This window comes from Sturnira hondurensis, unplaced genomic scaffold (assembly GCF_014824575.4).
Source record: "Sturnira hondurensis isolate 20B ecotype Veracruz unplaced genomic scaffold, ASM1482457v3 Scaffold0021143, whole genome shotgun sequence".
Lineage (NCBI taxonomy): Eukaryota > Metazoa > Chordata > Mammalia > Chiroptera > Phyllostomidae > Sturnira > Sturnira hondurensis.
Window position 1 is genome coordinate 7,902,397 of NW_028093774.1, and position 113,737 is coordinate 8,016,133.

Consider the following 113,737-nt stretch of genomic DNA (forward strand, 5'->3'; position numbering starts at 1 on the left):
TTACATTAGTGGAATCCTACAGTATTTGTCCTTCTGTGACTTGTTTGTTTCACTTAGCATGATGTCCTAAAGGTTCATCCATGTTACAGCATGTGTCAGAATGTTCTTACTTTTTAGGGCTGAATGTGGTTCCATTGTATGTATTGTAGATACCACATTTTGCTTGTCCATTCTTCCGACAATGGACACTGAGTTTGCTTCCCTATTTTAGAGATTGAAAATAATGCCGCTACAAGCATGGGTGTGCAAATATTTCTTCAAGATTCTGCTTTCAATTCTTCTGTGTATATACCCAGAAGTGGAATTTCTGGATTCAATGATAATGCCATTTTAATTTTTTGACATAACTGTCATTCCATTTTGCATTCCCACAAACAGTGTAGGAACGACAAAGGTCCCAGTTGCTTCACATCATTACCAACACTTGTTTGTTAAAATCTATTTTATTGATTATCCTATTATAGTTGTCCCATTCCCCCCCCTTTACTCCCCTCCACCCTGCACCCCACTCCCACCTACATTCCCCCACCTTAGATCATGTCCATGAGTCACACATATGAGTTCTTCGGCTTTTCCATTTCCTATACTATTCTTAACCTCCCCCTGTCTATTTTCTACCTACATTCATGCTTCTTATTCTCTGTACTTTTCCCTCATTCTCCCCCTTCTCATCCCTGCTGATAACCCTCCATGTGATCTCCATTTCTGATTCTGTTCCTATTCTAGTTGTTTACTTAGTTTGTTTTTGTTTTTGTTTTTCAGGTTTGGTTCTTGATAGTTGTGAGTTTGTTGTTGTTTTACTCTTCATATTTTTTGTCTTTTTCTTAGATAAGTCTCTTTACCATTTCATATAATAAGGGCTTGGTGATGATGAGCTCCTTTAACTTGACCTTATCTGGGAAGCACTTTATCTGCCCCTTCATTCTAAATGATAGCTTTGCTGGATAGAGCAATCTTGGATGTAGGTGCTTGCTTTTCACGACTTCAAATACTTCTTTCCAGCTCCTTCTTGCCTGCAAGGTCTCTTTTGAGAAATCAGCTGACAGTCTGATGGGAACTCCTTTGTAGGTAACTGCCTCCTTTTTTCTTGCTGCTTTTAAGATTCTCTCATTAATTTTAATCTTGGGTTATGTAATTATGATGTGCCTTGGTGTGTTCCTCCTTGGGTCCACCTTCTTTGGGACTCTCTGAGCTTCCTGGACTTCCTGGAAGTCTATTTCCTTTGCCAGACTGGAAAAGTTCTTCATTATGTTTTCAAGTAGGTTCTCAATTTCTTGTTCTTCCTTTTCTCTTTCTGGTACCTCTATAATTCAGATGTTGGAATGTTTAAAGATGTCCTGGAGGTTCTTAAGCCTCTCTTCATTTTTTTGAATTCTTGTTTCTTCATTTTGTTCTGAGTGAAAGTTTATTTCTTCCTTCTGGTCCAAACCATTGATTTGAGTCCTGGTTTCCTTCCCTTCACTCTTGGTTCCCTGAACATTTTCCTTTATTTTGCTTTTCATAGCCTTCACTTCTTCCTCTATTTTGCAGCCATACTCAACCATGTGAGCACCCTGATAACCAGTGTTTTGAACTCTGCATGTAACAGGTTGGCTATCTGTTTGTCACTTAGTTGTATTTCTTCTGGAAAAGATCAGCTTTGATCTGTTCTTTCATCTGGGCCAATTTTTTTTTTGTCAGCCCACCTGTTACATAGTAAGCAGCGGAGCCTTAGGTGTTCACCAGGGCAGGGCAACCCACCTGGCTTTGCTGTGATCCTGCATGTGGGGGAGGGGTCCGAGAGAAAACAATGCTGCTTGCTCAGCTCTCTCCCCACTTTCAGTCACTTCCCCTGCTGCCCACAAGCAAATTAGGCCCTTCTGGTGCTGATTTCTGGGTGGGCGGGTTTGTGTAGGTTCTAGGACCCTGTGAGTCTCTTCAGCAAACTCTACTGTGGGGCTGGGAGTTTCTCCCACTGCCGCCTCAACCCCCACAGGTGTTTTCAGTCAGGTTTGAGGCTTTATTTCCCGGCGCCGGGACTCTGGGTTGCTAGGTCTGTCTCGCTCTCCGGTTGTTCCTCCGGGTTTATCTGCATGCCCATGTGGGGACCGCCTGGTCACAAGCTGCCACCTTGCCGTGAGTCCTCTCTGCCTGGCTGCCCATCTCTGCCCCTCTTACCGGTCTGGATCAATGTGTCTTCTTTAACTCCTTGGTTATCGGACTCCTTTAGAGTTTAATTTCTGTCAGTTCTGGTTGCTTTTTGTTTTTAAATTTGTGGTTGTCCTCCTTTTGGTTGTGCAAGGAGGCACAGTGTGTCTACCTACGCCTCCATTGTGGCCAGCTGTTTTGTGTTTTGTGATAACAGCCATCCTAACTGGTGTGAGGTGGTACCGCCTTGTACTTCTGATTTACATTTTCCTCATGATTAGCGGCGCTGAACATGTTTCCATATGCTTAATGGCCATCTGTCCATCTGTACATCTTCTTTACAGAAATGTCTATTCAGGTTCTTTGTCCTTTTATGGATTGAAGTTTTTTGGTTGTTGTTTCTGAGTTTTGGGGATTCTCTCTATGTTACGCATGTTCTTCCCTTATATACTTATCATTTGCAAATATATTCTCATTCTGTGATATTATCTGTTGATATTATCTGTGATAGTCTGTTGATATTATCTTCTGATGCACAAAATTTTTACATTTTTATGAAGTCCAGTTTGACTACTATTGCTTTTCCTGCCTGTGTCGTAGGTGTTACATCCAGGAAATATTGTAAAGCCGAGGCCTTGAAGCTTTATCTTCAGGCAGTTCACACATTAAAATGTAATTTGTCCCTTTGGGTTCCTGGAGTGCTTGTTTCTTATTGATGTTATTGCCTAGCTATTTTTCATGTCCTAGGAGTGAGAAAAGTAAACTAGGTACCCATATATTTTGTTTTTAAAATATCACGTTGGAAGGTGTTCTGTTAACCTTTTGGTCTTGGGGCCACATTTGTAAAACACTGATTCAGTCAAATTATTCCTCTGTAGAAATGACTCTTTTCTGGACCTTGTGTGCTTGTTGCTGCTTGCCATGAGACCCGAGAAGAACCTGGGTGTTGTTTGAGAGGGGAGGTGCAAATAACTCGGGGTGACCGAGATGGCTCAGGACAGCTCCCCCCGGATGGAGTCTGGGGGCACAGCATCTGGACCCACAGTTTTGCGGGGCTGGAGTTTTCATTTGCTCAGAACACTAATAAATTAGGGGAATTGGCTCAGCTAAAAAAAACTTTCCAAAGTCTAATGTTCAAACTACAATACTGGTTTCCTAATTTACAAAGAGAGGGTAGTCCCTTCCAACGACAGAAATATTTATGTCTGCCTTCACAACCAATCTCTGTTTTGTGTCAAGGCACCTACGAAATTGAATTTTAGAAGCCAGATCATTGTTTGGGGCATTAAATCAGAGCAAAGGGAAGTGGACTGTAGACAGTTATCCAGGCTCTGGTATGGACAGTTTAACATCCTGCCCCAAACAGGAGACTGCTGAAGATTCTCACTGTCTGATGCCCATATTTAGTGTCTTTCTCCTGGAGAGCACGGGACTCACACAGCTGGTCCTGCCTCTTTGAGTTTCGCTTTTGCTATATTTCATTCTAATTGTCTCCACCTATTTTACAGACTCTTTGGCCCGGCAGGTTATCATTTATTTAATCAATGAAGTCTCAGCTTGCTAAGTTCTAATCACATTTTATGGCATCTCCCAGACATACCCAGGTCATCTGCAGCACAGGTGTAGGCATTCCCACCACTCTGGTAGCTCGTAGATGTGTGTTTAGTGATGTATAAATGAAGTCTCTAGGTTCGTAGTTTTGGTTCTATCAACAGCATAGAAGTATGCTGTTGAAATATTTAACACGGTTGATTACAAAGCACTTTTCTTCATTTTTGAGAAACTTTTGGACTCATTTTCGCTGCATTAGCTGCGATAGCTTTAACACTGTAGGAGCCATGCCGGGAGATACCGCACTGGCGTTTGAAGGGTTACGGAGCCAGACAGGGCGGATGCTGGGTTGGGAGGCTTCCCAGCGCCAGGGAGGTAAGGGAAGGTTATCAGCGCAGCATTCCTCTCGGACTCGGACTCGTGGAAGAACTTCGCAGGTCATGTGAATCTGTAACCGTCTGGGATTTGGATGACTGGAGTTCAGAGCTTCCAAGTGGGGATCTGTTTTCCAAAGATCCGGGGAAATGGTTGGTGGAAAACACCTATCTCTGTCTCTACGTGCACCTCGCCTCTCCAGCAGGGTTCCCATTTTTATCTCAGGGGCATTTGAAAGGGTTGGAAGTGTACTGCCGATGTGCCCAGCATCTCCGTTCGCTTCTCTGAAAGTCACAGTGTCTGTTTTTCTGCCTTAGGAAGAAAGTAATGAGAAACAGCTTTTTCATTCCAAGTATGGTGTACAGCTGTTTTGTAGTCTTATATTATGGTATATGTTTGAAAGGTTTACCCATCTTCCCCCCACTGCCACAATATTTTCTGCAAGTGTCGAGAGTACTTCATTATGGGAACATTAGTTGATAATGTTACCAAATATGAAGAGAAGAGGTTCCTTCACGCAGTGATGCCTTGACCCCTTTGGTGGGGTGGTGGTGCCAAGTTGCCTGAAAGCCCTTTGTCATCCTCTATCACTTCAGCGTATCACAGCAGTGTCTGCTAGCGAGGTACAAGTTCTAGAGCTAAAACTACTGAGGAATTTGCTCAACCCAAGGTTAACCTTCCTGCCTCTCGTCTGTAGGACGTGCTCACAATAACAGAGACTATTAATGATTTTTTTGGTGGGGGGGGAAGGGTTACTGTAGTGTATCTATAATAAACCGCTGGAAGCTTACTTATAAAGAAGGCTATGTTTGTTAAGACTTCAAATAATTTCATCATGGCATAATAATAATAACGAGGGGAAAATACATACAAAGTTGTAAGCGTGAAGATAAAACAGGAGTAATGTATCAATTACCATCACCAAGCCAATTTGGTCATGAGTGTCCTCGTGCCCATTTGAAGAGGCCAATTAATGTCCTTACCCAAGGAAAATTACAAGCTCCTGAGACATGGTTTATCTTTGGTAACTGACCTAAAATCGATCCAGGTAAATGTAGCTCTTAAGTCAACTGATGTGTACTGGATGTCTGTTTATGGAGGATCCAGAGAAGACTGCATTTCTGTACCCTGCTTTTCCATTTTATAATTAAATCTACATACAGTCCTTTAAAACGTTTCATGTTTTACATTGACTTGGCGTGTGTTTATAGGCTGCCCTCTGTGCGAGTCTGTGAGAAAGCGGTGGGAAGAAGTGCTCCGCCGGCTTGAGCTGTAACAGGATGGCCATTAACAGTTGGAGAGTTCCCAATCTGATCTGACTCAAGTTAAACAGCAACAGTTAATACTAACTGAGAGAGATTAATTACATGCCAGAAGTCTCTTGAAATACTAGTCTGTCCTGAGAAAAAGAAAAGTAATCTGATGATATGTAAATCTGTGTCCCCTGGGAATGCTTTTCTCAGGATACAGAGTAAAACACAGACTGTGATAAAATCCCAGTACCTGGTATCATTAACTTAGGCCTGGGGTTTTCTTGTCTCATACACAGTCCTGCCCTTTCCAGCCCTGCCTACATGTTTTTTCCGTTGCCTAAACACGTTGGTCAGTGCCTTCCCTGTTCTGCCCCACTTTACCTTCCTAGTTTCCATGCAGCGTGACAGTCTCAGCTTAGAATCACTTTCTCCTGGAAGCCTTCTGCATTACAGTGCTCTAGAGAAACAGAACCAATATTATTTATAAAACATAGATTAAAATATGTTTATGCCATGATGAGTGAAGCGTAGTCTGACCTGGTATTGCCATTTCTCAGTGTTGTCTAAGACTAGGGTAGGATCACTTAATCTTCCCTCTGAGCTGGGGGGTGAGGGGGAAAGAAAGAAAAATATTTTAATTATGTATTTAATAAAATTAAAATATTTCATGAATATACGAATGAAAATGAATTCTTTTCATTTGTGGTCAAAATAATTTGTTGTAGATGTGTACATTACGAGGAATTGGCTTCCCTTTACGGGGCCTGGGAAGTCCCACAACTGCAGTGCGGGCTGGCAGGCTCGAGACCCAGGAGGGCAGGTGGTGCCGTTCTCATCCCTGGCTCACGGAGGCTGCTCTTTTTTTTTTCTTTTTTTTCCAATTTAGGCCTTTAAGGGATTGGGTGAAATCCATCCACATTATGGAGGGCAGTCTCCTGGACTCGAAGCCCACTGATTTAAACATTACTCTTATCTGAAAACACCTTCCTGTTTGACATATAAATTCGCGATCACACCATCCGTCTTCTCAGCCTTACCCAACTTTGGATTTTAGGGCCCTGGATGCGTGAATTAATATGGGCAGTGCGGTGCCACTTTTGCTTGTGAAAAAAGCATTACAAATAACTTATTTTATAAAATTAAGGAGTTACAGCACTTATGGTTTGCATAGCACTTGCAACAAGATTATTCTCTTCTGTGGTCTAGCTGGAATACTTCTATTAATGTGACCCAGAATTTCATTCATTTCACCACATTATATCACTCTTTGAATCTGCAATTAGACCACTGAGTCTTCAGCTCTTCATGAACTATTATTAGGCCAATTTTCTTTGTCCTCTTCCAATCCTGTTTTTCAGTAATTGATGACATATAACGTAAGTGTAGACTTTCACTCTAGAATTTCTATTTTAAAATATTAATAGTTATTTAGCCTATCTGATCTTAGAATCATAGAATCTTAGAGTAAAATGAATCTTTAGATATAGTTTATTTAACATTATTTAACCAATTAGAGTTCTACCTAGTTAAGTTACATATTTACTTTGATATGACTGGAAAGGAAAAATACCTTGCTATGAGGACGTGCGTTGAGTTTTTGTTATTTCTAAATCCAAGCAAAGATTGGCATGTCAAACTGGGAAGAAATAAAGGAAACCTTGTTTTTATATGTATTATTATTTCTTAAATGCCACAAGTGGCCATAAAATAGCCTTCATTTGAATCAGTGTGCCCAGTTGCCCCACCCTTTTGAGAATAAGTGCATTTTTCTTATACATAGTGAAAAACTGGAGTTGAATCTCCATCAATGTTCATTGCACCCTCTTGGATGGTACACAGTGTTCCCAAGGCACGATCATCTATGGGTTGAAAAAGTCATTGCTATTTAGTTAAAAAATTTTCCATTTGGTCACTATCAGCATTATGAATCACTGCTTAAAATGATTGATTTGCTGCTGACTAAAATATGGGCAATTATACGCTTGAGAGCAAATACTGAACCTTGAGATCTTAGGTGTGAAAAAGGGTTAAACGTGCATTTGTCAGTTGACAACAGGTCGTCACGGAGCCTCGTGGGGTCAGCTGTGGAAGGTGGTATCTGGGCCCTTCTTCTACCGAGGGCGTCTACTGGAGACACCAGAGGGAGAAGCGCATGCTCCTCATTGCCTGATTCCTGGGGAGCAAGACTCTGGTGAGGTGCAGGGTGGGGTCCCCCTCCTCAGGAACCAGCTGAAAACTTCTGGCTCCATTTCAGCTGCCACCCGACCTTTACTGACCGCCACTCGTCTGTCAAAATGTTAAGCACCTTAGAAGATTTTCTGATGCACATTTCAATAAATCATTATCAAAGGTGAGAGAGAATTCTGTCAGGCCTTCTGCGAAAAGTGTAAGTTTGTTCTGAAATCCCTTCGAGAGAGATCAACAATCCAGAAATGAATGTTTTCCTTTTAGCCTACTTACTATGGTTACTGGAACAGGGTACCTTTCTAATAACAAAACGGAGCGTGCTTTCATTCCTGGAATGTCTTGTTGGGCGTGTCCATTTTTCCGAGCAAGATGCGACGTTGGCTGATTACGTGACACATGGGATTTCACTGCCAGCACTCTGTTTAGTGAGGGCGTGAGAGGCCGCGCCAAACAGAAAGTGAAGTCAAAGTTAAGTGTGGTGTCATCTTACCACCTGTCACGTGAACAAACCCGGATTCGTAAGCAAATAGGTTGTGCATTTAAGTTGTTATCAACTCAGATACGCCAGCTATAAATACTTTTCTCTCTTACTTGCATGTGGTTTGGGGGAGCCTTTTGCTTTTTTCGCTTCAGGAAGATGTTTCGAGGAGAAAACTTTGCCCTCTAAGTTGTATCCACAGGCTAACACGTGAGGGTTTTTTTTTTTCAGCAATTGCTGGGTTCCAGGATGCGAACTCATAGTGTATTTAAATCCCAATACAGGGCTGAGAGTTGATTCTTCAGAATAATGTCCAACTTGCTAAGATTCAGGCCCCTGCTCTCCTCTGTCTCTAGCTGCTTGGATGAGTGCTCAGTTCTGCCACAGCACACTTCAAGATCTGTTCAGAATATGCCCTTCCAAACCTTACGCAGAAGAGCACTTGTCGTCTGTGCTGCTTGTCCGGGTGCATTGGGAGAGCAGGCTTCAGTCCTTTCCATGGCTCATAAATTTGAACCACCAGGGATTCCTGTAGCTCCCATTCAGTCTAACTTGGGAGACAGCGTTTCTCAGCCTCAGCACCGTTGACATTTTGGCTGGCTAATACTTTGTTAGGGGTGGCGGGACTGAGGGTCTTGCCTGATCATTGTAGGGATGTAGCAGCATCCTTGACTCCCTAGAGGCCAATAGCACACTGTCCCCAGGATAACACCCCAAAATGTCTCCACACATTGCCAAATGTCTCCAGCTGAGAGAACCATCGCTCCAAGATGTAAGAGAACATTACATAAAAGACCCTAGCAAGTATCTGATTTTTTTCTCTTTTTTTCTGTGCTGTGATTTACTTAAGATTTCCTGACTCCTTAGTCACAGGGTTGACAAGGGCGACGCTTTTCCTACCATGCCATGCTTTCTTGGTTTGGGTTTCCTCAACTCTGAGCCCCTGCTTAGGGGCTTGTCGAACTACGTGGGTTCTGCTACAGCACCGTCCACCATTTAGTGACCTCCTCCACGCTGTGCACGTAAAATCTCATTCTCCTTAAATATCCACTTGTGTGTATTGTTATGGGTCGTTGCCCTAAATGCACCCCTGAGATGAGGGTTTGTGTAAAAGTGGTTTATTAGGAAGTGTTCTTAGGATGAGTTGGCAGGGCAGTAGGGAGGGGACGGAGAAGAGGAGGAAACTAAACAAGGGTGCCAGAGCAGGCACACTTCCTAGGAGGTCAGTTTAGCTCCGACCCAGGGGAGTGCTCTGGAGACCACACCCCAGAACTACCCAGATCAGGTCCCAGGGAACTGGGGTGTTTATGCTCCCCTGCCTGTGGGTCATTGTGTAGGATGGCTTGCTTAACCCAGACTCTACTGCCATCTGGGGAATAGTTCCTTGTTCCGTGTTGCGGTGGTCTAGCCTTGGTACAATGGGTTTCGGCAGCATCCCTGGCTTCAGCCTGCTAGATGCCAGCATCCCAGACTCCTCCCAATGGGGACAGCCAAAAATGCCTCCAAACATTCTGAACCCTGGAGGTCAGAATTGCCCCCAGCTGAGAGCCCTGGGCTTCAGGCTGGCCCTTGGGGAGGCACAAATCCCTGGGAACTTCGGGCCATCAGGCACAGTGGCCTTTAGAAGCCTGAGCAGTCAGCCAGTAGAGACACGGGGAGCACCTGGGGGGCAGCGTGCAGGGAAGGTCAGCGAATCCCAATGGATTTGGGCACAGGGCCAACATCATCTGCTCCGAGTATGTGAATGTGTTACATTTCCACCCTTCGGCCGTGTGAGCAGGAGAGTGATCTGATGCGAAGGGCCAGTTTCCCTGAAGAGCTGGTCCTGGATTGACATCTGAGTGTGACCTGTCCTACAGCCAGCCCCACTGCAGTGTACTGGAATGCCCCAGCCCTGGCCCCCAGCACCCAGCGGCTTCTTCACTGGGGCCCATTTTCATCTCTGCAGGAGCCACGTGACCCAGAATCCGGTTTGCGAAAGCGTGTAATGGCTTGGAGACCGCAAGACTAGAGTTTCTGATTCTTGTTTTGCCGTATCACAGAGCATCGCTGTGTTAGCTGTAGTTTTCTCATCTTGGACCTATTTGCTTTCTGTCCTTCCTCCTACCCCGTTACCCATTTATTCAATGAGTGCAAAGGGCAAAGCACCTCAGCAACCTCCAGTTTCCAGAGGCCAAGGCCGCACTCAGTGCCGGTGAAGGGTGTGCGGTAAGTGGTGTTTGGTGGTTTCCGTTGCAGCAGCAACAATGTGCTACCCGTGGCTTCTGTGGCATGAGAGTTGGCCGTGGCCTTGGTGCCTCTGAGCCCTGCCAGCCATTCTGGGAGTCAAGCCATGGGCTTTCGCCTGACTTCTTTCCCCCTATGTCCTCTTAACACCCCCATTCTTTCTTGGGCTTATAAAAATCTTCTTGGGGTCCTTTTCATTCTTGAAGTCCATACTATAGAAGCTCTATTAGTGTGGAACTATGGATAGTAAATATACTCTATTTCTGTCTGCTCATGACTATTTCACCCTCATTCTTGAAAGATAATTATGCTGGGTACATAATTATAAGCTAACAGTTATTCTTCTCAACACTTCGAAGGTCTTTCCTCTTTGTCTCCTAGCTTTAATTATCCCTAAAGTCAAATGTCTTTCTAGCTACCATATTCTGCCATGTATAATGAGCTCCCGTGTCCAATGTGCACCAATGTTTTTGGTCCAAACTTTCAGGAAAAGAATCTTTTGTTTTAATTTTTTAATTCAATTTTTTTACTTTATATTTAGAGACAAAACTATTATATTCCAGGGTATTATTCTGCATGTGAATATCATTATTGCTTCCTAGAATTGCACTTTTAATGCCTAATCATGAATAAAAGAATTTAAAACATTTATATAAATAAAATAGTTTAAAATTTTATATAGATATGGAATTAGTACTTCCCATGTATAATGTGCATCCTTATTTTTCCCTCAAAAATTTTGGCAAAGTAGTGTGTATTATACATGGCAAAATTCAGTATTTCTTTGTAGGTAATCTTTTTTTCCAGTTACTTCCAAGTTCTTTGTAAGAACTGAAATTAAACTGATTGAGACGCTCTAGAAATTACTAGAAATATGCCAGCCAATCATTTTCCTAATAATCATCTTGTTTTAGTCTAAATAACAAGGAATCCTGCCCTGCGTGTAAAACGTGATTTTTATTTTCGTTTTTATTTGACTATGATTCTGTCACTGCCTCACCCTGATACGGGTTTTGTGTTCCATTTTTCAAAGTTTGCAGCCTGCCGCACTAGTGCCTACTCTCGGGCGTCTTCTGCTGCCCACACCATTCCCCTGAGCTCTCACGCCCCACCAAGCCTGTCCCTCTCTGAGAGCCTACATTCAAAATCGGTGTCCCGGGGTGCGATGAGCCGAGATGAACTGAGCCCATTCAAATGGGATGATGGGAACAGACCAGCCACTGCAAAAGCAACTGCAGGCTGCAGAAGACCCGCGAGGCGTCATGTTTGATGAGGAAGCACCCCCGTGACGGGCAGGCATGAGATCAGGGCGGGTTCATCAGAGTCATCTTTGTCCTGGAGGCACTGGCCATTGCAATTAGACGGAAGCAAAAAATAAACAGTAAATGCAATTTTAAAGGGAAGAAGATGAGACCAATATTTGCAGCCCCCTGGAATCCATGGAAAGGCTAAGTGGTGGGATAAGTGAGCAAGGTCATTGAGACAGAAAGCCCAGAAATAAACCTTCGTGTATTCAAACAACAGCCAGTTAGAAGTAGAGACAGGAGAGACCCCACTGTATAAGTTTGAAAAGACAAAAAGAAAGAATTCCCTTAGCATGCAACATGCCAAATCTATATGAGGAAAATTGTAAAACATCGTGGAGAAGAATTTAAGAAATATAAAGGCATTGCCACATTTGGGTTGGAAAATTCAATGTCATAATATCAATTCTCCTTAAGTTAATCTAACTGACCCCAACCCGCAACAGGGCATTTTTGGTTTTTGTTTGGAATTGGACACGCAGCTTCTAAAAGCCACGTGGACAGAGAAAGAAATAATTGCCAGGAGAAGTGTGAAAAGAAGGCACTATCTATATTAAATGCACTAAATGAAAGGGTACTAGCTTTATACTAAATATAAAATCTTTTTCTGCACTAATGAAAATAGTGAGATACTGCCACATGAATGGATGAAAAAGTCAAGGGAACAATCTAGAAAACCCAGACCCAGATATGCACAGCAATTAGATAAAGGTCTTGTTTCAGTAAATAACGGTGGGGAAAGAAAAGATTTCTTAGTAAACGGTGTCAGGACAACTGGGCAGCCACCTAAAAAAAAAAGTTGGATCTCTACTTCACAGATCATACCCAAATGACTTCCAGATGAACTGAAGAAGTCACATGAAAAGTGAAACCATAAACTACCAAAGATAAAAGAGAAAATCCCATTAATGTAACTATAAAAAAATCACATCACCATAAAAAAGTCAAATGACAAAGGACAGATTGAGGAAATTTTTTTTTGCAATTCACATCAGAGACCAAGGGCTTCTTTCCTTAACATGTAAAAATGCTTGCCTTCGCTGAGTAGCTCAGTTAGTTACAGTGTCATCCCAATGCACCAAGGTTGGGGGTTCGATCCGTGGCCTGGGCACATATAAGAATAAACCAATGAATGCATACATCAGTAAATTAACAAATTGGTCTCTCTTTTTTTCTCCCTCCTTCCCTCCTTCTCTCTAAAATGAATAAATGGAAAAATTGCTTACAAATCAATAAGAAAATATCAACGATCCAGAAGAAATGGGCAAACCCCGTAAATGAACCCGAACGGAAAAAGGGCGTGTGTAGGAGGAGGAATGCAAATGCAGCGAAGTTGCAATGCTCCAGCCGGGGCGGGGGCAGGGGAGGGTGCGAGCACAGGCAATCCCAGGCCGACGGTGAGAGCGTGCGTCACAGCAGCGACCAGCGGTTTGAGACACCGAGACCGCAAAAACACTTTCCCTTCAACCCAGCAATGTCTTCCCCAGAAATGCATCTTGCCGCGCTTACCCATGTGTGACGTGAGGACTGGATAAAAATACTCTTTGTGATAGAAAGAAATTGGGAATGACTGAAACACGTGTCAACATAGGTGGCTGGTCATACAAATTATGTACGTCCACCCAGTGGAATAAGAGGCAGCCACTAACCAAGAAAGAAGCAGAGGTAAGGAAAAGTCTCCCAAGATGTATTGTTCGGTTCAAAAGTATAGAGAGAACATGCTGTATAGGAAGCTATTTTAAATGAAAGAAAGTATATGTGTGTAAGTATACACACTCATAATACTGTGTGGGAGAAGTACTATAACAATAGCTTTCAGATAAGGGAACAGCATTAGAGAGGCTCAGTAACTTTTTCAAAGTTAACAAAGGTCCCAGGAAATCTAACTACAGAGTCCCTACCTCTTACTAATCTATGTTGTCTCCAGTGGGGAGAAGAATGTTTCTTTTTTTAAAGCTGCCCAAATGTTATGACTGTATCAGAGTTAAAGAGAAGCAAATCCGGCAGGACATCCAACTTACGTCTATATGGCTATCATCTACCGATCAGTCATCTACTTACCGATGTGTGTATATAGACGCACGAGTATATGTGTGCGTGCATGCATGCACTCACTAGTTTGCTTGTCTGGAAGTGGCTCATGCCGTTGGGCTGGCTGAGCGTGCCCAGAATCTGTGGGGCAGATGGTCAGAGAGGGGAGATCCTCGCAGGATGGGACCCAGGAGCATACGCTGAAGTGTGAAGCCTCTGAACTAAGGTACGTCCACCCAGGACAATCTCTCATTCACTAATTCATCTCTTTGACGGCACCTGCTAAATCCCTTCATGGCAGCACCTGGACCTGTGGTTGAAGGACTGGGAGAAGGTACGTGGATTCCACAAAAGGGCACCTGCCTCCCCGTTGGCCCTCCAGCTCGAGAGGGGCTGTCTCTAGCAAGCCCACCTTCATGAGGGGAGTGCTAGAACAGGAATTCTGGGGAAGGTAGCCACACTGACACATCACAGAACTATCACAGTCCACCCCTTGTCAACTCGCCAGCCGTAAACACCCGCCCATCTTGTCCTTAATGTCCATGAAAGGGCAGTAACCACACTTCTGCCTGCCATGATACAACTGTCCCACGTACAACAGAACAGGGTAACCCTTCCCCAAAGAAGAACCCCAAGTCCTTGAGTGACTACAGCCTTCTGATAAACGCATGTCAGAAGATACGAGGATGATAGGGAGAGAGCCACAAAAATATCGGAGATACACATACACACAAATATTCTTATTAAAATATGGAGGAAATACTCCTGACTATTAAATAGTCCTCATCTCTACCGCTGGTCACTATTTATAATCACTTTCTTCTACCCATTCCTTATTTTCTCTGCCCTCAGCAAGCACCTCGGCTGACTGCATCTTTTTGTTATGGGGGGGGGGCGTACCTTACTCTCATCCCTGAAGGTCTGGTCTATTAGGTTGTTTTCCATACTTCAATCACAGGGCATGGGAACACTCAAAGATGCCCAGGGGAGTCTCCTATAAGCCACACATCCTCTCGCTTGCCTGTCGTGTGTAATAATACCAACCGAGTTTCCTCTCGGAGTCAGGCTCAGTCTCCCCAGCCATTAGAGTAACCCCCTTGTTCACCTGTTGATTCAGAGTCACGAGGCCCCAGTGGGCGGGTAGCAGCCTCAGCTTGCAGTGAAATCACTGTGTGATCTGCCCTCTGCTGCCTGACAGACATCCCCCGCCCCCGGGCCTACACCACACAGTTGCTACTGTGCTGTTTCTGTGGGACAGGAGCCCCGACTCCTGCCTCTCTCTGTTCAGAACCGCGCAGGGCTGCAGCCCAGGGGCTGGCCGGGCTGCTTTTTCATCTGGAGGCTCCACTGGGGGAGAACGGACTTCCTTGTCACTAGGGAACGAAAGGCCCTTGCTGCTTACCAGCTGGAGGCCACCTTCGGTGCCTAACAACTGCCTCGGTTGCCCTGTGGCCCTCTCCACAGGCCGTCCCCAGCACAGCTGTTTGCGTCTTCAAAGCCAACGGAAGGACCTGTCTTCTTATTTAATGTCTCAGTCTTCTTACCTAATGAAACATAATCACGGGCGTGACATCCCATCAGCTTTGTCATAAAACGTAACCTAAACAAAGGAGTGACAGCTCGGCATCTTTGCCATATCCTATTGGTTAGAAGCAGTCACAGGGCCCCCCTACCCTTGGGGGGAGGGGATTTTTATAGCACTCGGATCGTGGCAGGTCCCCTTAGGTTATGTCGCCGCAATGACTGTGTAAATGCTGTTTGTTTCCAGGCCAAATAGCGTGCCAGGATTATATTGTGTTTCCACTTTTATGGTTTTAATGTCATAACCACCAGACCATCAAAAAGGGAATGTCCCTAGAGGGATATTAGCTAGACTTCCTTTGGTGATCCCTTCACAATATAAACAAATACTGAGTCATCGCGTTGTATACCTGAAACTAATATAACATTGTATGTCAGTTACGTCTCAATTTTAAAAAGAATGCTCCTAGCATTGAAATCCAATGGATTTCTTTTTCACTACCCTCCATCAGTTTCATGATGTGTAAATTCATGGTGAACTAGAGATTTCTATTTATTGTTTTTGAACACACACATTTACACACACATCACCCCTACTAAACGAAACACGAAAGGGCTTTCTAAAGAGGCGTCATCCCCTGAGGACAGAGAGAGGCCTGAAGAAGCGGAATGAAATTTAGAAAACTGGAAAGCAGAGGGGTAAGGGGTAACTGCACCGGCAGACCTAGCAAAGCTGAGTCCTCCCCTGGCACAGGGGGAAGGTTGGAAGCCATGGGATTCGCGCTGCAGAACCCCCGCAGGCTCAGGGCCAGGCAGCGCTCCTGATGTGGACAAAGAAACAGAGAAACGGAGCTAGAGCGGGACTGTTTGAACACCACCCATGTTTTTAGACCCTCTCCCCGGTGCTGCGTCTGGCAACTGCCCTTCCCCGATCCGGGCAGGGGCTGCAGGTTTGCTCTTGGGGGAGAGAGGGTGGAGCTGAGGATCTCTGGGCTGGTGGAAATTTTTGAGAAACAGGAACCACACAGAAAGCAGTGGCAGATGAGTGTTCAATACCAAGCACGGGCACCCCAGAACTCTAACAGGCAGGCCTTCACTCTTCTGGAAGGAGATGGCAAGACCCCAGAAAACTTGGGAAGCTGAAGAGGGAAAGACCTAAAAGCATGGAGATTATTCCTCAGCGAAACCAAGTGTGCTACTGTTTCTTACCCCTTTCCACAGTGGCTAGACCATCTCTTGCGTCCAGAGCCCCAAATAAGCTTTTAAATCTGAGAAAACGAGAAGGATCATGGCAAATGTTGGGGAAGTCTCAAAATCGAAAGACTGAGGCCAGAAAAAAATCAAAAGGAAAAATGACTTGGATAAATCAAACTATGCAGGGAGGTTAAAAAAAACCCACCACCACTCCCCTATCGTTAGTCTCAGAAAAAAGAGAATACTACATAAATGAAACAAAAATAGAACCTGTCAAAAGTTCTGAGAATAAAACAATTATTACAAAAGGAAAGTATTACAGAAATTGTAAAAATTAATATAAGGGGCTGGGGAGACAAAATTCAGAAAACCCTTAGAATTAAACAGAACCACAGAGGGCTGGAAAATGGGCATGGACAGACGATTAGACCAAAATCAGACTAGAGGACAGTTGAATGATGGAGGAACGGACGGAGTGTCCGTGTGTTGGGAGTGGAGGGAAAGGGCACCAACGCCTCTTCCCGAGTGGTGGAAAGTCAACAGGTAATGCCTAACACAGAAAACAGAACAGAGGGCCAAAGAAGGGGTTGTCTCTGGGAAGGGAGAATGGGGCGAAGCGTACAAGGCTGCTATTTTGGGCAACAAGGCTCCTTTTAACTATGTCCACCCATAACTTGGGTTAAAAAAGGTAAACCAGACAAGCAAAGCACGCTTTCTTTTAAAAGTACCATCTTGCATCATGATTTGGAACATTACTTCCTTATAGATCTTTTTTTTTCCCTATCCCCTTCCATTGTTTTTCTTGTTGACCAAAGAATAATGTGCCTCTTCAAGTTTTTTCTGTCTTCACACTCGTCCTTCACACGGCATGCATTACTTTCTTATCACCTGTCCTGTCCAGACTGATTGCTCTCCACTTGTCTTCCCAGGACTCACCCTCCCCTGGTCCCCCAGATTGACCCTTTCTGGACCTCATGTCTTTCCTTTTGCTTGTTACATCTTATCCCTTTGGAAGTTGCATCTTCAAGGAACTTCCTAAGAATGATGCGAGGGATATAGACTTGCAGTTCCTAGTCGTATCAGCTCCTGTGCAGGCCTTCACGTCGCATCATCAATGTGCACCTCCAAGACTGTGCAGGCATTTCTGTTCCGATGCAGCTTAGGGAAACAGCTCGTCAGGGTTGCTACAGAGACTGAAAACTGCAACTTGCTTGCATTATTAATAAACTTGCTCACCTTCTCTAGTGGGAAACCAGCAACAAAAGAGAGAGCCCCCGGGGTTCTGGGAAATGAGCCCTTATTAGGAGAGAGATTTTGTTGAGTTTGGCACATTTTTTCAGATTGAGGAGTAACTTCTTTTTTTAGATTTAAGGTCACCAGAAAAAGTCAGAGAAAGATATTTCTCATCCAGGCCCTTCCAGAAATAGGTTAAACCCAGAGACCAACCATCTCTCACAACATGAGTGTGAGGCAGAGTGTGCGTGGCCACGTGAAGGGACTTCGAAGAACGTGAGTATAAAACAGGTTTTATTGTCATCATTTAAAGAATTATTTAAATCTTAGCATCTGTGACCACTCAAGACTAGTCAGGTACTAAATGAGTTAGAAAGGGTTAGTCTTGGCCCACTGGGCAAAGGGAGTCTGAGTGGGTAGAACCAACCCCGCAAAGGACGTTCACACACAAATCTGGAGAATAGATTGGCATTTCATTCAGTCTTCCTGATCCCAGTGTGTTCACGGCTCAGTCACATCTTTGCGCCTTCTGTGTCTACTTAGGTCGTTTACTCCATCGGTACCAAGGTCTTCTCTGCTTAAGTCCCACTCTTCCTACCGGACACAGTTACGAAGCTCTCTCTGACAGGCTGCTTCTCTCAAACCTCACTGTGTGCAGTGGTGTGCTGGATCTTTTAACATTCACGTTTTCCCCAGGCGCTCAGCATTCCTGTGATGATCCAAGTATCTTATGGACAGTCTCCAGTCAGTTTCTGAACCTACCTCCCTGGATGCTGTACTGAAGGTGGTAGGGTTTGAGGAACTCCAGCTCTTGTAGATTTTTAAAGAAAACGACCTTTGGTCCTCGGCAAGAGGCAGTTAGCCGGACATTCCAACGGCCTGACCTTCAGATTTTCTAAGCAGGGTTCTCTACCGGGTGGCAGCTGCTTGGCTGTTACCAAAGTTAGAGGGTTTCTCAGCCAGGAAACTGAAATCTCAGCTCCCAGCCTTGGGTCTTCCTTCTCAGCCTCTGTGGAGGAAAGCTGGGGAAAGCACAAAACTGAAAGTGCAGCCAGTCCAGCATCCCCCTGAGAGCGAATGACAGTGGGAAATAAGGACCCTACTGTGGGATGAATGTGTACCGTATATACTTGGCATGGTAATGGTGTAACTTCAAATGAACCAGTTGTAGGGGAGGTAGGTTCCTTCTTGGGGTCAATTTCCTGCATTATCTTGGTGCCAGAGAAGAAAAAAGGCCCATAGAGGTGACTCATATCTGACAAGTATGTAAAACTCATGATAATTAAATGGGAATGATAACGGGGGTTAGTTTAACTCCTAAGAGGGAGAGTAGAGGGTGTGAGGGGGATGAAGAAGTTGTTTCAGTGTATAAACATACGGGTTCCAACCTTTGTTTATTAAGTGTTTATTCTGTGAAAAGTAGCTCTCAGATGTTTTAAATATATTATTCATTCAATTCTCAAATAACCATGTGAAGTGTTACCCCTGTTTTACCGAATAGAAAATGAACCTGTAGAAGTTGAGTAGCTTTCCAAAGATCAGGCATCTCAATGGGCAGAACTGATGTCTGGCCAAAGTCTGCCCCTTTCCTTCACCGTGGGGTGATCATTGAGAGAAGCCAGCACCAAAGTGAGGGACACTGTCATATTGAAGAATGAGACTAATGTAGGCACGGAGCAGAATCATGGTGGGCAGCCTTAGTGGTCTTGGTGAGAATTCACATCTAATTATGTAGGTTGTGTCTTCACTTTTTAAAATTTTCATTTTGTAGCATCTTTGTATCCCGACCAGATCGATTGAATCTGGGGAACTTGGTTCTAAGCCAACTTTGTCACTAGCTAGTAACAGCCTTTGAATATGTTACTTAATTCCTCATACATCAACTCTAAAGTACACTCCGTCTCTAAATTAAAATGTATGTATAGGTTGAATTGCCATGATAAGAGGATATGAAGCCAGTAGCAAAGCCATAAAGGACCCAAGCATTGCTCTTTAGTTGTCTCTCCCTTGAATTATGTTCTCTCAGGTTTCCATTCCCTAATGAAAGCATTAAAAAAAACCCTTTCAAAATAAGCTTTTTGTTCTTTGGTCAAAGATAGATATAACCAAATCCATGCAGATAAAATTAGAGATCTTTCTGTATTTGTTCAAGAGAACTGAGTAGGAACAACCTTAAGGATAACTTAATATAGGCCACACCACTGCACTGGGGCCCTGGGGCATCGTACATCTCAGTCATTTGTTTCCGGGCTTAGGACCACTGATGGGTTCTAATGGTGCTGTATCTCTGAATTTGACTGTTTAGCAAAATAATACAAGATTTTTCTGGAAAGGGCACTATTTTCAAAGCAGCATGACACTCACTGCAATTCCCCATGCCCCCAAGGTACGTATTGTGGGTGCTGCGTTAATTTACTAGGGTCACTAAGTGAGACACCACATACCAGGTGGGCTTCAACCACAGAAATCTATGGTCTTGCAGTTCTGGAGGCTCCACATCTGGGACTGAAGTGAGCGCAGCGTTGATCCCTTCCGAGGGAAATGAGGCAGGGATCTGTCCAGGTGTCTCTCCGTGGCTTGGAGATGGCCACCTTCTCCCTGTGGCTTTACATCATCCTCCCAGTGTCTGTCTGAGCGTGTGTCCAAATTTCCCCTTCTTGTACGGACATCAGTCATACTGGATTAGGACCCACCCTAATGACCTCATTTTAATCCAATCATGTCTATAAGACCTTCTCCAAATACAACCCCATTTTCGGGTACTGGGGTTTAGGACTTCGATATGAGTTTTGAAGGGTCACAATTCAACCTATCATAGATGCTTACACTCACCAAGGGTGCATTACAGGAGAGGAACCCCGAGCCTGGGAGGTCCACCATGGAAACAAGCCTGCTCTTGTCCAAGGGAGACCACTTCATCCCTCAAGGTTTCTCACAGCAAACACGACTTGAAGAGCAATGTGCAGCAGGGATGCCCCGGGTCCGTGTGCACTGCCTTTGCCCACAGCACCGCGGTCAAAAATCTCAGGTGAAGGCGCAGTGCTACCGTCCTCGGAGTGTTCCGGTCAGATTCCGTCTTTACACAGCTATGGAACTGATCGCCCCGCTCCAGAAGTTGTCTACACTGAAGAAAAGCCTGTGCCACGCCTCTTTGGTTTGCAATAACTGTATTTCTAAATATTTTTCATACCAGTTTGGGAGTAAATGTAGAGCTTGCCGTATTATGCTCAACTATTATGTTATCTGCTCTTGTCACATAATGAGAAACATTTTTAACTTAAGGGAAGTAATGTTTCTTGACTCTGTAGTTGCATATAGCAAAGGAACTCAGAAGTATGTTTGAAGTTATCAAATAGAAGTAATTCTTATTTCTCTCAACAGATGGAATTGCTATTTTTCTGTGTTATAATATTACTTTTGAACATGTTTGATTTTTCATCAGGAATAATATATAACAACAAAGGTAAGTTTCAGGCTCTCTAACTCTCCATTTCTTCCCATGGGTTCTCTTTTACATCCCTTCCTTGCTAACAGTTAAGATATTTTTTTTTAGTACCTCTTCATTACCATGTCTTCCAATCTTCTGAGGTACTATTTATCCTACTCTCATTCAAAACTTTCTAATGATGTGAATCTATTGTTAAGTTGTATACATAGAGACTTCTCTTTTTGTTATGATATTTCATTACTTAGAAGTCATAGAATCTTTAAAATGTAAGGAGTATTTTATATTTGCAAAACTTTATTTGAACCTCTTTTTTCCCCCATGAATAGTTGCTTCTAGTATGAATTATAAACTGAATTATCAGGCTAGTAGATTGAGACTGAGAAAATTTTCTGAAATACAGAATTTAACTAGAGTGGCCCCTTGGTATCTGCAGGGCATTGGTTCCAGAACCCTCCACAGATACCCAAATTCGAAGGTGCTCAAGTCAGTTATAGGACATGGTGTAGAAGAATGCACACAGTTGGCCCCTCATCCCGTATCTCCAGATTTCCAATGGTGGATCAAAAATACCCACCCAGATCATGAAATGTGTTAAAATTGGAGGCCGAGAATGGAAATAGAACCTCACAAGCACTCCCGGAGTGCGGGAGTGTAGGTTGTGTGCGGGGGAGTTTGAGGAGGGGCTTGGTCATTTAACACTGTCCCACAGGGTAAAGGGAGAATGGCCCTCAGACACAGGGGCATCTTGGTCCCACTCTGACTTCCTGTTGTGAGTCGGGTGACCTTTGAGCAATACCTTCATCTTCCAGAGCTGTGGTTCAGGAAGGAGCAGACACTAATACCTATGGCACAAGGTGGACCCAGAGTCTGGCTCAGATTAACCCAAAGGAATTAGTTTCCTCGGTTCAGCTGCTCTTCCCTTATGGAGTTCATTCATTAGGCTATGGAATGGCAGTAAAGTTTTTTTAAGCAGAGAAGTGATTTGGACTTTAGAATCAAACTATAGCTTTAAAAAATAGATCTGATAGCCCTGGCTGGTGTAGCTTAGCGGATTGAGCACTGGCCTGCGAACCAAAGGATCACGGTTTGATTCCCAGTCAGGGCACATGCCTGGGTTGCAGGCCAGTTCCCAGTAGGGGATGCATGAGAGGCAACCATACATTGGTATTTCTCTCCCTCTCTCTTTCCCTTCCCCTCTAAAGATAAATAAATTTTAAAAAATCTAAAAAAAAGAAAAAATAGATCTGACAACATTATCGGGTGTGAGCAAAGTAAATGCATGCGATGACTCTGAAAACTGTTTAACATTATAATCTCACAATATACTTTAAGCCATATTTGTGATACTTGCATTAATATATTTTCTTATAGGATTTTGAGAATAGCAACTGTTAAGTTACACAATGAATAACATGTAATCGATCATAAAGGAAACTTATTTTCACCTCCCATTTTCGGAGACTAGTTCCTCCTCTGTTCTTGGATGAACATTCGGGCAAATCCCATGAGTTTCATCTTTTTTTGGGTTATAAGGAGGTGATTTGATTTTCACCTTATTGTGAAAATCAATTCTTTGATTTGTCCCTTCAAATTCTTTCTGCTAAGACCCACTTGCCACTCACAGAGACATTTGAGGACAGGACCCTAGATGACCCAATGCTGCTTATTTCTCACAAGTGACCAATTCATGCATCTTTTTCCCCAGAAAACCTGGATGGTTCAGGACTCTCAACAAAGCCACCTCCTTCCCATAATTCTTTGTCCTATCCTATCAGGCAAATCATCTCTTGTCTTTTTCTAAGCAGGAGTCTGAGTTTGTACCCCAGATCAAAGCAATATATGTTACATTGTTGAGTGTTCCCATCAAAGCCTCTTTTCTCAGACTCAAGGTAAGGAGAAGGAATAGAGGATTCTGGAAAGATAGCAGAGTGGGAAGCACCAGGAATGTGTCTCTCTACCTAGGCAATGTGCTGGAGGAATCTGATGTAACTCCTTTGTAACCCCGAAATCTACTGAAGACTTTGGTACTTCCAGGAGAAAACTTGGACAGTAAATCGTAGCTCATTTTAGTCATTATCAACTCAGCACAGTAGAAGCTACCCACACCCCATTCTCACCCCCATGGCAGGCAGCTGTGCTCACGTCTCGAGAAGTTGTGTACAGCTGGTGGAAGCCGGGGTGGGCAAAAAGAGCCTTTTGAGCACTTGGGGCTAAGTGCTCTGATTGCTGCTTCTGACCTCAGACGGGCAGACAAAGAGGCAGGCAGCCGTTATTGTTACCACTTCCACCTCTGTGGTTGCCAGAACCTCTCCCTCTCGCTGAAATTACTTTCAGGGCATTTAAAGGGCCAATGTCCTTTCCCTCTCCATTTTTCACTTATTTCTCCTTCTGGGAATCAGACATTAAGGACTAGGACTAGGACATTTTAAAAAAAATGGAGCAAATGAGAAAGTGACTGCACGTGCCCAGAGAAACGCGGAGGCTCAGAAAAGACGTGAGAAAACCTAACGTGTACCCCACGGGCTGAGCCTGTTCACAGAGACGGCCTGCACAAAAGCTCACAGTAAACACAGTAACAAAAAACCGAACCCTGGCGAATGGGGAGAATCTGATGTCTAGAGTTACCACATTATTAGATTTAAATGTTAGTCTTCAACAGCAACGAAAAAAATCACAAGACATGTAAATGAACAGGAAAGCATGGCCCATTCAAAGGGAAAAAACAAATCCACAGAAACTTTTCTTGGAAGAGATCTGATGGCAGATCTACTAGACAATTCCTTTAAAACAATCAACTTAAAGATGTTCAAAGAACAAACAAAACATGTGAAGAAGGTCAACAAAACAATGTGTGAACAAAATAGAAATATCAATAAAGAGATCGAGTAAAAAGAAGCCAAAAATAATGCAGGAGATAGAAAGTATAGTAACTGAAATAAAAAATTCATTAAAGACATTCAGGGGCAGATTTGAAAATGTACACTGAGGAATCAGTGAAACTGGAGATGGGACAAAGGAAATTATTGAGGCTAAGAGACAAAAAGAAAAAAAGATTGAAGGAAAGCAAATAGAATAAGAGATCTCTGCAACATTGTTAAATGGACCAACATACACATTTGAGAATAACTGAAGAAAAGGGGGAGAGAGAGAGAGAGAGAGAGAGAGGGAGGGAGGGAGGGAGGGAGGGGCAGAGAGAATATGTGAAGAAATAATGGCTGAAAACCCCAAATTTGATGAAAGGCATCAACATAAACATTCAGGAAGCTCAACAAACTCCAAGTAAGATAAACTCACGCAGATCCACACTGAGACACATTGTAATCACACGTTCAGAAACCAAAGTAAAGAATCTTGAAAACAGCAAGAGAGAACAAATCATTAAGTTCAAAGAAGTCTCAATAAGATAGTAGCAGATTTCTCATGAGAAACTTTGAAGGCCAGAAGGCAGCTGGCCAATATATTCAAAATTCTCAAAGAGAAAACCTGTCGATGAAGAGTTTTATAACTGGGAAAACTTCCCTTCAGGAATGAGGAAAAAACTAAGGCATTTTCTGAGGTAGTTTGTTACCACTAGATTGGCCTGGCAAGAAATTCTCAAGGGGGGTCCTGTAGGCTGAAATGCAAGGACACTAGACAGTAACTTAAAGCCATGCAGAGAAATAAAGATGTCAATAAAGGTAAATACTTGGGCAATTATAAAAGCTAGTATTCTTGTAACAATGGATTGCAACTCTACCTTTTTTTTAATGTGATTTAAGAAATGGACATTTCTAAAAAAATATATTAGTCTACAAGTCAGTGTTATTGTAACTTTGCTTAATTTTAGTTAGAACTCTAGATACTATTTTCTACATAACTTAAGAGATTAATACCTTTAAAAGTATTAGTTTATGTTTTGGGGTGCACAATGCTTAAAGATGTGACTCTGTGACATCAGCAACTGAGAGGGATGGGGATGGAACTTTTTGTGTGTCATTGAAGCTAAGCTGCTATTCATTCAAACTGGAGTGTTTACCTTTCGGATGTTAAGTGTAATCCCCGTGGAAACTGCGAAGAAAATAGCTGTTAAGTTTCACTGCAGAAAAATCAGCTCACTGTTGCAAAAGAAGTCAGTAATGCAGGAAATGAGGGGGAAAAGGTAGAAGGCATAGAGAAGGCGAATAGCAAAATGACAGAAGTCTCTCTTTATCAGTATTTACGTCAGATGTAGGTGGATTAAACTCTTCAATCAAAAGACAGAGATTGGCAGGATGGATGAAAACACACACACACATGCAGCTCCAGGCTTTATACAAGAGATCTGCTTTAGATGCAGATAAGGAGAAGGGCTCTCCCCGCCTCCCACCCTCCTTTGTGTGGGAGGGGTCACCTTTGTGTTACTAAGCTGTCTATTAAAACAAATTTTCTTCCCAGTCTCCAACTCCTGACCCTTTCATAAGCTCACTGAGGTTGAGGAGCTAAGAGTCAAGGACTGTGTTTAGACCATCTCTGAAAAGTTTGCACTGTAGATTTGTATGTGGTATTTTTTATTTTAGCCTTTGGTCAAACCTTCCTTTTTAGTGTCCTGATTCTGTATCCTTAATATTAAAGATGGTCAAAGATTTGAATTTTAGGTAGACATGTATGAATTTAAAGCATACAATTGTAATCATTCTTTAAAAATATTTTATCAGTTTCAAAATATGATTTTAATGGAAATTCTATCAGTAACTTAAGATATATTTATATATTTGTGTTATCTAGGTGACACAGAGGAACACTTTTCTTGTGGTAGCCAAGGGCTTCACCAAAAGGAAGAAATAATCAAGTTGTATCTGTCCTCAGATGACTTGGTGAGGCCCACTACCCGCATGTTGCAATCTTTTACATTCATTCCTTTTAACTCCGTCCGTAGAACCAGCGGCACTGCACACTTTTCAAATAGCTCCTACCGTGTTCAGACTTGGGGAGGGACAATTGTTTATAAGTAATGATCCTCTGTGTGCCGTTCCACTGGGACTAGGTAAAATACGTCATTTAGCCATTGAATGCCCTCGGTGGTTTTGCTTTTTATTTTTAGATGCCTGATCCTTCCCCTTATTAAAAGATTGGCTGTGATGCTTTTCCTCAGTTATGGAAGTGATTTGTACTTTTGAAGGTTGACAGATGTCGCCTAGTAGACAAAGAAAGGCATCTCACTGACCTTCAGAAATAACCTTTCCCCTTTACGACAAGTGCCACATTGCAATCGTCATTTGGGTGAGGGATGACTGAACTCCGTTGACTCAGATAATGGCAGATTCACACCAAAACAAAAGAAAACACACTATTCACATAGCCATGCAGCAAAGGCTAACAAACACATAGATTAATAAGAAGTGAACAGGTTCTTTAAAAATCTATGACAAACATAATAAAAACAAACAAAAACATCCTACAAGGACACATACAGTCAGCCCACACTCTGCTTTGACTTACTTCCAGTTCCTTCTTGATATGCCAAACATATATATACTTTTCTTAAATTTACAACTATTGTGAAGTGCATGCCCTTTGAGTCAGAAAATGGTTTTCCTATTTGTGTTTACATTTTCCGGGAAAGGAAAGGGTTTAGAGAAAGAGACTCGTGTAGAGAGAAATCTCGGTCCTTCCATGTATGGTCTGCGTGCCCAGGCACAGGTTACTCAACCTCTCAGGTCCTCAGTTGTGTCCTTTTTAAGGGGAGTTAGAACCTACTTGTTGGGCAGTTGTGTGGTCGTAGCCTAGAAGTGGTATTAGTAAAAACAATAACTAAATGTATAAACAGCTTATGTGTGTCAGACGTTTTTTCAAAGTGTTTTGAAAAGTGTGTTCCGAGTGTGTTCATTGTGACATTTAATCTTCTTTCAGATAAGAACTGTAGAGAAATCCTAACCCTGCCCTCGTAGGTTCACTGACTTGGGAACCACAAAGACAACTGAGCAAAGACAGATCGACAGGAGAAAAAGATTGTATTTATATATGATAAGGAGCTCAAAGGGATGGTTAGAATTTAAGGCGTCCTAACAAAGAGCAATAGAGTGCGGAGGGTGACAAGACAAAGGAAAAGGGTTTTAGGTTTATCTTCCTTTCAATCCCCATTAAAATGGAAGTTCCCCGAGGGCAGGGACTTTTGTTTCATTCATTTCTGTCTCCCCAGCATTACGCCACTGCCTAATTTGTAGAAAGGGCTCAGAAAATATTTTTGGAATGAGTATGTTTCGCTACTTTATAGCTAGGGACTCTGAAACTCAGGTAACTCTCCCAAAGTACTGGGAGAAATAAACAAGTTAAAACTCTTAGTATTTCTCACCATTTGTGATTACTGCATTTTCATATACTTTCTTAAAACTGGGAAATATCCAGCAAAATGCAGTAAAATGAGTTTTGCTTTCTATGTTGCTTCTTTTTATTTAGACACAAAGTAAGGATTTCTACATGGGGTAATGTGTGCCTTTGACGCTGTGTTTATTAAGCGTCACAATTTTATGACCATCTCTGTGATGTGAAGATTATTATGAGGATAACAAAACCTATTGAGACACTAGCATAGTAAGTTACTGAGTTCTGAAAGTGTGTTTTTCAAAACAGACTCTTTCCCCAAAAAGAGTTACTAAAGATACCAGTCTTTAGCAGCATATATTTTTCATAGATTTCTTCTCACTTTTAAATTAATGTAATATGCTTCTCTCCACTGAATTGTCATCACCTGTTTGTTTTTCTGCCCTCTTTCCTAAAGCAAATCCATTGCTTTTTCCATTCTAAAACTAAGCGTTCTTCAGAAGAATTTCTAAGCGTGTTCACATCAGGAGGACTTGCTCCCAGCTTGGAAATCATAAACAGTACATATACTGGCACCTTCCACTTTAATTTAACTTTGGTAATTACACTTTATCTTATTCTGCAATATGTTATTAATAAGGAGCATAATCTTTTTTATAGAATGTGTTTTTAAAAAATAGCTAGTGCAGTAATATTACATATATATGTATAATGCAGGTTATACTTTTTGCTTTAAACAGTCATATGTTTTTTAGCCCTGGCTGGCTGGTGTAGCTCAGAGGATTGAGCATGGGCTGGGAACCAAAGAATCACTGGTTTGATTCCCAGTCAGGGAATATGCCTGGGTTGTGGGCCAGGTCCCCAGTAGGGGGGTGTGCGAGAGGCAACCACACATTGGTATTTCTCTCCCTCTTTCTCCTTCCCTTCCCCTCTCTCTAAGAATAAATAAATAAATCATTTTTATAAATTAGTCATATGTTTTTTAAAGAAATTAAGAGAAGAAAAAAGTGCACATGATTGCTTACTACTTATCTACATATTTACTATTTCCACTGCTCTTCATTCTCTTCTGTAGATATAACTTGCCATCCGGTGTCTTAATTTTTAGCTTGAAGAACTTCCTGTGTCATTTCTTACAGAGCAGGTCTACTGGCAACAATTTTCTGGGATTTTTTCCCCTTGAAAATGTCTTGTTTCCCCTTCCTTTTTTTGGTAATGACTTTATTAAGACATAATTCACATACATACAATTCACCTACTCAAAGTGTACAAGTAAGTGATTTTAGTGTGTTTGTAGACTGCAGCCCCATGTTTTCTTCTGAAATGTTCCTAGTTTTACCTTTTACATTTAGGTTACTGATCCATTTCAGTTCATTTCTGTGTATGGTGTGAGGCTGCTGGGGGCCACATCGTCCTTCTGCGTCTGGCTATCCTACTGCCCCAACAGCATTGGTTGAAAATACAATACGATTATTTTTCCTGCTGAATTGTTGAGGCGACTTGGTTGAAAATCAGTTGACTACAAATACGAGAGCTTGTTTCTGGATTCTTATTTCATTGCTCTATCCATCTCTTTTAAGCCCGCACCCTGTTGCCTAGATACTGTTGCCTTGTAGTGAGTTTTGAAATCAGAAGAATGAGTCCTACAACTTTATTGTTTTTCAAGATTGTTTTTGCTAGTCTTTGTATGAATTTTGCTAGTTTTTATATGAATTTTAAGATGAGTTTGCCAATTTTTGCAAACAAGCCAGTTGAAATTCTGCTAGAGATTGTATTGAACCTATAGATCGAATTGGGGAGTATTGCTATTTTAAGAATATTAAGTCTTACAAACATGAATATGGGATATTTTTCTATTTACTTAGATTTTCTTAATTTGTTCCAATGTTTTGTATTTTTCAGAGTCTAAGTGGTATACTTCTTTTGTTAAGTATATTCATAATGTGATATTTTATTGTTTTGATGCTATTGTAAATGAAATTGCTTACTTAATCCCATTTTCAGATTGTTCTTTGCAAATATGTAGAAATACAATTAATTCTCATATATTGATCTTGTATACTGAAAACTTGCTGAATTCACCTATGAATTTTAATAGTTTTTAGTGGTCACAATTTTTGAATAACAATATTGTCAGATATAGAATTTGATTTTGCCCTGGCTGGCATAGCTCCGTGGATTGAGCGCGGGCCTGCGAACCACAGGATTGCAGTTCGATTCCCAGTCAGGGCACATGCCTGGGTTACAGGCCAGTTCCCAGCAGGGGACTCACGAGAGGCAACCATATATTGATACTTCCCTCCTTCTCTCCTTCCCTTCCCCTCTAAAGATAAATAAATAAAATCTTTTTAAAAAAAGAATTTCTGGTTTACTTCCTTTCCTTTCAGCATTTTGAATATGTTACTCTGAATTTTAATTATGTCACCTGACACTATTGTTTCTGAATGAGAAGTCAGCTGTTAATTTTATCATTTTCTCTTATATGTGTCATCTTTCTCTGAATAGTTTTAAGATTGTTTCACTGTGGCCCTGGCCTGTGTGGCCCATTGATTGGGCGTTAGCCACAAAACAAGAGGTTACCGGTTCAATTCCCAGATGGGGCACATGACTGGGTTGCAGGTTCTGTCCCAGGTCAGGGTGTATAAGAGAGGCAACCGATCAGTGTTTCTCTCTCACATCTATGTCTTTCTCCCTCTCTTTCTCCTTCCTTTCCTCTCTCTCTAAAAATAAATAAATAATTTTTAATGGTCTTTACCTGAATTGAGTCTCTCTGGGCCGCTTGGATTGTAAGTTTACCAAATTTGTAAAGTCTTCAGCCACTATTTCTCTCCCAAAATGGCCTGCCACTTTCTATGCCTCTTTTCCTGCCTCAAATTCTAATTATGCACATTTTGGAACTTGTAATGTTGCCCCACAGATAGCTGAGTCTCTGTTCATTTTCTTTCATCATTTCCCTCTTTTTCGGATTGGATAATTTCAATTGCTATATTTCTAAGTTCATGTATTCTTTCTCTTGCTATCTCTAATCTGCTTTTGAACTCATCTAGTAAATATTTTTTTCCAGTTATTTTACTTTCCAGTCTGATATTTTCCATTTGGTTTTATTTCTGTATTTTTAAAAATGCATGTGCTGGAATTTCCTATCCATTCCTTCATTAGGACATTTTCCTTAAATCTCTGAACATACTTGTAATAGCTGCTTCGAGGCCTTCATCTGCTATCTGGACTCATTCTGAGTCTACCTTTCCCCCTGAAAATCAGTTATGCCTTCCTGTTTCTTTTCATGTCTTGTCATTTTTGGTTGAAAACTGGACATTGATGATAATAACTGTAGCAACTCTGGATTCTGTTATGTTCCCATGAAAATTTGCTGTTGTTTTTGTTGGTGGTGGTTTAAAAGGCTATTATATCCCTTGGCACAAACTGCAAATTGTCTTATCTATGGTTTCAGCAGCTGATATAACAGCACAGTTCTTTTAGCTTCCACTGCTGGGTGTTTTGTTTTGTTTTGTTTTTTATGTGGCCTCCTATGGATCTTCTCTGTACTCGTGTTGCCCAAGGATTTGGGAAGAGTTTATATTTAACACTTAGATCATACTTGCAGTTCATTTGCTCCTGGGATTTCCCTCTTAAATTCCCAAATGCTCTATAAACACCAAGGCCTGTCCTCTTTACACAGGAAGCCAGCACTGCTTTACATTTGCCTACTTGAGCTTGACTGTATGATATTCCACTTTGTGGCTGTAATATTATACTTATACATAACTGATGAACATCTTAGTTATTTCCAATCTACTACTATTACAAATAATGATAAAAATATTATTTGAATATTATTTGATAAGAATATTCTTGAATACATTTCACATATATGTGAGTATAATGTAGGATAAATTCCTAACAATAAAGGTACTGGGTAAAGGGTTTGTGCGATGGATGTTTTGTCTTACATTTGTTTTTAAGAGATAGGGTGTAATAGGCAGAAATAAGTGTTACTAACATTGTTTTCTGATGTTTTTTCACTGAAGTACAGTGTTCAAGCTAACTGGCTGATTGTTATTCCCAGAGAAAACATTACAAAAAGTACAGGTAAGAGTGATCTGAATTGATTATTTTAGTCATGGGTCTGGATTCCCAAATTTAACAAATAAAAATATTTATTATATTACAAAAATATTTGCTATCCCATGTAAATATCTCATATACTATAGTACTGGGGTCATACTAAAAATTACTTATACTTAATCTGAAATTCAAATTTAATTGAAAATTAATTTAATTTCTATATCTGAAATAGATTGTTCTGACACATATAACATTTATATTACTCTTTATTTAAAGTAAACTTATTTTCTAGAACTTAAACTAGAATATTGAGAAATTCCTATACCAATTAATTTTATTTGAACCGAATCATTAATCTTAAAATGTTATAGGCTATAATGTGTAATGTATTATTATACTGTGAAATCTACTGTTAAGTGTTATGTGATAGCCCAGTTTTTGTACTTATTTGCCACTTGGTGAATTATTTATTCAAATCTTTTTCAAGTTTGTTATATATTTTAGATACAAGTCCTTGTCAGATATATGATTTGCAAATACCTTCTCCCAGTCTATGGCTTGTGTTTTTCATTTCTGAAGAATGCCTCTTAAATATCAGGGTTTTTGATTTTGATGAAGTCTAATTTATCAGTTTTTAGTTTTATGGATTGTACTTTTGGTGTCACAGCTGAAAAATCTTTGCCTAGCCCAAGTTTACGGTTCCACATTTTGTATTTAGGTTGATGACTCAGTTTGAGTTAATTTTTGTGCATTGTATGGACTGAGGTTAATTTGGGGGAATTATGGATATGCAATTATTCTAGCATCATTGTTGTACAAATATTTTATCTCCATTAAATTACTATTTCTGGGCTATCTGTTACCAATATCACACTGCCTTGATTACCTTAGCTTCAGAAAATGTCCAACTAGTATAAAGAAAATAAACATTCAAGCACTGGAATAACCGTGGTGCTAATTTTCAGGGTGGGCACCATCCCCTTGGTCACTTCTCTAAGGGATAAGTCTTCTTAACCCAAAGTAACATGGGTTTCAACAGCCAGAGAGCCCTCTTTTTCATAACTCTTCAAATAGTCCTACTGTTGTCCTGAGTTCTTGAATAGCATGTGGGGAGGGCTCATAAACTACCTGAATATATTTGTCTGGAGTTTGCCATTGAACTCCTCAACTTCCAGCCCTGGATCAACCTGCTAACACTGTTCACACTGCCTCTTGGCTGTTTCATATGCATCTTTCACTACCTTAGCCATATTACAGGTGGGATTAATACTTCCTTTGTATTTAGGATGAGCAGGCTGAGTATCACCACCAAACAGAAGTGTGTTCTGGTTAACAAGCATGTGGAAAGAGATGTTTCTGGTATGAAACCAATCCGGAAAATATTGAATGTTACTCCCAGTGAAAATGTCAAACCCATCCTTTCCTTATGTTCAGTTATTTCATGTACCATTATAAGAACCACGTCATTATTTCTGTTTCTAGTTTTAATTAAGACTTGTAAAAGTTATCCAAGGCCTGTGGATCTCCAGGGCTCATATTTTTCTGTTTTAAAAGTTCATGGAGCCCTGGCTGGTGTAGCTCAGTGGATTGAGCATGGGCTTGTGAAGCAAAGGGTCACCAGTTCAATTCCCAGTCAGGACACATGCCTGGGTTGCAGACCAGGTCCCCAGTAGGGGACACATGAGAGGCAACCACACATTGATGGTTCTCTCCCACTCTTTCTCCTTCCCTTTCCCTCTCTCTAAAAATAAATAAGTAAAATATTTTTTTAAAAGTTCATGGAAACTATGCGTATGCCAACTTTGATCCAGTCCTAGTGCAGGCCAGTTAGGTTCTCCATCAGAAGGTCAACTTCTGCCATTGTGTTAGCTAGTTGTGCCAGAAGGTCCTTTTGCAGAAGCATAGGTGATGTTTATCACACCGTTATCTTCCACGAAGTCCGGGAACTGCTGGATAGAGAGCAGTGACAGCAAGAGCACCAATAGCAGTTGATCTGCTTGGGTACCAGGTGCTCCCGCAGTCACAGGAAGCGCCATAGTCTAGCTGGGGTGGGGCATAGGTCCACCTAGAGGCCTGCGCGGACACGAGCTTGTGCAGTCAGGCTGTTTGGGTCTAGCATCTTCTTCATGGGTGCACCCTGCTTTCAGCTTCGGCTGCAGTCCTGGCCTGTGGGCACAACCGCCGCAGCACCTCCCGGGCTACGTCCCCAGCCGTGGCCTCCTCAGATCCCACTCACACTTTCAGCTCATCGACACTTTTTATCTGAAGTGGGTTTCTTAGAGTTAGCATATAGTTCAGCCTTGATTTTTACATCTAATCTGGAAATCTGACTCTTGATTGCTATTTTTAGAGCACTTCCCCGTATTTTTCGGACTATAAGACGCACCCCCCCCAAAATGGGGAGGAAAAGGAGGGTGCATCTTATGGTCCAAAAGTAGCTTACCTGGCTCACTGTGGCGAGGGCGGGGGGGGCAGGCCACGGTGGAGCAGGGTCACAGGTTATTAAATATTTTACCACATTTTTTGCTTCAAATTTTTTTCCCTATTTTCCTCCTCTAAAACCTAGGTGTGTCTTATGGTCTGGTGCATCTTACAGTCCTAAAAATGCGGAACATGTAATATAATTGTTGATAAGGTTGTAATAGAACCTCCCATCAGGGGCTCTCCACTTGTTCCCCCTCTTCTGCTTCACTTTTCCTTTTCTGTCTTCGTTCACATTACGTATTTTTTGTGATTCCATTTTATCTGCACTAATGGCATATTATTTATGCTTTTAAATGCTCTTATTGTCAGCCCTAGGGTTTACACTATATATGTTCATTAGTCACAGTTTACTTTAAAAATATAGTAGACCAGGTCACCTGAAGTGTGTAATTTGCTTTTTACCAATCACCAACTGCCTTCAGAGGAAAATTCTGATCTAAAATATGACCTGGATTTATTGCTCTGGTGGTAGATCAATTCACAATTCCTTTTCCTTTCATCATGTCATCAAAATGTAGGAAACACATCAGAAAATATATATATAAATGTAGTCAAAATGATTGGGAAATTAAAAGTAATCATTGTTAGTGGTGTTCATATAGTCTTAAATTGTACCAACATGGCATGGTGAAGAGCAGCTCATTATCTGCTTTTTGTTTTCAAACAGATGTCGCGACTATAGAACAGTGGTTAGTGAGAATCAGTCTGCAGCACGGACTAAACATCTATACCACCGAAGGGACACTGCTGGATACCGTCCGCGGTAAAGGGCAGCAGATAAGAGGGAGAGGGAATTTGTGATCTTCTTTCGACAAATCTCGTGTATGCCCAACTCTGTGCTAAGCAGAGAGATAAATAAGAGATGATCGCGTCCCTTGAGGGACTCACAGTCCCTAATGCGAAAAAGAATTAAATACACATGGGAGATTGTTCAGCAGGGTCTGCGGCACACACTATAGAAGGTGGAAATATGTCTTCTCTGTAGCCACATTGCGGGTTGTGATAAACAGTGGCTTTCTCAAAGTAGCTTTTGCATATTTTATAAAGATGTTACAGAAGATAATGGTCATTGCATGGCAGTCTTCTGTATGAAGACCATCAGCAAAACTTCAGTCTGAGAACATTTCTATTTTTTCATAAAAAGTGGTTGTTGTATTTTGAGGTTATGAACATTGAGTGATATGACTGACTAGGTTTTTTCCCCCAATTTATAGCCCAATTTCTGGATCCTCTGTGGCACTATGCAGCATTTAAAAAAAAATATTCAGACCTCTTTTTGGTATTTATCCCCACTTTTTTCACCTTCCTCTTGACCCTTATTCTTTTTTTTTAATTCCTCACCTCAGGATATGTACTTATTGATTTTAGAGAGGGAAGAAGGGTGGAGGGGAGAGAGAGAAACTTCAATGTAAGAAAGAAACGTCCATTGGTTGCCTCCCATACACACCCCAGTGGGAGGGGATCAAACCTGCAACCTAGGTATGTGCCCTCTGACTGGGAATCGAACCCACAACCTTTTGGTGTATGGGATGATGCTCCAACCACCTGAGCCTCCCAGCCAGGGCGTTACTTTGTTCTTTCACTCCTACTTTAACAGGGTACCATTGTGTAGAGTACAGAATAAAAATAAATACTACCTTTTATGACAAGGATCACCAGGGTAGCTTCAAGAAAAACAATGATGTCTGGACCCATCAATCAAAAGCTAATTTCTTTACATGAGGCCAGACATCTTAAGTTAAAAACAAATTTCCCAGGTGATTCTGATATGTAGAACTGCTCTAGAGAAAGTTTGCATATGTACCGAGAGACATGTATAGATCTATGTAATGCAGCATTATTTGTAACAAAAAAAGTGGAAAATAACATAAATGTATAGCAATGGGGGAAAGACAAATACATGTGGTATATTTTGTTAAAATGAAGTAAATAGATCCATATATCAAGAACAGAACTCAAAAACATTGAGTGAAAATCAAGTTTCAGAATAGAGTAGGAAAGCATTTATCTAAAATTCAGAAAACAGTCCTGGCTAGTGTGGCTCAGTGGATTGAGTGCCAGCCTTCGAACCAAAGGGTCGCCAGTTTGATTCCCAGTCAGGGCACATGCCTGGGTTGCCAGCCAGGTTCTCGGTAAGGGATGTTCGAGAGGCAACCACACAGGGCCGTTTCTCTTTCTCTTTCTCCCTCCCTTCCCCTCTTTAAAAATAAGTAAATAAAATCTTTAAAAAGAAATAAATAAAATTAAGAAAACACATAAAACAATGCTGTATGTTGTTTGTGGGCATATCTACATTGTAGTAAACATAAAAAAGCATGAGCAAGAAATATACACAGCAATTTCATGACAGTGGTGGCATTTGGGAATGGGACTTCAATCAATTCTGTATCATGTTATTTTTTCAACCAAAAGTAACATATCTGAAACAAAAATGACCAAATGTTGTGCTCTCCTGTTTTCATAGTGTCCAAAATTTTTAAAAATAGTGAGTCAGTTTTTCAATCATTACAGTTTTTGAGGCTCTGATATTTTGAATATATTTTGAATTTACTCCATTTTTAAAAATATATTTTATCGATTATGCAATTACAGTTGTCCTATTTCCACACCTTCATTCCCCTCCACCCTGCACACCCCTCCCACCCACATTCCCCCTCTTTACTTCATCTCCATGTGTCATAAGTTCTTTAGCTTCTACATTTCTCATATATTCTTCTTACCCTTCCCCTCTCTATTTTCTACCTACCATCTATGCTACTTGTTCCCTGTACCTTTTCTCCCTCTCTCCTCCTCCCACTCCCCTGTTGCTAACCCTCCATGTGATCTCCATTTCTGTGGTTCTGTTCCTGTTCTAGTGGTTTGCTTAGTTTGTTTCTGTTTTGGTTTTAGGTGTGGTTGTTAATAGTTGTGAGTTTACTGTCATTTTACTATACATGTTTTTTATCTTCTTTTTCTTAGATAAGTCCCTTTAACATTTCATAAAATGACAGCTTGGTGATGATGAACTCCTTGAACTTGACCTTATCTGAGAAGCACTTTATATGCCCTTCCATTCTAAATGAAAGCTTTGTTGGATACAGCAGTCTTGAATGTAGGTAGGTCCTTGCCTTTCATGACTTGGAGTATTTCTTTCCAGCCCCTTCTTGCTTGCAAGGTCTCTTTTGAAATGTCAGCTAACAGTCTGATAGAAACTCCTTTGTAGGTGACTGTCTCTTTATCTCTTGCTGCTTCTAAGATTCTCTCCTTCATTTTTATCTTGGGTAATGTAATTATGATGTGCCTTGGTGTGTTCCTCCTTCCGTCTTCTTTAGGACTCTCTGAGTTTCCTGGACTTTCTGAAAGTCTATTTTCTTTGCTAGACTGGGGAAGTTCTCCTTTATTATTTGTTCAAATAAGTTTTCCACTCGTGGCTGTTTCTTTTCCCCTTCTGGTACCCCTATAATTCGGATGCTGGAACATTTAAGATGTCCCGGAGGTTCCTAAGCCTCTCCTCATTTTTCTGAATTCTTGTTTCTTTATTCTTTTCTGTTGGTTGTTTCTTTCTTCCTTCTGGTCCACTCCATCGATTTGAGTCCCAGTTTTCTTTCCATCACTATTGGTTCCCTGTGCATTTTCCTTCATTTCACTTAGTGTAGCCTTCATTTTTTTCATCTAATTTGTGACCAAATTCAACCAGTTCTGTGAGCATTCTGATCACAGTGTTTTGAACTGTGCATCTGATAGGTTGGCTATCTCTTTGTGGCTTAGAAGTATTGGCTCTGGGGCTTTGAGCTGTTCTTCTTCTTGAGCCATAATGTTTTAGTCTGTTCGCACCCATTACTTATGATGGGCGGAGCCTTGGGTGTTCACCAGGGCGGGGCAACCCATGTCACTGTGCTGTGATGCTGTATGTGCGGGCAGGGTCAGAGACAATGGCACTTGCTCCACGTGCTCTCTCTCTCTCTCAGATTTCAGTCCCCTTTGCCACTTTCCATGGGCCCTTCTTGTGCTGGTTCCTGAGTGGATGGGCTTGTGTACATTCTAGGACCCTGTGGGTCTCTCCAATGAACTCTCCTGTGAGGCTGAGAGCCTCTCCTGGCACCTCAACCCCCCCCCAAGTTTTTCCAATAAGTGCTTTTAGGCTTTATTTCCTGGTGCTGGGGCCCTGGGTTGCAAGGTCTGTCTCACTGTTCATTTTTTCATCTGGTTTATCTGTGTGTGAATGTGTGACCGAGGTCAGCCAGCCGCCTTGCACCCTCACTGGGTCTGCCCGTTACCACCCCACACCTGGGATCTGCCAACCGCTGCCTGCACACCAGGGTCGGTCTGGCAGCTAAAGCTTTTCCCTGGCAGCCAAAGCCGTGACCCCTCTCTGCCGGCGGCTGACTCGCCCCTCTTACCAGTTTGGACGAATGGTTCGTTGTTGTCAGACTTCCATACAGTTCAATTTTCTGTCTGTTTGGTGTGTTTTTGTTTCTACATCTTTGTTGTCTTTGAATTTGGTTGTGTGAGGAGGTACAGTATTTTCACCTATGCCTCCATCTTGGCTGGAAATCTTGTTTGGGCCATTTTTTTTTTTTGTCTTGTTGAGCCTGTTACACATGAGGGGCAGAGCCTTAGGTGTTCACCAGGGTGGGGCAACCCATGTTCCTGGGTTGTGACGCTGTGCATGAGGGTGGGGTCCGAGAGGGAACAATGGCGGTTGCTCTGCTCTCTGTGGGACCTCAGTCCCTTATGCCACTTCCCCCAAGCAAACTGGGCCTTTCTGGTGCTGATTCCCATGTGGGTGGGCTTGTGTGCCTTCTAGGACCCTGTGGGTCTCTCCAACAAACTCTCCTGTGAGGCTGGAAGTCTCTCCTAGCACCTTAACCCACACAGGTGTTTTCAATCGGTGCTTTGAGGCTTTATTTCCCCCGGGCTGGGACCCTGGGTTGTGTGGTCTGTCTCACTCCCCAGTTTCACCTGGTTCATCTGCATATGAATGTGGGACCACCCGGTCAGCCACCTTGAGCTCGCTTCACAATTGCCCCCTTGCTGGGTCCGCCTGCTGCCATCTTGCACGCCCGGGGTGCCTTCCTCGCCCAGTGCCACCACTTTCTGTGCCGCAACCTCTCTCTTCTTGGCTGTCCGCCTCCGCCTCACTTACCGGTCTGGATGAATGTGTCTATTTCAGCTCCTTGGTTGTCCAACTTCCATACAGTTCAATCTTCTGTCAGCTCTGGTTCTTATTTTGTTTCTAAATTGTTGTTGTCCTTATTTTGGTTGTGCGAGGAGGCACAGTGTGTCTACCTACGCCTCCATCTTGGCCACAAGTCTTCATTGCTTTCCATATTTTTTAAAACAGGTTATTTTTTTGTTGTTTTCCATTACCACTTGTCCTCTTCCACCCTCTCCCACCCCCACCCACCCCATCCCCCACCCCACAGTCACCACACTGTCGTCTGTATCCATGAGCTCTTTCTCTTTTCTGCTCCATCTACTCACCCCAAACCCCAATCCACAGCTGTCAGCCTGCTCTCTTACCTATGAGTCCATCTCTATTTTGCTGATTCCACTCATATGTGGAATCTAATGAACAAAGTAAACTGAAGTTGAATACTCGTAAATACTAAAATAACCATATAAAATTATTTGAATTTTAAAAAGAATCTGTAATCTGAATCACTTACATATTGAAATGTAGCAAATGCATTACATACTGCCTTGCAATTTTAATGTACATGATTTAGAATTTAGAGCGTGCCACAAATTAGAAATTCTCAAAAGTTCCAGAGGCAGAAATGAGAGCCCCCTGTTAGAGGGACCGGAAGGTACCCTGTGTCATGGAAGCACAACAAATGGCAGACAGAGTAGAGTGAATTTGGAGAGGCTGGCAGCTATCACAGTAAAAAGTGTGTTTTATTCTAGTCACAGGGAAAAGCTGTTGGAGTGTTTAAGCAGGAGAGTGGTAAATTCTGATTTATGCCTTATAAAAAGATCACTTTGGCTGCTGTACAGAGAACTGACTCTTGGGGGAAGGATGGAAAGAACAGAATGCAGGAAATTGGTTGGCAGCTAAGGCAGTTGGTCCACTCAAGAGATGGTCTGGGAGTCCTCGGGCTGCGGGATGAGTGGTCGAGATGGAGAAGGGGGCGTCTTCAGAGTACATTTTGGAAGTAGAGGTGATATGACTTCCTATCAACTCTACTGTGAATTGGGGGCGAGGGAAACAGAGATATGGAGGACAGATCCTAGATTTCTTACCGGAGCAAACAAGTGTGTGATGACCTCGCTCACTGAAATGCTGAGGACATGGGGAGAGAATATTGGAAAATGGCAATCAAGGTTAAGGTCAAGTTAACAGTTGGAAATATTTATTCACTACTATCTCAAAGAGATATTTAAAAATGTTGTCCTCACTTCCTACTCTCCCTTCCACACCCCAGACCAACCCACTAAAACAGTTCTTAATCACCATCATTAGTCACCTTCATATTGGTCACCTTCATATTGGTCACCTTTCTGTCTCTTTTTAGCTTCTCAGTGGCACTCAAGACTTTTAATCACTTCCTCATTCTTAGAGTGCTTAAAATACAATACCTGACTATAAGGAGATTGTACATAAGGGACGTTTGCAAGTCAGTGCAGTCGTATCCAGCAGCAAGCCCCCACCTCCTGTCCTCCAAGACCTGGTTGTTAATCGCCCGTATACACATGTAATGCCCTGGAAACTCAGCTGCCTTGCCCCAGATTTCTTTGACTTTTGGAGTGGATGAGGTCGGTTATAAATCGCGTCTCTTTCCCTTCTTGGCCATCCCTATACTATGTCAACCCAAATGGAAATCTAGCTCCTTCCCTGGCTTTGCACAGTGAAAAAAAAAAAGACTGTGTGTGAAAAACACATCACATACAGTCTTCAGTTTTGTAGCAGATGTTATTAAAAGTTTGGGGAGCTGCAGGAGACTTGCATGGGGACAGCAGTATTCTGGCACATTTCCTTGCTTACTTTTTGTAGGTACTTTCCCCATTTTTTCAGAAGAAAGGTAATCCTCCCATTTTCTCACACATCAACATTTGACTTTATCCAGCTTCAACCGTCAGCCTATCTAAGAAGAGATTGCTGAGCTGAAGATGTTCTACCTCTGATTGGTTTTTTTCCTGTTGGTTCTACCCCAACTTCTTTATATCTTCCAGCAATCCCTCTAAGTGTCCTGGCCACTAATGATAACTTTCCCTGTTTGCCACTGGTATTCAGATTTATTCTCATTTTCTCCATATCCACTGCTGTGTAAATGGGGCGTGGGGGGAGAGAACAAAAAGTAAACGTGTGGGTTCTGGAAGCGGAAGTTGCGCTCTAAGTTATAAATGTGCCTATCGTGTGATTCAGAAATTTCGTTTCTAGGTATAGATCTGTGGCCAGTTATATTTTTCCAAAGATGGTCGAATCACATATATTCCGTGCCATGTGCTCTTCTGTGGTGTAAGGGCAGGGCCATGAGACCTCCTTCCTCCCGCTCTGGAAAGAAAGAATTAACCTATTTTCAATGAGGAAGGAGAGTAAGGCAATACCCCCGATTTGGGGACAATGGGACAGTCCCTTTACACAGTTCCTCTAAAACCCTTGGGAAAGCAAGGGTGTTCCCTTTTCAAGAGTCCTGCCTCAGTTGAAACACCTTAACTTGACTTTTACAGAACCTATTCTTCAGTGGAAACTCGGGACCAGGATAACCAAAACGAGTGTCACTAAACTGTACCCACATGTGGTAGACCTGAAAGTAACGAAGTGCCCTTGCGCCAACGACGTAGCATTGCTTGGCTTCATTTTCAGTCCGGCAGGTAATGGTAAGTGAACGGCTTTGTTGAATGCTGGAAATGGTATTTTGTGTTTTGTAACAGCGATGTTTAACTGGCAGTGCATGACAAGTGCATAGACACAATGGAGTAAAAACATTGCCTAAAAATACCTAAGAATTTACTTTCGTCACACTACCTTGCCTATCTGAGAGTGTGATTTACTGTTCTTCCCTCTGGCTCTTTGCCGTGTGAGCAGCGACTTCGGTGTCTTTCCGCATTTCCTTTACCCTCTGCCTTCCCCTTGACGTTGCTTCCTCCCAGAGACCATTCACTGCGATTCTAACCCATCTGTTTGTGTGTGGTAGTCCTTGCCACATGTAACTAGGCACTGCAGTTCCAAGGTGTCATAGTTTGTAACTTATTATGGATGTGTTTTTATGTTACTACTGTAATACTTCGTAGGGTCCTTCCACAGTTCCACTACTGACTGTATTATTCTAGTTGTTTTTCCTAGATCATTGAGGACTGCTGGTCCTCCAAAACCAGTGAACATAAAGGAATAAATACATAAGAGAACTTAAAAAATAAAAAACAAAATTGTATTACTTATAGACAATACGTGTATCCACATAAAAATCTAAAGAATCAACAGAAAAAAACTATCAGAGCAAATATGAGAATGCTACAGAATTGAGGAATGGAATAACAATTTATGAAAACCATCCACCAGAGACCACTAAAGACTCTAATTTTAAAGTTTTTATTCATAAAGTAACAAACCTCTAATGGCACCCAGGTAGAAACAAAACAAACAAATAAAAAGAATCGCAAGGCCTGTTGTACAGAAATTATAAAAAAGACTAAGATAAGTAAAATATTTATGTTCATGAACAGGAACTTCTAATATTGTAAAGATATTAATTCTCTTTAAATCTGTGCATCAATGCAATACAATTCCAAAAAAAAAAGTGACAGCAGGATTTGCGTGTGTGTGGAAATTGACAAGCCAGTCCTCGAATTCATATGGGAGAATGAAGCAATAGAAATAATAAAGAGCAAAGATAATTTTTAAAAAGAATAAAAGGAAGAACAAAAACTTGCCCTGCCCTGACTTATTATAAAGTAATAGAGTCAGACTGGGTGGGCATTGGTGTAAGGAAAGACAAACGGACGACCCCAGTTTCTTTGCATTCCTAGTGGCTTCCAATCTTTTAGCTACCTCCAGCTCTGAGTGCCTGCCTGTGCCGAATTAGTTCAGCTAGAAATGTGTCTCTTTCCTCTCAACATCAGTTCACAGAAGCGCCTCTGTCCCACGGATGCCAGGCGAGATAAGGCCCCTCTGCCTTCTCTGGTCCAAACACTGACATGAACAAGCCCTGCTTCTGGGAGTCACGGGGAATCAGCCATTCTTTTTTAAAAAAATTTTTTTATTTAATTCTTGTTCAAGTACAGTTTTCTGTCTTACATTCCCAGTCCTGCTCCCCCCCAGTGCTCCCCACCTCCCTCCCATTTCCACCCCCCACCCTTAGTTATTCTCCATGTGTCCTTTATACTTACTTGTTCACGTGAGTCCATCCCCTTTTCCCCTGTGATTCTTTCCCCTCTCCCTTCTGGACCCTGTCAGCCTGTTCCGTATTTGAGTGTCATTGGTCATATTTTGCTTGCTTGTTTGTTTTGTTGTTTAGATTCCTGTTAACAGTGATATCATATGGTATTTGTCTTTCACCGCCTGGGGAATCAGCCATTCTTTATCCCTTGTGTTCAATCCTGCCACACACGTGAGAGTCACGGGGAGAAGGGACGGTCTCTGCCTGTTGGGGTCTCACTCACCAGATCACTTCAACATCTCGCGAGAAGATGATGAAGAAATTATTCCAGCCACCCTTTCCCCAGCGGCCTGCCCCTGGGCTCAAGCAGAACCAAGGGTCCCCCAGTGTCAAGTGGCCACAGCCTGAACCAGCAGTTCCCAGAGGAGGCCCTTGTCTGTGCCCCCAACCTCACACTAGATTTGACATTTCCTCTGGGTGTCCAATGAGCATCTCAAGTATCACAAGTGTCATCCAGAACTCTTGAATCGTCTCCCTCTGAAACTTGTGCCTTGCCAGCGTTCCTCTTCCTAATGAACATCTGGTTCCTGGAAACTCAATTCCAGGACACATTCTCGACTGCTCTTACCCTCATGACACTCCAGGCTGGCACTGCACCCTGCGTCCATCCCCATGGCGACCACTCTCACCACTGCTCAAGTCTGAAGTCAACAGTGTTTCTCCACAGACCAATGGGCAGCCTCTTCAGGGGTCTCCCTGGGCCTGGTCTTCTCCCGGTATAACTCACCCTTACTCCAGCTACCAGAGTGAGCTTCTCACATGGAAATCAAATCACATCACTCACAAACTTCGAGTACTCCAGGGCTTCTTCCCTTTGCCTGCCCCGTGGCCTGCCTCGACTTCTGTAACCCTGGGATCCACTGGTGGCCAGGGTGCCATAAAGAATGGCCTGAATTTTTAATCTAAAATATTAGCCAGAATGAAGCATTAACGATTTCTTAACCTCGCTGGAGTCTGGTCACGTAATATCCTGCTAGACACTTACCATCACCTCCACTTAGAAGATAGTATGCTGTTATCTGTAGAACCAGACTCAGTGCTTAGAAAGGCAAAGCTTAGCTTTAGCTTTTCCTCTTCCTGGAAAAAGCAGATGATGGTAACGCCTCTTTCTACATTTTTCCCTGCACAGCAAAGAGCCAGGAATTAAAATACATTCTTTACAATATGACTGATCCTGCAGTCATCTTTTGGAAACAAAATGTATGCATTAGATTATCAGCTGTCTGCAGGCCCCCACACCCCACACCCCTGAACCCCAGGCATCGGGACTAGCCTTCAGATTGACACTTCACACTTAAAACACAGGACTCCCGACATTCCTAGCTGTGGCCAAGGAAAGGTGGGATCAGGGAACAAAGTACTTACAATATTTGCAACATGTTTGGTCATTTTTTCAACAGGTTCTCACACGGCATTAGCAAATATTTTTTCTATTTTTTTCTTTTTCTTTTTTATTTAATTATTGTTCAAGTACAGTTTTCTGTCTTTTACTCCCATCCCAGCCCACCCCCCAGTGCTCCCCACCTCCCTCCCATTTCCACCCCCCCTTAGTTGTTGTCCATGTGTCCTTTATATTAGTTCCTGTAAATCCTTTTTCCCCTGAAATTTATTTTTTCTGTTTTTAAAATCACAAAGATTAAAGTTTCTTCCCTCTTGGAGTTTACATTTTAATGTTTTCTTTGGAGGTTTTTTATTGTTTACTAAAATTGTGCTAATGATATAGGACCATATCTGTGCTCAGGGGGGTGTTAGGAAAGAAAAGCTCTACATCTACCCTCTTAAGTTCAGTGCCAGGGTCTGCGGATTAAGCTGTCAGTGATTACCGGGGAAAAAGGCATGCAGTGTTTACTAATACATTCATGCAAGTTCAAAGAAGTAGTTACACTCAGGAGTTTGCATACCATCTCAACAAAGGGACGGGACCTGGATTCAGAGGGTGATGCTTTGTGGGAAGTGACGGGAAACAAGTGGGGGGGGGACTAAGGTCTGTTTAAGCGCGCTTGTCTGTATCAACTCCCTTCCTGGTGATAAGAGTGTCCTCCTCTTGCTGGTACAAGGGGGCACCTTTCTCGAGGGAAGATAGATGTATGCCCTGCTTTTAGGTAGATGAGGGGAAGACAGAGAACTCGCCTTGCAACTGTTGATTCTCAGTTGCCTTCAGCTCAAAATAATCCTCATGGCAAAGAGGCATATTTTGGGGGGGGTGTATTCTGACCCCCTTCAAATATAAAGCAAAATACTTAGTAATGAAATCGGATGGCCAGCTAAAATCTTGCAGTGTAACCTGAAGTCACTTCGCCTTTCTAGTGCTTGGAGCAGTGAGATTCGAGCTGAGGGGCGGAGGTGAGGTGCAGGCGTAGAGTGGGGTGGGAGGTGGAGCAGATGTGGCTGGGGCCGGGGGACCTAGCCCCACAGAAGCCAGTTACTCCCTTTGCAAAGTCGTCTAGCCTTTACCGTCCTTTCCTCTCATGGCAGGTGTTTACATAGGCCTCAGCTTTTCCGGGTTTTGGAAGTATGATGATACCGTGTGGTATGACCTGACGGATATGATCTATTCCCAAGTTGGAGAAGGTAATTCCACTGAGAGTGACTTCATCTTCAGCATCTCACTTATACCAACGTTTGAGCAGTATTTCGCCTTTTCCTTATGTTTTGATCCATGGTATGATTCCTTCCTTTAGGACACACGGAGCTCTCAGTGGTGGATATGGTTTTAACAAACCATTTCTTTGTTATCCTCACGTCTTTGGGACTTTTTATAAGTAAAGATCTTCGCTATCCATCAGACCCTGTCCTAAAGGTGTGTGAACTGCTTTGTGATGAATAGTTAACCTGAAGTATCTTTCATGACATAAAGTAGAGAAACATCAAATACTTGAGTTATGCGCGGTCTCCCTTTGGATTGAAATGCTTCTTCCTTTTAAAAAATAAGGTAATAGCATAATACAGTGACTTCTTCCTTTGCCTTATAGTGTTGACAATGTCATTTGGAAATAGTGCTAGTGTTATTGCTATACAGATTTACAGTTTTACATACATATAAGTAGAACACACTCTATCTGTCTATATATCTAGAGTTATATATGATCCCAAAATACTTTAGAGTAATTGATAGAGCTAAATATACTATTGCAAAGTAACCTAAATTAAAGTGACTTTGGTATTGAGAGAAGAGGGATGTATCATACTTTGCTGTGTATAATGTACACTCATGTTTTTGGCCCAAACTTTCAGGAAAAAAAATCTTTCATTTTAATTTTTGAATTCATTCAATGATTTATATTTAGATACTTGTTTTTTGTACTGTAAAGGAATTTTAGCATTTATTTTTGAACATATGGGTATTGTTATTGCTTTCTAGAGTTATGCTTTTAACACATAAGCATAAATAAAAGAATTAAGGCATTTGTATAGTTATGTAATTAATACTACCCATGTATAATACACATTCTTATTTTTCCCTGAAAGTAAGTTTGGGCAAAAGACTGTGCATTATACATGACAAATGTGCTACATTTTGGTGAAGATACACAACATGCACAGAATGAAATTCTTAAGCATGTTAATAAACACCTCTTAAAAATTACGACAGAAATCAGAGCGGTCATAAAGAATTAGGAACAGTGTAAGAAGAGCTAATACGGAAGGGGCAGCTGCCCCAGTGGAGACGCAGGTATGTCTTATGCACAGTGATTACGACCTTTCTCCAGGTGTACAAATACTCACAGGCTCTCTCCTTCCTCACTATCTCTGAGAAAGTACCATTTGTTGCACAGACAGCTAATCAATCTGGCCTTCTATGTGCTTATCATACAATTGCTGAAGCCAAGCTGTAGATGCCAGGAACAGTGACTCGAGTTCAAAGTCCAGTGGGCCCAATCCAAGGCCTGCACTTTGCCGAGCAGCAGGAGGCCCCGGGGAAATGGTAGGTTAAGGGTGTGCCTTCTCAGTCCCGAGAGGGCGGCACACTTCCTCACTCCTGTCCTTGAGTCATTAACAGGTGGGGTATTGATCCCAAATCCCGGCTGGCACTAAGTTAAGGTAGGAACAGGTTGACCCAATGGTGAAACAGGCGAAGACTAACAGGGACATCTCCAGGACGTTGTGGGAACGACTCAGGGGGCTGGTTGCAGTGTGGCACTCCTGACCGCAGGGCTGAAGAGAGGCATTGCCTTCAGGATCATTTAAATGCTATGTTTGGTTAAGCCTTCTCAGAGGCAAGCTAAAATTAAAGTTTCTTTTCTTTCCTTCTAGTTTTCAAGGGCAGACTTTTGTGGCTTCGAAAGGGTAAGATGCTTTAAATGTCCAAGGGTGGGTTAAAAGATATGTTCCCTCGGTGCCGTAAGAGATGAGGTGCAAGATGAGAATTCGAGATATAGATTATTCCTGTTACTATAATGTTATTTGCCAGTTCAGTTTTAAAAATTGTATTTCTACCACCTATCAAGCAATAGGACACAGTGCCCTGCCTTGTTTCAGAGGCCACGCAACCCCTACTTTCTGTTCCACCCAGGACTTTTGTGGAGGTTCAGGTGTTTTCTGCACCAGGGCGCCCCGGTGAAAAGAGAGTCGGGGCTGAAATCTGGCTAAGACTTTACTCCCCGAGCCACCCACCCCTGTGCAGGAGAAAGTCACTTTCTCGTTTGCGTATTAGCTAGGCACACCTCTGCATCTGCCTCTTGGGGAGATTTTATTCCACTGGTTATCTCCCCTCTCTGTTACAAGGTCAAGTTTCATGATTCAGTAAGTCATTTTAATCAACACACGAGCATGTTTCAGTTTGGAAACAGCGACAAAAAATTTGAGCATTCCTTGCCTTTTGCCATGTCCCCTCCCCATCCCCACCTCATACACACATGCACGGCCGAAAGTGAAATAGTTTTGAAAAGTATAGGAATTTACCTCCCGATTAGGCCTTTTAAATGGTGACTGAAGGAAGGGTGGGAAGAATGGGATGTGTGTGGCTGTTGGAGAAGGTTCGAAGGAGTTAATACTTGATGACCTATTCATTTACTTCTTTACTCACTGTACAAATATTTGAGTACTTTCTCTAGCCCATGCTTGTTTAGACAAGAAGAACTGCATAATGAACAAGACACCATCCCTACTGCCATGCAGATAGCAATCAGGGCTCACTGAAATTAAAGCAGGTTACGGAAATAGAGGGTTCAGGGAAGATAAGATTCTACTTTAAATAAGGTGACTGATTATAGCAGATCTCTCCAAGGAGGTGAAATCCAAGCAGAGACTTGAATGACATGAAGAAGCACATTCAGTCAGAGGTAACGGTAAGTACAGGAATCCTAAACTGGAAAGTAAGCATGAGAAAAAATCTGTTAGCCACCAAAATCTGTTTAGTAGAAATAGCAGGGATTTTGGGTTGCCTCTTCAAGGATAAAATTCTCTCTTGTATAAGAGACGCAAGACCCTTCATTCCTGTCATGTCGACCCCTCACCTCAAGCCATCCTTGCCAGCCATTAGCTTCATTCTTTGTACATTTTCTCCAGGTGTTAGTAAGAATAGCTACCAGGTTCATAAGCAATCAGGTTCACCATCCCAACAGGAGGAGGGCAGTGTCTCTTTCCCCGGAGTTCCCACGAGTCACAGGGCCAACTCATTCACTTGATGGGATCTCATGTCCCTTCTTGACCAACCTTTGTGGCTCTAAGTCAGACCTGGGTCATGAGCTCATCCCTTGGAATGAGGTCAGCCTGCTCAGGTGAGACTGTCTCCCAAGATATTGACTAGACTGTTGTCAGTCTGATTCCAGGTAGGAAATAAGCAAGCAGGAATCTAAAGAGAAGGAATAAGCCAGGGCTCAATAAAGATTTTATATTAATTGCTCAGGTATTATACTGACAATTATGGTGTCCTGCAAACCTGAAGATTTATATGAGAACTCAAAAAGTTCATTCAATATAACACCTTAGCTTGAAGGTACCACACCATTCAACTAAACTGTAGTGTATTCTTGTGTTAAAAGTCTGTTTTGTTTGTTTGTCTAGCAGTTTTACTGAGATGTAATGCACATAAAATTCACGCATTTAGAGTATACAATTCAATGGGCTTTAGTATCTTCACAGAGTTGTGTAACCACCATCACTATCGATTTTAGAGCATTTAAAAGGATAATGCACAGATTACACAGATCTTATCACCGACCTATAAAACTGTGAGAAGGTCTCCCTTTTGTTGCAACAATAATTCGAAAGTCAGAACTCTCCTGTAACAAAGAAACGTCTCACACGCCTGCCTAATTCATACCCAACAGGACGTATACAATCTCACTTTCTTGCAAGCTTTTCTCTTGACGAGCACTGTTTCAAAACCTAGGTTTTTGTGGCTTGTTTCTGGTTGCTTCTTTCTGCCATCGGTCTTCTGCGAGGGGTCCTTCAGCCTGGCTGCCCCCACTGCGGATGAAAGACAGGCACTGCGGCAGCGACAACAGGCTAACAGCCTCTGGTAGCCTCAGAAAGACTAGGCCGTGAGGCAGGGCGTCTGCCGTTAACACGTGCTCATTCACGTGAAATTCCTTTGTGTTCCTTTCCTGTGTGGGGGGGGTTCAAACAGCAGTTTTCTTGATTCTTGTCCTCACTCTACAACCTTTTATTTGCATACAGTTTTCTTCCTTTTATTTGCCTCACAGTCCTGAACTATTGAACTTTTACCTTTTTTTAAACGTGTTTCCTTTTTTGTGTATTACGTCTACACGTTGCCTAAATGATATTTTTATTTATTTATGTAGGTGGACTATGTCAAAGGAAAACTGTGGTATAACGAAAGATGTTTTGCTAACACAGAACCATTTGAAGGTAAATTTCAGTTGAAGAAGAGTTGACGGGCTTTTTTTGACATAGCATATATGGATCAAATAAAGTGATGAGATGGAGTAAAATGTAAAACATAGGTTTGTTCAGTGTAAGTTTTAAAACTAAGACCTAAAACTAAGGGGGACAGTTCATTCACATCCAAGACAACGGACACGCCCTGATAGAAGCGCAAGAAATTGGTCCGAGTATATTTAACAAACCCACTTAGACATTTAGGTGCGGCTTGTGACTTCTGTCCCTTCCTATTTTACAGTTGACTATGTCACTGTCACCTTTGAGAGGAACCGGACCTTAAGTGAGGTATGGCATTGCATAGAGTAAGAGGTAAGACATTTTATTGTGCACAATTTTATGGATTGTTTTCAATCTAAAAAAAAATTCAGTTCTACAGACCGAAAGGCTTAACAGTTACTTCTTGCTCCCACTGGTGCCTGTCCTGGTGTTTAATGATGACGAAGTCATTGTGTCGCCTCTAGACACAATTGCAGGGGTTCCGGACAAACAACCTGGCCCAGAAGGACGCTTTCTGAACTCACATCCCCCGGAAGAGAGCACAGGCATTGAAGATTTGACACTTAAAAAAAAAGTCAAAACTTTTATTTAGAGTCAGTCATTAGTTTATTTGCTTAAGAGAACTAATTAGAGCTTATATGTCAAAAACAGCATTGCGTTTGCCTTTCTCTTTTTGTAGGAAAGCTCTTGTTTTTATAGCAGAGAGCCATTTTTTGAGTGGTTACCTTGCTTACCGCCCCTTTTGAAACAAACGAAATCGGTTGCTTCAACTGTAATAGCTTTTCTTGTGGACCAAGAGCACAATGCTGGAGTCTACCTCTTCCATAACCAGGTAACCATGTGTCTGGGGGCCGCTGCTCCTGACGCTGCAGTGGGGAAAGTTTAACCGGGCAGAACTGTTGTCTCGTTCTCGTCAGCTTTGGTGGCAGAGTTGGATCACACTAGAGACAGCGAAATTATTTATGGCTACTAATAGAGATTAAGACACTTGAGGGATTTCTCGCCTCTGATTGTCATCGAGTTTGACGAAACGGGAAGAGAGGATGCCGTTTGCATGGTGATTCTCCTTTGCTTATTCTCCCTGAGAATATAAGCTGAGTTAGGTTTATATAAATATCACGTTTCATGAAAGTGGTTAGTTTAGATCAGGGGTCAAACTCATTTTCACTGGGAGCCACATCAGCCTTGCGGTTGCCTTCAAAAGGCCAAATGCAATTTTAGGACTGTATAAATGGAACTACTCCTTAACCAGGGGCAACGAGCTCAGTGCCACCGCCAGACAGAAACAAGGTGGGGGGCTGGATTCAGCCCGGATTCCATTTATAATAGAAATAAATTGCCACAGATCTATATATTCTGTTCCAAAGGGTCTTAACCCCAGCTGTGAATTAGAATTTTTTTTAGAGCCACTATATATATTTCAGTCCTACCCTTATGATTTCAGGGGAGAAAGAAATAATTTTTCTCTTCCCCCTTGGGCTCAATGACCAGGGTCCTGCTCATGAAACTGACAAAAGACAGAATAGCCGGAGGAAAGGAAACAATCTACTTACGTGTGCAGTGTCTGTGCAGGCAGGTACAAGTCAGTGAGGAGGAACTCAGAAAGGGGGTTCAAATTTAGGGGTCATGTACCTCCTTAATGGGTTAAGGGGGTGGGAGCGGCACTCAAGGAAAATACGAGCGAGCGAAAGGACGTGGCCTTACAGGGGGTCCGATAGTTTGTGATAATGTTTGTTTACACAGCTATGAGTGTTCTTTCTGCCTCCTTTGGGGTGAGAAATCTCCCACGAAGAAGGGGTTGGGTCGGTTTCATTCACATTCTCCCTCGTGTGAGAAGCTCCGCCCTGAAGAGGGAATTTATGGCAGTCCCATTTCCCAGAAGCTGCTGCTTTTAGTCAGATCAGGGAAGCCTTTCTCTCCTTCATCTGTTGAGTCTCAAATGTCTTCAGCTGAAAATAATCTTTACAACAAAGTGGCACATCTTGGGGTGCATATTCTGATCCCCTTCAAGATCATGACCCAGTAGAATTGGAGTGTGGCCCAGGGGCCCACGCTCTTCAAAAGCAGTTTGGGGTGGTAATAATGAGCTTGGGCACCGGAGTCTTTCTGCTGGATTCAGTTCCTCTTCCACGTATTACAGAGCCTTGGACAAAGTGTTCGATCTGCCAAACCTCATGTTTCATAGCTATTAAGTGGGTGTAGATGGGGGGTGCAGAGTAAAGAGGTATGGGTGTTGCTCATCTTTGCAGTTCTGTGCTGTGTTAACGGGTCCCTATCTTAATCCAAATCTGAGTAACGGGAAACTCTGAAGACTGTAACATGGACTAGTATTATTCATGGAAAAGCTCTTATGATTGCTCAATGCTTTGTCTGTTTCTAGAAAGCCACCACAGTCTCCGTACACAGCCTAAAAAGTAACAAACCAATATCAAAACAAAAATTTCCATTTTTTACGTTTCCTTCATCATTCTCCTCTCCTGTCGGAATGGTATTCCATCCACGAAGCCATTTTCTCTATGCCTACGGGAATCAGGTGCGTACCCATGAAATTTCACTCTCTGGTGTGGGTGTGAGTCGTTTGCCTCGTCTGTGCTGAGTGGTTACACTTTAAGTAAAGAACCTTCGTGGACGATGAGTGTGGTGGGAAGCCCAATGCAGAGAGAACGAGAGGAGAGCAATTAGAGGGAATGAGCACAAATGTTTTGCCAAGTTTTGCTGAAATGTGGAGCTGTGAAATGAGGCAACCTTTGAAGGAAGGAAGGGTGTTCAAGAGGTGGTTTTTTCTTTCCTTAAGATCGTAGAAATTATGCTGTGTGCCAATGGGGATTATTCAGTAGGAGGGGAAATTGGTGCTGCAGGAAAGAGAGTGATTTCTGGAGCAATGGATGTTTCTAAATAGGTGAGAGGAGAGGAGAGCTATGCTCCAGCAGAGTGGGTGGCCTCAGGAGGAAGGCTATTCTACAGTAACAGGAAGGAAGGGAGAGTCCATTGGTTCAAGCCTGGTAAGTGGACAGATGTGGTGATGGAAGCATGTGGGAATTTATCTTCTATTTTTGCAATAACACATCGAAGCCATTATTTGAGAGTGAGGATGGAGGAAGAGTGTTGTAGGTTTGAGGAAAGAGAGAACAGAGTAACATAGTAGCCTGCAGCGGTGGGGGCGGGGAGGGGGGACGGACTGAGGGGACGAGGTGTGATCACTGGAGCTTTGTGTTCATGATTCAGAGCGTGACCATCATCACACAGCATGTTCAGCATCACACAGCATGTTCTCCTCCATGTTCCGCTGTGGGGTCCACTCCGCACACAGAAGACAGAGAGTTGTCTTTAACCACAGCCGGAGTTCTACCAAGAAACTGCTGATAAATAAAAGCGTGTACAGAAGGGAATGCAATACAACAGAGAACAAAATTAAGAAATTAAAGGCATGAGTATTACAAAAGTAACAAACCCTCAAAGATATGATCAAAAGATGTGATTGTCTATGTAGAAAACCTAAAAGATACGGGCAAATTATTAAAACTAACAAAAAAGGAGAAGGAGGAAGAGCAGGATTCTGTTCATTAAAGACATCATGGAAAGTAAAAACACAAGCTGGAAGTAACATTCGCCACACACTTAACTGAGGAAGAGTTAATTGTGAGAACAAATAAGAATTTCTACAAAGCAATGCAGAAAAAGCTAAATTGATAAAAAAAAAAAAGTACAAATGGGCATTTCACAGAGAAGGAAATGCAGTGGAATAAACATGTGGGAAGATGACACAATTCACAAGTCACCAGGGAGCTCCAAATGAAAATGCAGTGCAGTATTTTCAGCTACTTAATCAGCAAAATGAACCCCAACAAGGCCCATGTTGAAGAGGACGCGGTCCCTTCAATGGGGCTGATGGGAGGGGAGATTACTGCAACTTTTCAGGATAGCAACTTGGCCTTCCTGTTCTCCTGTAAATTTTAATGTTTGCGTGTTCTGTGACTCCCAATGTCACCATTTTGGTGAGGGAAACATACATATGAGGAAACATTTAAAAATCTTCATCACAGTCCTGTTAAATAATAGCACTGGGTAACTGAGAATAACTCACATGTCCATGACAAGGAGAACAAATAACTTACATTTTATTCACATCATGAACTATTTATTATACAGCAATGGAAAAGCAAATTAACTGAACCATACACGAAAGATATGAATATAAGTAAATGGTATTGGGGGAGTAAGTTCTAGGAGGCAATATATGGTGTGATGCCCTTGTATCAAAAAAAGTTTAAAGAAAAAATCAAGCACCATTTTAAACATATTTATATATGTGCTAAAACTAAAAAAAAAAAGTAGAAAGGGAATGAAAAGCACAAATTTCAGGACATTGGATATGACCTTGAGGAAGGAGGCAGGGTGGTAGGATTTGGGGGAGTTTGATAGGAAAAGGTAAAGTAGCAATAGGCTAATTCTTGGGTTAGGCTTCAGTTCACACGTGTTCATTATATTAAATAAGTAGCACAACAAGAATAAAACTGAGCCATAAATAGATCAATAATTTTTAAAATATTTAGAAAAATGCAATGAGATGCCATAGATTTCATTCAAGGAGTCAGTAAAAATTTAAAACAAATTTTTGATAATGTCAAGTATTGGTGAGTTTTGGAGAAATGGATGCTCTCATCATTACTTATAAGAATATAAACCGAGTCAGCAAAATTCAAGAACATCTAAAACCCAGAAATCTTCATTTGAATAAGACTGAGGCTATTAAAAGAAGTAGCAAGCAGGATTCATCTTCAAACAACACTTCAGATAATTCTTGCCCAAAGACGAGGAAGAGGAAACCGAGAAACGGACACGCTGTGTGCGGTGGAGCGCATCCGAGGACTCACCGCGGTCCCGGGACGCACACCTGCAAAGGCCTGGGGGCTCCGTCCCACCGAACGTGTTCTCCGTCGTGGCTGCCGGTGCCTAGAACGGGGAGTCTCGGGTCAGAATGGGGCAGACGCTCCCCCCCTTACTCAGATACACCCGGCACCGCACCCTTTTGTGAACGAGGGACCGCCCGTGGGAGATGCTGGGCATCACTTCAATCTCTTACCCATTCGCCCCGCGTCAGCCCGGGGCTGTAGGCCCGAGCCCGCCAACACCCTACCACACAGGCTCTGGGAAGGAAGTGCAGGGTGGACCGAGTAAGGGAGTCTGTTCACGTGTGTGTGCTCATGTGCACGTGAGGTGGGGGAGGGGGTGGAAGGATGTGGGAATGTGGCAGAGACTGTGCTGCGTGGATTTGCTTGCGCCGGAAGATTAGGCTGATAGGGAAAGACCGCGGGGCGGGGCGGGGCAGCGCTCTCATGGTGGGGGCCTTCCTTTTGGTTCCCTTAGGTATGGCTGTCAGTGGACGGCGGCAACACTTTTGAATTACTGGCTGACTTTCACGGTGATGTCATAAAGAGCACTTATCACAGCTTCTACACCTCCGATATCATTTTCGTTTCCCGAAGTGGGAAGGCCTACTTCACGAAGGCAGGTGAGGCATGCATGTTTATGGCTGTGGGCATCACATGAGCCAGGGCTTCCAAGGCCTGAAAACTCAATCAGCTGACCTTAAAGGAGTGATTAGGAGTGATTGGTAGGTTTAAATATGTTTTTAACTGTGGTAAAATACATATAACATACAACTTATCACCTTCCCCATTTTTAAGTGTATAGCAAAGTCATATTAGGTACATTCAGAGTGTTCAGTCACCATCACTGCCATCCATCTCCAGCGGTCTCTCTAGCCTGTAAAACTGAAACTCTATCCTTCAGTTAATTCCCCGTGCCCCCCTCCCCACGGTCCCCTGCGACCACCACTCTACATTCTATCGCTGGGATCCTGACTGGGCCAGGCCTCTCGTGTCGGAGGAATCATGTGGTGTGTGGTCTTTTGTGACTGGGTTATGTCACTCCGTGTAATGTTCTCAGGGTCCATCCATGCAGTTTCATCCTGCTCACTTTTCTTCATTTTTTTTTTAAAGAAAGGGAGTGAAACATCAATGTATGGTTGCCTCTAGCTCACCCCATACTGGGGATATGGCCTGCAACCCAGGCATGTGCCCTGACTGGGAATCAAACCGGCGAAGCTTTGGTTGCAGGCCTGTGCTCAATCCACTGAGCTACAGCAGCCAGCGCTCTTTTCTCCATTTTTAAGGCTGACTAATATTCCACTTATGTATATACCACATTTGGCTCACTCATTCATCCCACTGATGGACGCTCGGGTTTCCTCCCTGGTTTAGCTAACATGAATAGCACTGTTAGAAGTGTGGGCACACAAATCTCTCTGAGACCCTCCTTTCAATTCTTTATTCCAAGAAGCAGAATTGCTGGATCGCATAGTAATGCTCTTTTTCATTTTTTGAGAACCCTGCATACTTTTTCAACGGCTGCACCGTTCTGCCTTCCCACCAGCAGGGCAGAAGTTCCAATCCCCCCACATCCTGTCCACACTCGCCTTTTCTGGTTTCTCCACAGCAGCCCTCCCGGCGGGTGTGAGGCGGTGCCTCATCGCAGTTTTTCTTTTCATTTTCCCTAGTGCTGAGGGACGACGGGCACCTCATGGTTTTTGTCCGTTTGTAGATCTTCTTCAGAGGAATGTCCGTTCAAGTCCTTTGCCCGTTTGTTCATTTGATTGCGTGTATTTTTCTTACTGTTGAGAGTTCTCTACATATTCTGGGTGTGACTCCCTTCTCGGATATATGATTTGCAAATATCTTCTCCCGTTGTGTGGGTTACCTTTAATCTCTTGGTTCAGATCATTTCTGGGTATTTTCTTGGTTTCGATGCTGTTTGCCCTGATACGACGCAGGTGGATTGTTCTCGAGACCCGTTTGCCTCTCCTTGTCAGGTAGGGTGGGGATTCGTCTTCTCGGCTCAGAGCGGTGCCTGGGAAGGCTTGATCTGGCTCCGGTCCGGAGGGCCTGGCTTCTCCCTTTGCGTTCACTGAGGGCGTCTCTCGTCCACTGTCCACCTCTTGCTTGTTAGAAGGGCACTACTGAGGGTCCTCAGGAAACTTTCATTTCCTTTCCTTCCCTCAACATTGCCCCAAAGGGCTGGGTGTACAGTTGCATGGCCTGGTACCCCAGAATTTTCTCTTTCTTTCCTTAGCTCTTACTTTTTTTCTCTTTCGGCATGTCATTGCTTTTCCTTGTTTGATTTCTGCTAACGGCTTTCTTTTTTTGCTTTGTGCTCTCCCTTTACTTATTTATTTATCTGTTTTTATGGTAAAATATACATAACACACACTTTAGCATTTTAACCATTTTGAAGCGTACAGTTCACTGATACGAAGCACGTTCAAATTGCTTCACAGCCATCATCACCACCCGCCTCCCTCCAGAACTTTCTCATCTTCCCAAACTAAAATTCCACACCCATGAAACACCAGCCTCCTCCTTCTCCCTCCCCCCAGCCCCTGGCAATGACTTTCCATCCCCATCAACTTGACTGCCCTATGTACCTCGGATCAGTAGACGCTTACCTTATTTGCCCGTGTGTGACTGGCTTATTTCACGGAACACACCATCTTCAAGTTTCATCCACTTTGTAGTATACATCAGTACTTCTTTCCTTTTATGGCTGAATACTGTTTCATCGTGTGGATAGAGCACATTCCGTGGGCCCGTTTATCAGGACATTTGAGCTGGTAGACATTTGATTGTTTTTTCCACTTTTGGGTCTTGTGAATAATGCCACTAGGAACGTTTGTGCACAGATTTTTGCATAGGCCTGTATAAGAAATCGAGAACAATCTGCTAGGACGCAGGAGTCACCTTAACTTTGGAAAGGGCAAACATTCCTAACAGGATATAAGAGGCAAGAAGCACTAATCATAAAAGAAAAGATTCATAAACATAATTTTTGAAAACCTATATGTAATATATAAAAATATATAATGTATATTCAATACATAGATGTAGATAGGTTATATATATAATATATATACATATATATATAATATATGTATTTGGTTCCTTCTGTTAGTGTTCGTTCTGTTAGCGTTCACACAGTGAGGACACTACCAACTGTGTAAAAGTAATGCTGAAATTCAGTAACTTAAGGGGCAAGGGAGACCACCTTCAGGAACATAGTCTCCCAACCACACTCAAGTAGTACTTCCACAGACTACTGAGTACGTGTGGGGGTCGGGGTGAACTTGGGGACATCTGATAAGGCCCAACCAGAGTGGGAAAAACAGATCATCTCCAAGGCAAGCACTGGAGCGCTTTTCTTTTGGTTTGTTTCTAACGATGTCAGCATTCTTGACCATCTGGCTACAAACCAGTTTTTTTCCGGTCTTGTAAGTCTCTGACACAATGTTAAACACACTTTCTACAGGTTCCCGGCCTGGCTTCAGAAAGCCCGGGTTCTTGGGCCCCAGGGTTGTGTCCTTGGTGCTCAGTGGCACAGTCAGCTTTGTCGCCATCGAGTCTCTCTGTCCTTCCTGATTCCAGGGGGAGGAGAGACCAGAGAATTCTGATCCTGTTTCCTCACATCTTCACCACTATGTTGACTTACTCTCGGTTACGTCAATACAGCTTTTGCTCATTTCGTGCTGGTGTCAAGGTTACCTTTGTGGTCTGTTTGTCTGGATCATTTGTTGAGATAGCATCTGTGTGGCAGCATTCAAGAATCCAATGTTCAGCCAACATATGACTATGAAATCAACAAAAATCACTCGGAGTTTCATTGGGAAGTCGAGTGAGGCACAGGCCATGGTCAGGGCTCCAGGAGGCTCCCCACAGCCACCTCGCTGTCACCGTGCCACTAACGCACACAATATTCCCGCTCCTAATCCCATAGTTTTGCCTGGTGCTGAACTTCACGGAAATAGAGTTGTGTGGTATATATTCTTTTGTGTCTGACTCTTCTCATTCAACCTCACGACTCTGAGAGTCCTTCGGATTGTTACCTGTATTAGGACTTTGTTCTTTCTCACTGTGGTGCAGTCTCCCACTGTCTGAATACTCTGTAAAGTACTCATCCATTCTCCTGCTGATGGGTATTTGAATCATTCCCACGTGAGGCCTATTATTTAAAAAGTAGCTATAAACGTTTTGCATACATTTTTTTTTTTGGCTGGACAGAACTTTCATTTTTTTGGTATATAGTTAGGAATAGAATTGCTGTATCATCCAGTATACGTGGTGGGGAAAAAAACTAAGCGCTGCCAACACGTTTCCGAAGTGAGTGTCGTCAGCTCACTGTCCCGCCAGCAGCGGGAAGGAATTCCGGTTGCCCCCTTCTCACCAGCACTTGGTCGTTCGTGTTTTCAACGCTGAGCCGCTGAAAGTGCGCAATGGCCTCTCGTTTCTTGTGCATGAGCAGTGATGCTGAGCCCATTTTCATATGTTCGTTGGCCAACGTTTATATCTTTTTTTATAAATTATATCTTCAGGTCTTTTTAAAATCAAGTTTTGATTGAATTGACCTTTTCTTACTGATTTCTATGAGCTTTTTACTGTCTTACGGATATGAGTCCTTTTGTAGAAATGTATTTTTTGGACCGTAAGACTCACCTAGGTTTTAGAGGAGGAAAATAAGAAAAATTTTTTTTGAAGCAAAAAAATGGAGTAAAATATTTAATATAAACAGCATAATATTTCATCAATGTAACTGTAAACAGAACTCAATAGCAGCATTAACAACCACTATTTCCCCCAAATTTGGGGGGGGAGTGCATCTTATAGTCCGAAAAATACGATAGCTTGCAAATATCTTGTCCCAACGACTTGCTTGACTTTTTATTCTCTTTGTGGTATTTTTTGATGAACCAAATTATTGATTTGCAAAATTAAACTTATTAATCTTTTATGAGTAGTACTCCTTGCTTCTCATATCCTGTTTGGAAATGTTTGCCCTATTCCAAAGTTAGCAAGACATTCTCCCACTTTCTTCTGGCAGATTGTTTTAGATTTCTGAGATGGGCCTATGTACAATTTTTAATTTTCGTGTATGTGGTTTGAGGTAAGGTTTATTTTTCCCCCCATAAAGCTGTCGGTGCTCTACTCTGCCCTTGAGTTAGACATGCAAGGTCATAAGATTTTTTAAATTTATTTTTGCCAGCTCTCTAATATATACATAAAATTCATACCACCCCACAATCTTTGTAAAAGTTATCATTGCCATTGTACTCAAGCACACCGCCCCGCTTCCCGGGAAGTGTTGCCTCCCACAGGTAGTCCCCCCGGCACTACTCCCGGTCATGATCTGAGGCACTGTGACGCGCCTGCGCACAGGGATTGCGGGTGTCACAAAACCCACAGGCAGAGGTCACCTGTGCATTCCTTAAATGTGTGAGCCACCCAGTCCCAGAATCCTGCCTTGATATTCTGCTTTCCAGGGACATTTCTGATAAGAGCACTGTATCCGTTATGGTTCTGGTTGGAGACGTAATTCCACTCAAGTGTTTCCCCTGAAGAGCAGTGGACAGAGTTAAAAGAACCAACAATGACCATAAAATATCCAAAGACTATCAATGGAGGAAAGTCATTACAGGCCCTTTGATTAAAGGGCTACTGCAGATAAATGGATAATAGGCAGATAGATAGACAGACAGACAGTCTTCTCTCTCCTCCCCTGCTCATATCTCCTATTAGGGCCGTTCACTGGTCAAACCCAACCAGAAGCCCACTGGAAACAGAGCACCAGTGTCCGACCCCTGGGGGTCAGCCTTCCAGTGCACTGGGGCTGGGGGGGGGGAGGGGCAGAGAGAGAGAGAGCGTGTGTGCCTGAGCATGGCCCAGCGCTCCCTGTGGAACAAAAGTCAAAACAGACTAAGCAAGATGACTTTGGAAACAGAAAAAATAATGAACACCTAAGAAAACGAAATGAAATTGGCAATCTAAATTCTAAACTTTAAAAAATTTTAGATATAAACTGTGGAAACATGGCCATGCGCAGAATGAAAAACCAGTAGGTAGAAAGACTCTAAAATGACAGATACAGAAACTAAAGATCGAGAAACTGCAAGATTTTGGAATTTCCAGCGCCGCACAGAGGAGGCAGCTCTGTGTTTCTCTGTTTTATCTACACAAGTAAGTGCATAAATACTGAAAATAAAAGCAAAGAAAACCAAAACTGATAATAAACATTACTTTTTTAAAAACTAAGAGCAAAAACACCTCTGAGCGATTTAAAATCGAAAATGTAAGCAAATTTTAAAGGCACGAAACAGTCGGGCCAGCCTCAGATTTTTCTCCTGCAGCAGCAAGGAGCACATATTTACTTAGAGAACCTCCAGAGAGGAATAGTGTTATCTGACACTGCGGCTGCCTCCACTGGTTACTTATTTGCAAAGCCCCCACGAGAGCGTTATAAACATTACAGTTGAGAGCGTTATAAACATTACAGTTCGTCAGACCTGAGGCTCATTCACTGTGAGATGCACCCGGTTAACACAGAGAATGAAAAACTCTTCTGGTTAAGCTTTGCCACAGAGTTTTAACAGTGATACTGGGAGATGCGTAGATAGCTGTACATTATTTCCCCCACCTGGAGTTGCGTTGCCAGGTACAGGATCAGGCGATTTTGCATGTCGTCTCCGTAGTAAAACATAATACAATTCCATCTACTTGTGAGTTTCCACCTTTCTTAGGTCCTATAAAGGACTGGGTGGTGGTTCTACTAGAAAATGTGGAATTGTGGTATTTCTTCCTAGTCACGTTTTGCTTTATTGGTGAATGTTGGCCTTGCTATATTTTCCCCTTGTGCTGCACCCACAATAACTGATTCCGCATCAATTATAATGTAATATTTTAAGGCATTTTAAGCAACAATAAAAACTCAAGTGTGCATTATGCCAGTGATTCCAGAAACTGAAAGTGACAACAATGTAAAAGATAGAGCTAAGGCCCATTTAGGAACTTGACCACTGTGGCGTGAGCGCCACCTTCTGGACAGTGATTGTAAGACATCAATTATAAAACATTTACGAGTCATTAACGTAGGAAAAAAATATGACTTACGTTTATAGGTGACATATGGCATATTGAACTTTAGCAATTTTTTTTTACTGCAAGCCCCACCCCTTTCCCAAATCCTTAGCAATTTTTATGGTTAATTATATGTGTCAACCTGACAGGGCTAAGAAGTCCCCAGATCAAGCATGACTTCTGGGTGTGTCTGAGAGGGGGTTGCTGGTAGATAGGAGCCTTTGCATGGGTGGACTCAGTAGAACAGAGAGCCTGCCAGATGGGGGTGGGCAGCGTCTAGGCCTTTAGGGGCCTGAGAGGACCAAACGGCAGAGGAAAGAGGAATTCACCCCCTTTGCTTTCTGCCTGTTGGCCTGACCTGGGGCGTTGGTCTCCTGCCCTTGAAGGGGGACTTGCCTTCGTGCCCTCCCCACCCCCCACTTCTCAGGCTCCCCCTGGTGCTCAGGCCTGTGGCTCTCCGGCTTGCGATGGCAGGTCATCAGGCTTCTCAGCCTCTGCAATTGCATGGGCTAATCCCTCATAATACACCGCTTCCTTTTGTATGTCATGTTGGCTTGTATGGTAGTGAAAGTGGTGAGGAGCGGCTGGGTTCCACGGATACTTTGAGGCTGAAGTCAAAAGACTTTGCTGGCAGATTAGATACAGGGTGTCAGCGGGATCAAAAATGAGCCCAAGGTTTCCAGACTGAGCAGCAGGGGTAATGCTGACCATGGAAGTGTGGGGCCTCGGAATGAGGGAGGCTCGCACGAGGCCTAGGGGTTTGGTTTGGGGGGAATCCAGCTGGAGACACCTGCCTGATTGGGGATGTGGTTAGATGCAAATTTGGAATTCCTAGAAGGGAACTGGATGGGAGGTTTAAATTTGGGAGCCCCCATCCTAAAAATGGATTTTAAACCCTAAAACTGGATGAGCCCTGCGGACACAGCGAGAGAAGAGATATAAACTCTGAGAACCAGGGCCCTCCAGCATCCAGGGGTCTGGGACCTGAGGGTGGACCTCTCAGGAGAGCCCAGTCCAGCTTAGAAAAGTTGGGGGCAGGCTGTGGAAATCAGCCCTGTTCATCCTGAGACCTGAACGTTCACTCTGGCTGCATCTTCCACGCAGGCGGCTCTCGCCTTCCCTGGGTCTGTGTCTGGTTAAGTGGATGCTGAGGTCCTACCAGTCTCCTCCCAGAGCCTCTCGACGTCTCACCCTAGGGCAGGAGAGAAACCCAGGAAACCAGATTTGGAACAACATCTAATTTGGTTTATGCTCCAGGGGTCAGGACAATAATTCCCTTTGCCTTCTAAAGGGTTATTTTCTCATTGCCTTCTGCCTGTTTAGGAATCTGACGCCCCGGTATTAGGAAGAGACTCCACAATTGGAGGAGCTAACCTCTTCCAGCCATTGTTAACACCTGCTCACTCTATCTGTCCTTCACCTACTTCAGCGAATGGGTTCTGTAATGACACGGAGCCTGGGAATGACTTCCTGGGGCCTTAGCAAAGGCTAGTGTGTGCTTGACTACTTCCGGGGTCTCGGAGCTCTACGCCCAGACCTTAGTTTAAATGCGGAGTTTCTACAAAGTGTGCTATTAAAAGTTCTCTAGTTGCATGAGATCAATACCAAGAGCCTTCTGTTTCTTTCCTAACAGGATTAGAAACATACAGTAACATTGGATCTATTACTGATAAAATTTTCACGTTGTACTATGACCACATGGGATTCATACATAAACTGACTCCAGATCATTTTGTAGCCGGTGGGCCACACGCTGCCCTTGGAAATTCTAAAGTTATTTTTGGCCAGGTCAGTGATGGAATGCACGTCAGCAGTTTGCTTTGTGTTAAAGGGAAATGCCACATTCTATGCACAGAATGGGAAAATGGGAAAGTATGTTCTTTGGGACAAACTCAGTAATGCAATTTGCTCTACATAACTGAAGGACAAAGCTCCATGCTCCAGAAAACATCTCCCAAACCTCGCAGGTCTCATTCAGGGTCATACAGATTCAATTCCACCCCGGGGTAGCTTCACACAAATATCGTCACCACCAGATAGATAGTCTAAGCTAGATCCGTCCCTGCCCACCCAGGTTTGCGGAGAGTTGGGCTTTTCTACCTCTCGAGACTGACCTTGAGCAGACACCAGTTCTGCTTTTCCTGTCGGTTTGCCCTCGTTTACGTTAGCCCTGCTCCCTCATGTCTGCCTTTCCTAGTGCTAACACAGGAAGGATGCACTGTCTTTTTCATGGATGATGTTCCATGCAGATCGCTGTAATAATCTCCGTGTTTAATGTGAAGGTCCACATGCCTAAGGCCTCACCCCTGGGCACACGGCCGTGAACATGAGCTCTCATCAACACAAAGGTGAAGCACCAAACAGATGTTCTGACTGGGGTTTACTAAAACCAGCCCAAAGGAAGGAGAACAAAGGATGACTCTGCCTGGGGTAGAGCATTTCAAACCTCCAGGCCAAGAGGGCGTTTCAACCCGTAAGGACAGGGATGGGCCCAGAGGGTGTTGTCCTGCGCGAAATAAGTCAGACGGAGGAAGACAAATGCCATGCAGTTTCCCTTCTAGGTGGACTCTCAAAGCAAAATAAACAGACAGGCAGAAGAGAAGCAGACTCACAGATACAGAGAACACTTTGACGGTCCCCAGATGGGAGAGGGGCTGGGGGCTGGGTGGAAAGGCGAAGGGGTTAGGAAGTGCAGACTGGCAGCCCCACAGTAGTCGTAGGTATGTGAAGTACCGCACAGGGAACACAGTTGTGTTGTAGTGACTCCGTGTGGTGTCGGGTGGGTCCCAGATTTATCAGGGCGATCACTTTGCAAGTTATGTAAATGTCTAATCCCTGGGTTGTACACCTGAAACTGATATAATATTGTATGTCAACTGTGATTGGAAAATAAAAGACTTAGTAAGAAAAAAAAGATGGTGTTTTAGTTTCCCGTCCGAGGTGTTGGGAGAGAGTGACAGTAAGTACTGCGGTGACCCCCCAAGCGTCTGCCAGTCTGCGGGGCAGGCTGTGCATAGATGCCAGTCCAATGACATGAGTGGCAGGTAGAACGAACCAAAACAGCAGTTTCCTCCACTACCTTCACGGTTTGTAGAAAATGTCCTACTTCTCTTCTGTGAAAGTTTAAATCATAAAAATCAAATGCCAAGAGGGGTTTTTATACTCAGGATGAGTTCAAGGAACTCACGCTCAGTGTTGTCACCTCCCTTCCTCCCTGCAAACCAACTCGGTGGGTATCCCATCTGGGTAAAAAACAAACACTTTATTTGGCCTTGTCGCATGCCAGGCACTGCTGTTAACGACACCCATGGACCTTCATTTTACCGATGAGGAAGTGAGGTGCAGCTCAACTAAATCGGTTACCCCCATGCCATCTCCCACCGGTCAGCGATGGGAACGGGGCGTCGATCCAGGCCACTGGTGACAGGGCCTGTGCTTTTAGTCGTCACGACGCCACCTTTCACTGCCTTGCACACACTTTTCGTGGGACCTTCTTGGTACTCCCAGGCTAGAATGTCGTACACACTTAATTCGAAGGCCCTTTCGGCCTTTTCAGAGTCCCTAAGCCATCTGTTCAGTCCCACACTGATTCCCCTGCATCTGCTTCCCACTCTCTCCCCTTCCCAGCGGGTTTCCAAATTTGAGTGGAAAAGCATAACAAAGCGGGTGGTGGAGGTATTCCCTTGACAGCTGGGCCCCCAACCAGCCCCTGCTGTGTCCACTCCTCACATCTAGAAACAAGGTCCGCTCCAGCAGCCTCCTGGGGGCTGGTCTCCACCTCTCCTCTCACCCCCTGAAAGTTCCTTATGCGACAGGATTGGGGTGGAGAGCGGTGTGTCAGATAAAGGCCCTCTGGGTCAGAGGGCTGGGCCGAGGGTGCCCATGCTGACCAGGAGGGGAAGCCTCATGACCCGGCGCAAGTGAGAATGGCACCTGCCACCAGAGTCGGGGACTCAGACAGTAGCTGTGCAGCCTCACCAGCATGGGACCGGGAGCAGCAGCTTGCAAGGGACGAGAGGTACTCCCCAGCACCTGTTCCAAATAAAACTCTAAGAACCAAGTTTAAAATCCGCACCTCCAGATTCGTCCCGCGCACACAACGGGGAATGCCTGGGTCTCCCTACACCCTCCAGCTCCGGCCTTCTACAAATGGCACGGGAACCCTTCTTTTCTTTCTTTCTTTTTTTTTAGATTTTAAATTTATTTTTAGAGAGAGGGGGAGGGAAGGAGAAAGAGGGAGAGAAACGTCCCTGCGAAAGAGAAACATCAATGGGTCGCCTCTGGTATATGCCCTGACGGGGCACTGAACCCACAACCTGGGCTTGTGCCCCGGAAGAACGATGCGAAGCAGCCAGCCACACAGGTCGGGTCAGAGCACAGAAAACCGACAGGAAACCTCACTCCTCAGACGTTTGTCTTGCACACACACGCATATTCAGACAGCACGTGCTGAGAGAGTATTCCTGTGGGCGAGGACTGGAAACGAGTCTGTAACCTGCACTTGATCGTAGTTGAAGTACAAAATAGTTGAAATACAGTATTTTCCCCCCACTCCAGGCTCCCGATATGGGCTTCGAGACCGCACTGGCCCCACAGTACATCACCATGAATGAAATGATCTTCTATGCCTACGTGCCCGCGACCGAGCCAAAGGAGAATGTATATACCAAGAAATTCAGCAACATTCACTCTGGGAAAGTGATACACTTCAGGTAGCTACTGCGTCACACTTATTTAGATTGCACACTGGTTTCTGGATTCTCAACTTTGAGCCTACTTTTTTTTTAGTAATTTTCTTGATCAAATAGAGTGAGCCTTTTTTTTTGACACCTCACAAGGCCAAATATCTTGGTAGACTCCAAGGTACCTCACGTGATACCACAGTTTCAGAAACTGGGAGCCAGTTACATCAGCACCAGGAGGCCAAGCCTTAGACATGTGCATTTACCACCTTGAGTATAAAATGTTCAAGGCCACGCTGGATACTGCTTATCCACAGTGTTCTCGTACATCCTAAAAACAAACACAGCTAACGTGGCAAAGGCCATCTTGCATGAAATACTGCACAACCAGGTACATGGGATTCTCAGGCGCGCTTCTAAGATGCTGGCGAGAGCCAGTGACCTTTAAACTCCTCTTTAAGGCCTAAATACTGTCTTTGAAGAGCATTATGAATTCTGTAACCCCCCCAAAAAAACTAACAACCAGAAAAGGAACAATTTCCGATTACCAGAAGCTCACCCTATCCCAGATGTGGTGGGCGCTCTTCCACCAGGCAGAAGTCCGTTTAGTCCGCGGGAACTGGTTTCTCAACGCACACCCAGCCCCACAGCCAGGGCGCCACACCCCGTGCAGCCGGACCCTTGGAGGCGATGATGAAGATTGGAATCGGGCACACCAGAGCAAATGCCAGTGGTAGTGTTTTCCCACAGGGCGGGCAGAACTTTCTGTCTCGGAGAAGAGCAACCCCGATCTCTGTAGCTCTTTTGTTTTCAGTGGCTTTTGTCTGTGTGGCATTCCAGGTCGGTTCATTCATGTATAAACTGTAGGCATGTCCTTGCAGGGAACATGGAATCACTTTTTAAAAAGTTAACATGCTCCTATGATCTCAATGTTAGCCTGAGTTTCTTGTAACCTGATCTATAAAAATCCTCTTAAAGATCAGAATATTCAAAAACCAGAACAGCACATTCTGTGATCAGATGCAGTCACTTTGCTGGCAAGGGGGGGCAGGCATTTCCAAGGCAGGAAATAAAAGAGCCAAGGTCGAAGAACTGGGGCAATCAGAACATCAGCTGGGCCCTCAAGGATCTGGGAGCCCAAAATGATGAGGTCAGCACTAGGCCAAAGGCAGAGAGCTGGATAGTCAAGGGGTAAAGCCCAGTGAGCCATTCATTCATCTCTTCCATGAGTAATTATTGAGCACTCATCCACGAAGGCACTGTGGTTGGTGCTGTGATAGAGCCATGAGGAAGCTGTCCCTTGAACTTGTATTCTAGCATAGGAAGTAGGCAAGAAGGTAATTACAACTGACATAAGTCTACAACAGGGGGCCTGCGTGGGCGGGGCTGACTGAAAGAGAAGCTGAGACTCAGAGCTGGCTGTGGACTACAGCAGTTCCCGTGGTGGAAAAAACTCCCAGTCTCACATGAGAGTTCGTTGAAAAGTAGACTCGAGAGGAACAGGAGAGCTGCATTGTTCCTTCTCTGGCCCCTCCCCCACAGGCAGCACTGCAACAAGGAGGGTTGCCCTGCCTGGGTGAATACTTAAGGTCCCACCCCGTTACAGCTTAACAGGGCCCTGAACAAAGAAATATAGCCAAAGTGAGAAAACAGAGCAAAACTTCAGAAAGAGAGCTAAGCAATGGGGTGATAGCCCACCTGTCTGGTGGAGAATTTAAAGTCCTGGTCATCAAAATGCTCACAGAACTGATCGAGCTTGGTTGAAAAATGAAAGAGCAAATGAAAGATACCCAAAATGAAATAAAGCAAAATATTCAGGGAACCAACAGTGAAGGGAAGGACACCAAAACTCAAATCAGCAATCTGGAACAGAAGAAAGAAAGAAATATCCAACTGGAACAGAGCGAAGAAACAAGAATCCAAAAAAATGAAAAGAGACTTTTGAACCTCTCGGACAACTTTAAACCCTCCAACATCTGAATCATAGGGGTGCCAGGAGGAGAAGAACAACACCAAGAAATTGAAAACTTACTTTAACAAATAATGAAGGAAAATGTCCCCAATCTGGCTAAGGAAATAGACTTCCAGGAAGTCCAGGAAGCCCAGAGAGTCCCAAAGAAGCTGGGCCCAAGGAGGAACACACCAAAGCACATCATCATTAAGTTACTCAATATTAAAGAGAAGGAGGGAATCTTAAAAAAAGCAAGAGGAAAGGAGAGACTTACCTACAAAGGAGTGCCCACAAGGCTACCAGCTGATTTCTCAGAAGAAACCTTGCAGGCAAGAAGGGGCTGGAAAGAAATATCTGAAGTCATGAAAGGCAAGGACCTACATCCAAGATTGCTCTATACGGCAAAGCTTTCATTTAGGATGGAAGGGCAAATAAAGTGCTTCTCAGATAAGGTCAAGTTAAAGGAGTTCATCATCACCAAGCCCTTATTATATGAAATGTTAAAGTGACTTATCTAAGAAATAGAAGATAAAAAATATGCACATTAAAATGACAATAAACTCAAAACTATCAACAACTGAACCTAAAAAAATAAAAGAAAGAAAAACAATGAAAACAAAAACTAAGCAAACAACTAGAACAGGAATAAAACCAGAGAAATGGACATCACATGGAGGGTTTCCATGGGGAGGGGGAAGGGAGGGACAAGGGGAAAGGGTACAAGGAAGAAGAAGCATAATTGGTGGGCATTAGACAGGGAAAGGTTTAAAAAAAAGTCTACAACAGAAAAGCATGGAGCATCGAGAGAGCATTTTCCTGGGTGTTGAGCCCTGTTGGAGGCTCTGGGAAGGTTCTCAGGACAGGGACGCTCATAACAAGGTGGAAGAATGAGGAATCGGGGTCGGGGAAGCTTCCAGACTTGAGAGCACAGCATGTAAAAGGCCCCCAGCCAAGAGGAGCTTGGTAAGTGTTTGTGAAATCGAACAACGGAAACCAACCAGGGAGACCTCAGTGTCATTGACTAGGGGGGAAAGTCATTCAGGAGAGTGGAGCAAAGTCAGGCAGGGCCTTCGGAGCCCCAGTGAAGAATTTGGGTGTTAGTCTAAGAGAGGAGGAAGCCCTGACTGAAGGCCTTGAATGAAGCGAGGAACTGGGCCGATTGATGTGTAAACTAACTTGTCTAGTGAATATGCTGGAAAAACCAACTTTGTTTTTCTTCCTCCTGTGTCTTCTAAAATCCCCTCTGCGGACTTACTTCCTTTCTACCTCAAGATGAAGTATCAGGTGAGAACCATAACTTTTCTCTCAGAAAGTAAATAAATATCTCCTTGACTTAAAAGAGTAATAATCACATGAAGACATCTCTGTCTAGTGTTTTAAAAAACTTGACACTCTTAACCAATTTGAATTTGTTTCCCAAAGTCTATTTGGAACCTGACCCAAAGTGGGAAGCTGGGATTGTGGGGAGCTGGAATATCTCTCATTCTTACTGTTTTCTGGGCCATGCCCTCCTCCGCCATAGCTTAGGTTTCTAGCCCTCCTAGTTTGGGCAAAGAAGGGAGGTGAAAAAGCGGGCAGGAGCTCCTCCTGATGGAGACCTCCAGAATCCTTTGAAGAGGACAGTGTCACTCTTGGAACTGGTGATAACTAAACTGCCCCATCACCGCCATACCTCTGGGAGCCTGGGCTCTCCGGGGTCCTTTTCCCCTTCGGCCTCGTTCTGGGCGGATTTCCTTCTCTTTCTGCCTCCCCCCCCCACATCTGTCTCCCAGAAATGAGTACTGTCTTGAGTTTCCTGTGAACATTTTTTTCTTTATAGCTTCTACACACACATGTATATCATAATGTATTTAGCATTGCTAAATGAATTCTTTAGCTTTGTCGACCTTCTCCTGTGATTTGCCTTTTTTCATGTGTTATGCTTTTTAATTTTTCATGTGTTTGACAAATTACTCGATATTGATATATGTATCTATGATTCACTCTTGTGAACATACCACAACTTCTTTAACTATTCTCCCATGCGTCTGGTAGTGGTTTCAAACTTTTGCTACTTATTTTTAAGTTTTTAATTCATCTGGAAGTGATGTATGTAGTGTGACGTGAGAATATGATTTATTTCTCGATGTACTGGTAGGTAATCAGTTGCCCTGTGGGTCCCCACTGATCCGCAGGGCTGTCCTGTGGAATACCATCGTTCCCTATATGAAATGGTCTGTTTCTGACCCCTCTTCTAGTTCATTGCTCGTATTTGTCTGCCTTAGGTCACACCGCATTTCTCTAACTGTATAACACATTAAGAGCGCCCCCTCCTGGTTTTTCTTGGCCTTTGTTCTTGCATTTAAATGTGAGATTCCACATGGCAGGTTCATTAATAAAAACAATGACAACTGTTCACAGAAATGACTAATCTGGGCAGAGTTTTACATGGAAAAAATCTTAGATTTCCCTCAAAATAGACTGTGTTGCAGTATCCAAGTTGCCGTAATAGTATAAAACAGTGAAACAGGCTTTAAAAAGCCACCCTTTTAATTTTCAGAGACAACCGAAAAGTCTTCACAGGAAGCAAACCGCTTTCAGGTTTTGTTGAGCCTTGCGAAGACCACACACACTCTGGACGAAGTTTCGGTTGTGGTAGAATGCCGTTTTCAAACTTTGTCTTCTATGAAAATAATATGGAAACTTCTAAAATGGAATTTGGTGCATAGGTACCACTCCATAAAAACTCATAAAGAGGTTCAAATAGAAACATTTAAAAATTTTAAAATTATTTCTTTAATAACCCCTTGCAGCCAAATTCTGCCTTACATCCGCAGTTAGACCTTCGGTGGGTGTTTCTTGCTCTTCTCCTCTCAGGACCACGATGCTACTCCATTCTCTTAGGACATTAGGGTCCCGACAGCATCCTGACCCCCTTCAGGGCTGTGGGTTGTTATCTTATCCTCCCCCTCCCCTGTAACATTTCTTTGCCTCGGCCCCAAGGTTGAGGTGGCTTTGCTTCCCCACTGGGCTTCTTTCATTTAGATGTTGTAATATGACCATTTTGTCTATGTAATTAAAAATTCTCTGTCAATGTCATTTTAATAGTTGCATTTTTGCCTAAGTAGATCATGTATTAATATCTACTTAATTTTCCTGGTGTTGGCAATTCTTATTTCTGGCTTGTATCACAGTGCTGTGACAGACACCTTTCTGTGGAGAGACCCCTCTACCCCACACCCCCATGTTTCAAGTTACTTCCTTAGGACAGAGCCTTATCAGTAGGCTGATGGGATCAAATGGGAAACATAGGGCTATAGCTTTTATTGAGTAATGTCAAGTTGCTTTCGGGGAAGTTTGTGCCAGCCAATAACCCCCGTCAGTAGCGGATGAGGGCCTTTCTCCACTCAGTTCTTAATCATTCCTGAACCCTGTCATTTAAAAATCTTTGTTAATTTCATAGGTGAAAAATTATATCCTGTTGCTATAACTGACCTTTTATTAATTACCTAATGAGATTGAAGAAACACTAATCAAATGTTCATTTGTTAGCCATTTGTGTGGGACACTTTGTTTGTAACTTGTATGTTCATAAACTTGCTCATTTAAGCCACAGTTTTAATCCAAATTCCTTAACGTGTGCTGGTTTGTTTAGGAATAGTGGAAAGGCTTACATAAGAAAGATATTTCAACATAGCACTTCTGAGGGATTTTTGTCTGCGGTTATTGCTGAAGTAATAGAACCTTTTGGGATAGAAGATGTGAATCAAAGTCCTTGCTTGTCTAGTTCCCTTTCCATCGCTGAAGACCAAGGTTTCTTTAAACTGACTCTTCAACTACAAAGTAAGTATGATGGTATACCCTAGCCCTTACGGCTAATAAAAATGAAGAATGATCTTTTGGGAAGGTTGTTCATGCTCCTTTATACAACAGTAGATTTTAAAATTTACTCCAATTGGCAATCTACAGAAGTATTCATCTACTTAGGCTTCTGGAGGAATTTTATATTTCTAATATAATAAAACCTAGCTATAACTTCCTTGATATTCCATCAACAGAGTACCTATTATTAATTCCTATGATGTTATTTTTGTATGAAACCATATTCAGGAGAAATCACAGAAAATGTGAAGTCCATGCACACTTCACCCTGCGTAATAAAATGATGTTGAATTGCTATGATGTAGGATATTTCTTTTTTAATTTATTTATTTAATTGTTGTTCAAGTACAGTTTTGTAGAATATTTTTATTTCAAAGGATTCTATGATAGATATATATATATATCAAAACTTAGTATAATTTGTTGTAAGAATTTGGGTTTTATTCTGAGTAAACAAGAAGCCGTTAGAGGGTTGTGAGCAGAAAGAGACCCGACTGGACTCACCATTTAACAAGATCACGTTGGCTGCTGTGTTGAGAGTGGACTGGGCCGGTGATGCAGAAAGGGCAGGAAGAAAAGCAGAGAAATGGGCAGGCTGATACAATGCTCAGAGGAGGGGTCACATTCAATCAGATGCCACTACTCATCCAAGTGGAGAAATAAGGTGCCTATCGGGAAAGACAGGTCTGGCATTCAGTGAAAACACCTGGACCGGAGAGATAAATTTGAGCAGTCAACACATACATGGCAGTCGGTACTATGAGACAGCCGGCTGAGACGTGTGGCAAATGGCCGTAGGTGTAGCAAGGGGAAGGTCTGAGGTCCCATCCCTGGCGGTCTAACAGTTAGTGGTCCGGGAGATGGGGAAGCGTTGGAAAGGAGGCTGGAAGTTCTGCTCAGAGGAGAACTGAGGGAAGATGTTTAGATGCACCAATAGCTCAGGGAGAATGAGGAAAGAAGACTGGCCAGTGTGGGTCTGAGTGAAAGTCATTGGTAACTTGGACAAAAGCTGCTGTTGGATGGAGTAATATAGCCTGGAATGTAATTGTGGTAAATTAAAACATTTAGGAGAGGAGGTGAAGACCATGAATAAGGCAACTCCGGGTATTTCACTAGAAAGGGAAGGGGAGACCGAACTTACGTGGCCCTCGGGAGTAGGTAGGAAAGGCCTCTATTGGTACGTGTAAATGGGAGAAATTAAAGGATGTGTGCATATCTCACTCAGAGAGGGAGTTATGTCGTTCTTTTCTGACGACTTCTATTTATTTTTTCAGAATGAGGCAAGTATTGTTATGTTCTATGACCCATCAAAAACATTTGGTAGTAAAAGAAAACAAAGTTTGCCAATGATACCCACCCTCCCCTTGAAACAGCCTTCTGACTGTTTCAGTCAAAACAGCCTTTTGACTCCTCTCCTGTTCTCTGGCGGCCTTTCTCCATTCATTTCTTCTTGGTCTGCTTTCTCCATTCATTTCTTCTTGGTCTGCTTCATTTCTTCTTGTGCAGTTTTTCCATGCCTTCTCCAATGGGGTTCCTTATGGTCCTGCCCTGGGGCCTCTTTTCTCCTAAATCTTCATGTTGTCCTTAAACAATCCATTATTCATGCCTTCGACAAATATTTTTTAGCACCTTCTGTGGCATAGACAGACTTTAGGGAATGGGGAATCACTGGCTACTTTACCCTTCTCTTGAAGAATCATGATAAAGATTCTAGGCTATTAAGGCTCTTGGCAGTTTTATAGTAAAGAAATTAGCTTTCTTCTAATAAGTTAGCCCTACATGGGTTTTTTCTGATAATAATTTTATAGAATCCATTTCATAGGAAAGGGTAAAGTACAGGTCTTTGCTTCACATATTCATGACACACATTCTATAAATTAATTTGATGTATAACCTGAAGTCTGGCAAATGTGTTTTATGGTTAAGACCATAGCTTAACAACTCCAACACTGTGTTCATGGATGAAGTCCACCAGTCTACTTGGAGAATGTTGGCTGTTTTATTTCATACTGAATCATTCCCGTTTTAGCTCCAGGTGCGGTTTCCTCATTTAAAGATTCGGATATAGAGAAGACAGTGGTGATTCCTGGCTACAGCAGCTTCCTTATCACAAACATCGTGGATGGTCAGAATGCGTTAGCTCAGGCGACCATGCCGAGAATAGTACCCATCGGTATGACGTTCGTAAAAGACTCCTGGTTCCTGTACGACTTCGGGCAAAGGAATGGACGGGCATGGGAAATATACACAAAACCATGCAATTATTGGTTTCAGCAACATGATGATTCACTATCCCTCAATGCCCTGAAGTATGTTGATCTAGGGAAATCTCAGGCTCTACAGGTGAAGGTCATACCTCACGGAAAAGGTAAGTTTGTTTTTATTGGGAAGCATCAAAAGGAGATGTTTTTGCTTGCTTTGAATGTGAAATACACTCTTTGACATGTCTTTGGTTTCCATAGTGGCTGGCATTCTACTTACAACAGTATTAGCTTCTAATTATTGAGCGCTCACTATGTGCGAGGCTCTGTATTCAGTGATTTTTTTGTACATTTTTTAATTCAATGTTTATAACAACCCTAACGGGCTAGACTATGATCCCCATTTTACAAGTGAGGAAAATAAGGTTTGGATTATTATAGTTATTTCGAGTGTGGGTTTTTAAACATACTTTATTAATCATGCTATTACAGTTGTCCAAATTTTCCCCCTCTGCCCCCCTCCACAGAGTACCACCCATTCCCTCACAATTTCCCCTTCTTAGTTCATGTCCATGGATTATGCATATACATTCTTTGGCTACTCCATTTCCTATACTGTACTGTACATCCCCCAGCCTATTCTGTACCAACCAATTGCACTTTAAAAAATATATATTTTATCGATTATGCCATTACAGTTGTCCCATTTTCCCCGCTTTATTCCCTTCTGCCCTGCACACTCCCTCCCTCCCACAGTCCCCTCCTTCAGTTCATGTCCATGGGTCATACATGTAAGTTCTTTGGCTTCTACATTTGCTATACTGTTCTTAACCTCCCCCTGTCTATTTTCTACCTACCATTTATGCAACTTATTCTCTGTACCTTTTCTCTCTGTCTTCCCCTCCCACTCCCCCACTGATAGCCCTCCATGTGATCTCCATTTCTGTGATTCTGTTCTGTTCTAGTTGTTTTCTTAGGTTTTTTTTTTTTAGGTTCTGTTGTTAATAGCTGTGAGTTTGTGGCCATTTTAGTGTTCATATTTTTATCTTCTTTTTCTTAGATAAGTCTCTTTAACATTTCATATAATAAGGGCTTGGTGATGAACTCCTTTAACTTGACCTTATCTGGGAAGCACTTTATACGCCCTTCCATTCTAAATGAAAGCTTTGCTGGATAGAGCAATCTTGGATGTAGGTCCTTGCCTTTCATGGCTTGGAATACTTATTTCCAGCCCCTTCTTGCCTGCAGAGTTTCTTTTGAGAAATCAGCCGACAGTCTTAGGGTAACTCCTTTGTAGATAACTCTCTCCTTTTCTCTTGCTGCTTTTAAGTTTTCTTCCTTCTCTTTAATATTGGGTAACTTAATGATGATGTGCCTTGGTGTGTTCCTCCTTGGGTCCACCTTCTTTGGGACTCTCTGAGCTTCCTGGACTTCCAGGAAGTCTGTTTCCTTTGTCAGATTGGGGAAGTTCTTTTTCATTATTTGTTCAAATAAATTTTTAATTTCTTGCTCTTCCTCTTCTCCTTCTAGTGCCCCTAGGATTCAGGTGTTGGAACATTTAAGGATGTCCTGGAGGTTCCTAAGCCTCTCCTCATTTTTCCGAGTTCTTGTTTCTTCATTCTTTTCTGTTTGGTTGTTTCTTCCTTCTGGTTCACACCCTTGATCTGAGTCTCAGTTTCCTTCCTATCACTGTTGGTTCCCTGTACATTTTTCTTTATTTCACTTAGCATAGCCTTTATTTTTCCATCTAATTTGCAACCATATTCAGCCAATTCTGTGAGCATCCTGATTATCAATATTTTGAACTGCTCATCTGATACATTGGTTATGTCTTTGTCGCTTAGTTGTATTTTTTTCTGGAGCTTTGATCTGTTTTTTCATTTGGGCCATTTTTTTTTTTTGTCTCAGCCCACCTGTTATGTAGTAAGGGGCAGAGCCTTAGGTGTTCACCAGGGTGGGGCAACCCATGTGGCTGCGTTGTGGCGCTATTTGTAGGGGAGGGTCTGAGAGGGGACAATGCCACTTGCTTAGTTCTCTGGCAGCTTTCAGTGACTGAAAGCGGGCAGAGAGTCATTGGTTATAATACTAATTGCCCATATTTCCTTCAAGTAATTTTAGAGTTTTCATTTGATGATTTTCACTTTCCATTTAATTCTTTAATTTATCTAGACTTGTTTGGTATATTGTAGGTGGTTAGTTAGTTGTTCTGACATCACTTACTGAGTGATGTGTCCTTTCTTCACTGACTTCAAAATACGACTTTATCTTAATGTACAGTTTTATGGAGGCTTGATTCCATAAGTATAATCAAATAACTCTTTGGCCACTGGTTTGATCCATTTTGGGTGTGAGGTGGGGGTAGGGACTGAAAATTCCAACCCAGCAAGCGGCTCCCTTCCCAGGGTGTGATGGAAAACCACCTTATTAACACAATAAAAGACAGCTTTGTCCCTCTCACTACTTAGGAAATCCCAAGGGTTTTCCAAGCTCTGGGCTGGAAACAGTACAAATACACATTCCCTATTCCCACAAGACCAAATACGTATTCCCTATTCTAAATCACGATGCCACAGTGGGACACCTTTGCACTTACTATATCTTCTTCAATGTCTTTCATGATGTTTTATAATTTTCAGTGTACAGGTCTTTTCTCTCCTTGTTTAAACTTATTCCTAGGTATTTTATTCTGTTTGATGTTATTATAAACAGGATTGCTTTCTTAATTGCTCTTCCAGTTAGTTCATTTGTCAGTGTATAGAAAGGCAACTAATTTTGTATTTTGACTTTGTGTCCTAGAGTGTTAATGACGTTTTTTTCCCTAACAGTTCTTTGGTGAAGACCTTAGGGTTTCTGTATATAAGATCCTGTCATCTGCAATCAGAGGCAATTTTACTTCTTCCTTTCTCATTTGGAGGCCTTTTACTTCTTTTCTTTCCCTAATTAATTGCTCTGGGCAGAATTTCCTGTTCTATGTTGATCAGAAGCGGCAAGAGTGGGTATCCTTGTCTCGTTCCCTGTCTCAGAGGCAAAGCTTTAAGCTTTCAGTATGATGAATATGATCAGAATGCGGACATGTGAGTATGAAGTTGGCTATGGGCCTGTCATATATGGCCTTCATTATGTTGACGTGCATTCCTTCTCTACCTAATCTATTGAGAGTTTTTGTCATGAGTAGATGTTGGATTTTGTCAAATGCTTTTTCTGTATCCATTGAGATGATAGATACTTTTTATTCTGTTAATGTGGTATATCACATTGAAGACCCGGAAAAGCCAAAGGAATCTTGAGAAAGAGCAAAGGCAGAGGCATCATACGTCCTGATGTAAACCACTTCTATCACAAAGCTATGCTAATCAAAACACACTGACATGAAAACAGACAAAGCAATGGAGCAGAATAGAGCCTAGAAATAAACTCATGCATATCTAGTCAGCTAATCTTTTGTTTTTAGCCTCACTCAAGGACTTTTTAAAAATTGATTTTAGAAAGAGAGAATGAGGGAGAGAGAAGAAATATCAATGTGAGAGAGAAACGTGGATTGGTTGCCTCCCATGCACACCCTGGTGGGGGGGCAGGGGGTGGTGCGCATTCAAACCTGAGCCTAGGAGTGTGGCCTGACTAGGGATCAAACCTTTTGGTGTACTTGGGAGAAAGCTCCAACCCACTGAACCACCCAGCCAGGGTTGGTCAGGCAACCTTTGACCAGGGAGCCAAGAACACCCAGTAGGGAAAGGATAGTCTCTTTATTAAGAGCTGATAAAACTGGATAATCACGTGAGTGAGATTGGACCCTTATCTTACATCATTCACAAAAATGAACTCGAAAATGGATTGAAGACTAATTGTAAGACTTGAAAGCACAACATTCTTAGTAGAAAACATAAGGGAAAAGTTCCTTGATGTTGGTCTTGGCAATGATTTTTTTTGTTTGTTTCTGGAAATGGCACTCAAAGCACAGGCAACAAAAGCAAAAGTAAACAAGTGGGACTGCATCAAACTAAAAAGCTTCTGCACAACAACAACAAAAATAAATAAAAACCAATCAACACATTGAACAGGTAATAGGAGAAAATATCTGCAAACCATGTATCTGATAAGGAGTTAATAGCTTAAAGATATAAGGAATTCATACAACCAAATAGCATGGGGGAGAAAAGCCCCCCAAATTTAATTAAAAACTGAGCAAAGGACTTGAATAGACATTTTCCCAAAGGAGTCACAAATGGCCAACAGTACCTGCAATGGTGTTCAACATTCCTCACCATCACAGAAATGCTAATGAAAACCTCGATGAGATATCACCTCATAGTGGTCAGGGTGGCTATTACCAAAAAGACAAGAGATAACAAAAGTCAGGGAGGATGTGGAGAAAAGGGAGCCCTCCTGCACTGTCAGTAGGGGTGTGAATCGGTTCAGCCACTATGGAAAACACTATGGAAGAGCCTCAAAAACTTAGAAATGGAACTNAAAAGATATAAGGAATTCATACAACCAAATAGCATGGGGGGTAAAGCCCCCCAAATTTAATTAAAAACTGAGCAAAGGACTTGAATAGACATTTTCCCAAAGAAGTCACAAATGGCCAACAGTACCTGCAATGGTGTTCAACATTCCTCACCATCACAGAAATGCTAATGAAAACCTCGATGAGATATCACCTCATAGTGGTCAGGGTGGCTATTACCAAAAAGACAAGAGATAACAAAAGTCAGGGAGGATGTGGAGAAAAGGGAGCCCTCCTGCACTGTCAGTAGGGGTGTGAATCGGTTCAGCCACTATGGAAAACACTATGGAAGAGCCTCAAAAACTTAGAAATGGAACTACCATACGATCCAACTACCATACGATCTCACTCCTGGGTATGTGCCTGAAGGAGGTGAAGTCAGTATCTCGATGAGATAAATAGGCTCTTGTGGTCGTTGCAGCGTTACTCACAATAGCCAACATACAAAAAAACAACATGTGGACCTTGCCAGAGCAGCAGATAAAGAAGATGTAGTACGTGTGCACAATGGAATATTGTCCAGCCATAAAAAGGAAGGAAATCCTGCTGTTTGCAACAACATGGCTAAACCAGGAAGACACTGTGCTAGATGAAATAAGGCAGACAGGGAAAGACAAATACTGCATGGTTATCACTCATCTGTGAAATCTAAAAAAAAACAAAAGTCTTACCCATGGAAACAGAGAGTAGATGCTGGTTGATAGGGGCTGGGGGGGAGCGGAATAGGCAGATGTTGGTCAAAGGATACAAACTTTTAGTTATAAAATGAGAAAGTTCTTGGGACGTCGTGTACAACATGGTGACTATATTTAACCATACTATATTATGTATTTGAAATTTGCTGAGAAAGTAGATTTTAAGCATTGTCACCACACACACACACACACACACACACACAAGATAACTACATGTCAGGTGGTGCATGTGGTAATTGTGATAATCATTTCACAATGTATGCATATCACAAATCATTGCATTATACAACTTTCAAAATATACAATTTGATGGTCAATTTACCTCAATAAAGCTAGGGGGTAGAGTGTGAAATATCAAACCCCTCTTTGGACCTGCTAAATCAGAATATGCATTTTAACAAAATCCCCAGCTACAGGTTAGGAAATGCTGGCCAGATGATTTTGGTTTAAGGGAAACTTCAGGTGTGACTTCAGGCAAATTGGTTATTATTTCCATTCCTGTTTTCCATTAGTAAAGATAGCTGTTAGACCACACAGTGTTTCAAAACTCCTTTTCCTCTAAGTTTCTCAGCATGGAAAGTTTGCACACAGGGGACCTGCAGGCAGGAATTGCCCTGGTGACCTATCGTGTTAATGGCCTACAAGGATTCTCTTTGTAACGACTGACTGACAGCCCTTTAAATTGAGCCTACCCTTCAGTTTCTTTACGGAGTATACCCAACTCGGTGTGATCAGTACCGACCAAATGCCCTTTATATGCACTTGAGAACCTGGCTGAGGAAATAAGGGGTGAAGTGGAGCAATATTTTTGCGAGAAAATATTTGGAGAAGATATTTGCAAAGTTAAATTTTTCTATGTAAATTCCTAACTGTATTCACAGGCATTACACAGTCTTTGTAATAGATTCTGGTGTTCTAGAATCCTGATTAGCCACTCATCATTAAATGGTTTAGAATTTTTATGGTTCAGTATTACCCATTAGCCTTGTTTCTCTAGGTACACAAATACTTGAACTCCCACCAGTGAAAATGATTGTTGGAAACCCCACTGTGTTGGAAGTTAGAGCGGAAGGCTCCTTTGATGATGCTGATAATTACCTAATGAAAATTTCGGCAGCTAGCAAAACTTTACTGCAAGTAAGGTTTTCTTTCATTACAAAAGAAATCTAATTATAGAAAAGTTACGATATAAGCTAAGGAAAGTCCTTCAGGGTTAAGGTTAGGGTTAGAGGTTAAAAGGGCGAGCTCCGTTAAAGACAGACCGAGTTAGATCTCATTTCTAGTGCTTCAGTGTGAACTTGGGACAGTCACTTTACTGTAGTTTCCTTATCTATAAGACAGAGATGGTAACAATACCTACCTCGTAAGGTTGTTTTAAGAATTGAATGTGATAATTCAAGTAAAGCATTATAGAAAATGCTCAGTCACTGAGAACTTACAGTGTTTTCCTGTTTTTTCCCCCAAACGGGGAGAACATTGCATATACACTTTAAAATGTTTGCACTTTCCACTTAACTATGTGTTTCAATCCTTCCAAGTCAATAAAATGTTTTCTACATAGTCTTAAGTTTTTTAGCATGAAGACTTTAACCTATAGAGAAAAGTAGAATTTCCATATCTCTATTACACTTGGATTAAATAGTCAAGATTTTGTTTTATCATCCCTGTGTAATTTGTTTATATTCTGACATTTTAAAGCGAACAGCAAACATTCCGTCATTTCACTCCTGCGTGCTTCCATCTACGTCTATAAGAGTGAGTAGATGAGTGGGTATAAGAGTGTGACTCACATAGTCACAACACCACTGTCATCCCCAAAACTCGTTAAACTGAATGTTCGGTTTGAAACCTACAGGCCCTGTAAAACTTGGCCTATAATCCAATTTCCCCAGTTTTCCCAAAACATTTTGAAGTTGCTTTGTTTGAATTGGGATCCAAACAAGATTCATACAGTATGTGATTATTTTATCTCTTAAGTCTCTTCTGGTTGAAAGGTACTATTCCATTTTATTCTCCTGCCATTGAATTGTAGAAATTGGGTTCGTTCTGTTCTAGAATGGATAATCTGGATAAGCTTTTTCTCTTTGCTTTCTTGTTTCTTATTTAACTTGTGCTTCCCCTCCACCCCTAAATTTCCTTTACAAGTATAACCCTGTCTGGATTCTTGTTCAATGTGTTTTGGCAAAAATTCATTAAAAATCCATCTTTTAATAGCTATAGAATATAGGAATAAGAGTAAAACTCCCACTTACCGGAGTTTGCTATAACACTAGAGTAATTAGTATTTCTGCACTCTTAAAATTCCCCGAATACTTTAAAATTTCAAACAGAATCTATCAAGTTTTATTGAATATTTAATATTGTTCCAGGTTGAAGGACATTTATTGTGCACAAATTCCTGCTAAAGATAGATCTTGGTGACGCACAGGGATTGCTAAGTGTATAACTTCTTTACAAAATGTGGGCCAGTAGAAATTATTTTATTTACATCGTCAGAGCAAATGACCAGATGCTCATCAGTGAGTGGGGAAGCCCCATCTGTGGGAGTTGGCAGTGACTGTGCTGTTTACTTAATAAGTCCCTCCTGAGTCCTGCTCATTTCCAAGTGTTGCCTATATCCAATTAGATGGGAATGTATTTCTTCCTGGAAAAGAATGTGTTTTCTATTATGGTTTACTCTCAAACAGACCTTTATATCAAACTTATCCCTCTATTTCTGTTTTCTATTAATGTTCTTTTTCTATTTCTGTTCTTTTTCTATATTCTTTAGTTGGTTACTATGTTATTTAGCTCAGCTGCCACCACAAAACAGGACAGACCGGGAGGATTAAACAAGCGAACTTTATTTTCTCGCAGTTCCGGAGGCTAGGAGTTCAAGACCCAGGTGTCAGCGGGGTTGGTTTCCTCACCTCTTTCCTGTGTCTTCACATCACTTTCCCTCCATGTGTGCCTGTGTTCAGATCTTCTCTTGCCCTAAGGACACCCATCGTGTGAAACTAGGGCCTGGCCTACTGACCTCATTTTAAGTCAGATACCGCTTTAAAGGTCCTCTCTCCAAACGCAGTCACATTCTGAGATACTGGAGGTTAAGATATCAGCATAGGAATTTTGTGTGGACTCAGTGCATCCTATCCCAGTGACTCGAAATCACCTTCATTTATTTGGATCTATCCAGGGAACCACTTCACTGGCGTTTATTGTCTCGGAAGCCTCGACGGACTGCTTTGTTACAACGTTCGTGCCAATAATGAAGAGCAGCTGTAGTTATCTCAAGTCTATGCACCACATTCCCAGTGCGGTCATCCCGCTGGAAGACTGGCTCAGTGGGGTTCACAAAGACAGCCAGGGCTTTAATATGATCAAAACTTTGCCGGTAAGAAACGGAAACAAGCAAAGGAAAACTCCCTGAGCAGATTGGTTTAAGGGTACCAGTGATGTACTGCTTTTGCGTGATGGGCTAGCCAGTCTTCGTGTTTCTTTCCTAAAATGCTCAAAACACTCCAGTTATGTTTCAGTCCTCATGTTATTTCAAGGATGTGATAATGACTTTTTTCCTAAAATGAGTCATTTTAGAAATGGTGGTTTAGATGTTTCTGAAATAATGATTTTTTGGTAACTTCGTTTCATTGTTATTAATGTCACTTATGTATATAAATGGTTGCATAACCTTGGGTTTTTGTAATATATGAAGTTACTTGTCCTTATGTTGACCTGTCCCAAGTTACCATTACTGGCCCCATTTCAAAGAAGTCGCTATTTTAATTTTTGCCTTGTCAGAATCTGACTATTTTTAAAATATAATATAGTACTCTGCTAACTAACTTATTACTTATAATTGTTCTTGTAGCAAAAAAAGCAAATAACAAAACTTGAAGAATTATTTACTAAGTACATCACTAGAACTTTTTACAAGGTGTTTAACCTTTATTTGCATTGACTTTATGGCCACTATTTTAGGTAATAAAAGAGTTTTCACCAACTTATATTACTATGGATTGAAATTGTTGAAATATCAGAAAATATTGGTTTGGGAGCATAGGGTGAATAGAAATTTACTTTAATACCTGGAACTAAAAACAAAATATTTGCTTTGAATGCTTTTCTGGAAAGTCAAGATATTTAAATCAAAGACACAGTAAATAATGAATTACGTATTTTGTTTAATCACCTGCAGATAAACTACAGGCCTCCATCTAATATGGGAATTGCCATTCCACTTACAGATAATTTTTACCATGCAGATCCTAGCAAGCCCATCCCTAGAAATCTATTTCGCAAGTCAAAGGTGAGTCATTTTTCTACAGATAAACTAGTCTTTATTCAAGTTCAAGATCACTGAGTAAAATTACAGTTGAAAGTAGCTACAGGGATTAAATGAGAAGCTGCATTTAGTAAAATGCTCCATCTGCCCTTTTTGGTGATGCTGCTGCTGGTGGTGGTGATGGTGATGGTGACAAGGGTGATGGTGGTGATGCTGCTGCTGGTGGTGGTGGTGGTGATGGTGACGAGGGTGATGTTGGTGATGATGCTGCTGCTGGTGGTGGTGGTGATGATGCTGGTGAAGACAGCGGTGGTTATGGTAGTGGGGATGATGACGATGATGACTACTACTACTATTGCTACCAATTCCTCCTCCTACAACTTCAGTCCCTCTCATTTTACCACTATTCCTGGATATGGTTTGGGAATCTGGAAGTCCAGGGGACCCTTTACCCCTGACCTCCCCCTGGCTCCTGTTTAGATTGTGACAGTGACGAATGGGCTGAAAGCACCTTTTCTCAAATAAAAAGAGCCCCCAGCCCCATCTCACACCTCCAGCCCTGAAAAAAGATCGATGCCCCAAAAGAAGGAGGAGTGTTTGCCTCAACATAGATGCACTTAAACTCCGGCCAAGGTTCTTCCTAGAAACTAACCCAGCAGCGCTCTGCCTCTCTGGGGTGTGGAGTGAACTAGGTGGAGAATAGAGGGAGAGTACATTATGGCTTCTTGAGAAAACCGTAGATGCCTATGGAATCTCTCTCCAGAAAAACGCGCTTACCCGCCTATATATGTGCGTACAGACACTGGTATTCATTCATGAACATGCGCACACACACAGTGACGTGAAATTGTTTCTTTTGCTCAGAACTCTCCACTGTCTTCCTATCTCAGTCAGAGTAAAAGCCAGCTTCTCCCAGTGGCTTATAAGGTCCCCGAGGTTTGGCCTTGGCACTGCATCTGACCTGATGTTGCCCAGGTGGGCCTGCTCTAGCCACGCTGGCCACCTTACTGTTCTTCAAATATGCCAGGCATGTTTCCGCTTCAGGGCCTTTGTAGTTTCAAAAAATTCCTCTGTCTGGAATGCCCTTCTGCCCGATATGACGCAGCACCCTTAATCACTGTCCTCTGGTTTTTGCTTAAATGTTACATTTATTGTGAGGCCTTCCTTAACCTCTATTTAGAATTGTCCCATCTCCATTATTACCCACCCCCATCCACCTTCCCTGTCTCATTTTTCCTCGTTGCACTTGTTACAATTTTACTCATTTATTTTATTTATTGTATTTCATAAAAAGGTAAGCTACAGAAGGCAGGGTTTTTTAAAAAATCTATTTTGTTCTCTACTGTACCTTTAGTACCAATAACAGGGCCAGGCATGGAGAGCGCTTAAAAATTGTTGAACAAAGAAATAATACACATTTATACACATATTGTTGTACACACACAACATAAGGAGGTTGACTTCTTATCAAATCTTGGATTTCAAGATAGGAAGCTCTGCTCCAGGCAATGAGCAACTATAATACTAAGTTCTTCAATTTCATTTTCTCACAAAGATAAATCTGGACGCATCACTACAACTAAGCCTCCTGTACTAAAATATGGTTTCACTATATTTATATGGAAATCTTTTTAAAAAATATTTTGTTTATTTATTTTTAGAGAGAGGGAAAGGGAGGAAGAAAGAGAGGGAGAGAAACATCAATGTGTGGCTGTGTCTCACACGCCCCCTACTGGGGACCTGGCCCGCAACACAGGTATGAGCCCTGACTGGGAATCAAACCAGTGACCCTTTGGTTCCCAGGCCAGTACTCAACCCACTGAGCCACTCCAGCCAGGGCATTATGTGGAAATCTTTAAGAGGTTTTTTTTTTTTCAGGGTTTTTTGGGGAGAGTCGAATAGGAAATATATCAAATATACACACCTAAGTAGAGGAAAGTTTTTTAATGCATCTTTTGAAATTCAACAAATGTTAACTTCAGTGTCACCGGCGTTACCAGGCACTGTACAGATATTCTCTGAGGACACAGCAATGAGCATGATAAACATGACACCTTCAGGGATCTTCACTCTAATGGGGGAGAACAGGCTTCAAACAGAAAAGTTGTACAAACTAAACAGCGTTATCCAGTGCAGTGTCTGTGAACAGCAAGGCCCTGCATAACCTGAAGCAGAGCTACCTGGGAATATTTCTACCACGTGGTGTTCTCGTTCTCACCTCATAGCTACCAAATCGGAAACTGGTGTGTAGTCCTGAAATCTGAATTTTGAAAAATCTCCCGGTTGGCCCTCATTTGCCCTAAAGTTCAAGTTAGACATTGGTAGAGACAGATACAAAACACACACTGCGACCGTGGATCAGGATGCCCAGCTTAGGCCGAGAGAGTCAGACCGAGAGATGAGTAGGGGCCAGCCAAACAGGGGATGACGCAGGAGGAGCGCAGACTAGTGTAAAGGGGAGGCCAGTGGCATTCCTCTGGGACGAGGCAACACCATGCAGGGACACGCAAATCCAAGGCACCATGAGATACCACTTCGCATGTGTTAAGACAGCTGTGACAACTTACACACAGGCAAACAGCTCAGTGATATTGCATTCAAGTATCACCAAGCAAGGGGACACAATTCAGAAATACTTTACTTTTCATTTATTATTAATGGATTTGTTCCCCTTCTCGGGGATTTCATTTACTCAGGGAACAAATGTTTTTTGAGGATTTACTCAGTTTGTAGAGATTCTGACACAGGGAGAAAAAGCCAACCTTTGCTAATTCTATTTGCAGAAATCTGGTAAATTCAAACAGTGTGCTAATGTGTCCACTCGGGAGGAGTGTAATTGCACACATGATCAGAAGTTTTCACATGCTGTCGCTTTCTCAGATTGCAGAGAGAAGGTGAGATAATTTTTAATTACCTGACGACAGAGTACTTTCCTATTAAATAGATTTTGAAATGCACATTTTGGTTAAGTACAAAAACTAAGACAGAAATGATGTCTTGTTGTGACATAGGACTGAAGACAATAGAGAGCTAAAAAGATCTGGAGTTAAATGTCCCCAGATAAATGAATTAACATCATCTGTAAAATAGAATAATACAGATGGAGACTCTACCTGTTCATTTAACAGTTTCTTATAAAGATACCCACTCATGTCTATATGAAAACAATTTGTAACTTGTCCAACACTCTACTACATTATGGTGAATATTGATTCATTCAAAAAATTTAGTATCTATTGTATATCAGGTCCTGGGATAATAGAAGTTGAAATCTTTGTAATCAGGAAGTTTAGTTTGGTAGCAGTGACAAAAAACAAGACAGTCTAACACGTTGGTGAAGAGAACAGGCTGTACAAATATCTTCTTCTGTTGGTCTCAAAGAATTCGAAGGCATGTTATGTTCGTGTTTGCATTAGCCAAGTCAGGTATGTACTTGGTCGGACTTTCAAGTAGAACTAATTCAAATGCCTCATAAGACTATACATAGCATTAAATGAAGTAATTTTACCTTTACATGAAAAGATATGATGACTTAATACAATATTGGGATAGAATCACCCTCAGTAAATTACAAGGGCTGTTATTATGCACCTCTGAAACTCCCCAGTTGCTGAATTACAGTAATATTTCTTGAGCATTGACTGTCCACTAGACCCTGCTCTGAGGCTTCTCCATTATTCCATCTGAGGCCCAGCAAAGCCAGGTAATTTTCCAAGGACCACGTCAGTCCTGTGCGATGGAGTTAGACTGGAACTCTGGCTCCGGAGCCGGAGCTTAAAGAGTGTGGCTGAAAGATCAGGACTGGCAAGGAGAGAGTCCCCTGTGCAGGGACGGGCAGGGTCCAGGTCCTGCAGTGACTTACGGGATATGGGGCAGCTAAAGAAGTTTGTAAATCCTCATAGTCAAGTCCTGTGAAAAAGGCCCAGGCAAAGTTACAGGTTTTGTTCCCACAGAATTTGTCTGTCCCTCTTGGAGTTCACATTGATTCTACTGTAAGATTTTTATCGTCAGAAACCCTAGGTAGCCCATTTCATTTGGAGTAGCCAGACTCTTGGGAACTTAGCTATGCATTCTCTACCAGGAAATCAAATTAGTATTGAATTTCCCAAATTTACATCCATTCTTGGAATTTGCCTTTCAGGTTCCTCGTTTTAAGTTTCCAGTTACACAATACCCAATTTCTTTGGAAATTCACAGTGAGAATGGACATGTCCCAGTGGAAACTCCGTATCTGGTCACCGTGGTGGAAGTGAATGAGAGGGAAAACTGGGAACTCAGTAGGGTTTGCCTTTTTCTATTAGTATCTTACCTCCTAAGCGATGTTGCTATTACCTAGATAAGTTGTTGACCAGAACTGCATGAGAGACAGCCAGAGGGCTTCAGAAGAGGGTTTGAATCTGTTGGCGCTCTGCTGTTCGTCCTATTTCTATGATCTCCCTCTTACTTCATCATCCCTTCCCATGGCCTGGATCCTGTGGCAGAAAAGCATTGGTGACGAATTTAAACTGTTGAATATTTGGAAGCTATTTTGTAGATTAGTAGCAAAAATGATCGACTGGATCTGTGCTACATGTCAGCCTAAATGTCTGCTTCCACTGCGTACACAGTCACACAGCAGGCTACACAAGGTGTGGCCAGACAATCTATTGGATTTATCTTCTACTTACATGAGAAAAAATTTTTAAAGATTTTATGGTAAAATAATTGAAAAGATGCAGAAATCCTTTTAAATAAGAAAAATGCAATTTTTCGCAATTCAGTTTTACCTCCAATATGTAGTGTTTTATTGCACATTTTGAGTTTTGTTTTTGTCTGAATACTTTAAGGTGTGGGTAGACAAACAGGCAGACAGATAGATGGAATTGAATACAATTTTGATCAGTCATTTGTGTTACCAAATATCTAGACATTTGATGTGCAGTGGGTCTTACTCTGTCCAACATGTGCACTTTTGGAATAAAAAATCAGTAAAAAAAGAAAAAACAGAACAAAAGACACTGCTAAATATTTTGCTTTAACTAGCATCCCATTTTCCCTGGTATGTTGGAGCCTGCTGTTACCAGCTTTGAGTGCTGACTATTAAACCTTCAAGCATTTTTCACAGTGGTTGTTAAGCCATTGGCAGCTTGAAATTAGCCATGGTGAGAGTATTTACACCATGGGAATTGGCAAATGCTCCAATCAGAGCTTTTTCCCCCTTTAGATCCTGTATATCATTACACCACTGCAATTTTTAACCCCCACACTACACATCTGGTTTTAGAAATAATTATAAGAAAAGCAGGATTAACGAGCTGGTCACTTTTCTGGGAAAGAGTTTTAGTGATCCTATTGTGAAATTTTTGTGCCACCTTATTTAACAGCACATCACAACCACCAAATGGGTCCATTCGTATCTCGCCAAAGACACAGAGGATGCACAGGTCAGGACTGGCATAGACATCGAGCTGGAAGGAATTAAGGTGGTCAGAGGTCTTGTCCTTCTTGACAGTGTCTCTGAGAAGGAGCCATGTGAGATATGAGGCCTGATCTCCCCTAAATGTATCCTTCACAAAGTCAAGCAGAACTAAAAATACAGGATAGCTTAGTCATGCCATGGAGTAGAATCTTTCATGGTACCTTAATGTATGTAATAAGTTCTACACAAAATGGGAAAGAAAGCACGCATGTACTTAAACTATATTTCATGTACTTTTAGAACACACCGTACCAGAAAATGTTAAAAAACTGAAAATTTACTTAGAGTCGATTCTTAATGTTCCAGTGTATAATCCTTCGGGCCTCAACTTAAGCATAAAGGTAAGTTGGCAGCATTTTTGTTACTCCTGTTTTGAGTTGAGAGGAAATGTGTATGTCTAAACCAAGATTGGTTTTAGTTTTAAGGTGTAGGTATCCATGAATGGTAGAAATAGCACCCTTAAAGTACAAAGTCTGTCCAGAAGGTGTCCAGTCATGAATATGAAAAATAGAGACATTTATTAAAGGAGATACAAGATACAAGAAACATTTATACATAGGACAGTGACACCTCAGTCCCCTTCAAAGTAGGCACCTTGGGACCTCACACCATTCTCCCAGTCACCCTCAGCTGCTCCACTGTATTTTCCTGAATCTCATCAATGGTATGAAATCACTTTCTTTCCAAAGGTGATTTTGGTTTTGGGGAAGGTGGAAGTTGCTGGGCACCAGATCTGGGCTGTAGGGGGCACTGAGTCACCTGGATTTGATGTCTTGCCAAGAAACTCTGCACAAGACGTAATGCATGAGCAGGCATGTTGTGGTGATGAAGCTGCCAATCACCAGTGGCCCATAGCTGCGGCCTCTGCATCATCTGAATAGTTTCCACAGAGGAATGCTCAAACTGAATGCCAATTCTGATGCAGATTCATTGCTCTACTCACTCAGTCCTTTTGAATACAACAGCCACACAGTACACATGTTCATTCAGCAGTGTCTATCTCCCCCACTAACTAGTACTGTGAGGTTGTCATTGTTCACGCATGTGCATTCCAGTCCACTCTCCTTGGCTGCCAGGTTACATCCATGTCATGCAAACCATTCTCATTATAATGCTGGGCTATTTCCGGATAGACCTTGTATATGGAGAGTATTTATTTTTCCATTTCCTTTGATGTTATTATTTCTAAAGGTATCTGAAAGTTAAGTTTAGCATTAACTTAATGACTTTTTGAGCTGATAGGAAAGAAAATACATTATCCATCAAAATGGAGCAGAAAGTGTATTTCCAAAAGTCTGGGGCAATGGGCTCTTCACCTGCATGCACACAGACATGCCTTCTGGTCCCAGCTGCCCATAAGAACACGTGGAGTTGATATCATCTAGGTACTCATTGAGAAAGCCGATGAAAGTCAGGGGCCATATCAGAACAATGAGGATGAGGACTAGCCCAGCGTAAGCATCGAGGCCGTGTTGCAAATTTCTGTTTCCCCATTCTGAATACAAAGTGCAGTCTCAGCTGTCAAACCCCTCCACTTCAAACTCTTGTCCTTCTCCTTCCGTTTTCATTTTGAAGAATACAGTGTATGCCCAGAGCCTCCAGATGACTGGAATGTCAATGCCACATCTGTGGGGACGGTGGCTCCAGTGTACTAAAGCCACGCACGTGTCTGTGCTGCTAAGGACCAGGTGTGTTTTTTCCACAGGGCTCTGAGCTCTTTCACTTCAGAGTGTCCGTTATTCCGGGAGTCACATTTTGCAACCTAGTGGAAGAATTTCAGGTACGGTGAAAGCACAGGGACCACCCTCACCTGGGGCGAGGGCTGGGGAGATGATATGATGAGGATCAGTCCAAACGACACTGAGGCTTTAAAAATGGCCAAACTCAGATGATGGACAAGGCCTGGAGACCGGGGATCCTGAAGGATAGCAGTGACGTTGTCAGCGATGATGCAGTTAGGGCGCATGACAGGTGGCAGGACCGGTATTTATTTTTATCTCCACCTTCCACGTTTCGCTCGGTTTCCTGACTTTCCTTGCCCATCTTCTCCCTCTCACCTTCCCCAGACACAGACGTGTGTAACGTTGTAGCTTCCAGTGTTATACCACTTTGGTTAGGTGCATTAGAATAGTAAAGCCTTAATTACGAAAAAAGCTAATAAGATCTAAAGAATTTGGAACCAAAATAGGTCTCAACAAATCACCCGATGATGTGCCGTGATTCCATTTTACAAATTCATGTAATGACATCTGCTGCCTGTAGGAAATGGGAAAGAAAGAGGATTTCCTTAAATTGATTGAGAACTCATTCATTGTCAAATACCGATACTACCTTATCAATAATAAAATCAACCTCCCCTGCCTCCGTTCCTTTTGCTCTCCTGGGCCTGACCGCAAGGCCAGCCCCAGAATGGTTCTCGTAACTGCAGGGCTGTGAGGCCGTGGCAGCAGGGCAGGCACCTGAGACCCTGCAAGAACACCTACCCCGCTAGATAGAGCAATTAGGAAAAGGGGCACCTGACATACAAAGGGCATCACAGGAAATCCCCATTGTTTTCCTCTTTCTTTCCTCACCTCTTTGTTCCCCAAACAGCTTGATTTCAGGGATCAACACAATAGTACCGGGAGCTAAAATTCTCATAGACTCTCAGCATTCTTCCAAGAGGACATGGAAAAGGGCTTCTGGGGGTAGAAAGTGGGAGGAGGGGGAATCACTAAGAGAAGAGAGCTGGAGAAGCAGGTTCCTGATTTTGTATATGAACTAGCATGCGTACCAAGCAGCACACGATTAGAACACGCCCAAAGAAGCATAGCAAAGGCTTCAAAATAAAACTATAACATAAACACCACGTAAGTTCCAGAACAACCCCCACATGGCACAGGGACCCAGAAGACCCAATAGCATAGCAGAGGCTTTGAACCTGGAACCGGCCTTGGAGCCACCATTCACAGGTGGTGAAGCCTACTGTGCGACCTCAGCTCAGCCAGTGTCATTGGCTGCTGAAACAAACAGGTAATCAACATCGGCCAGAGAGTTCCCAACAGAAACCTGAGTCTCATGACATAATTCTTCAGTGTCCAGATAGCGATCCAAAGTGACTCGACATACCCAGAGCTAAGAAAATAGGCTCGATTCTGAAGAGAAAAGCAAGTGACAGCGCATGGGTTTCTCCGACGTATTTTATCCACGTGCCATTTTCAAATAAATGGAAAGGGAGGCATTTTAAGCAGAGCAATGGAAGCTCTATAAAAATAATCAAATGGGAAATTAGAACTGATAATACAATTTTTAAGTCCCTGGATGGACTCAATAGCAGAACGGATATGGCAAAATAATGATAAATGCACTTGAAGGTGAATCGGTAGAAATCTAACCTGAAGAAAAAGATTTTTAGAAGAATAGCCTCAGGGACCTCTGTGATATCAAAAGCTCTGACATGTATGTTGCCAGAGTTCATGCGGGAGAGGAAAGGGAGGTGGGTGCAGAAAACATATATTTAAAGAAAAAAAGGCTGAACATTTGGTGAAGACATATATTTACACATTCAATAAACTTAATGAGTCCCAAACAAGGTAAACTCAAAGAAGTCATGTTTAAACACATCATAGTCAAACTGCTAAAAACCAAAGATAAAGAAAAATGTCTCAAAATTATCCAGAGAAAAATAAGGGGACTACATATAAGGGAACCCCAATTTGAATGATGGCTGATTTCTCGTCAGAAACTAAAGAAGCCAGAAGGAAGTTGTGTAGCATCTTTCATGTGCAGGGGTGGAGCTGGGGAGGGACGAGAAAGGACTGCCAAGCCAGGATTCTGTGTCTAGTGAAAATACCCTTTGGGAAGGAGAGAGAAATAAAGGCAATTCTCAGATAAAGGAAACTAAGCAAATCCACTGTGGACAAAATTCCTCTTTAAAAAAAATGCTTACGGAAGTTCTTCAGGCTAAAAACAAGTATCAACAGAGGAAAATGAACTTTCAGGAATGAAGGAAAAACTACAAAAATGAATAGTAAAAAGGAAGTAATTGCACAGTTAATAAAGAAAAAGAATCATGAAATAATTTTCTAAAAGAGTGTAAAGTAGCTTATTGATACCAAGTGAGGCAATGAGGCTCACAGCAGCAATACTGAAAGTGGAACAGAAATGCTGAATCTGAACAGAGTCGTGAAAGAATGGATAGCCTATAGGGACTGCTGCTAAGAAAACAGATAGCTCCTTGGGTCACAGGGAGGGTAATGGTACATTTAACCTGAGTTACACCTTTAGCCATCGTTTTCTTTACCAGCTGGCATTGGCCCACATTCCCCACTATTCTATTTCCATCCAATTCTACTTTCTTCTACCTCAGAAGATGATCTTGCCTCCTACTTCACCCAGGAAATACAAGCCACTGCACCTGAACCACCTCCATCTCCGTGGGCCCCTGCTTGTACATTTCACATGACCTAAACCCAACCCTCCGAGAACAAGACACCTGTGTGCCTCTCGGTCACTAAGCCTGTCTCCACTGTGGACCTTGTTTCCCTAATCCACTGTATGTTGCTGTGTATAACATGCACCCACATTTTTGGCCTTAACTTTCAGAAAAATCCTCCTTTTTAATTATTTAATTCAATTTTTAAATTTATATTTAGAAACAAAACCAATGATCATATTCCAGGGGATTATTTTACATACAGATATCATTACCACTTTCTAGAGTTATACTTTTAATGTATAAGCATAAGTAAAAGAATGAAAAACACTTATATAGGTACAAAATTAGTACTACCTGTGTCCAATGCGCATCCTTATTTTTGCCTCAAAATTTGGGGCAAAAAAGGGCACATTATGCACACCAAAACACAGTACCCATTCAGGCAGAGAGACCATTTTGAATATAGAAAATTTTCCTGCCTCAGCATTTAATTAGAAGATTTTCTAAAGAGACAGCAGCTTGAGAAAGCACACGCTGACTCCCTCTCCCCGGGTGTCCCTCCCTCCCTTCTGGGAACCCACTTACTGTCCATGTCCTGCTCAGGCAGCGCCTTCCCTAACTCCCACCCAAGCAGTGAGTGAGGCGTTCTCAGGCCCGTTCCCACTGCACCGGGCCTGAACCTCCATCAGTGAATGCAGGACAGCTTCCTAATTGTCCTATCATCTGCCTATTTCTGCCACTAAGGAGACAGGATAGAGGCGGGGGTGGGGGGGGGTGACAAACAGGATTCTTACTCCCTGTCCGTTGTGCGAAAATTGTTACTTAACAAATCATCGTGAGACTGTTTCTGAGCTTTATGGGTGCTGAGTAAGTCTGGGCGGAGTTTTGCCGAATGATCAGCAGGGTCCCCACCGTGTGCGAATTGTGTCAGGTTCAGTATTTTGAATGATTAGATTCAGAAAGCTTAAAGACTTTGCTTTTTCTGTTGCAGATTTACGTTGACGAAGTACCACTGCCATTTCCAGGACACACACTTATCGCCATTGCAACCGCCGTGGTGCTCGGGGGATTGATTTTTATAGTATTTATGTTGCAAATACGTAACATCCACCCATGGGATAAGTGCAAAACATTCCTTAAAAGAAACAAAATGAACTTATCAAATACCAGTGTCTACCAGCCTTCTCATTAGTGAAAATCTGAATAGTGAACACAGGCTTATCCCAATTTTCTCTTTGTTTCCTAGTTTTATTAGACAATTCCTAGAACCATATATTTCAATGTTAATATAAAATTTATACAAAGATACAAAATTACCGTTATAAGTCAAATTGCTACTTTTCAATATGTTTACCATTCCATTCTTTTATTTTAAAATTTTATGTCAACCCTTCTATAAAGGATTTTTCCATGAGGTTCTTAGAAAAATATAAAATGATAACCACCTCTGTGAATTGGCTTTTCTGTATTTTTTGGCTTTTATCGAGTGGAGCCCGTTCTTTGGGATGCGAATACCCAAGCCTTGCTCTTCCCATTAGGAGTGAGAGGGGACGGTGGTCCTGCCTGGGTGAGACAGGCGGTGAAGGAGGCTAACCCGCAGGTGTGCTTTCAGAGCTTCATGAGAATTAAAGGTGGAGTTATCTGGGTTTCTCAGAGCAACTTCATAAGCAGATTGTGGTCCCAAAGAGAGGGAAACGCGACTCCCATCGCAGGGGTGTCGGAAGAGCAGGGCGCCTGTGCAAGGCGCTGCTCCAGGCAGCACGTGCAATCTCAGAGACGCGCGCCTGGGTGCGCTCTCAGAGCACCTGCTCACGTCATCAGAAGATGGCCAGTCCGTTCACAGAGCCTCCCTGTCCCAGGCGAATTCAGGAGCAGTTGCTTTGATAACAAGAGGGCAGGTGAGGCCTCCAGTCCCAAAGAGCCCAGTTCTGGAACCTGAAAATCGTGGCCATGTCCTATATGGCAAAAGTTCTTTTGAGAGGCCTGAGAGCAAGGTGGGTGCAAGAATCAGACTCACAAGCCGGACATCTCTGTTTACCACTTCACTGTCACCTGGCAAGGTACAGAACTTGGGCAGCGTTCACATCAGTCAGCCCCATCCCTTAGAAGCCCAGTGGCAGCCCTAGCCAGCATACTGAATGCAGCATCCCTATGGCAATGAGCTCCGAGCATGGTGTGTTCTTCAGAGCCAGATCAAACACCTCAAAACTGCCAGCCCATGAACATTTCCCCAGAGATTTGACGATAAAATGAACACATTTCTGTAACTTGCAATTCTAGGATGTCGCTCTCTTCTATTCTGATTATGCTTAACACCCTCCCGTTTATTTTCAGCCAGAATCTACCACCCCACTAAGAGTGGAGCATGGGAGGCATTTCGAGGTTTGGCCCGCAGGGGCGGCAGTCGGGAAGCAGGGGAGTTTTCACTGATGGGAGAGCTGAGATGACATCTGGTTGGCGGAGCACTCAGTGTTTACAGCAGCAGCAGTCACCCTCAGGTCTCAGGTCTCAGCTCTCAGTGGCTTGTGACATTACGCACGTGTCTCCTGCTCACTGGTCTGTGGATTGGCCATGGTGGTTTCTGCAGCCGGCAGGTGCGCCCCACATGTTTGTCCTCTGGACACAGGCTGAAGAGCAGGAGTCACCGGGCAGCTCTTCCCATGGCAAAGGACCAGAGAGGAGGAGAGAGAGGAGCAGAGGAGCAGAGGAGGAGCAGAGGCCCAGCCAAACCACCTGAACTGTCTGAAGTGAGGCATGGGTGTCACGCCTGCTCACATTCCATTGGCCAAGTCAGATCACATGGCCAGGCCCAGGCTCAGTGGGACGGGGATGTACATCACTCTCGTTCTGAACGTGAGTCTTGGTATCCCTCTCATACCTGGATACTTTGTTACCAATTGCTGTGTGACTAACTCCACAATTCAGTGCCTTAAAACAATTGTTTTATTTGCTCAAGATGGTGTAGTCTGGCTGAGCTTGGCTGCATGGTCCCGCTGGTCTTCCTCATGGTCATTTGTGCACAGCCTTCAGAGGGCAGGTTGGCCGGGGGCTGGACTCAGCTGAACACCTGCTGTATGGGCTTCTTTTTTTATGTGGTCTCAGGGCCTCTCCCTTTTCAAAAGACCTCTCCGCATGGCCCTTGTACGTGGCCTCTCTACCAGGGTAGCTGGACCCCTTATATGGCAGCTCAGGGCTCCTACATCTTGCAAAAGGGAAAGCTGTGGTGAATTAGGCCTAGTACTGGCACAGTGTCATCTACACCGTTTGGCTAGAGGATGTCTAGCCCAGATTCAACGGAAGAGGACTATGCATGACCATGAATATTGAGAAGTGAGGTTCGTTGGAGGCCCCCAATGCAAGAGACTGCCAGGAGGCTCCCTCCTCAGCAAGCGAGGCCAGGCTCCTTTGCACGCTGGGACTGGAATGTCCAAGACAACTTCCAACTCCCATATCTGGCTCCTCAGTTGGTTTGGCTGGAACAGCTAGGGGATGGCCAGGCATCTCTTTCCCCACGTGACTTCTCCACAAAGGTAGCTTAGGCTTAACTCACAGACTTGGGATATCATAGTAACTGGACTTCTTACAGGGAGTTTGGCTTTCCCCAAAACACAAAAACGGAAGCTGCCGGGTTTTCTTTAGTGTTGGGACTTGGAAGCCTCAGAATGTCCCTTCTGCTTCATTCTATTGGTCGAGGTGGCCCCATGGCCAGGCCAGTCTCAAAGGGAGGACAAACACACCCCATCTCTTTTGAGTGGCAAGGTGACACTGAAAGAACCCATGGGTCAGGAGGAATAGTTTCAGTCATCTTTGGAAATGCATCTGCCACTTGGACGTTCATCGGAGAAATCTGCTTGGGCTGCGAACTCGATTCGCAGTCGGCTTTGGAAATCCACAATACCAGTTCTGCACCAGCTTTTCGTCATCTCAGCTTTTGGCCACGGGTCATGAACGCTTCATTCACAAGGGTCACAAGACAATTCTGACCAAGACTATTTTGTCTAGAACAGTAATTTTGAAATTTGAGTTTCTGAGCACCCTCCGAAGCAATCATGCAAACCTGAAGAATCGACGTTCCTCTTTCAGGAGTCAACTGCAGCGGTACCTGGGTACTCATCGTCAATGTATTCGGGAACTCATAATGAGTGCCGAAACCGACGAGTACTGAACACGACAAGTGATGAAACATTTTCGCTTGCAGGGAAGCATCGTGACTCGTTCACGTTCTAGCAAATGCAACGAGTCCCGAGCAAGCACCGAGGGCTGAAACATTTTTTTCTCATCCAAATGAAACAGAATACAGAGTTTGATGAGTTGTGAAGCCGACAGATACGGAGATATGACTGCAATATCCAGCCCCCTCCTCCCAGCTCACTCCCATCTCATGTCACACTCAGCGGGCCCATGACCCTGCACTACCCCAGGCAGCTCCGGGCAGCGGCAGGCATTCCTCGCCAGACATTTTCACACGCCGCCATTGTATGACTAAGCCCCACCCACCACAACCTCCATCTCTAGGTTTCTGACTCAAGTTAAAAATCCTCAGTGAAAATTGGCTGAAGGAGTCTAAGTCAGAGGTTTATCTGTAGGCCGATCAGCTATGGTCAGGGGACAGGGTCACACAGCCCTTCTGTTCATTGGGACCATTCCCAGAGAAGAAGAAAAAAATCACTTGGCAGCTTGGCCTCCAATTGGTGAGGAACTGGCAAAGCTGGAGGCAGCCTACAAGGAGCAGAGGGGTGACTGAGCGTGGCTGTGGATGTGGAAGCACTGGGCCCACTGCAGAGGGAAAGGAGGGGGAGGGCTGNCTGCACCAGCTTTTCGTCATTTCAGCTTTTGGCCACGGGTCATGAACGCTTCATTCACAAGGGTCACAAAACAATTCTGACCAAGACTATTTTGTCTAGAACAATAATTTTGAAATTTGAGTTTCTGAGCACCCTCCGAAGCAATCATGCAAACCTGAAGAACCAACGTTCCTCTTTCAGGAGTCAACTGCAGTGGTACCTGGGTACTCATCATCAATGAGTACCGAAACTATTCGGGAACTCATGATGAGTGCCGAAACCGACGAGTACTGAACACGACAAGTGATGAAACATTTTCTCTTGCAGGGAAGCATCATGACTCATTCATGTTCTAGCAAATGCAACGAGTCCCGAGCAAGCACCGAGGGCTGAAACATTTTTTTCTCATCCAAATGAAACAGAATACAGGGTTTGATGAGTTGTGAAGACGACAGATACAGAGATATGACTGTAATATCCAGCCCCCTCCTCCCAGCTCACTCCCATCTCATGTCACACTCAGCGGGCCCATGACCCTGCACTACCCCAGGCAGCTCCAGGCAGCGGCAGGCATTCCTCGCCAGACATTTTCACACGCCACCATTGTATGACTAAGCCCCACCCACCACAACCTCCATCTCTAGGTTTCTGACTCAAGTTAAAAATCCTCAGTGAAAATTGGCTGAAGGAGTCTAAGTCAGAGGTTTATCTGTAGGCCGATCAGCTATGGTCAGGGGACAGGGTCACACAGCCCTTCTGTTCATTGGGACCATTCCCAGAGAAGAAGAAAAAAATCACTTGGCAGCTTGGCCTCCAATTGGTGAGGAACTGGCAAAGCTGGAGGCAGCCTACAAGGAGCAGAGGGGTGACTGAGCGTGACTGGGCCCACTGCAGGGCTCTGCAGAGGGAAAGGAGGGGGAGGGCTGGGATTGGTGGACAAAGCTGCAAGGGAGGCAAGCCTCCCTCCTTCCGCCTCTAAACAGGGAAGTGTGCTCACCCAGCAGCCCCATCAGTGCATCAGGCCTTTTCATCTGTAGTTCCCAGGTGGGTAGCTCTAGCCCGGGAGGGGTTTGGGGAGGGGGTACTGAGCCTCCTAGTCACCTCAGCTCAGCACTGTGGTGTGCCCACCTCTCCCCCTCCCCCACTCATACGAAGAGCAAATATTGAATGACTGACATGTGATGTCATGAGCATTGAGCTGGGCTAGTGGTAGACGCTGGCCAGCATCATTAACCTCTGCCTGCCTTGGAGTTGGAAGCAGGTCCCACAGCCCACAGCTCAGTCAGCAGCTCTCCCCTTCCAGCCTGCCCCTCTCCTGCCAGCCTGCCCCTCCCCTGCCTTTTTTCTTTTGCTGTCCTCTGTCCCTAATACAAATGTAAGCAACCTTGTGAAGGTCCTTCTACATCTTCCTTTCAGTTCACACAGAGCCCGCCCTGCCAGCCCATTATAATGCAGCTGAATGGCCTTGGAACGACTGATTCTGGAAGCGAGGGAATGAGTGATGATGGGCTCTGTTCTCAATGATCAGGTACCTTTTCCATGTGAATAACAGACATACTGTAACATCTGTTAGATGGACCCTAATTCTTCTGATGTTCACTTTGGGTCAGAGACTCTGACTAGGGGGATCTATGTGTTTAAACCTTCTCATAAAGTGGCTGCTGTCCCACTCACAGAAACGTTCAAATTTGTCCTCAACCTCAAATCAGTTTTAACAAGTACTTATCAGCACCTGGTATCTGTAGGGAAAACCAAAGGATACAGACCACAGTCATTACTTGTGAAGAGTTGCTTAGTTAAGTTTCGTGAATTTTGGCTAGCTCCATATTCAAAATAGGGCTATTCTCATGCATAATTTCTCATTGTTACACACCATCATTCTATTTAAAAGATAATTCGCATCATAAGAATACCTTAAACACCACGAGAAACACAAATACCTGGTATTTAGAGACACACACATGTTTAGCATTTCGCTAAATCTTTAGGGTAGTAACAGTAATGCTGTATTCCGTTTCTGGCAACCAGGACCCTCCTCTCTGGGATGGCAAACATTCTCCCTCTTCAACACTGACCCAGCGAACACACTCGCGTATTCACGAGGATCCGAGTAGCAGCTCGTGGTCCTCCGGGGACTCTTTGTGCTGCGTGGTGCTCAAGGGTCTATGAGAGAGGCCTTCTCTGACCCTGGGGGGTCTATTGGTTAATCGTGCTGACTGTAGCCTCTTGGACATGTTGAAGTAAATGTTTCCTTTTCTTTTTTAAAAGATTTTATCTGTTTATTTTTAGAGAGAAGGCAAGGGAGGGAGAAAGAGAGGGTGAGAAACATCGATGTGCAAGAGACACTGTCGGTTGCCTCTAGCACGCCCCCAACTGGTAACCTGGCCCACAACCCAGGCATGCGCCCTGCCTGGGACTCAAACTAGTGACCTTGGCTCGCAGGCCACTGCTCAATCCATTGAGCCACAGCAGCCAGGGCAAGGTTTCCTTCTCTGATGGAAAAATACTTTTCTGGCAGAGAAAAGTTATAACTGCAGTCTTTCTGCCTTCTAGACTTGCAATGTGACCTTCCTCGCATTCCTAGGATAAACCCTACTTGACATGGTGTTTTATTTTTCTAATACTCTGTTGAGTCTGGCGAACTAACTGTTTACTCTGGACTTTGACACTGTGAAAGTCACTGAAATGAGCCTATAATTTTCTCTTCGGATACTGTCTGTCTCTGGTTTTGGCATAGTTCAATCACACAGTGAACTTGGCAGCTCTCCTCCTCCTTCATGGAAGTGTTCACTTAGGGTATGGACTGTCTGTTCCAAAACGATTTTAAAAACTCACTGGTGCAAATATCGGTAGTAGGCCTCATGGGGCTTGACTCTTCTCTCTACTTTATCCAACCTCCTGGATTTACTTGTTTATAATTTTACCGAGTACCATATTTTTGTTCTCATTTTCTATCCCAGTTCATTCTAAAAAGACTTCTTCTCTTGGTCTTCTAGCTTGCCACTCTCTTCTTCCGTTACCAACTTGATCATTTATTCCCATAGATCAAGTTCCCCGACTTGACATTACTCATTTATTTGACAAACATTCGTTAAGTGCCAGGGGCCGTTCTGGGCACCCGCTAATCTTACAGACATTTATAGTGGATAAAGAGCAGATTTTTTTCCCTCCTTCCAATAGCTCTGTTTTCCTCAGTGATGGAAGCAACGTTTTGTTTCTCAATTGAGCCCCGTTTTTTTAAAACAATTTTTTTTCTCTCTCTTTTTTTGTTTTTTTTTTTTTAAAGATTTTATTTGTTTATCTTTATAGGGGAAGGGAAGGAGAGAGGGAGAGAAATATCAATGTAGGGTTGCCTCTGGTGGGTCCCCTGCCGGGAACTGGCCTGCAACCCAGGCATGTGCCCTGACTGGGAATCGAACCGCGATCGTGTGGTTCGCAGGCCCACGCTCAATCCACTGAGCTACACCAGCCAGGGCTCTCTCTCTCTTTTTAAAAGATTTTATCTATTTATTTTTAGAGAAGGGGGAAGGAGGGAGAAAGAGAGGGAGAGAAATATCAATGTGTGGTTGCCTCTCACGTGGCCCCCACTGGGGACCTGACCCACAACCTGGCATGTGCCTTGACTGGGAATCAAACTAGTGACCCTTTGGTTTGCAGCCCGTGCTCAATCTACTGAGCTACACAAGTCAGGGCTAAGCCCCAGTTTTTTATTAAAATAGATATGTTTATTTGTAGTACATGTTTTTAACTTTATTTTATCCTATACTAAAGATGACTCTCTTTTTTCTAATCCAGTAATATATATTTCAGCTTTGAGGCACTCACTTTCTTTCACTTTAGAGTTTAGAAACAGCACATACACCACGAAGCAACAAAACTTTCAGATTCTAATAGTTTCTTTTAATGTGGCAGAAATAATTTTCCCTTTGTTTTCTTTCCTAATTCGAATGCATTGATATCTATTCATTCACACGCACTTGTTCAATCATGATGTTCATCCACGTGCTGGGTGCTGGGGCTGTAAAGAGTCCAGCAGCCTGTCCTCTTCTTTTACAGAACCTGGGGCCCACTGGGTGGGGAAAACTGGGGAGTTTAACCAAAAATATTCAGGTGTGGCATCATCCATCACAAAGACGTGATTATCAACATGAATAAATGCAAAGGAATGAGGATTTAAAATCAATAAAATTAGCCAAGCGTTGGGGCGGGGAAAGGGCTCACCTGATCTGTATTTACGGCAGGGCGGGGGAGGGGTGCGTATGAGGTGGGTCTGGATATGAAGAAGGAAGGTTATCGACACGTGGGAAGAGTGAGTTATCATCGTCATTGTTTTTGCTTTTTCCCCGTGGCATTTTTTCAGATTGTGGTTACATTTTGAATTATGTTTGGGGTTTGCTAACTTTCCTAGAAATAAAGAGACTCATAGGTTGATAAGCCCTCCCATCCACGGTAATGCTGACCATCACCACGGTACTCCTGGGCATTGTTTAATCAAAATGATTTTTAAAAAAAGATATCAAAATGGTAAAAAATCCGCCAGTTTTATACAGACCCAGAGATTAGTGCTTGCAAATTGAATTACTTTTTTTTTCAAAAAAGGGTTTTATTTGTTTATTTTCTAGAGAGAAGGCAAGGGAGAGGGAAGGAAAGGGAGAGAAACATGTGTGTGGTTGCCTCTCGCACGCCCCCTACTGGGGACCTGGCCCACAACCCAGGCATGTGCTCTGACTGGGAATCGGACCAGCAACCCTTTCCTTCACAGGCCGGCACTCAATCCACTGAACCACACCAGCCAGGGCTGATTTATTCACTTTTTAACATTTTCTTCAAACTAAGATTAAGAACCCTTTTTCCCAGGGCATGTTCTTAAAGAAGACTGATGATGTTACCTGGTTGGTATTCCAAGAGAAAAAAAGTCAATAATGATACAGGTAAAAATGATTTGTGTTCCTTCTCTTATGAGTACATTATAGGTGAAATGTTAATAATACATGTATTGAGATTTATTTTTGATTAAGCTATTTTGTACCCAATTTTGAAGTTGATAAAAAGGTTAATAATTCATTTAAATCACATTACCATGTTAAACTTAAAAAATTTCAGACTACATACTTTCATGAAAGTATATCTACTAAAAAAGTATCATGTAACCTAACTTCCTAATACCATCATTATTTCAATTTGTTCTTCTCAAAAGCTTTAAAGCCAGCATCTCTGTATATGCCGATAAAGAGGTTAACGTCAAGTATAATTTTTATTAAGAGAAGTAAAATTAAATAATCTTTCAGATGATAAATGAAATGATGATAGTTTTAGAAGTTGATTTAGCTATAAATGAGCAACAGGGAACAGACAACTTTGGATGTAAGGTATTGAACTTGTCAGAATTGTATTTAGAATGCAAGGCAATGTGGCAAGGAAGGGGAGCATGGAATCTGCCATTGGAGAATATGGTCATTTGAAGTTATTGAAGTTCTGAGAGGCGTAGGATGCTGACATTAAAATCTAATGAGAATTGGCAAAGATTGAAAACATAATCATATCTAGTATTAATGAAAACAGCTGTTTGAATGTAGGTTGGTAGAATCTGACAAGAAGGCAACTTGGCGATATATTTTATAAGCTTTGCATGTATTCATACCACTTGTCTCAGTAATTCCACGTCAGTGAATTTAACCAAATGGAACAACCTCAGCTAAACACTAAGCATTAGGGAGAAGCAGGGCTGATGTTAAAAAACGTAGCCCACCACTGTGGCCCAGGACCAACCGACCTGCACAGACACCTACCCAATCAGAAGTCTCGCTGTTTATAGACAACCATGTTTCTTATACTGAGGCATACGCATGAGCCACGTGCCAGCCGTACGTGAGGGTGTTCCCGCAGGGTTGGTTACAATTGTGATCAATTAGAAACCACTTAGAGGTAGAACAATAGGAAATTAGTTAAATTAGTTTTGATACATCCATATGGCAGAATACAATGAAGTCAGGTTTTTAAGGAAAAATGGCAATAGACTTAATGCAGAGTTAAAGAACAAAATAATTATAAAATACTATATACCATATGATCCAAGTATACAATCCAATCCAAGTTTTATTTAAAACATACAAACTGAGAAAATAGACTGCAAAATTACCAGCAGTTGCTGGGTAACAAAATAACAGCTGTTGCTGGTATTTTAAGTTTTGTAAATATTTACAACTTGTATTAATTTTAGAAAAGACAAATGTGTTTAGCAGTATTATGAGAAGAGATATTTTTCATATTTCGTGTTTCCTCTGGGGAACCAGGCTTTATTTGCAGACACTGATAACAAAAATAATTGTGATTTCTGGGTGCAGTGATGCCTGATCATAGAGTTTCTGTGTTGCTGAAATTAGGGAGAGGCAGAAGGCTCTGGCGCTCTCCACAACACCTAAAGCGTGCCAACTGCAAAGATCTTTCCACGAAAGACTTGATTCTTCTATGACTTTGGAGGTCAAAATGGCATTAAATGGTTGCCTCATTCCAGCAGGTGTCAGCATTGGATTCAAAAGACCGTTCTGCAGAATGAAATGGTCCTAAGTATATTGACCTGGGGTCATTCCAGGATTTCATCATTAACACCATCCCTGCTGGTGAAGGTCAGCTTGATACCTGTACTCTGTCTCATACCTGCCCCAACTTTATTCCAAAGCTACATTTACTATGTTTACTGGTAAATGTAGCATTTACTATGTTACTAAACATTTACTGTGTTTACTGCATTTACTAGATATGCAATGAAATTTGGTTGGTTTTAGATTAGTTCTCGCAGTTAAAATTCCGTCTGAGAGGACATTTTTCTTATCCTCTTGAATTTTCAAAATCCTTTCTTGTAAAAGTGCGAATGTTACTTTGATACATAGGTGACTTTTTAAAAACAGCTTATTGAAATTTAATTTATATACCATAAAATTCACCTTTTTAAAGACTATGCTTCAATTATTTTTAGCATAGTTAGAGATGTAGGCAACCATCAGCATGATCTCAGTTTAGAATATATCATCATCTCCAGAAGAAACCTCTCACACCCATTCGTCAATCTCCATCTGTCCCGCATGCGCTCATCTGCTTTCTGTCTCTACAGAGTCGCTCATTCTGGGCGTTTCATATACAGGGAATCACACGAGATGTGACCTCGTGAGACTTGCTTGTTTCACTTAGCATATTGCTTTCAAGTTCATCTGTGTTGTATCATGGATCAGGATTTCATTTCTTTTTGTTGTTCAGTTGTATTGTATTCTCATGGACATGCCACATTTTGTTTATCGATTTATCAGTTCATGGATGTTTGGGTTATTTCCACCCAAATAGGCTGTTCTGAATATTGCTGCTAGAAACATTCGCATCCAAGCCTTTGTGTGGACACGTGCTTTCAGTTCTCTTGAGTAGATGTCTTGAGCGGAGCGGAATCGCTGAGTCATATGGTAACTCTAGATTCAACATTTTGAGGACCTGCCAAATTGTTTTTCAAAGTGGTTGCACTGTTTTTACATTCTCAACCACAAGGCAAAGGGTTCCCATCTGCCCACAACCTCACCAACACTTTCCTCTTTTTCAGTCAGACATCCCAGCGGGTGTGAAGTGGAATCTCAGTGTAAATTTCACTTGCATTTGCCTAATGACATTGATGGTGAGAGTCTTCATGTGCTTTTTAACCATGTATACATTCTTTTATGGGAAGATGCCTATTTGTTGAAAAGACTGTTCTTTTATAGTTGATTTTTAATAGTAAAATTTAATATATATGTCTCCATTATTAAAAAATGTAAACAAACTTAAAAAATATAGAAAGGAATCAAGAAGAGAAAAATTCATATTGCTACCCTGTAAAGACATCTACTTTTAACTGTTCAAATATACAGTATATGCATATATATATATATATTTAACTTACCTGGTGTTAAGCCATAAATTCTGTTGTCTCCTTGAACACTCAATATTTTACTTTGTGTACATCTAGTCCATTGCTTCTCACTAGTGCATAGGAATTTAAATTCTAAATATACATTTATCACATTTTATCCACTTCCCCTTGCGATGAAACCTAGATTGGTTCCCATGTCCCTGACCATGAACTTCGCCACCTCAACCAGTGTACCAGCATGTGTTGCCTCAAGGGCACAAGTGGAAATTCCCCTGACATGTATACCTAACAGTGAGGTTGCCAGGTCGAAGAGAATTCACATTCTAAATTTCCGCCAAATGATTGTCTCCAGAATGACCTTACCAGTTTATACTCCCATCTAAACTGCCCGAGTTCCCGTGTAACCCATCTCGTCCATCACTTGGTAGCATACGTTCTTTTTATTTTTGTCTTCCGGGGGGGGCATGGCATGGCATCTACTGTTTCACAATGATTACTCATAAGTTAAAGCCTTCTTCATGTACTTGTTACATGAAGCTATTGAAGCTTCCAAGTCAACTTCTCTGTTCATTGTCTGCTGCCAACTTTTCTGTCGAATATAATTATTTCTTCCCTCAGTAATTTGCTTCAGCCCCTCAAATATTCAGTGGTTTTCACTGTTTTGATTATAATTGACAATAGGAAGTATATTTTATATCATAACCAACACATATACTTTATATAATACATTAATATACACAGACTTTACATGAATATATTATGAATTATAGTATATATTGATACAATGTATACTATAATTAATATGTATTAAGTATATACTTAATATATATTATATATTGAGAGATTATAGTGAGTAAATTAATAGTGAGTAATTATATATTACCCTGTATTAATATACTGTATACACATAATGTAAATATATATTCCCAACCAACATACACTAGATATATACATGTATATTTTAAAATTTACATTTGTATATATATAATATAAACAAGTTTGATAAGTATATTTCTCTAATACTTTTTATGCACAATTCTATTCTACTTTATTGCTTTAAATGTTGATTGTGATCCACCCAGTTGAATTTCTTACCCAACGATGGTCTAGAAATTATAGTCTAAAAATTAATTGTCCTTGATGTAATCCCTGATGCTTGATATACCGAAACCTTTCTATTATTTGGGACTTGGTTAGGAAATTTCCCTCTATTTCTAGTTCACATATATATTTCCCTACATTTTCTTTGATTCAGTTTAAAATTTTACCTTTGGAATTTAGGTAAATTCAGTCTGAGACCCACCTTCTTAATTTAATATAAGGTGGCAATTCAACTTTATTGCCTGGTACCATCAATTGATTTTTTTAACCATTTCTTTGTAGTATCTTATATCAAATTTCCACAAAACATAGATTTATTTCTCTTTCTTGGTCCATTTGTTGGTTTTGCCTTAGTACTCTATTGTTTGATCACTTTTTCATGTGTCGTATGTCAAAGATAAAAATCAGACAAGTAAAGAGATTGATTTTTTTACATGCAATCTGGGTAGCAGCCAAGATCTAAAGGTCAGAGCGTTTGGGGGGGCGTGGTTTTGCTTTAGACTTTTATCGGGAGTAGTAAACAAGTTGCCGGGGGTGTGATTTGTAGCTGGGCTTGTTTTTCGAGCAGGAGAAGTGTCCATCAGTTATGGGAACAGGAAATGTTTTTCTCTGTGGTGAGTGTCAGGGGGTGAACAGTTTTAATCTCAGCAAATCCATCACGAGACAAAGACTGGGAACTTGGAGGGTCAGCGTCCAGCCTTGTCAGGCAGTTCCGGCACAAGGGGAGAGGTCTGTGATTGGCCGTGTCAGCACCCCTCTTGCTCCAGACAAACATCACCTGTCCTGGGGTGTTCTCAGGAACTAGAGTGATCTCGGTGGGGCTTTGGTCAAGTCAGTGAAGTGGTCCATAGGGTCAGCTTTTTTTAAAGATTTTATTTATTTATTTATTTTTAGAGGGGAAGGAGAGAGGGAGAGAAACATCAATGTATGGTTGCCTTTTGTGCATCCCCTGCTGGTAGTTAGCCTGCAAAGAACTGGTTTGCAACCCAGGCATGTGCCCTGACTGGGAATCGAACTGCGATCCTCTGGTTCGCAGGCCCGCGCTCAATCCACTGAGCTACGCCAGCCAGGACAGCAGTTTCTTGTTGACACCGTCCTTGGAGCAATGGCCGAGCCATCTGTAGCTCTCTGATGGGGGTCTGCAGCCAACAAAGGGTGCTGGAGACAGGGCGTTTCATGAGGAGGATAGTTACCAGAGAAAGCAGGACACTGATTATTAGAGGACGTATTCGGGAGTAAAAAGCAAGACTCCAGACCAGCGGGACCATGTCTGGTGGGTCCCAGCAGACTGGTACGGAGAGGTCCTTCGGTGGTGGGGTCAGGGCTGCGGTGCCAACACAGTGAATTTCTCAGTTAGCATCTCAGATGTCCTTGCTTATGATGCAGAGCCAGAGTGGCTTAGGGGGACAAATACACAAAACTGGGGTCCCTGAAGGTTTGTAGTGAAATGAAGAATAGGGAAGAGCATGATAAGGAGAGGCAGAAATTAAAAGGTAAAGGGAAGGCACGGCTCAAGAAAGTCCTGAAACGAATGAACAGCAGAAAATAAAACAATAATGAGACGGATATGAAGGAGAACTAAGGAGGGGACTAGAGAGGAGAACCCTAGGGAACCGTGTTCCAGCGACACAGGAGGAAGCTGACCCCCTTACCTACCTCTTCCGAAATTGGTGATGAAGCAGTCTGCCTCACGTCATTATCTGCTTCAGGGAGCTCTCTAAAGAGTCTCCATTTAAAGTTCCCTGTTGGGGTGAACTTCCCCACATTCAAAATAACACTTGTATTTTTAAAGTTGGGAAACATGAATACAGGTTGTGCAGCAGTGTGAATGTTTAGGAAGGCAGTAAAAGGTTCCTCCCGCTTGGAATCGAGACTGGTCTTCTGGTGGTGTCTTTTCCAGAAGACTAGCTCTTCCACCTGAAGACAGGGGCTGAGGTGGAATGTCTGGGGGAGAGGCAGGTTTGAACTATTGGTAATAAGTACGTATGAATGTATTGAATAAGACCTTGGCAGGCCTTTGAAATACAGACTGGATCAGATTTGAATCTCCCGTACTCCGGGAAGTGTGAGGCACCCTCATCGGCCTTAGGGCAATTATTTTATAAAGAGGTAATCAATGTTAAGAGGAGAGTGAGGGTCGAAGGACCATCAGGGCCAAGGGTGAGACTTTGGGCCATGCCAGGTTGAGTTCCGCAGCGTGTGGCCTCTCAGAGCACCGCTGACCCATCCTATTCTTTGAGAACTGGCGACGGTGGAGACGACGCAGTTTTTGCGAGAGTGAAAGTGCTCACCGACTGTCCTGAGTAACCCGAGCAAGAAAGTGAGCTCCTCCATCACCAGGAACGAAGTGGGTTCCCCAAGTGGGAAAAACTCCTTCCCGCAGCAACTCAGCTAGAGTTGTGGCAGTTGCCTGTGCGCAGGGAAGAGCGTCCAAGCCTTCTTTTTAGAATGCAGATTATGGTGAGAACATATTTGCACCTTTGGGAGTTGATTCAAATCCATTTGCTAGTGGAGAAAGGGACCTGAAGGAGGTGGCTGTCATCTTGCTCCACTTTTACATTTTCACCAGGATAATGTTTCTGGCCGATGGGACATACTGAGGTTACCTGTTAAATGTGACTGCCTAAGCATCCCGACCAATATCTGTGAAGGTCCGACCTGTAAGATTTGCTCTGTCACGATGTGTAATCTTACGGAGGCTGTGGACCAATTTGGTAACTTCTCCCCATAAACAGGAAGTGGAAGTGCCTGACCTACTGTGTAGAAAATGAGGATGAAGTACCGAAAGGCTTGTTGTGTTGTTAAAGATGCCTGGAGCATGTCCTTCCCTTTGATGTTTATGAAGGAAAAAGGGAATGAGTTTTCATCTGGGCCCTAGGGAGATAAGCCAGGGCCTCGGTAAACCCCTGAGGCACGACGGTACGTGCATATTGTTGATTTGTTCACTGGAAGGCAGAAAGATACTGTGAGTTGGGGCTGACAAAAGCACAATGTAAGTCAATGACTATAAAATGAAGGGTGTGTGGGACAGAGACAGAGGGGCATGGGGTTAGGGACCAGAGGAAACCTGTCCTGTTTCTTGCATACAAGCCTTGCGCTGGCCAATACCCCTCGGCGGCAGCTTCTCTACTGGGAATATGGGCTATTATAGGACTGGATACGGGGCCTAATACCCCTTGTCATGGAGGCTTGAAAACCTTGGAGGGCTTATTTCTACTTTTAGAGGGTTGTTGTGGTAAACTTAGAAGGCTTTATTTCCTCTCAAGAGAGACCCAGTCTCCTGGATTTGGCCTGTATGTGGGGTGACCAAGTCCAAAGGGAGACAAGTATCTTAGTCGACGTAATTGGTACCTGTCTTAGTCTATTTTGGCTGCGGTAATAGAAGACCAGAGATGGGTGGCTTATTTCTCACAGTTCTAGAAGCTGAGAAGGCCAAGGTCAAGGTGCCGGCAGATTTAGCGTCAATGGGAGCCTGCTTCCTGATTCATAGACAGCCATCTTTTAGCTGTGTCCTCACATCATGGAAGGAAGGAGGGAGTCCTCTGGGGTCCCTTTTATAAGGACACTAATTTCATTTATGACCAATAATCACCTCCCTAAGAGACCCCCCCTTCTAACACCATCACACCAGGGGTTAATTTTCAACATACAAATTTTAAAGGAACAGACACATTTGGTCTATAGCATTACTTACAGAACTTAAGGAAGTTTCAGCACAAATAAGGTCAACGAGAATCATTAAAAGGCAAAAGTACAAGGCGCAGAGTAAGGACCTTGAGGTTGAGGCCCTAGGGAGAGCGAGTACTGAAATTCCAAGTGGGAAGTGAACATCTTCCCAGAAGTTTTCCTGGGTAGTGGACCCAAGCAGACAGGTGATGGATATTTTCATTGCCTTGACTGCGGTGATGGTTTACTGGTGTGCACACTTGTCAAAACCTAGCAAATCATGCACTCTACATGTATACTGTGTGTATCATGACTGGCGTGGCATGCCCTCTTCAAAGTGTTTCTGCTGTGCGTCACCAGCCCACTGTTGTCCTGCGGGAATGTGAGCAGCGGGGCCAGATTTCCCAATCCCTCAAGAGAAGTCAGAAACCCACATCTTGATGTAAAATTTCTTAATTTTTACACTACACAGGCAAACTTCATAGGTCAGTGAGCTGGATTTGACCCTCAGATTAGTGGTTTGTAGCCTCTAATCCGATGATGAAAAGATTCTTCTGGTAGGGGACTTAAAGAGGTTTGGTACACAGAAATCAGAAGTATGTTGGGTATCAAATTTTAAGTGACAGTAGTGTTCCAGTGATTCCTTGGGCCTTAATCTCTGTTCTTAATCCCTTTCTCCTCATTTAGAAACATAAAGATATTCTCAACTTCAAGTCTTTTTAAAATACAGCTCTCTGCCAGGCATTTTCACAGTTTATCAAAAGAGCCAACACTGTTTTAGAATTTTTTTTCTTTACCTTTTTAATCAGGTTCTCTGGGATGGCATTGGTTAATAAAATTATGTGGGTTTCAAGTGTACAATTCTATGATGCGGCATCTGTATATTGCATTGTGTACCCATCCCCTAGCATTTTTTCCTATTATTTAATGGTTTGAAACTCAAGGAGTTTTATGAATTTTCAAAAAGCTGACTCCAGAATTCAAAAACAGATCATTGAAATTCCTGGGTCAGGAGCTGGCAGACTGTTCAGGGATGACCATTCTAGTGAGGAACATCGCCACCTTCTGGCACAGACAGGAAATGCAACAAAAACACCACAGGCAGCCACTTGCTGCAAAGCGCTCAAATTGCAGTTTCAGTATGTATCCATTTTGACTAACAGCTTACATAAAAAATTCTGAGGATGGACACTGACAGGGGAATCCCCGGCGATCTAGAATACAGACCAGGCCTCAGTGTATTCTGAGAGGGTATCCAGTTCTCCCGAGAGCAGGCATCCCTCGCAGTTCAGAGAGCACATGCCCAGTTTCCATGCAGCCTTATTATTTTTGTACGGGAGACACAGTGCCCATGTAGGCCACTCTTTTTGATAATGGTGTGGAAGGAGCATGTAACAGTCGTGGTTTAAGACACAACGAGGGAAGGACCTAAAGCAGCTCTGACCGTGTCCTGCAAATCATCTGAGTCTTCTAGCATGTGTTCCACTGGTTGTGAATCTCTGTCACAGAGACAGAAGATCAAGTGCAAGGTGCCCTAGTACTATTCCATGTCTGTAATCCTGTGATTTTTTTTAAAAAGACTATTTGTGAGATTTTCACTTTTATTTATCTGAAACACTTGAAAGATAGCAAAATTGTCATGCTGGACCGACTTTCCGTTAAAATGTAAATGTGTTCCTAAACTATGGTAAGATGATACAGTTTTTTCCTTTACTTTTAAATTAAAGATTTGAGCCCTGGCCGGTGAGGCTCAGTGGATTGAGCACTGGCCTGAGAACCAAAGGATCTCCAGTTTGGTTCCCAGTCAGGGCACATGCCTGGGTTATAGTCCAGGTCCCCAGTTAGGGGGCATGCAAATGCAACATTCACATTGATGTTTCTCTCCCTTTCTTTCTCCCTCCCTTCCCCTTTGTCTAAAATAAAATCTTTTTTTAAGAAAGGGTGCTCCTGCCCTGGCTGGTGTAGCTCAGTGGATTGAGCACGGGCCTGTGAAGCAAAGGGTCGCTGGATCGATTCCCAGTCAGGGCACATGCCTGGGTTGCAGGCCAGTTCCCAGCAGGGGGCGCATGGGTGGCAAGCACACAGTGATGTTTCTCTCCCACTCTTTCTCCTTCCTGTCCCCTCTCTTTATTAAAAAATAAATAAAAATAAAATATTTTAAAAAATAAAAAGGGTGCTTCCTAGATATTGTTAGGCTAATTGATGAAAACTGTCACCAATCATTTTTACGCCGAAGACCTACAGGATATGAAATTGTGAAAACCACTTTATCCTTTGAAGCATCCTATCCCCAAAGAATGAGAGTGTGATCATCTTGGAAAGAATCCCATGAATTTTATATATAAATTAA

General features: G+C 42.7%; 1 protein-coding gene and 1 non-coding gene across 2 annotated transcripts; both read left to right on the plus strand.

The window, feature by feature from the left end:
* The first annotated feature begins 5,814 nt into the window (after positions 1 to 5,814).
* Positions 5,815 to 5,910, plus strand: LOC118976987 (Z30 small nucleolar RNA). Its single transcript, XR_005064399.1, has one exon. It is a non-coding gene; the product is annotated as a Z30 small nucleolar RNA (small nucleolar RNA).
* A 3,479-nt stretch (positions 5,911 to 9,389) lies between these two features.
* CATSPERB (catsper channel auxiliary subunit beta) lies at positions 9,390 to 95,270 on the plus strand. Its single transcript, XM_037031326.1, has 26 exons — positions 9,390 to 9,495; positions 25,672 to 25,760; positions 27,665 to 27,805; positions 31,236 to 31,296; positions 34,424 to 34,519; positions 41,407 to 41,556; positions 45,591 to 45,686; positions 45,797 to 45,915; positions 47,370 to 47,402; positions 49,862 to 49,928; positions 50,200 to 50,246; positions 50,638 to 50,790; positions 52,339 to 52,491; positions 55,326 to 55,470; positions 63,549 to 63,703; positions 66,473 to 66,627; positions 72,183 to 72,370; positions 74,439 to 74,777; positions 80,807 to 80,946; positions 82,985 to 83,182; positions 83,984 to 84,094; positions 86,854 to 86,964; positions 88,212 to 88,347; positions 89,769 to 89,869; positions 91,234 to 91,308; positions 94,937 to 95,270. Exons 1-26 carry the CDS (start codon positions 9,390 to 9,392, stop codon positions 95,135 to 95,137), a joined length of 3,366 nt encoding a protein of 1,121 aa, XP_036887221.1. The 3' UTR covers positions 95,138 to 95,270.
* Positions 95,271 to 113,737: the final 18,467 nt, after the last annotated feature.

Excerpts from the sequence above, each read along its gene's own strand:
- CATSPERB (XM_037031326.1), top strand. The coding sequence starts at position 9,390 with ATGGGTTTCGGCAGCATCCCTGGCTTCAGCCTGCTAGATGCCAGCATC. Across the intron at positions 50,247-50,637 it reads GGAACCGGACCTTAAGTGAG|GAAAGCTCTTGTTTTTATAG; the intron begins GTATGGCATTGC and ends CTCTTTTTGTAG. Across the intron at positions 84,095-86,853 it reads ATCTATTTCGCAAGTCAAAG|AAATCTGGTAAATTCAAACA; the intron begins GTGAGTCATTTT and ends TTCTATTTGCAG.